Raw genomic sequence first — 122,730 nt, 5'->3', positions numbered from 1 at the left:
CTACCACTTTACAACATGTCCACGTCTGTACTTTTCAACCACTTTACATGTCCACGTCTGTACTTTACAACAACTTTACAACATGTCCATGTCTGTACTTTACTACCACTTTACAACATGTCTACGTGTGTACTTTACAACAACTTTACAACATGTCCACGTCTTTACTTTTATACACTCTGAATGTTTGTCTAGGGAAAGTTCCTGGCTGTGCTGGATTTAATGCATGTATTTGCAGTGCTCCGTACTTCTGTGTTGCTGAAACACTCAATATTAAGTATAGATGCCCACTGACTTTGTCCATGTAGTGTAGCTTAGCCCAGAGGCTGCAGAACCATAGAATGAAAGCCAGCTGTTTCATCTCGAACAATGCACTATGAGGCCAAGTGTTATAATTTACTGCTGTAGTGGACTAAACGCATGAAGCAGCATAAACCAGAAATACTAAAGCAAAGGACGAGTGGTTTAAAATGTACATTCAGTACTTTTCAGCAGTTTGTCAGTCACGTGTTTCTATAAACGTCTCCTGCTTGCTCAGCCAGTTTTAATCCCGGCATCACACCTGCTCTCGCTGTGTCACCTGCAGGTTATACACAGGACTGTGACTAACTGGTGTCAGGAGGAGCGGCACAGAGCATCTTCACAGCACTGAGTCAGCTCAGTTTATTTAGGTCTCAATTAGAGGGAAGGTTTATTATTTTACATACAGAGCCTTGTGATCCTGGATACTGACAGCACTGTCATCATTTCTCTACGTGGAGTTTTAAAAAGAGTTTGGTTGGCATTTCTCAAAAGTCTCTAATAATAAATCTGATAAAGAATCTGTTGAAGGAAGGAGGTGTGTTTGAGTTGTAGATTTTTCTTACATCCTTTTATCAGTACTTATCAAAGTGACATATTATTACTTTACCCAATTTTGGAAGCATAATGTTCCCCACCACCTCTTATCACACATAACTGCAGCATCAAACTCAAGCTCTAAAGGGGTCCCTGTCTTTTTACTGTTATTTCAACATTTTTGGTTAGTACCAATGACTGTATAGATAGATGGACGACGCGTCTCCATCTGCTCTCATTGTACGAAAGTGATGCCAAAATAGCCTCCGTGATACGTGTCATTTGGAGCCGTCAGAGAGGGTTTGGCTTCACCTTTAGGGAGCTGTCATGTCGGCCATCTTTTTATACAGGCTATTGATCATACATTTGACTCCACCAACAAAACTCGTCCAGGAACTCTGAACTGGACTGTTGCTAAGAAACCCAAACATTCTCCTGCACTGATGCTACTTTGTGTGTGTCTACTTGTTTTACACCAGTTACATTGTATTATGTCTGTTTATACGTTTCCATTCAGTGAATTAAGAGTCTGCTGACAGGTGCTTTGATGGCCTGAGTGATTCTAAGATACTGTTAATTAACAGAACTCAAAACACCTGGCTGATGCCTCTTGTCCAATCAGAGTACTTGGTTTTAACTAACCATTGTATAAAGAGGTTTATATTACACAAAAATGTATATAATATTAAATAAAAAAGTTAGTGTAATGTAAAAGTATCTCCTCAACTGTTCTCAGACTGTGGTTGTTGTTTTACACATTGCATTTGTCTATGAAGCCAGTATATGCCATCAGTTAAAACAGATCAACTCTGATAAAGGCACATTTCAACAGTTTCTATGCTTTACTCTAAGACAAGAACACAAACTGTGTGCCAACAAACGTTTAACATATAAAAACCAGAACTTTGGTAGTGAAACTCAGAAATAATTGAAAGATTTAATGGTCACTCCTGCGTCTGCCCCCTCTTCTGCTGCTTGTAATTGCGGCGGCTTTTTGGGGTGACTGACTCCTTGAACCTCCTCCATAGAGAGATCTCCATCTGAGGTGAATCCTGCACTGTCTCTGGAGAGTCCTCAGCCATATCTGGAATGTCCTCTGTGATCTCAACTGTTTCTGGAGTGTCCTCTGTGATCTTGGGAGTGTTCTCGACTGTTTCTGGAGTGTCCTCTGTGATCTCGGGAGTGTTCTTGACTGTTTCTGGAGTGTCCTCTGTGATCTCTGGAGTGTTCGCGACTGTCAATGGAGTGTCCTCTGTGATCTTGGGAGTGTTCTCGACTGTTTCTGGAGTGTCCTCTGTGATCTTGGGAGTGTTCTCGACTGTTTCTGGAGTGTCCTCTGTGATCCCGGGAGTGTTCTTGACTGTTTCTGGAGTGTCCTCTGTGATCTCTGGAGTGTTCGCGACTGTTTCTGGAGTGTCCTTGACTGTCAATGGAGTGTCCTCTGTGATCTCGGGAGTGTTCTTGACTGTTTCTGGAGTGTCCTCTGTGATCTCTGGAGTGTTCTCGACTGTTTCTGGAGTGTCCTCTGTGATCTCGGGAGTGTTCTCAACTGTTTCTGGAGTGTCCTTGACTGTCACTGGAGTGTCCTCTGCTGGCTCCGGAGTGTCCTCTGTGATCTTGGGAGTGTTCTCGACTGTCTCTGGAATGTCCTCTGTGATCTCGGGAGTGTTCTCGACTGTTTCTGGAGTGTCCTTGACTGTCACTGGAGTGTCCTCGGCTGGCTCCGGAGTGTCCTCTGTGATCTTGGGAGTGTTCTCGACTGTCTCTGGAATGTCCTCAGCCGTATCTGGAGTGTCCTCTGTGATCTCGACTGTTTCTGGAGTGTCCTCGGCTGGCTCCAGAGTGTCCTCTGTGATCTTGGGAGTGTTCTCGACTGTCTCTTGAGTGTCCTCGGCCATCTATGGAGTATCCTCGACTGTTTCTCGAGTGTCCTCAGACGTGTCTGGAGTGTCCTCTGCAATCTCGGGAGTGTTCCCGACTGTTACGGGAGTGTTCCCGACTGTTACGGGAGTGTCCTTTGCCATCTCTGGAGTGTCCTTGACTGTTTCTGGAGTGTCTTCGGCCATCTCAGGAGTGTTCCCTACCATCTCTGATGTGTTCTCAAACATCTTGGGTGTGTCCTCTACTGTTTCGGGAGTGTTCGCGACCATTTCGGGACGTGGAGGCTAAAACTGTCGCCTGTGTTCTGTCAGAGCCGTTATAACTACAGTCCACATCTTCAGTCAGTTTTCTCTGACACGATGAGCTGCTCTCAGATGTGACCTAAAATGTTGTTTAGTCCTTTGCACAAACCTATACTTAGTGTTATGTAAGGCATAAAGATCATTATGCAACACGTAGAGCCGCCTCTCACAGGATTTAAATGAGCTAACTTTGTGATATCCCAGAGTCTGTACAATAATAATAACAGCAATAATTTCATAATGATACTGTTGTTATGATGATTCCACACAAGAAAGGACCCCTCCAACAGGTTTCCTCTGACTGTCGGACTGTGGTGATTGTTTCTGTGTTCAGTGGCAGTTGAAGGATCGTGGTGATGGGAAGCGGCTTTGACCTGTGCCAGAGAGCCGCGATGAAAGTCCTGCCCACAACTGACAAGCTCCCACAGAACACCTCTCCTGTGGAGGTGAGTGTTTTTGTTGTTGGGCAGATTAATTGAGTTTGGTGTTTTATTTCTTTAAAAGTGGTATTTTGTTTCCTCTCCATGTCTCTCACACACTCTTGTTTTCACCTCTCTGCAGAAAGTTTGTTTTTCTTCCTCTGCTGAAAATCTATTCTTCAATTTCACTTCAAAAAAAAGTTTTTCTTCTGGCGTATTTTTTTCTCTCACAACGTTTTATCATATCCTTTGCAATTTTTCTGACTCCATCCAGCAGTCAGAGGCATTATGATTTCAGGTTTATGTTCCATCCAACAAGGTAATTTGGAAATACCTGTAGACTGTAGCGGACAAACTGTGGGGACAGAGGGTGCGGCCACCACAGGGCCCACGCTCAGTGGGTCCCCAAAAATAAGCTACATTTCAGCCATAGACTGTATATTAACTTTATATACAGCCAATGGTTTCGGCGCTGTGGAGAGGCATGGTCTGATGTTGGTTTTTGGATCTAGCTAAACGGCAAAATGGGAAACAATGTACACAATGCTTTTATTTTGAAGTGTTTCCCGGGCTGTTGTTGTTGTTTGTTTTTTGACTTTATTTGTAACTTTTCCAGGAAGTTGTTTGATCGATAAAGTCATTCATAGGCTTAATTTTCAGTGAGTATATGTTAGTACAAATAATTAAATTACATCATGTTACAGACGTAACTTGGGTGCGCTCTCTCCCTCTCTCCCTCTCGCTCGCTCTCTCCGTCTCGGCTCATATGGTTGTTTTCGCTGTGTGTAAATTAAGGTCCCGTTTCTAAATAAGATCGTTTTCTGTTAAGACCAACCCACGGAAGCTTTTAAAACAAAGACATGAAAGTACCCCTGGATATGCGCGCTGCAGACGTACTGAAGGTGAGGACAGCCATGTCCGCAGATGAGCAGCGGAGGAGCAGCCCCGCCTACTCCCCGAACAAAGTATCCAGAGCCATATAGAGAGAGAGTCGCGTCAGTGGAGGTCCAATATGCTCCATGATCCGCCATTGCGATGTCGCAACTCTCTCTTTCTATGTCTCTAAAAGTACCGTCACTCACTCACTCACTCAGTCACATACAGACCCATGTGTAGGGCTGATCCCGGCAATCAGCCATAAATGTTTAACCTTCACTTGAGATGCACTTGTACAAGAGTTGATGCATTAACCTCTGCTGAATAATTTCTTACAAATCTGATCACAGCACTGACGTGACAAATACTAGCTGACATAAACTAACAACGGAAATAAATTCCACTTGACTTCACAGTTATTTCTCCTGTAGATGGGTTCGATGGCAGAAGCTGATGGTTTTGTTTACCTTGCAACAACTTCTCCTGCTTTACTGTTTACTAGCAAATTTGGCGCATACAAGGCGTAGTCGACCTAAACAACCTTTTGCAACAAGCCAGTGATTTTGGCAAATATTTTCCAAATATCAGGTTTACAGGTTTGAGAAGGCAGTCCAAACTATGCCAACAAATCACAGGTCACGCACACAGGGGATGTTATTTACAGGCAGCAGGTCAGAACACAGAGGGCAGATATGAGGCAAGAAAAGCAGGAACAGAGACAGATGGCTGGAACAGAAGTGCACAGCATGGTGGAGGAAAGAGGGTAAAAGGGCTGCTGAGGTTATAAACACTGAAGGACTGATGAGATGATGGGAGGCAGGTGTGTCAGCAGGTCGTCTGTTGGACTGGAAAAGTTCCTCAGATACATTCATGATGTGAGAGAATACTCAATTCTGATTGGCTGCAGGGCGTGATTTAATCCCTGACAATGGACATTGTCTGAGTAGTTCCATTCAAAGTGTGTGTTCACTGTTCTAAATGAATGCATCTGTAAACGTATTAACCTGTCTCTAACATGAGTTGGATTTTCTCTGTGCTATGATAACATAGAGTATGACAACTTTGATGAATGTGATGCACTTGAAGAAAGAGAAACCTCGAACACTCCAAGTATGCTGCCCCTATACTATTATTCACTATAAGACTTACCCCTCGATCCCACAGGATCCGACAAGGCACGTTCCGTCTGCGCCACGTGTCTGGTCTGCAGCGCAGCGGAGTGCAGGCCCAAGCAGCTGGATTCGCGAGATCACAAGATCGTGGGAGAACTACATAATCGCGCGAGAATTGAGAAATCACGCAATAACATCAACGTTAGCAGAGCAACACACAAACTACAGTTCAGTTTGCACAGCCGAGGTTGATTATCTGCTCATTTGAAAATCATTTCGGGATTTTTGTGCTTCTACCATGGCTAAGTACACTACTTAATTAAAAGCGTTCTTTTTTTTAAGATTTCAGTGTTGATCTTAAAACAAACGGAAAAAAACTGGAGTCTGTACCGGTCTGAACATGGTGTTTTATTTTGAAATGACCGGATGCTGTATGCTGCTTTCGTGTGTGACTTCCTGTTTCGAACAATCTGCTCTGTTGAGCTTGACGCGTGTTTGAAGCGGCCTCCGTCAAAAATAGACCCGGCGCGTATCTCTAGCGGAGCATTACGGAGACACGCTTCTGGGACGCCGCGGCGCGTGGTGTGGAATCACTATCATTGACTTGAAGGGGTGTGATCGACTCCGGATGTCGCAGCGCACACGGAACGCGCCCGAGACGGATCCTGTGGAATCGAAGGGGTTAAGCTCAATCTGGGAACCCATCAGCTAAAGTCTGACGACAGTTTAGTCTCTGGGAGCAACGGTGAACGCGTCGGCCGTGTCCAGGGTAGCCAGCGATTAGCGATAAACAACTTCCAGCCAAGACTTCCTTCTCCGTGCGCTGCATTGTTTACAGTCCAGTTAGCCTCTCAGTTTGTGCTGAGTCTCAGTTTCACTGTTAACAGTAAGTTACACAGAGGCTGCACTCTGGCTTACTTCAGCTTCATCCATTTGTAACAAGCCAACATGAAGCTTTGTCAAGTCTGTCCTCAAGAGGAGAAGAAAACTACTTTTACATGAGAACGGGTCAGATTGATCCTTTCTGATGCATTCAAGGAAGTCGGGAAATCTAAACGCTGATCATTTTTCACGACACCGCATCAAGGGAATTTGTCTCAAGTTAAATTTTAGATCTAGAACTGATTGTTGGCTGAACTTGCTGCAGAGGTTTGTTAATAGAGATTAATAAGAAGCTGAATCGTTGTCAGATCTCGCTGATGTCATTACGGCGGATTACGCTCCGCCTGCTTTTGCTCTTCACATGGACTGTTTTTCCTGCGTACGCCGCAGCCTGCTGATACGAGATTGGTCAATATTGCTCGTACTACAAACGTACCACAAACAGAAACCAGAACACTTCCTGTACTCAAATCTGGTTGCGTGCCCACAGACTCTACATTTATATGTACAATAGAGATGAACTTAAACTGGATGTTGATTTGTGGACAATGATATGGCCGGTTCACTAGCTAGTCCTGTTGTTAAATTTATGTCAACCACACCCAGAGTTATTGCCACATATCTTGCTAGCATACGTTAGCTTTCTGGCTAATTGGTGGGCCAAAGAGCTCTATAAGCTGCATGGACAAGAAACATGTCCTCCTTTGCTAAGTCGTAGATAAGATCTGTTCTATTAACTGGATAAGTGAACAATGTTTCATTAGAAGTGGTCGGATGGTGATGATTTTTTCAGGTATTGGTAAAACCTACGGGCGTGTTATAAAAGCAGCATATTTTGATTGCAAAACACATGAAAACGTGGAGTGCGATAACGCCTTCCGAGGTGTCCATTATCAGGAATTTAAGGGCTCGTAGAAGCAGCCATAAATCCCTGATAATGGACACCTCGCTGAGCATTATCCCATACACACAATAAATTGGCCTGTGCAAGCTGAGGGGGGGACTGAGGGGCAGACTCGGCAAAATGAAACCAACCGAGGCAGCTGTCGTGACAGAGAGGCTGGCACCAGGCTTGGACGCTCATGTGCTCGTTGCTGTTGGACAACAAACAGAGAAAAGCAGCATTTTCATCTGCAGGACCATACAGTATATTAACTGTGAAATAGATTTGTCTGTTTTCCTTCAGGTCCTCAGAGAGCCAAACATCCTCCAACTTCATCATCCAACTGGTGGCTGACATCAAGTGCATGGACGGTCCACATAAACAGATCATTTCTCTCGCTCTCTCTCTCTCTGCTGTTTATTTGACTGAAGTGACTCATCACTCCGCAGCGCTGGGACTCGTCTCCTCGCTCAGCGCGCTCTCATCGTTTCCCCGGCAAAAAAACTAAAATTAGGTGAAATTTTTAGCGGCAGCAGAAAGAGGCTCTCCACAGAAAGCTTTATTTTGAGAGGCGTCCCTCTCATCTAATGTGCTGCAGGCTCACTCACTCACAGATGGGTACAAATGTGTACAGACAAACAGCGGCAATCCCAACAGTGTCTGACTCTGTGAGTGTGTGTGAGCGTGTCTGAGGAAGAGGCAGACAGCCTTTGGTCTGCTGGTAAATATGACATGACTCCTCAGCCCATGTGATCGATGGTTTTCTGGAACAGATTTCCTCATTAGCAGCCCAAATAACTTTGTGATGATTCAACCAGGACCAGGCATCAGTGCTGTTTCAGATTGTGATGACTGTAAACTAAAGGCTAACTTATCTGATGGCAGTAAATGATTGTGTCTTAAAGTGATATTATTGCTGAATAAATCATTGGAACAAACTGAGCTCCACATTTTCCCACAATCCCAAATCAACAAACAACTTACCTGTTAGTCATGAACACTTGGAGTAAAATACGTGGCATGTCTTAATTTATGAGGCAATTCTTACCTTGCTTCCTTCTTACTCATGTCATTTTATTCATCTAAAAATACCTGAACAGTCTTTTTGCTTTCTGTCCCCAAAGTGCGTCTGTAAACTGGGAACAGGGCTTTCAGGTGCGCTGCTCCTGCTGCAGGAGGACTTGGGTCTGTGGGAGCAGATCTCTCTAAATCATTTTCAGAGCAGATTGAAGGCGTTGGAGGAAGATGCATCAGGTTGTAGATGCTTTGACTGATGACTTTTCGCTATGTGACCCAGAATATGTTGTGTTGTGTTTGTTTCTGAAATGAGTTTCCTTCGGAGGGTGTCTGGGCTCAGCCTTAGAGAGAGGGTAAGGAGCTTGGACATCCGGAGGGAGCTCGGAGTAGAGCCACTTCTCCTTCACATTGAAAGGAGCCAGTTGAGGTGGTTCGGGTATCTGTTTAGGATGCCTCCTGAGCGCCTCCCTTTGGAGGCTATTCGGGTACGTCCAACTGGGAGGAGATCCCGGGGCAGACCCAGAGCTCGCTGGAGAGGGACGTCTGGGTCAGATTGCTTAGCCTGATGCCACCGCGTCCTGACCCCTGATAAGCAGAAGATAATGGATGGAAGGATGGATGACCATCCATGGAGACTTCAGCTTTTCACATTATTTCAGATGATCTTGAAGCTAACGTTACCATTTCTGGTAAGCAACACAACAACAACACAACAACGGCAACTACTGCGCTGAACAGACGATAGATCTTTAACTTGAGCTGATATAAAACACGACGAACCGGATGCGTAGTGTGCATGTCACACAGTTTTTTCCAATTTGTTGGTGCATGTAAACACCAGATAGTAATGGATCACACCCCATGTAACAGTTGAAATCTTCAATCAGAATGACATATAAAGTGTGCATGTAAACCCAGCTAACATCTATCTATATCTGTCTCCTGTCCATAGTCTAAGAAGACTCCTTGAACTCCTTGAGCAGCAAACATAGAGTACTTAATTAGCATTCCTCAGCAGCATATGTTTCTCTGGAGTCCTTCCCCCTGGCAGACTGTCAGAGCCTGCTGGGAGTCATATCTCTGTGTATTGGATTTCTACAGGCGTCTGTATGCAGGACTGTCAGGAGACAAACAAACATATTAAATAAATATTTGATGCATTTTGCCGTTTGTTTGAAGAGTTGTAGGATGTAAATGTTGTTGTTTTAGTGTCTCGGCTGCTTTCGGGTCAGTCTGAGGCTCGTGTTTAATTTGTCTCCAGGTTTCAGGAGGCGGGACGCGTCTGCAGGCGAGTGGGAGGCAGAATAAAAAAACACCTTTCTTCCTTGTCAAACAGCGACCTTTAAGGTGACGAAGGGGTGTGGAGGTATGATTAATACAGATATGTGTGTGTGTGTGTGTGTGTGTGTGTGTGTGTGTGTGTGTGTGTGTCTCAAGGATAGTCTGGAGGTAAGATCTCTCTCTCTCTCACACACACACACACACACACGAGTTGGTTGCGTGTGGAGGAGTAAAGATGAGCGGCTGGTATCTTAGCAACAGCACGTTAACGGAGGAGAGGGGAGAATGCGTCGGTGAAGGTGGATGGTATACCAAACTAGTGAGCGCACACACACACACACACACACACACACACGTCAGGACTCAGCACTAATGGGGTACTTTGTTACAGATCCTCTGGACAGAGTTTCTGTTTGAGCCACCTGACGTTGTTTCATGTTATTTTAAGACTATTTTGAAAGCTGATACTGAAATGTCTTCAATGGTACAAAAAGCTACAGATGTTTATGTTTTTTCTAACTTTGTGAACATTGTAAAAATGTGAAACCTAAATCCCCCTGGAGTGGGCCCTGCCATGTTGCACATTTGTATCCAGAGTGTGTGCAGAGATCGGCTGGTGGAGCCGCGGTGTTGATGTCCCGCCCCTTTCTCCACCCAAAACACACCTTTACCTTGTGGCCTCGACGTGTTGGAGCCCTCAGGTGGGCTCAGTCTGCAGCAGAACAGCTTCTTGTGTCGGTCTGAAGCAGATATTCATGCTGATGGAGAGTTCCAGAGATGTGGACTTGAGACTTGGTGACTTGAGTCGACTTGAGTCACTGTTTTGATGACTTGCGACTTGACAAAAAAAATCGACTTGACTTGCACGCAACATCAAAGCCCCCAAAGAGAAGCCTCATCAGTCGTACTTGTTACTACTCAATATGGTCTCAGAGCAGACCATCATCATGGCTGCGTCTGTGCCAAGATAACACAGATACAATTCATTGTCATAAATTTTGAACAGGTTATATAAATTGGCCAATAATATTATTAGACGGGCTGCTAACACCTTTGTCTTTTCTCTTTATAAAGAGCGGATACTACAGATAAGAGTGCTGGATCTTGGGTGGAAAAAAAGTGACATGACTCGGGACTCGACTTGACTTGACTTGCCCAAGAAAAATGACTCAAGACTTGCTTGGTACTTGAGCAAAGATGACTCGGACTTCCAACACTGGAAAGTTCAATGACTGTAGTGTTAGTGTTAGTCACGTCTCCTCTCGCCGTTCCTCCTCTACTCTGCTCCTCGGGAACAGAACGCTGCAGGAGCCCCTTTTGTCAACAGAGCTGTCAATCATGAGGCCACACCCCCTTTTTACAGCATCAAATAACTAATTAAAAGTAAACTAGTCAGAAAAATGAACACTTGGACATAAATCAGCAGGATAAGAACTAACTATAATGACAGAAATCATGTTTGTATTTTGATTTTATAGTTTGACTCATGTCCCATCTGTTAACATGGAGGAGGTGGGCTTTATGATCTGTACTGCAGCCAGTCAGCAGGGGGCGCTAGAGAGGCTTTGGCTTCACATTTGGAGAGCTGTCGTGTCGTCCATCTTTGGTCCCAGCTTTGTTTGCTCAGTCTAAAGATCAGAGGCTCAGAGACGAAGGGAAGACGTTTGACAGAGACACCAGTTGCTGCATAATGTGACTAAAATAACTACAAACAAAGATCTGTGCGCAGAGATTAAAACTTAGAACAGACATAAATGATAAATGAGTTTCCCCCTGCTTCTAGTCTTTATGCTAAGCTAAGCTAATCACCTCCATCACTCTTAATTTGCAGACATGAAAGCGGTATTTGTCATGTCATCTAACTGGTCAAAAAGCAAATACATGTAAATCTTAAAATGTAAAGTTACTTCTTAAAAAATAAGTCTGGCCTTCTGATAACACAGAGAGACTCCAGCTGTTGTTTAGAAATGAGCCGAACACCTTTTTCCCGAAATTCTTCTGCGCTGTTTTCGGGGTTTTCTTGTCCTTTTTTTTGTCTGTCTGAAGTTCAATCGAATCCAAACCTGTTCGTTTTTGCCCGTCTTGTTTTGATGATGCCTCTTCACCTCTCTCACTGTGTCTCTATCCATCTCACACCCTCACACACACTCACACACACACATATTTATACACTTCTCAGAGGTGTTTCTCTCTTCCAGGGTGTGAATGGGATCGGAGCCACAGAGGGCCTAAAAGATGGATGGATGGATGGATGGATGGATGAACTGGGAGAGGGAGGGTGCCAGAGAGTCAGAAGGATTGCTTTGTGCTTTGTGCAGGTGGGTGCATGATGGGTGGAGCAGAGTCTGAGAGAGGAGGTGACCTGGTTCTGATTCTGAACCAGAAACACACCCAGACACACAATCTGCTAAACAACATGAATTATTATCAGCTTTTCCTCATCAAAGTTTCTAATGAAATGTGACACTGATTTAAAGACGCAGGACGTTTACTTTGAAGGGGAAAGAAGTGGAAATCCTTTATTTGTACATTAAAGTAATAATCTCGAAGACTTTCATTTAAATAAATGTCTATCTGTCACCGAATGAGGAAACACAATGGTGATTGAGCCTATGGCCCGCTGAGGAAAGCCTTTGCATTTGCAGAATTACAGACTGGGTGTCACAAGCGGCGCCCAGTTAGTGACGCGTTTTCCATCACCCAGCAGTGGTTGGTCTGCCAGAGAGGGTAGGCGGAGCTAAGCGGCTGCTTTTCCGCTCTCTACAAGTGTTGCGAGTAAACAGTAATCTACTATGGCTGAACAAACAAAGAAAAGATGGATGACTACAGATACAACTTCAACAAGAAAATGAAAATCCAAAGAAAAAGAAACAAACTCGACGCTCAGATGAAGCAAACAGTCTGAAAAGGAAAATCGAGGGTTACAACCGGAGCCAGCTGTGGTCGTCACACATGCAGCACTGTCTGGCATTGATAAAACACTGCTTTCATTTTGCCTAAATGCTCGATGATTCCCTAGAAAAGCTCGACGTAGTTCTTCGACATTAAGTGTGTGTGCGCGCACTGCCTGCGCAACATACACTTCCTGTCTGCTTGTCTTTTGGAATGTGATTTTATGTGCTTTAACTGCTTGTGCTGATTGTCTGCTTTACACTGGTTTGTATCTATTGTTGCTTATATGTCCTACTTTGCATGATGCTGTCTTATTGTCTCAAGCTTTTTGAGCCTGTTTGGCTGTTCACGTTCTGCCTTTCCTGTTCTGTTTTCATTTGTTGTTTTAATGGTCGAATGCACATCAGAAGAGGGACAGCAGCTGAAAATGAGCCTTTTGGCTAACACTGGCACTTTTACAGTGATGTTGATTCATGTGCATTGTCCCTGAGAATAAACCAATAAATAAATCACATATTCATGGACGCACACACTCACTGATGTTCAATCTGTCTTCCACCTTGACACATGACACTTTTGTGTCCTTGCCTTTAGTAAGCTGAATCCGGCTTTATGCTATCTTGTTGAATATTCTTTGGCCAAATTCAATTAAAAATCACACCTGACCTCGGCAGCTCTTGGATCGGAGGGATGAAGGTTTGCTGAATCATTTTTTCCTTGTCCACCGTTTTCTGGTCGGGCGACAAATGTGAGGTGCAGGAGAGGTAAATGCAAACAGTCCTCTTCAATTAAACGGAGGGAGAGTGGCTGCGTTTCTCCAAGGACCTCGTGTTCACTCAGTCGTGGTCACTCTGAACATATCAAATCAATCCTTTAACAGTTCTGGGAGAAGAGATCCTGACACTGCTTTGAGGATTTCTCTTTGAAGCACACAGATAAATCTGCGTATCCATGAGCAAGTCTTTAAAGATTGATGTGCTGATTTAGACACCGAGGTTGAAAGCAATATCAGGATCTGCTTCTCTGCAAGACACCGCTTCTCTCCACCTGCATGAAAAATACAACATATATGTGCTTCTCTGTGTCGTAAAATCTTCTCTTATCCTCGTGAAGGAACTGGTAGTTTGATCCGTCTGCTTCCAGGGATGAAGGAGGGGAGTCTGTAAGAGAGGAAGGGATGCTGTGAGAGACGGGGGGTGAAGGACAGCGTGTCAGCTCATGTGAAGGATATCCATCAGAGTGAGGAGGAGAAGCAGATGTGTTCAGAGAGGAAGAAGGTCCTTGGCACTGAGCAGTATCGCTCTCCCACTGGGTGTCATTACTGACACAGGGCTGCTGATCAGTGGCTTTAAAGACTCCTCAGGGCCGCACACTGCTCGCCCGCACATTCACACCAATAATGACAAAGGTATGAAAAACATCATTTCTGTTTCCTTTCACTGCCGAGTCGACAACCTTCAACCCTCACCTCTGAAACAGCTCGGTCTGTGGGTAATGATATGCTTCAAGGCAGCCAGCTGAGCTGCTCATAAGGTGTTTGTTACAGGAAGGAGTCCACAGCTGTGCTATCAGCCCTGTGAGGCTGCATGGAGGAACAGTTAGTGTTACAGACCGTCTAAAAGCGAGAGCATGGCTACAAGCAAAGAGCATCAAGACGGAGACAGTGAGGGATTGAGCCCGAGACGGAGGCGAGAACGAGTCAAGACCAGAAGCAGATCTACAAACCATAAAAACAGCAACAGAAATCATATCAACAAGTCTATTCATTCACTCCTATCATTGTTATATACACCGATCAGCCACAACATTATGACCACTGACAGGTGGAGTGAAACACACTGATTACCTCGCTACAATGGCACCTGTCAGTGGGCGGGATATGTTCGGCAGCAAGTGAACATTTTGTCCTCGAAGTTGACGTGTTGGAAGCAGGAAAAATGTGCAAGTGCGAGGATGTGAGCGATGTGTGGTCCAATACAAGAGAAGAGCGACTGTAGCACTAATAGCTGAATAAGTGAATGCTGGTTCTGATAGAGAGGTGTCAGAACACACAGAGCAGCACAGTTTGTTGTGTGTGGAGCTGCGTAGCCTCAGACCGGTGAGGGTGCCCATGCTGACCCCTGTCCACCTCTGAAAGCGTCTACAATCGGCATGTGAGCATCAGAACTGGACCACGGAGCGCTGGAAGAAGGCGGCCTGGTCTGAGTGCGTCTCTTACCTAGGGAAGACATGGCACCAGGATGCACTATGGGAAGAACGCGAGCTGGGTTCAATCCTGTCTGTTATTGGAGATATCTCAAAATAGATCATGTCTGTATCTTTAGCCCTTTTTACAGTGCGGCTCCGCCTGGACAACGCAACGGTGTGTGTTTGTACACAGCGTTCCTGCGTTACGGAAGCAAAACATGCACGAGATATAAACAAACAGCGCGTGCTTCACATACACACACCTGGCGCTGTTCTGCCCTGCTGGCTCCGCTGTTTACACTCTGATGCCAGCTCAGAGGCAGAACGACTTCGCACCACCGTGCCGCCGCCGCCGTGCGTTCTACTGTACATAGAAGACAGAACGTAACAGAGGCGTAATAATCCTGCCTTGAATACAAACGTACAAACGTATCACCTTGCATAGTGCTGTATTTTTATTTAGTGATTCCCCCCCTACGGTCGTGTGTGACGGCCACCACTACACACCTCCCGTTGTGTTGAGTGTGTTTGAATGTGTGTGTATTGTGTGCGGCTGGGAGAGTCGTGTGCTTCTCTAGGCTGGAGAAGTGTGATTGGTGTCGGCCCAGAACAACGCACCAATCAGAAGAGAGCACCCGCTGACTTCCCCTTCAAAGGCTTGGCCTGACCGTCATTCAGGGGGCGCAGCCCTGAGTGAGGTCAGCGCACCACTGCGCCTCTCGTTTGCTTAACTTTCTTCCCGCCTACAGATTCTCCAGCTCTGTGAGGACTCTGTAAATAATTTATTTCCAACGTGAAGGTGGGCATTTAAACATCAGGTACAGACTTGGTTTTAGAGCCAGTCAGCGTTTTTTGCTTTGTGATCATGAAGTAAGAAACCAACAGGAAAATATTCACAAAGTTTTGTGCTAATGTTCAAGTTTAGAGACCGTCCTCTGGTCGTCTCTGCAAGCACCCCCAAACCCATGAAAGTTTCCTGAAGGTTCCTTTAATGTCTGTAGCAACACTCCTGAACACCCCTCCCCCGTTTACTTTTTCCACACTCATCCGTCTCCCAGGTTTTAGTCAAAGTTTTGGAAGGAACAGACGAACCCCGGCATCCCTTGGATGCGAGCATCAGTTGACAAAATGTTTTTCTCCTGGAGGTATTTTGTCACTTCATCCTGAGGACTTATTGACTTATGAGCTGTCACTCTGGATGTAACCCAGGCAGCATTTGGAAGATCAAATTAGTCGTCTATAAATATATTTTGCAGAGGCAGGGAGGATGTAGAGGAGAAGAGAGAGAGAGTGTGAGGTGATTCTCCTCCCTTTGCTCGCACCATGAAATAAACTCTGCCTTGTTAACTATACATATGAGGGGGAATGTGAGAGTAAACACAATGCAAGCGGCACAGCATGCCTCGTTAAATCGGAACAAATCATCCACCCCGTGTGTGTGTGTGTGTGTGTGTGTGTGTGTGCATATAGGCGGGTGTATAATGCCAGTGTGTGGGTGTCAAAGCGAGGATGAGGGGAGGTGGCTGCTGCTGGCTGGATCTGGGGCTCCATCTGAAACAGCCTGTCTGCTTACACAACACACACACTATAATTGGACTCAGAGGAGCGAGAAGATCCACCCGCAGGCTCCAGATTATGCTGATATATGGCATATATTGCTATCCTAACATTCCTATCTCATATCTGGCTCCATTGTACGCCTGCACTAAGCACATAAAGTAAAATAAGGGGAGAGGAGGAAGAAGGGAGCAGGCGAAGTGCAACCGAGCATCAGGCCGGCTGTCATGTCAGAGGAAATCTGCGGCGTCTTTAAACAGATCAGCTTCAGCCTGTTGCTTTTTATCTCTGGAAACATTTTTATATCTCTCCTCTGGGGCGTAACGCGCAGTCACGGCAACACACTCGCTCTAAAGACGTGATTAACAACAGCTCATTCATCACGGGGAAGTGATTCTAATCTTCCTGGATCTTAATTTGAAATCTAAACTGCAGTAAAAAGCTGGGGAGAGAAACAACCAGGAACAACAGCAGGAGGGAGGATGAGTCTCAAGTGGTGATGATGCTAATTGACTAAATGAATCTTAAGTATTTTAATTAATAAATTAACAGTACTGTGAGCAGAAGGATAAAATGGACTGTGAAGCAAGAAAATAATCATGTTTGACTTCAGATTTTGAGCTGATATCATTTTAAAGTTGAGGATTCTTATTGGTGATATTTCAATGTGATTGATGAAAGCCTTTGCATTTGCAGTATAGAGTATTATTATGGACCGGGCGTCTGGTGCGGAAACAATCACCCAGTTAGTGACGCGTTTTCCATCAGCCAGCAGTGGTTGGTCTGCCAGAGAGGGTAGGCGGAGCTAAGCGGCTGCTTTTCCGCTCTCTACAAGTGTTGCAAGTAAACAGTAATCTACTATGGCTGAACAAACAAAGCAAAGATGGATGACTACAGATACAACTTCAACAAGAAGTGAAAATCCAAAGAAAAAGAAACAAACTCGACGCTCAGATGAAGCAAACAGTCTGAAAAGGAAAGCGACCGTCAGCCAGGAAAATCAAGAGTTACAACCAGAGCCAACCGTGGACGTCACACATGCAGCACTGTCTGGATATCTGGGAAGTGTGCTCCTGTAATTACTGTTTATCGCCACGGCTGCCTTTCAAAGAGAAAGAAACTGAAATATATATATTTAAATATATATATATATATTTCCCGAATAATAAAGTATTTCTGATTCTGATTCTGATAATGAAACAACCTTTGGTATCAGGTATTCAAAAATCTTTACAGACTGCTGTACTTGTATATTTACATTATGTTTTGTACTTGTTTCACAGTCTGTTTCAGTTTCATTTTTATTTATTTTTGTAACTTTGATTCTGCAAAGGTTAAAGTTGAGTTATATCACAAACTGACTCCCATAATTTAGTTTATTTTACGTTCATTGTTTTCTGTAGATCTGTTTGGATTTATCGTTTAATCGGCCGGTTCGACTATTTTGCATGTGTGTTTAAATTTCACTGTTTTTTATCAAAAACATTTCCAACCTAACAATAGACGTCACCACCGGTAACACTGAGGAATACGCCTCGTGTCTCAGGGAGCTTTCACACCTTCAGTCCGTTTGTTTGGTTGAATCAAAGACAAAATTGTTACGTTTAGTTTGTGTTCACACGGCAGCTTTTACTAGCGAGGAAACTGCTCTCTGATTGGTCCGAATTTCCACATGGGAAAACTTCCTGAAGTAAACAAAGAGAGAGAGAGTGCACTCCTCAATCATACTCGACATGATCGCGGACTGGTTAGTTACTGAACCAGCCAATCACAGGGCTGAGACACAGAGACAGACAACCTTTCACGCTCACATTCACACCTACGGGCGATTCAGAGTCACCAGTGAAGCTAACGAGCATGTCTTTGGACTGTGGGAGGAAGCCGGCGTGCCTGGAGAGAACACACACGCACGAGGGGAACACGCAAACTCCACATAAAGGCCCACTTTGTGCTAACAGGGAGGCGACGGCGCAAACCACTGCACCACCGTGCCGCCTGGAGACAAACTTTGGGAAATGAGACGTCCTGCCCACAGAAAGTGACACATGAGTTTAACTGTGACTCCACCCTCCGGCCTATTTCCACGTTTGCTTCACCAGGACAAGCCCCGAGGCAAATTTGTGATTTTGGGGGTGTGTGAAAAACTCCTGGACTTCTCAAGAGACAGAGCAGCTTCTGTGTAAGATTCATAAAGAGGATTGATGATGATTTTCTTATTCTCCTGCAGAGCAAAACTTCCTATGAAAACACATAAAGATCAAACAGACTGGCGTTAAAAGGCTTCCCAGGACAGCAGCAGGATACTCTGGAGCTGAGACTTGGCAGGGACAGATATTGGTTTTCCTGATACTGCAGTAACCCTTGTGGCACATAGCTGCCGGGCTCGCCTGCGTTCTGCTCCATCACACTGATCAGAGCTGACAGGAGCATCCAAAGCTGCTGAGCCTCGGCTCCTGGACCGGCCACTATCGACTGGACGGCCATCAAGACTCTCAGGCATCTAAATTGATCTTCACGCTCAGACGCACAGACACAAAAACACACAGTTCTTACATTGGGATGCTCATTAAAGAGTAAATTACCTCGAAATCGAGCACGGCAGCAGAGTCATCGCTGCACTTCAGGAATACCAAAGCAGCTGTTTCCTGTTAGCTGCTGAATACAAAACACCTGCTGTGTAATTAGAGTCTGCATACAGGAATTATTTAATGATGAAATGTTTGTTTTACTTTTATTTAATTCACATCAACTTACCTCCTTTATTTCTACGTAATTAGATAAACTCCTACAATAATCAGAACCACTTATTATCAGTCCAAACACTTTGCATCGGCGTGCGGAGGGTAAAAGAAGTTTGAGCGAACAAACATGAGGCAGAAGAGCGACTGGTCAACATGTCCCTCAAGAGGACTGTAGCAGCAATGCATTGTGGTCCTTTCACCATCCCCCATGGAAGGAGAAATTGGTCTCAATGTGTCAGATGGACTTTCCCACCAGGATTTAACAGGCTGAAAGCACGTCTTTAGAAAGAGTCTCCTTGTGTTAGATCTCCTTTTTGATGTCTGAAAACTCGACTGCAGCCGTTCCTGAAATATCTACACCCGAAAGCAACTTGTCTTTTGTTTTTCTGTTCGGTGAGATGAGAGCTGATTGAGCTGATTTCTGTTTGTTGTGTTGGGCACTGCTCACTCTGAAGCCAATAAAACTGCTGTTTGAATTTGAATTTTACTGTGCTGCTGGTATTTCTTGGGAGTGTGAAAAAGTGTTGGTCGCTCATCATGTTCACCATGTTCACCCTAGACCGGGGACATAACAGGGGGGTACACACTAAAAGATTATAAAGCTGATTCGGGGCCACATTCCCTCCTCCTCTCCAGATGTTCCTGTGGTGTGAGGTGATTTTACTTCCCCCGATCTGCTTGGAAGAACGTCGTGGCTGCACCGATATTAAAATCCTAAATGTTAAACATGTTCAATATTTCAGTTTGGTCCTAAGATGAGCCTGTTGTCTGCCATGTTCCTCATTCCTCCAGGTTTGAAGGAGCTCTGTAGCAGAGACTCTCCTCTCATTACCTCCACATGAGACTAATGACAGCCTCACAGCCGGCACACCTCAGCCTCATAATGAGCTCAAATGAATTGCGCTCTCCTCTATGGCAACACTTTGCATCCTGTGACAAAGCCTGAATACTGAGCTCAGCCATTCACTCACAACACACACACACACACACACACACACACACACACACACACACACACACACCACCTTTCACACTTATACAAATTAATGGACAAAACAAGCGCATGAGCTGAATTTAAAGTGAAAGGCCGGACGTGATGGAGAGCGAGCCGCTCAGGCTTCAAACACCTGCTGAGCTCTCAGCGTCTGAATCCACTCCAACATTATTATCACGTCATTAGACAAGGACGCGGATTAGACAAGGACAAAGACGCTCATTTGTTCATAATAAAGCAGCTGTGTAGAACAGGAACGAACGGAGGTGTATTGATAATCAGACCTTTTGTGTGTTCTTGCTTTAGAAAAACAAATATACGAATGTGTGTGGAAGCAGAGTTCAATATTTATGGATGAATGTCACATTTTGATTCGAGACCTTGTGAAAATTCAGAATTTTGAGCTTGTAGTTGTTAAGGTAAGAAGGTTCTTTCAAGCTCCATGATTTTACTTTTTTACACCAAGTGATCCCTGCAGTGCTGTATATTAACTTAATCTTATACCAGTGAGGCTTTAAGGGTGCATTCAGACCTGACAGCTTTGGTCCGGTCCGTTTGTCAGGACTCCGTTTCCCAAGGAACCACAGTCCGGTTCGATTCAGGTAAGAACATAATCGGACTTCAAGTTGGACCTACTATAAGCTGTGTCCCAATCCAGGGGCTGCAGCCTTCGAAGGAGGCGGTCCACAGAGGACGCTCCGTTGATCGCCATTCATAGCCTGCGTAGACCGCTAAGGCCGAACTGAAATGAGACAGTCTAGTCTACAGAGAACTTCCTGTTTGTGTCACCAGCTGTTCCTGCCGTTACCATTGTGTCACCAAACACTGCTTCTGTCGCCTAGCAACAGGTAGCTAGCGGGCTTACTAGCTAGATTAAGTTAATCTATTATTTTATGTGTAAACCATTTGGTTTGAATTGCCGTGCAACGCATCTCAGGATACGCTGGGCTGCAGGATGCACCTGATGGATCCTTAGCGGCCCGGGAAATGGAGGACGCATTTGTCGGCCGCATCTGAAGGAGCCTTCGAAATGGGACAGCCTTCGATACGCTTCTGTGACGCACTCAGCAAAGGCTGCAGCCCCTGGATTTGGACACAGCTAAAGGATGCAAACCACAACACTGTGCATTGTGGGTAGTTAACGGATGTTGACACTTGCAGAGACAGACACGCAGCCAGGCAGCAAGATGAGTAGAGAACCAACGTGGGGGAGCGACGAGGTGAGGGCTCGGATAGAAATATGAGCTGACCAAATAATTTCAACCCGCCTCTTCCCCAATGACAGCTGGGATGGGCTCCAGCCCCCTCATGAGCCTGAACGGGATAAGCAGTATGGATAATGGATGGATGGATGGATGTCTTTCTCCAGCACTACACACCCTCTTCTCTTGTGCCTGGAATGTGACGGATTGAGGCGATGTTCAGGCTGCATGCCTGTCAGGTTTGTTTCTGTGCTATCGAGGCATCATGTAGCAACTACGCATGCTGGTGACACAGCTTTCAAATGTGGAAGCAGGAGGAACGGAGATCCATCGTCCCACCTGTCGTACAGATTGAGCTGTGAAGTTTCTGAACTCGTCTGAACGTGTTTCTGTGTCGTGTTGAGAGTTATGCAAGCTACATTTGGAAATCTGATTCAAGCATCTGTTGATACAACTCCAACTCCAAGTGTGGCTTAGATCTTACTTACAAACTTTTTATTCTAGGTTGGTTTTTTTAGAAAGTCTACAATCAATCTCTACATACCAAACAACTGGGTTGGGTTGGCAGTCTGAACAAGGACAGAGACAGAGTTCATTCTCACCCTCAAAATAAAGTTTGAGTTTTAAACACAAAGAGAGAGAGGAACAAAAAAAGCTGTCGAACAATTTAAGTAACGAAAAGGCAAAACAAAAGTATTATTAAAAACAGAGTCTGTATGTAAAAGGGTGACAAAGTCCAAAATCAACTGGATAACCAAGAAGAACCCATCTACACGAGAAGCAGGGGTTGAGGACGCACCGGCACAGAGACTGGAGAAGGAACTGGGAAGGTGAGGGTCATCAGGGACAGGTGAGACGATCAACACACTGGTGAAAACAAGGGCGGGGCACAAGCAGGAAAACACAAAGGCAGGAAGTAGAACTTATACAAGAAGGAAGGGTGAATTACAAAATGACATAACCAAACAAGGATAATTCATGACAGGAAATGCCTCTCAGAAAGACGCAGCATCAGTAAGGGCTGCTTCAGGGACCTGAGAGCATGACAGAGATCTGGGGAGCTGTGAGGGAAATTCTCCTCTTGAAGATAATTTGCGGAAAAACTGACAAACCTGTTATGTTATGAATCAAGTGTCTTTACTTACATTTCACATGCAGCATGGAGAGAAGTACAGAAGTTCTCTAACTTTCAGTCAGAGCGTTCAAGCTGATATACAGAGTCAAAACCCCTACCTCATCCCCCCAAACAGCCAACTTGCCCTCGTATCAAGATAAGATAATCCTTCTTTGATCCCCAGGGGGGAAAGTCGGGGGTCATAAAATAAATGTAAATAATAAATTGACCCCCCATATAACTTTAAATTTAAACGAGTTAACCCCCTTAATGATCCCCGGAAAATGCCCACACAGTCCAGTTTGAGTCATAACAACAGACGAACAGTAGAAATATGGTTTCATTTATATAATAAAACTACTAACCAACAATATAGACTTGCATACACTGATCAGCCATAACATTACGACTACTGACAGGTTGAGTGAAAAGCTTTGATTATCTTGTTACAATGGCCCCTGTCAGTGGGCGGGACATGTTAGGAAGTAGTGAACATTTTGTCCTGGAAGTTGATGTTGGAAGCAGGAAAAATGGGCGAGCGTGAGGATGTGAGCGACTCTGACAAAGACCAAATTGTGATGGCTGGACGACTCATGCTGTCCCATGCTGACCCCTGTCCACCGCTGAAAGCGTCTACAATGGACATGTGAGCATCAGAACTGGACCACAGAGCGATGGAAGAGGGCGGCCTGGTCTGATGAATCACGTTCTTTTACATCACGTGGATGGCCGGGTGCACGCCACTTACCTGGGGAAGTCATGGCACCAGGATGCACTATGGGAAGAAGGCGAGCCGGCGGAGGCAGTGTGAAGCTTTGGACGATGTTCTGCTGGGAAACGTTGGGTCCTGCCATTCATGTGGATGTTACTTTGACACGAACCATCTACCTGAACATTGTTGCAGACCAAGTCATGGAAACAGTATTCCTCATGGCAGTGGCCTCTTTCAGCAGGATAACGCGCCCTGCCACACTGCAAACATGGTTCAGGAATGGTTTGAGGAACAACGAGTTCAAGGTGTTGACTCGGCCTCCAAACTCCCCAGATCTCAGTCTAATGGAGCGTCTGTGGGATGTGCTGGATAAAGTCCGATCCATGGAGGCCCCACCTCGCAACGTACAGGACTTAGAGTATCTGCTGCTGACGTCTTGGTGCCAGATACCTCAGCACACCTTCAGAGGTCGAGTGGAGTCCATGCCTCGATGGCTCAGGGCTGTTTTGGCGGCAAAAAGGGGGCTGACACAATATTAGGCAGGTGGTTATAATGTCATGGCTGATTGGTGTATATTTGATTTGCAAACGCAGTGTATTGCTAAATGATACCATAATAGGTCTTCTGTCCAGAGTCACAAAAAGGTGCAACTTCCAAGATGCTGGTAGGTTTTAAGATACAATGAATAAACTAACTACATGTTAGGCGCCCTTATTTTTGTTCACATATGCACTTGTAAGTAAGATATCTTTCGGTGACTAAGATGAGACTTTTGATAGAGCCGGGGTACCAGTTTAATCTTGCTTCCCTCTTTCTGCTTTGCTAAGCTACAGAGAACGCCCAGAGCTACGTTGGCACGGACTACACAGAGATGAAAGTCAACTGTTCACCAAACTCCTGCCATGAAAACACACAAGTTTCCAAAAATGCTGAACAAAGTATCGCCTTTACCTCGGGGGGAGAAAAGTTTACTCTGTAAAGCCTGTGTTTGCTGGATTATATTCACAGTCAACATGGATTTTTGTTTGTTGGTCCAAGTCTCATGAACAAAATAATCACGGCAGTTTTTCACTGCTGCCAACATACCAGCAGCAGTTTATCTAATCTGCTGTGCGGTTCCCGAACTCTTCTGGCACTCAGATGCAGCTTCATGTGGTGTTTGAGGGGATCTGTCTCTGCTGACATTGACTGTATTCACATGGTAACATGCTAGCAGAGAGCCAGCCTATCACAGAGCCCCTGGAGAGCGGCGAGGAGCTCTGTCTTTACTCAATAACAGCAGAGACTTGCACACTCCACTGACCTTGAAAAAAACGTGTGATTTTTTCCCTCCTCCTCCTTTTCTCTTCCTGTGCTCATGTGATGCCCCAGATACACCAAAGACATCCTGGAGACTTTATTTTCCACTGATGTGCTTCCATTAAAAACAGCTCGAGGGTCCTGACATTGTCTCTACAGGAGGCTATTTTGGGAATCACTAAAAAATGACTTAAAACAGGAAAGTGAAAGTGTGATAATTTTGGCACATATCTTTGTATTTTAGTCAGCGGGGAGCTGAATCCAATTAAAGAGAAGCTACCGTAACGAGGAACGGCAGGTTTGTCGAGGATCGGGGTCTCTCAATGTGCTGAGGAAAAGTCTGCGAGGCTGTAGGAAGAAATACTCCAGACTGGTCTCTATTGTCTGTTGAGATGTTCACTGTGTCAGATTAGGCGTTTATACACTCTCTCCGTAATATTGCAGAATACATCTTGATCTGTGACCAATCATCGCTCTCCAATTTACTCTGTAAATCAGGAAGTCAAGCTTTGACCAACCCACAGACTGTATAAAAGATGGACGACCTGACAGCTCCCTAAAAGCAAACCCTCTCTATCGCCTCCTGCTGACTGGCTGCAGTATAGCTCATAAAGCCCGCCTCCTCCATGTTAAAGTCCTATCATGCTATTATGCTGCAATTCACTCTGTGCCCGTGGAGGACGCTATCTCCAATGGGTCCTGGAAAACCTCCGCCAGATGACACGTTTTACGTAGTCTGCCACGGAGCTCACCAAACTACACTTCCTCAATCTAGGACGCCCGCCTCCGATGTCATGTCTCGTTCAAAATCGTCAGGTTTGACTGCAGACCTGAAGATGTTTTAGACAAGCCACAGGTATAGTCTTGTCATATTTCAGATTCTGTACCGCTCTGAGCTGTTGCAGCAATCAGTGTCCTTGACTGGAAATTTGATACTTTTAATAATTCAAGGTTTTAATCTGTTTTTACAAACATAGGCCCGAAATACACAAATGCACAAACATGAATCTGTGGACATGCACTAATGGAGAGACGTCAGGGTGAGGGGGCTGCACATGGACATGCGCCCCCAGCATGTGCCTTGCTCAAGGACACCTCAACAGGAAAGGAATTCCACACTTGGTCCATACCGGGACTTGAACCGGCCACCCACCGGTTCCTAAGCCAAGTCCCTCCAGACTGAGCTACCGTCTAACCTAAACCTATCACGATAGTATTTCACTCCAGCGTCTCTCGCTGGGTCGTTCCTTTCAGAGGGAGGGGTGCAATGCACGCTGGGTGTTGTAGGAATGTAGAATGGGCGAAACCACGAGCTGTTTGCACAACTTTCTCCACAGCTATGGCGCCAATTTCAAATAATATTACTTCTATCGATTACAGAGAACACCAGCTTTGACTGACAGCGGCTTTTACCAGCGGCAAATTGCTCCTTTAACAGATGGGACATGAGTCAAACTATAAAATCAAAACACACGTCAAATACATTTTTCTCAAACATGGTTTCTGTCATTATAGTCAGTTCTTATCACACTGATTCATGTGCAAGTGATGTCCTTCATTTTTCTGACAAGTTCACTTGTGGATGCTTTGGATGACAAATGGGGCTCCTGCAGCGTTCTGTTCCCGAGTAGCAGAGTAGAGGAGGAACGGTGAGAGGAGACCTAACTAACACTAACACTACAGTCATTGAACTTTCAATAAGCGTGAATATCTGCTTCAGACCGACACAAGAAGCTGTTCTAATGATATGTCCCGCCTGCACGTCCTGTTTCACTCGGAAATACGTCACGATACGGAAGCTAGATACTCTCGAAATGCCGTTTCAGCTCGACTTTAAGTGTGTGTTTTGGTTAGTGGAAGTGGCTACAGCGGCTCCACCCGCCGATCTCTGCTTCACAGCTCTGGCTCCAAATGACGTCACCAGCGCACGATGGCAGCGCCCGTCACGGTGGGGTATTTTGTCATCAATTTCGTATGAGAGCAGATGGAGACGGGTCGTCCATTATTATATACAGTCATTGGTGGAAACAGTAACTAAGAGGGAGTGTTGGAGCTTTAACGGAGGGTCAGCTGTCGCATTGGAAATCCATCTCGTTACCTTGGAGCAAAGCTCAATGCTCTACTTACTTATTTAACAGTAAATAGCAAGAAATTGAACCAAGTGTAATAAAGTGTGATGCAGTGCAGACGGTGGATTCATTCTGGCTCTCAGACACAGATGACTCTGCAGATGAGTGGCGGTGTTTCCTTGTGTGTTTACAGACACAGTTTGTGGATGCTCATTATCACTTGCAGCTCCTGGTGATCATTCAAACTGTCATTCACACCGTCTTTGGGGACGTCTGGCTGTAAAATAGATTTTGGGAGGGGAGGGGATTTTTCTCTCAAGGGACCAAATATCCTACTCCTACTTATGCCTGACTGTATCTGTTTACAGTGACTGTGTGTGGGTTTAAAGGCTGATTGCAGAGGGATGTACAGTGCACACACCTTTTTTAAAAGATCAGTCACCCATGATTGTTACCAAATATCACCCTTCTATTAAGCTACTTTAACTTTTCAACCTTAAAGTTACTTAATTTCTTTCAAACTGAAAGTTGAACTCGTAACGTAACGGTGCTTTCAAATGTCACAGCAGGTGAACTCTGTTTACAGTTTGAGTTTTTCTAACTCAGCTCGGCAGATAAAATGATTAAATGCATGTTGGACTATTTCAGTAAACTTTCTTCTGCAGGTGTGATCTCTAAAAATACACTTCACCATCCAGTCAAGGTGACATGTTTTGTGCAAACCGAGCAGTAAGGGAGTAAACACATTGTACCAGTCTGGCTCATTGCTAACAGCAGGTATTAATAGTTCTTAATACCCGTCGTTCTCGTCACACTGCAGCTATTTGTTGCTCCAGAGGGAGCTGGCTGTTGCAGACGGTGTCATGTTAATGCTGTAAGCTATTAGCTTGTCTGTTTTAACATGTAAACTGTCCTTTAGCATCAATAGTATTTACAGATTTGCAAGTCAGAGGAAGACACACTTTATTCATCTTTTTGCTCTGTGTTAGGGTCCTGTGTTTTTCTCCCTTTGTTTCCTTTGTTCCCCTCCCTCATGTGCATGTGTCTGTGTTCCTCTGTCTGTGTTCATGTTTGTCTGGAGCTGGGGCGGAGTTAAGGATGTCGGCACACCTGCTGTCATCACGCTCCTGTTCCTGATCACCACCTTCACTGCTGCAGGATAAGTCAGTCATCCACTCCTCGCCAGGTCGTCCGTTACCCTTCTGTGGTATCCTGTCAGGCTCCTGTTTCCTGTTTTTTTTTTTCATGCTTTTTGGCTCTCATCCTTTTTGTGTCCATGTTTAGACCTCCTGGGTTCAGTCACTGGCTCCACCTGCCTTTTCCACTCCTGCTCTGCTCTCAAGAACATTCAATCTTCCCGGATCCCACTGCGACCACTCCTAAGCTGCCCGTGCCCTGCAAACACTCCGTCTCCCTGACTAACTCACCTGCTGCTCGTCTTGGAAACCTGTCCACTGCTCGGCTCCTCGTCAGCTCTGGTTTTCCTTTTTTCTATAAATTCCACATTATTGATTCAAGCTAGTCTCCAATCTGTGTCTGCATTCTGAGGTCCAAACATGCTGCACACACAAAGGCCTGGAATACGTATGCACAAACAGGACCCTATGGACCTGCATTAATGAGAGATGTCAGAGTGAGGGGGCTGCACATGGACATGCGGACATTCAGTGCGTTGCTCAGGGGCACCAATACACTTTCTGTCAGAGTCAGATCATATCACACAGCCCTGCTCTGTGAATGGGAAACAAACCGTAGTTGCCAATTCAAGATCAAGATAAACTTTATTGCCCTACAGGTGGGTAATTTGTCTTGGGCTAATCACGCATGCTGCAGCCATAAACAAAGAAAACAACAACAACACAACAGCATACCCATGATATAATAAAACAGGCATCAAAATGACCCTGATGTAAATAAGAAATATCAGTGCCAAATAGCAACTCTGAAGATAAATACATAATATGCAACATGAAGTGCAACAGTGGATAGTGCAAACACGGCAGCGGGGAACTCGAAATCTTCTCCCAGAGGGTAGCAGCTTGTACTCGCTGTGCAGAACGTGAGACGTGTCACAGATGATCTTATTGGCTTTTCGCAAAGTAGCCTATTCATCAATATTCTGCATGGATAAGTGCTCTTTAACACCAATGATTTTCCATGCGGTATGAATTAAGAAAACATTGAGGCAGCAACACGAGGTAGCCCGGGTCGCAGCAGAGCAGCGCCACCGGATTTCACTAGAAGGCAGGGCACACAATCTAAAAGGCGGCTCAAACGGAACGAAGGAAGGAAGTAAAATAAGACATGACATACAAGAGACAAGAACTACAAAATAAAACAGGAAACACTAGAAACCAAACGCAGGACTGACAGGGCTGCAAAATAAAACAGGAAATTCTCTAAATGAAATGCACAACTACACCAGAATAAACCAAGACAGGAACACAATATACTAAATACAAAACTAAATAAGACCTCATGACAACGGCTGGTTTAGCAGATTCCTGAAACACTGAGGGGAGTTTTAATGAATCAGTGATCATTTTGTTTTTACCGGACATTATAACCGTGGGATTTTAATATGTCGGACTTCAACAGATTGTAAAAAACACCAGCTAACGGAAACCCTGGGATGAACACCTTTTAGGGCATGCCGTCCAAAATGAAATTATTACTTACACAGGGAATAAAAAATGATCAATACTTTAAGTAACAGGAAACAAGCAGAGAGGAGCCGAGCACGGCTACAAACACTTGCATTCAGCAGCGCAGTGGTTTGTGATCATGGTTTAAAATTGACCTACAGGGACAATAAACATGTTCTAGTGATCAGCCAATCAAAGTAATGACTATTGGACACGTTTAGTATGGAGGGATTTACGATGGTAAGTTGCAGAGTGGCCTTTAATAAGAAACATGCATGTCATACACACCCATTAGCACTGGTCTGTGCTGCACTGAACTTCTATTCACTGTGTATTAGTAAGAGTTCATATCTCTCTGGTGGCAGGAGCTGTTACATCTTCGTCTGATGAAACTCAGGCTAGTCTGCCTTCATAGTGCTCCAGTTCAAACCATTTTACATGCATATCATCATCTTTTATGAAGCCGTTAGCCGGCCGGGGCAGAGCTTCTTCTAACAGGAAGAGAGCACGAGAGAGGCTCCAGGCCATGAAACCCTAATGCCACCCACATCTTCTTAAATCCATCATCCCTGACCTCTGCGGTGTGAGTGCATCTGTCGGCCTGTGGGGGGATAAAGTCTCCGCCGCCTCGCCTCCCCTCCATTGCAGTCTGATCAGGTAGAAATAGCACAAGACAGACTGGCAAGAGACCCCTGGGAAATATCATGATCCAAGCTGCAAGGGGGGGAGAAAAAAGGTCTGAGAGATGAAACAGAGACGGGGCGAAGGATGAGACGCGAGAAGCGAGAGACAGGAAGTAAATGGCACCGTGAGAAGAGCGAAAGAGAGGGAAGGTTTCAGATAAGAGGATGAAAAGGAGGTTCAAGGAGGAACAGGAGGGAAAGGAGGGAGGAATAAGAAGAGGGGGGGAGGAGGAGAGGTGGGCGGTGATGGCGGAGCAGAGAAATTGCATTTTGATGGAGGCAAATTGAATCAGCTCTGCAATGGAGGCCTCCGGGCAGAGAGACAGATTGAGATGGTCATGTCAGCACCGAGAGATTACTGCCACCTGTGTGTGTGTGTGTGTGTGTGTGTGTGTGTGTGTGTGTGCGTGTGCGCGTGTGTGTGTGTGTGTGATGTGATGATTGCCTGCCGTCACCTTCTGCACGTCTCACACAAGGATATTTGCGCTCACACTGTGACAGTCACAACGGCCATCTTTGGAGTGAATGGAGAGGACAAACACACACACACACACACACACTGTTATTGTCTGGATTTTCAGATAAAATGCCATCAACACGTCTTAACAGGATTATTGCAGAAAAGTCAAAGTCACACTGAAGATTGGAAACTCATTTTTCATCTGTTACAAAGTGTGTGAAGGAGACGGCGCGTCTCCCTGAATGAGCCCACGTTGCCTGCTCTTCATTTACATAGTGAGGGTTTAAAACTACAACACGAGCTCTGAACACGTCTCATGATCATTGTGAGAGTTCTCTGTTTGTCTCTTTTCATTACTTACTGAAGTGTGCTTCGTCTCTCGCTCTGCATCGCCTGTGCTGGATCCAGATAGTTTGTTTTTCTTTGCTTTAACAGCAACATGAACTGAGCACAACTCATCAATGTTCAAAGATAGATAGACAGATCTGAACCCCAGTGAAAACCTCCTGTCACTGTATGTGTGTAGCTCATCACAGCTCCATGTAGCACAGGGATTGGGCGTTCAGAAAGCCGGGGGGTTCCTTTGGTGAGGACCGGTTGTAGATCCATGTCTGTGGACCATTAACTTTAAGGAAGGATTTTACTGTACTACAAAAATGATTATGGCGTCAATGTTGTTATAATCTCTAAATCTAAAAAGAGAGAGTCAGTTTTCTTGTACCAGTTAGTATTGGTACTTGCATGTTTGTGATTGGCTTGCAGGATAATGTTGCACATCTTTGTGGCAAACATTTAACCGGGGTAAAGTTCATCGCAGATGATGTTATGCTTTATTTTCCAGAGCCTTCTGCGTTGTAAACCCCTCTGTGTCCAGAGGGCTTTATCCAATGAATAAGGGAGATTTTATTTATCAACACAGAGTTCAGGAGGGTTTATGTTGTGCTCTTTAGGTTCTTCATTTTCCTTTAGTTTGTTATAAAGCTGGAGGTTCAGATAAACTGTCTTAATGAAGCCTAAAATCTACGCCGTTAGTCCCGCTGACAGAAACTACTTCTCCCCGAGAAAAAGCCACTGTCAGTCAAAGCTGTTCTCTGTAATCGATAGACACAATAATATTTGAAATTGGCGCCATAGCTGTGGAGAAAGTTGTGCAAACAGCTTGAGGTTTCGCCCATTCTACATTCCTACAACACCCAGCATGCATTGCGCCCCTCCTTCTAAAAGGAACAGCCCAGCAAGGGACGCTGTAGTGAAATACTACCGTTTTCGCTGCAGGCAACGGCTCAGAGCGTTACAGAATCCAAATTAGGACGAGTATATACCGGTGGATCGTCTAAAAACTCTTCAGGTCTGCAGTCTACATTTCAAACCTGACCATTCTGAATGAGACATGACGGAGGCGGGCGTCCTAGATTGAGGAAGTGTCGTTAAGCGAGCTCCCTGGCCTCCGCCAGATGACACATTTTACGTTGTCTGGCGGAGGTTTTCCACGGTCCGTTGGAGAAGAGGATAGCATCCTCCAAAGGCACAGAGCGAAAGTGCATTTCTTTTCTACCATAATGGCATTAGCTCCCCATAACAGCATGATGGGACTGAGGTTGAAAATCGGTGAACTGGCCTGTTAATATTGCAAGGTACAGCAGAAATATGGAGGAGGTTGATAAGTTGTTCACTTTTTAGAGAAGATGCTGTTTACTTAAATGTGAAGGAAAATTCTCTTTTGTTTTGACTTCCAAAGAAGACAAGTTGACCGATCTGTTATGCAAATACATTTTTACCATTAATCCGAAGCACAAACCTTTCTTTGTGTTGCCTTCATTTTCCAGAGTACTGTAGTTCAATGCTGTATTTTCAATGTCAAGGATGGATCGTGTGCGCGTGTGTGTGTGAGAGGGATCTCCGACAAACCTTGCCAGAAACTCTGCTTGTATCTCTTATTTCTCTTTTGAAAATGTGAGCAGAGTTTTGTTGGCAGTCGGAAAAACAAGTCGTGTATGTTTGTGTTCAGCTCTTTTTCTCTTTGCTACAGAGGGCTGCAGCTTTCTCAGTACTGTTATTTTTATTTTTCAAAGGTCGGGAAACGTCCACCAGAGAGATGCCCTTCATCCGCCCATTAGTTGTAATGGGAAAATTGGATAGAGGCTATCAGGCTACCATCAACGGTTGTGTCTACCACAGCCAAATATGGTAGTTGAGTACTGTAAGGCTGCTCAGGTAATGATACAGACCAGGAAGACCCAACAGCTTCTTTCCCCTCCTCACATCCCGGCCTCAGTGTTAATTTTTGTTAACGAAAACTAAGACGATTAATGTTCGTCAACGACCTTTTTTCCATGACAAAGACGAGACGCTGACGAGCTAAAAATAGATCTTTGATAATAAAAACAACACGTATATTTTGTTGTTTTCGCTAACGAGACGAGACGGGTCTAAAATGTTAGTGGTGGGCTGTCGGACATTTAAAATCCACGACATTTGTCCCCCCCTGTGCGTCTAAGCTGTCTGCTAAAATACAAGCAATGCATTCCTGTAACTGGTTGAATTTGTTGAGGGACGTGTGCAGATCCCCCTGAATCTGACCCGGCTACACAGGTGATGACGTCCAACATGACAGCATCCACGCACAACCGAGGGCTGTACTACGAAGCAAGTTCTACATACCCAGGCTTTAAGCTGGCTCAACAAAGCCTGAAGCCCCAGTAAGAGAAAACGGGTATCATGAAGGTGGTTTTAAACTTTCTCTAGCCTTTTTTACACTGCAGGTCCGCCTCTGCACCGTCATGCAGCTCCACCGTTATGTAGCTTTTGTCATTCTACATTGGACCACGCAACGCCGGCGTAAAGCCGCCCCTGTGTGTGTTTTTAAATAGCGTTCCGGCATTGCGGAAGCAAAACGTGCGCAAGATGTCAACAAACAGTGCACTTCACGTACACACACAGCGCTGTTCCGCCCTGCCGGCTACAGATGCCTCTGCAACTACCTCCGCAGCTGGCTCAGAGGAGGAACGACTTCGCCCCACCGTTCCACCTCCGTGCGTTCTTCATAGAAGATGGAACGTAACAGAGGCGTAATAATCCCGCCTTGAACTGGCTGTGTAAACACGTCTTCTGTTAACTCTGCTTCAGGCTCTCACTGCGCTCACAGAAAAAGGGGCGTTTTGTACGTAATTTGACGCTTCTTCTGCTTAAAATGAGAGATCATCAGCTGTCTGCTTCAGTCAGACTGTTCAAATGAGACGCGATGATGACAATATAAAGAGGTTTCACAGTAAAACAAACACTGCTGCTGCAAATAAGGCAAGAGAGGAATGTGCAGTATGTGCTACTGTAACTGCTCGGCTTCGTTCTGTAGGTTTACATGCGTCACGTTACGTTCCAGAAGTTTCCATAAACACATGTAAGCTCAGCTGAGTATCTGTATTACCCATGGAGAACATCTAACTAAAGAAAGGACGGCGTTTTACAGCAGATTGAACTTGAATCAGGCTTATTGAATTAGTTTAAAAAGAAGTAGGAGTTGGCTAAAACTATAAAGGGTAAAAATTACTCAAATGTGACTAAAACTAATCAGCATTTACGTCTTAAGACTGAATCTAAAATAGCTGCCAAATGTAACCCTGCTCAGCCTGGAACTCTTTAGTCCACCTCTCGTTGCCACCGTCCAACCTGTCTTTGTTTTAAATCAGCGTGCAGATTGATGACGACACGTCCGGGACGTTTTCTGTCTCAGTTACTTACGCTGAGGAACGCATTGTTTCCGACTGTGACTCATCTACATAACAGCTTCATCTGCATTTATCATCATCAACAACAACACGCTTTTGTTCTATCTGCAGTGTGACTGAGCTCACTGTGCTGCTATATTTAGTTTGCCAGCCTGCTCGATAAAAACAGACCTAATGATGAAACTAGGGCATCCCACAGTGACAGAGCCCCTCGCAACCTGAAGCAGCGCTCCCTGAAGCCCAGGAAGCCCAAAGAAGCTGCTCAAGTCATTTTCTAACATCGCTCTGCAGTGGAAGATAAATAAACCAACCTTACGAGACACGTTAGTGAGCAGAATCTTAATCTACAGACTTGATCGTTGAGTTTTTAAGATGTACCAGGTGATTTATGGCTGCAGGAAGGCAGCTGGTTGGTATGCAAACGCAGCACCAAAGAGTCTGGGCTTAGGTATGACGCACGCCAGGCCGCCATCTGTGTTAAGAAAATTGGGGGAATAAAAGAGGAGATGTGGATCCAAGATAAGGCAGTTAAGGAATTAAGGATATTAAAAAGCTTCCACACAGACAGATAATCATCAAAAATTAAATACAGCAAATCAAAATCACCTCAATCAAACTTTAACATATTCAAATAATTGAAAAATTCAGGGAAGAGGAAGCACGAGTGACTTCTCCTCGCTGAGCGGGAGTCTGAAGACAGTGAGCGTCCGTGCAGCGCTGTGATGAATATTTAACCAGAGGGAAATCTGGATCTCTTTAATGAAAGCAGCCGCTTACATCACGGCCGTGGAGGAATACTCAGTCATTTACTCATCAGCTTATACTCACATTTCCCCGCGCTACCACAGAGGGAGAAAAGCCTGAGCCTCATATTAAAGCACCCACACAGGCTCTGCAGCAGCACGGTGAGGCGGTTTAAGGTGAAATCTTAATACGTTTTTTAGAAAGAAATCAGGGTAAAACTTAACGCCTAAAAACATCAGAGATTTGAGCGCACGATACGTAACTTCGGGATTCAAGAAACCCAAGAGCATGACGCAGCAGTTTAAAGTCTTTACTTGTAACAACAAAAAAATACAAGGATACAAATCCAGGCAGAGAAAGGAAGCTAATCAGGTGATGGGGAACAGGTGAGTGAGGGGAATGGGCAGGTGAGGTCATTCTACATGCAGAGAGGTGGGCGTGGCCGGCTCTGAAATGACAGCAGTTATGCTGCGTTCCACACAACTGGGAACTCAGAACTTCTGACCTCAGAGCGTTCCAGGTGCACGACGTCAAACGTAAATAAAAAACATGGCCGACCGTGAAAAACTGACCTTTCTTTATTATTTATATTAACCAGCTATCTTATCACATTGGCGACATTTCTCATAAACATTTTCATGCAGAACATGTGTTACTGATAGTAGTTCTTTCAATTTAATGCAGCCAAATATAAATTACGTTGCTTTTCAGTTGATAGTTCAGTATTAACGATGTGCCTCTCCAGGGTTAGACGTCACAAATCTGATTCTCGTTAAGTTGGTAGATTAATCTGCTCCGAGTTCACAAGTAGGAACTCCGACTTTGAATGGCGTTGCGTGTGTTAATATATTAATGTCATTATCTGGATCGCAGAGTAACACACAAAGTTAAAGGACTGTAGATTTTCCCTTTGATATCTTTTTGGCCTAATTGCTGATTTTATTGGAACGCCTCTTTGTCTTTTACAGTTTCTCTTGGTGCTTTGTTGTGTTGTTTTAAAGCTTTGCATATTTATGACCGAACAGTGCAGCAACAAAATGTGCCTTAAAGGTGAATTTGGATTTGATTTGGACGACATAAATTAAGGCTAGAGAAGCATTGGCTAACTACTTCCCTTCTTTAAACTTTTAATCACATTTAAAAACATTTTTAGTGAGAAATTAGTACAAAAAAATCCCTCTGTAATATGTTTGAGTTGAACAGATTGTCCTTTACTTGATAACAGATCCTTGGTGTTTGTATTGACTTATGTGGTTATTTGATCAATAAGGCTGAAATTAAAGTCATAATTATATTTTGTAATCATACAAGATGCTGAGGTTATTGGACTCTGCGATTTGTTACAGTCTGGTCGTATGTCTGGGGACCGGATTTCCAACCCAGCAACAAAAAGCATTTTGACAAACTTTTGAATTGCAAACATGAGATTGAAGATATCGTCTTTGGCGCCATCTTTGACGATATACGCTTCCAATTTAACCAGACATCCACGGTTGGCTCCGGTTGTAACTCTTGATTTTCCTGGCTGACGGTCGCTTTCCTTTTCAGACTGTTTGCTTCATCTGATCGTCGAGTTTGTTTCTTTTTCTCTGGATTTTCACTTCTTGTTGAAGTTGTATCTGTAGTCATCCATCTTTTCTTTGTTTGTTCAGCCATAGTAGATTACTGTTTACTCGCAACACTTGCAGAAACCAGAAAAGCAGCCGCTTAGCTCCGCCTACCCTCTCTGGCAGACCAACCACTGCTGGCTGATGGAAAAGGCGTCACTAACTGGGCGATGCTTGTGATTTTTTCCACAAATGTTGCCACGGACACCCAGTCCATTATTCTACTATATACTGGACATGCTTTCATCAGTGGGTCATAGGCTCAATCACTCATTCGAGATAGATAGTGACTTGACTGACCTTTATTTAGGAACATTCAACACAAGCGAGTGGGCGGGGTGATGACGTTTATATCATGCAACCGGTTTAAACCAGAAGAGCTGCACACAACAGGATGATTCAAGACATCCAATGTTGAAGAAGGATCGTTTACAAGCCGACAACAGCAAAGATGTCTGTGGAGAGATGAAGAGATTTGGGCGCTTCTGGCTGTGATGCCGAAATTGCTCCAATGCCCAAATGACTGTGCTGCTTCCTTCTGCAGCACACTTTCTACGTCATGTCGTGCCTCAAGCAAAAAGTGAGGAGAATTCAAACCCAATCTTTCATTGACTGGCATTGTCGAGCTCAGAGGGTTTGAAAAAACAGGAATCAGTTAATTAAAACTCAGGCAGGCAGAGATCCACAATCCACAGCCACGTAGACTCAGTTTGATCAGGTACCAGCTCTGTGTTAGACTCAGATTAAAGAGAGATTTTTTTATATGTGTGAAGTAAAGAGTTGGCTTTAAAATACTTTAACAAGTTCTCTGTCCTTCATTCCTCTTCCCTGTTATCGTCTCCCAGTCGGCCATATCTATTCATCTTCAGCTCATCCATCCATCTGTCTCTCTGGGTGGCGTGGAGCAGTAATAAAACATAATGTCAGGGAGGATGAAGATGTCATGTCGCGGGCTTATCGTCGTATCTATTTCCACAGATGAGACGCTGCTTTGTTATTAAGAAAGTCGCCCGCAGCCGCCTCCGCACCGCGTCTCATCCATCTGAAGACGAGTCTTAATTTTAACACTGGGGAGAAAAACTCTGCTGTTTGTGTTTATGATGAAATATTCCCATATCTGCCGCGTGTTGTTTCCTGCACACCCTCTTCCCTTTAAATTGGTATTCGAGGAGATGACATTTCAAAGGCTTTTGGACTAGCAGTTGCATTTGCAGCAGATGCTTTTCTCACTAATTAATGCCAGCAAAGACAACTCTGACACTCCTTCACCGAGAGCAACAGAAACACGAGCTCCTGCTTTCCCACAAGCACAGATAGAGAGAGGAAGGCATGGGCGCTGTTCTTCTCTCTGCCTGGCACATTTACACCAGCCATAGGTTAATTGGCTAATCCCCAGTGGACAGCGGGATTTATGACCGTGAAGAGGCAGAAGGAGAGAGCGTAAAAGACCGACAGTGAGGGGAGAGAGAATGGCAAGGGGTGAAGAGAAAATGAAGGGGGACATTGAGACCAATTTGCAGTCTTCTCCCATCATTAAGTGATAGCTGGGGCGGGTCGTTAGCCGACTGTGTCCTGTACGCTGGTCTCATGGTGCCGGATCAGGAACACCTGCTGGAGGTGGCAGATGGCAGAATAAAGGGCCCAGAAATAGACGTCCGTGAGGGGGAACGCTGCGGTGGAGGATTCAGCTCCTGCCCTACTTTATTATTAGTCCTTTTTAAGAGATAGAAATGTGGAGTTCGCTGTCAGTTGTAATTCACATATCGAGGATGTGTTGAATAAATGATACATAACCTTTCAACCCAATAATATGACCTAAACAAGTAGAAAGTGGTCTCTCTTACTGAAGCTAAACCGTACTCTTCTGCTTCACTACCACTCTCATAGGGACGTTTTAAACGGCAGCTTTCTTCAGTAAAACAAGAGTTAGAGACTATCCTGAGAACGTAGTGGAGCATTTAGCAGCTGAAGAGCCAGATGTATCCCTCAGACTTAAAATCATCAGGTGGACACAAACAAAACTCACAATGCGACTCCATAGCTGCTGTATGATTAAATCATTCTCTATAAAAAAGATGGACGACATGACAGCTCCCTCAAAGTGAAGCCAAACCCTCTCTGTCGCCCCCTGCTGACTGGCTGCAGTATAGGTCATAAAGCCCGCCTCCTCCATGTTAACAGATGGGACATGAGCCAAACTATATACATACAATACATTTTTCTCAAACACGGTTTCTGTCATAGTTAGTTCTTATCATGCTGGTTTATGTCCAAGTGTTCATTTTTCTCACAAGTTTATTTTTAATTAGTTATTTGATGCTGTAAAAAGGGGGTGTGGCCTCATGATTGACAGCTCTGTTGACAAATGGGGCTCCTGCATTCTGTTCCCGAGTAGCAGAGTAGAGGAGGAACGGCGAGAGGAGACGAAACTAACACTAACACTACAGTCATTGAACTTTCCATAAGCGTGAATATCTGCTTCAGACCGACACAAGAAGCTGTTAAACACGCCGACGTGCCGGATCTTTGCCGTTTTTTCAGTAAGTTAAATGTGTGTTTTGGTGAATGGAACAGCCATCATTAACACTGCTCCGATCTCTCCTGCACGGTCTCTGGCTCCAAATGGCGTCAGGAGCGCAAGATCATCATGCTTTCTTTTAACAGTCAAACGTATCACTCACTGTGAATGTTTGTCGTAAAAAACGTTGTTTCTGCAGCGTGCTGTTTACGGCTTCGTCCGACACCGACCGGACGACAGCGGTGAGGCATTAAACATGACTGAATAGATGAAGTCAGTCTTCGCGCTGATGGTCTTGTTTGTTGTTGTAGCTCATAAAGAGGCATTAGTATTAAATTGAGACTGTTTCATAACCGGCTACAAACTGCTCACAGGAGCTTTAGCTTTCTGTTTATTCTCGGAGCTGGTTCATTAAAAGCTGGAGGCTTCACATCATAAACATTTGCAGATGGCTCAGTGTGGAAAATGTTTTTGAAATCAGGCGTTTATGTTCTTTGTGATGCATTTAATTAGAAACAGATTTGTTGTTTTGGTTTGCTGTCTCCACTTTAGAGTCACGTTTCTTTACCTCATGTCTTTAGACTTTCACTGCACTTTTACGCCTTCTTTTCTACGGTAACGTTTGTTACGTTGAAGCCCGTCCCAAACATAATGCTGATTAAGCCTCTCTATGTATTCTGTAGTAATACAGAGTATTTAAATCTGCCATCTGTGGCTACACTTCTGAAACGTCACACCAGCTCTGACGTGTATTACAGGCTGTCAACGTCACCGAGTCGCAAAATGACCCTTCAGTGTTAATCTTTGATAAGGTTTTTAATTCAGGAGCTGAATCATCCACAGAGGTCTCCTCCTAAAACAAACAGACGCTGTTTTATGCAAAAAAGAATCCGTGTTTATAATCGCAGATAATCGAAGCTTTGTTCTAACGGCCAAATCAGACTCTACGGTCAAGACTCGGGGTCTGGTACGAGACAGAAAGTGTCACAAAAAAGCGTTCAAACATGAGCACAACCGTTGGTGAGTCGACTTCTTCCTTTCCACACCGAGGGTCTGAGGGGAGCAAACAGAGAGCTGTCCTGAGCTTTGGTGGCTTCACACCTCATTACCTTCCCCTCTGTCCGAGCGGACGCCTGCTGCCAGCCTGCCATTAGACCTGTTTGCCTTGTTTTGCACGCCCCTGCTTCCCACTCTTTTAATGCCATTTCTGCACTTTGCTCAAAACACAGAGAGCGCGCCAGTTTTGCCGAGAAGCGCCCAGGATGCCGAGGAGCAGCAGAGCGCGGCAGGCTGCCAAACGGCGCCAAAGAAAAGCAAAGGACCAGGAGGGATTCAGTCAAGTGCTCATTTGAATATGAGCGAGCAACAGACTGTGGAATCTGAATGAGATTATAAAGGGAGACGGGGTAGGATGAATTTCAATTTGAGAGCATTACATGTATTCTCTCTCTGTCTCTCCCCCTCTGTTACTCCCCCGCTTCACCCCCCTTTCCTCGCTCCCAGAGGTGAGATAATGACTCCCAACAACGAGCAGGAGGGAGGAAGTTGGCAGCGCTGTCGCAACATAGCGAAGCCCAACAGTTATTATGGCACGGCTGCTCCTCCCTCCTATTTATCTGTGAACACACACACACACACACACACACACATATGCACACACACAGAGTAGGACTTAGAATAACAGAGCGTCTTATCAGAGTGAATCTCAGCAGCAGATCCACTGCAGTGGTGCGCATTGCACCTCCAGAACCTCTTTATTAAATCACAGCCCCCTCTTATACTTATACATATACACTATATACTGTGTGTAGGTGGTGATGCTGATGGCGAGCGCTGGGGGGGTTATTATCTAATGCAGCAGCAGGTTGAGGGAAGACACTGAAGGAGGGAGAAAGAGGCAGATGGAGGAAAAACAGCAAGAGATGAGAAAAAAGAGCAAGGCGGCCGAGCGAGGAGGGTGGGAGAGAGCAGATTGAGAGAGAGAGAGAGAGAGAGAGAGGGTAAGAGGAGGAGGAGATAGCGAGAGAGTAAAGAGGGAGGGGAGGAGGGGGAGTAAAGGCAGAGAGAGTAAAGAGGGAGGGGAGGTTTATCCAGAGACAGAAGTTTGAGCGCTGCGCTTCACACACAGTCAGGAGAGAAGATAACACACACGTACAAACAGGTGAGACAACTCCTCCTCTTCTTCTTCTTCTTTTATCCTGTCAGCATGCTGTGAATTAATGCCCACATGCGGTAAATTAAGCTGAATGCACCGTGAAAGCGGTGAACTTGGCGAGTGTGGCGTGTGCAGGCATGCAGCGTAAACAAGCAGAGCATCAGTTGGAGGCTTTTGTTGGATCCTGAGGGACGAATGTCAGCAAAGACAAAGAGTCCAGAGTGTCCTGCCATCTTCCCAGAGCAGGAGTATCATTTTCCACTTAACTTGCAACACAAAGAGGGTGCAAGTGTGACTGTAATATTAATGGAAGCTTTCCGTAAGTGTTGCATGCTGTGCAGGAGCTGGTGGAAAAGCGCTGTAGTGTCTGTGAGCGTTCAGCAGTCGAGCCGCGTCTGAGCAACATGCATTATTTATCTGCACTGATCTCCAGAAACAGCGATACCTCCACAGCGGCAGAGGGAGGGATGTACACACTCTGATGTATTCACGGTGTTAATATCCTGCGTGAGAGCTGGACTGATATGATGCTCTGTGCGAGAGGAGATCTGCATCTTTTATACGATCAGCTGCCACACTCGCCTCCTCTTGTTTGTAACATCTTGCCTCAGCAGGTTGCAGTGTGGCGGTGACAGTATGCACGGAGATCCTCTGCTTTATTTATTGTCATTATCAGCGGAGGAGATACCGGAGAACCCTGAGGCAGCAGCAGGAGGTGAATGAGGCTGAGCTGATGAGATCTCGCTTATCTTAAGATGGTTTTTCCTCACTGTGGACTCCTTTTGTCTGCTGATACAGAATCTCCATCTACACCGGTGTAACACGCGCAGCTGCTGCAGGCTGCACATTCATCTTCTGACTCAGTGTGTGTGCAGATTACACGTTGGTGAGGGGGCATATGCTTGTGTTATTTACAGCATCTGTGTGTGTTTGTGCTCCTGCATCCAGCTGCTTCTCTGCACTTTTATTGGAGACTGAAGGCAGCTGCTGCTGTGGAGAGAACAGACAGAGAAACACTGACTTTTACGTGTATGTAGACCGCACAATTTCATACACACTCTTTGAACACATAAATACTCTGATGACAGGTAAAGGAATGCTCCATCCTGCTGTAGGCAAAGTTTGAGCCCAGTGAAGACGGATTGGATTTTCAGTTTGGAGCATTAAAACATTTACGCACACTTCTCCACTTCTTTGCCAAAGCACGGCTGAACACGCAGCTTTCATTGTCACCAGTGTAGTTTTTGTTGTTCACAAATCAAACGTAAAGATTATAAAACCTACAAAGATAAGATGCCACACATGCAATGCCTGTTCCAGCCAACATGTCAGAAAGCAGAACACATCGCACCGAAATACTTCAAACAGAAGAACACACTGGACAACTCTTACGCCCTAACTAAGGCAGCCCTATGGGGCTAACAACTATCCACAACCTGACCCAAAGTTAACCACATGAAACATCTTAAAAAATATTGAGATTAATTATTTATTGACACACAAAGACCGAAATCATTAAACCAAGATCAACCAAGGACAAAATTTAAACAGTGTTAATTTCGTTAACGAAAAAATTATGACATTAAATGTTCGTGCAGATCCTCCGGAATCGGACCCAGCCATACAGGTGAGGATGTCCGTAAGAGGTGGTGATAAGCTTTCTCTGATAAGTCAGGCGTTCTGCTTCAGGCTCTGTGCGCGCTCACAGAAAAAGGGTTGTCTGTACAAGAAGTAGCGATCGTCAGCTGTCTGCTTCAGTCAGACTGTTTGAATGAGAAACGATGATGAAAATATTACAAGTCTTTACGGTAAAAACCAAAAACAGAACACTTTTAAGTAGTGTACTCAGCCATGGTAGAAGCACAAAAATCACAGAATGATCTCCAGATGAGCAGATAATCAACCTCGGAGGTGCAAACGGAACTGTTGTTTGTGTGTTGCTCTGTTTAACGTCGACGTTATAGCGTGATGTTGCAATTCTCGCGCAATAACTTAGTTCTCCCACAATCTTGTGATCTCGTAAATCCAGCTGCTTGGGCTGGTGCTCCGCTGCGCTGCGGATCAGACACGCTTCCTGTGGGCAAGGGCTCGTACCATCTGATGGACCAGAACTGCGGCACAGATGGAACGCACCAGACACAGATCCTGTGGGATCGAGGTGTAAATCTAAAATTGCCAAAATTAACACTGAATTTAAAGAGTGCAACAACACACAGCAGTCCCCACTCCAGACGCCTCTGTCCTCAGGTGTCATGGCGGGGGTTTTTTAAGCATCTAAGAGCAGGTGCACCTCATTAGGCAATCACCTGGGAAGACACAACAGAAGGGGAAGAGGGACAAACAGGGCAGGGAACACATACAGCCGTGACAACTTATAACAATGATTACAGTTGAATTAGAAAATTAGAACTCCTGCAATGATCTGCAAGAACGTTAAGTCTTTGAAGGTCTGTTTTCTTCATTGATGCTGAAATGTCTGCAGGAAAGGTCAAATGTCACACCACGATTCTTCACTTTAAGCAGAAATGTTGCACACGACAAGCAACAGTGTTTAATAGAGTGTTGGATGCTGAAATCACTTCTTGGTTTGTGTATGTCTTTGAATGACGTGTGAAGAATGAAAGAGAGAACAAACTAAAAATGCCCTCCGCCCGTGCAACGTCCACCTGCCCCACAGCTCATCACAAAGACAGAGGGCAGTGACCCTGCTTAAGTATTCAGGAGCAAAAACTCCCCTGAAAACCAGCTGAAACAGACTCTTTATCCCGGTCACGGCTCCGGTGCTCTCAGCCAGTCTGCTTCTCTTGTTTCATGTTTAAAGTTTTACTGTGGAAAAGGATGAAAACGATCATTCTGACAGGTTTTACTTCTCCCAGAGGAAGTTCACTCTGATGAAGTGAGTCTGTGAGTGAGTTAAAGTTTATTATAGCAGTCTCTTTTTCGTTTAAAGAGCGAATAATGAGCCTCAGACTTTCATGCTGATATTATTTTTAACGAGCCCCGTCACGTATCCCACACAGAGCCTCCCTCTGCCTCATGCACCGCTCTTTTTGATCCACTATGAGATCTCAATTCTTTAAAGGCTGCCAAGCAAACACTAAAAGATGTCTCTAAAATGTGAGAGAGCCGACACATGACGACTAATAATGATAGACTGAACAGTTTTGTTTCTGTAGTGTGGAGAGCAGCGATATGACCCAAACAGCACACCACACACTAACAGATTCATCCACCAACAACCAGAGTCCGACTGTCACAGCTGGAAATCTCACTGAATCTCTCGCGGTCAAACGAGACTTCAGAGTAAACAAACATGGCGGACGACGGGCAGGAAGAACTGGCGATGATAGTTTTTGGACTTTTTACTGAAAATTCATGAAGAAAAAAGAACAAACTGTGGATGAAGTGTTGGAGACGGCGTGAACACGGGCTGGACATGTTACTTTATGCTTCGCGTTTGCTTTTGTTGCCATGGCTGCGGTTGTTGTGCTTCCTGCTTCAGTCAGCTTGCTTCCCCATGGGCTATTGTTTAATTCCACGTGACGATCCACAGAGTGCGTGCTCGGCTGTCCTCGGGGTTCCCCCCACACACAGGATATCAGATCGTAAATATTGAACATGTTTAATATTAAGGATATTAAATCTGTGTGGCCATGACATTCTTCTGAGCAGATCGGGGGAAGTTAAATCACTCTTAACGTCCCTCACACCACAGGAACATCTGGAGAGATCATCTTTAGAACCATCAAAAATCAGGACTTTGCTTACTTTTGTCTGAATGGAGGAATCGGGGCCCAAAATGGCGTGGATATCTTGTAGCGTGTACCCTGCCTAACAGGTCCCACACTGATGTACTGCAGTGCAGCTGTGTCTGGTCTGTGGGGTTACACTGTTTTTGGTTTGCTTTAAAAAACACAAATTACTTACAGAGACAAAGGAAATAATTAGAACATCCACATCTTGTAATTAGGATTATGAGATAATCACAAGAGAAATATAATCCTGAGATATTTATATCATAATTACAGGACAGGGAGGTCCTGATTAACAAGATGGCCTCTGCTGTTTATTTTGCACAATAAATCTAATTTAATCTACATCATGATGTTGGCGCCTCACAATGAAACAAACATCATCGACTGCTAAAAGACATGTTCTGCTCAAAGACCACTCTGCCACATATCAAATCAATGGCTTCCTGAGCGACCCAGGGAGCTAAAGAGATTCTGACACTTTCAGGGAGCTGTTCTGCTGCTGTGCACCTCACAGCTGCAGCCTCTGTAGAAAATGTCCTGCATGTTGAATCAGCAGTCAATCTGTAAGTATTTCAGATTCAGATAAAATGATATTAAAGAGCAGCTTAAGTCATGATTTAAGACATATTAGATGCTCTGCTTGAAATAATAAATTGTGTCTGGTATGTATTTTCTGCAGAATATGTTTAATTATCTTGTGAAAGTCCTCCCAAAGCATCTCCTCCATCTCCCTCATTAAAAATTCCAGAAGCTGCATAGGCCCCGCCCACTATGCACATTTTCAACTGCCCTGTGTCGCAAAAACAAAACACGCCTCTGCCATCGTTTAGTGGCAACTTGTTGAAACTTAGCTAGCTTGAAATGTAGTAATCAGTAGTAGTAACGTTAGCAGTCAGTAGTGAGTTTGCAAACATTACGATGATGGTTACAACTGGCTCACGCGTCCCCGAAGTGGTTGCCATAGGTTACACATAATGATATGCATAGCGTCACCCCGTCCATTAACGTGATTGGCTCCTTAGGTTTGTGACGTCTCAAACCTGCCAATCTGAAAACGTGTTGTTCAGCCTGTCCTTGGTACACTGCAGGTTTAAAGCAGACGAGCAGCAGGAGATGGCTGCTGATGTTGTACCTGATATGTCTTGTAGCACATGATAATTAAAACGTGAAAGTGCTATAAAATGGGAATAATTGTAATAAATAGTCGTGATATATAATTTTTACCTTTACTGTGCAGCTCCAGGTAAATCCAATGCACTCTAATAACCATGATTTGAGTGCATTTTGAAAACCTTCAGCATTTTAATATTAAAAAAATATTGCTGGTTTTCTGCACAAGACTCCAGAGTGAAGCCAGAGCAGCTAATTACATGAACGACCTTCTGCGAGTCGGCCGAGGAGAGCAGAGTTTGAGCTTTTTAAATATTTCTAAGCTGCAGAAAGAACTGCACAACAATTATGAAGCCTTGAAACAAAAAGAATATTTAAACTGAAGAATCGTTTCTTAGCCACGAAGAAAAGCCCGGTCTGTTGTAGAACATATTTTCAAACAGTCAAGGACCCTGTTGTGTTGCACTGATGAGACTCGGTTGTATATTAATCGTTCTGGACCCGGCTGCTGCTGTAACTGTAAGAGTGCCAGTTATTTCTAAATTAAACTGAATGTGGGCCATTTGCAAATTCAGTTTAGCTGCTGTCGAATCCACCTCTGCAAGCAACAAGCAGAACGCCTGAAGCAGATGGAGCCGTGTTTGTTCTGAGCCTGCCAGTCCTTAAACCACAACACGCAGCCCACACAGGACCCAGAAACCGCACGAGATTATTGAGCGACTGCAGGTGAGAGTGTTTGAGAGCAGTGAGCACAGCTGAGAGAGACTACAAGAGACTGCTTTTAAGCATTTACTTCACACCTCAGGGTTTGGATTACTGTGAGAGTCTGATATGAATAAGCTCGGAGCAGAGACACATGACAGCGCTGCAGCAGAGGATGGCTTTGAGTTACACAGGGAGTCATCTGATAATCCCTCTGTTGCATCACTTATCTGTCTCCTGCAACATCCTGAACATCTCACAAACACACACTCACACACACAGTTCACTACTCCAAACCAAACCTTGAATCCTTTAACCTGCGTGACCAAATTTAACCTTCACCTAATCTAAAAACTAATTTAGTGGAGGAATAACCCGGGGGCCCGGTGTCTGTGTTTACTCTGTTTGAAGTCAGAGAAATGCATTTGAAATTTGTTCAGCAAATTAAAGTTGGAAAGCTTTTGGATGTTTCCCCAAGTTACAAATTTCAACGAAAAGGTGGAGGCCAAAGTGAGCATGAGCCATTAGATAAAATGGCGACAGTTATAATACCTAGAATGAGTCCTTAAATGTGCTGTTTCTTCTTCACTCTAAAGATAAAGTGAAAAGAAGTAACATTATCAAAACTAGCTTTTTGTCATATTTGCTCAAACTGGAGGAATGAAAAAAACTGCCCATCCCTCTCTTGCCAACTACACTTACACCACAAAGACCATTAAACCGAAGAAGAGAAATGAGGAAAAGCAAGCTAAAAAGAAAGAGCTGGACCGAGACTGAATTAAAATAAGAGTAAACATTGGAGCGGCATGTCCAAAGTGGAGAAAGCTACTGGATCCGAAAGGATTAAAACTCGATGCTGAGTTAGACAGTTCTGCTCGACAGGTAATTACCCGAGCCTCATTTCTGCTGTGTTTGTTTGACATTGCTAAGATGTCTGCGGTTACTGTGACGTTATATTACGTTGGTGTTGCAGTCGGGCTAACGTTAGCTTGTTCCCGCTGCTGCTGCTGTTCAGCGTTGTTTCATGGCGGTGTGGCTGAATATATCTCTGTGAAGTGTCCAGACAGTGTAACCGTTTCAGACTGTCTCCTGATAGTTCTGTGTGCCTGTGCTCTCACAGCTAAATGTTCACAATATCAGTGAGTTACTGCTACGTCGGCTCTGTTTTTTCCACAGTCTCTGTTAGCAAACTAAGCACTGCTGGTTTTGCCGATTAGAATTAGCTGTAGATTACCGTTAACAGCAAAAACACTGATTTCCGCTGGTTTGATGTGAATCTGCTTCGATAGTGTTGGTGGTGTAAAACAACGGCAGCGGTTGTTGCTGTGGTTACTAGCCTGCGTGCACGTGACAGCCTCCTCTATGAGGAGGGCTTTGGAGGCAGGACTGAGCGCTGCAGAGGGGGGGAGGGATCAGGAGGTTGTAGTCTTTAAAATTTTGATTTTATAGTTTGACTCATGCCCAATCTGTTAACATAGAGGAGGCGGGCTTTATGACCTATACTGCAGCCAGTCAGCAGGGGGCGATAGCAAGGATTTTACTGTCATGTCATCCACCTTTTGTACAGTCTATGATTAGACGCTTTTGGACGTTAGCATTCAGTTTAAAGCATTCTAAGGCATTCAGACAGAACGCGTTTTGCAGGCAGTAAAACATGAGGCGCACCGCACTGCCCTTTTTGTGGAAGTCAGACAGATCCCGATCTGACAGAGCGCATTTCAGCAGCTAGGGGCAGCTTTTTTTTATACTGTTGTTAAGTCAACTACCGAATCATTAGCTGTCATTAACCTAACAGTTATATTGTAAACTGACAGAAGGCTCGCCTCTCCTTTCATTCGATTGGACAATGAGAAACAACCCCATGACGTCGGACGCTCTTCTGCTTTGAGTTGTTTTCAACTCGAGGCGCTCGGACCGTTTCCTCAAAAACGTGAGGCGCACAGAGCTGAAAAACGCGAGGTGCTCTGCAAAGCAAAAGCAGCGCGCCATAAGCCTCTCATTGAAAACAATGACAAAAGAGCCCCCAGCTGCTAAAATGTGTCCTGTCTGACCGGCCCCTAACGCAATCAGTTTGTCTTGTGGATCTTTTAAAAGGACTTTGTTTGTGAACTGAACACCTGCAGGTAATCAGAGACACTGAAACGGGGCAGATTGGATTTTTTACATGTAAGAAAGATAAAAGCAGATTATTTTTAAGCATGATAAATGGATTAACTCTGAGTAAGTGGATCAATCTGTTTCTCCTCTGCTGGATTTCTCTCTGGTTGGATATCTGTGTTCAGGTAAAATGGCGGCTCCAGAAAGAAGCTCTTTGATTCCGAGGATCTGACACTGGAATCTGACTTGTATTGATCTTGTTTTCACAGAAACTTGTCCTGCTGCGGTCTTTTTGGTTGGTTTGTTTCCAGCAGAACAAGAAGAATCAAGAATCAGCCATGTTTATATTTCTCTGAGCAATTCCTCCTGCAACTCTACACTCCCGTTTTTAATCCCAAACCTGCTGCTCACATGACTGACGTTTGTATATGTGGTCGTCACAATCGCACACATAATGAGGCCGGTCTGCTGCCTCTCTCCTGTCTCGCCTGTGACAGGCAGATCGAACCCTGCCGTGTTTCCTGCTAAGACATCAGGTTGCTGCCAGAGCTGTTACTCTTCCTTCCACTCTCTTCCTCTCTCTGTCTTCCCGTCTTTCTGTCTCATATCAGGTGAACTGACAGGACTGAGTGAGCAGTTTCTCTGCTCCAGCTCGTCTTTGTACTCAGACTTGTGGCAGGAGAGAGAGGACGTGTTACAGGCCGGATTAGAGTTCAGAGAAATGGATCTCCTCTGTTGTGCGCTTCAGTTGACAAGCCTGGCTTACACCTCAAAATCTTCCTCTCTTTTGTATTCCTCCTTTCCGTCTTTCCCTCCATCCGTCCGGTCCCCAGGCTGCTCCTGTGTGTCTACAGTTGAGCGGGCAGCTGACAGCGCGGTGACAAGTGTTGAGGATGAGGAGCAGAGGGAGGAAGGAGGGAGGGAGACTAATGAGTGGGATAGCAGCAGCAGCAGGGGTCTGTCACTGCACCTCCAGATAACAGCCCCCCCAGCTCACTTTGATATCCATCCCAAGTGACCAGGGCGCTCTATCTGCAGCTTGAACCAGGGAGGTGGGGGTCGGGGGCTTATTAGACTCTGGTCCCTTTTCTCCTCGTAAAGGGAGGAGGAGCGGAGGAGTAATGTGCCGAACCTGAACGGATCAAAAAGCTAAAGGCAGAACCAAAAGGCGACCCAATGAGGAGAAAGGAAGGGGGGATTAAAACGTTTATTTAAGAGGAGAGATTTTACACCCCTCTGTGTTTATATGAAAAATTCAGGGCGCTCTAACAAGGAGCGGCAGGAGGAGGAGGAGGAGGAGGAGGAGGCAACAAAAACAGCATTTATGATGAAAAATATGAAAAAATCATCAATACACGCTCAGAACGGGAAGCTGACGGAGAACAAAATGTATAAGGAGAGAGGATGGATCATTTTACTACACTTATATAATGACCGTACATTGATTACCTCCAAGGGAATCACTCTAACTCGATGTGAAAATCAGCCACATAACATTCCTGTTTTCAGATATTTCACATGGGAAATATCTAAAAAATGTGGAATCTTCTCCGTGCGCTGCATTGTTTACAGTCCAGTTAGCAGCTCGAGAAGCGACCGTGTGTTCAGGTCAAAGTGAAGTGAAATTCTCCCTCCAGATGTGTCTGCTACATAAACGCTGTCATGTCTCAGTCCGTTCCATCCCCCAGAGGAGCGCCCGTTCATCTGTCTGTGCTGAGTCTCAGTTTCACTGTAAACAGTAAGTTACACAGAGGCTGCACTCTGGCTTACTTCAGCGGGATGAAGCCCAAACAGAAACAGATTTTCTTGTGATCGACTTTAATTAACGGCTCTTCAGTTTGCTGAAAGAACATCATGATGCAGATTAGGAACAACATGAAGCTTTGTCAGGTCTGTCCTCAAGAGGAGAAGAAAACTACTTTAACACGAGACGTTTGTTGAACGGAGGGCGGAGCCATCGTTTCTGATGCATTCAGGGAAGTCGGGAAATCTGAACGGCTTTCAAGCAACTTTGTCTCAAGTTCTACATTTTTGAAGTAGAATCTTTAAATCTACATTAACACAAGATTGTGCGTTCGTCGTAGCGCAGCATCTGGATATCTGGTTCATGTTCGGCTGGCCTCTTTGCTGCCGGTTCATAAATCTCTCCTCATTCTTCTTTCTTCTCTTATCAGCCCAGCGTGAGAGTTACATTTCTTTTCCTCTGGTCTTCTTGCTTTAATTACAGCATGATAACTCCCTTTTTCTATGCTTGGTTCTGATTGTACAGCTGTGGTTGGCTGTTGCTGCTTTTAAATGAGCTTCATAAAAACATGTGGATCGGATTTCACATCACATTGTATATATCTTCCTTAATGTATGTCAATATATAACACCCCCATAAATAAAAAATGTAGTTGCATAGCTGAGATATTTCCTAACCTATAAATATACATCATATAATAATCCCCAGCCTGCTGTATATTTATAGACCCTGTAGAGTCTAGATCTATCTTTCGTATTACTCACTGCTGAAGATCTCTGCAGCTGCAGATACAGAAGTAGAGGTCACAGGTTGAACTGAATGTAAAGCAGGAGTTTAAAGAAAATGTATGTAAAATATTAATATATAAACTGATGAAACGGCACGTGAACAGCTTGTGTAGAGTTTATGCATAAAATATGAAAGGAGGAAGACTTTTTGTGTTTTCAATCACGAGAAAGACGTCGAAATGTCAATTTAAAATCTTCCCTCTTCCCCATTTACTTCACTTCTTCTTCTGCTTGGCCCAAAAACACGTCTGTACTTTAGTTTATCAATGCAAAAAATAAAACACTGACGTGTTTCTCCATTTTATTTTTAATCCTAACATCTGTTTCAGCTCAGCAGGTAGGGCAGGTTGTCAAAGCTAGACACTGAACATTGATCCTGATAGTCGCTCTGCTCACTTCAGTGTGTGTGGGTGAGTGTGTGTGTGTGTGTGGGTGGTTGTGTTTCTGAGAGGCAAATATAAAGTGCTTTAGATAAAAGCGCCACATAAATGCAGTCCATATGCATCTGATCCCTGCACAGTAACTGGACAGACAAATACGATTCTCTAAAATGTGATGTCTGCATCCTGTCTGGAGCAGAGTGATGTGTGAATAGAGAACTGAACCACTGATCTCTTGCACAGCCGATCCCTGAATAGAATCCCAGTCATTAAAATCTATAAAAGGGACACTTTTTTTTTTAGCACACGATTCACAGAGTAAAATTTAAACCGTCCTCCTTCCATCTTGTCCCAGATAAAACATTACAACTGCTCTATTTATCAGAAAATGTTTAGAACGTAGAACTTGAAAACCAGGCTACAGGCCGTCGCCTCACAGCTAGAAGGTTCCTAGTTCAGACACAGGGGGCCTTTCTGTGTAATGTTTGCATGTTAGGTTCATTGGTGACTCCAAAGTGCCCGTGAAAGGTTGTCTGTCTCTATGTGTCAACCCTGTGATTGACTGGTGACCTGTCCAGGGTGTAACCCCGCCTCCTCTCGTCCAATGACAGCTGGGATGGGCTCCAGCCTCCCGCGACCCTGAACAGGATAAGTGGTATTGATAATGGATGGATGGATCTTGAAAACCTGGCTTTATAATCCAAACCAAGGGAGTGTGAAGAGAAAGCATTACATATTTATAAATAAAAACCTTGAGGGTCACAGAGTATTTCAAATTAGACTCCATGCAGGTGCCTGCTGTCAGTTCTCCTGCCCAGAAACAAATCTTCTGGGCTTTGTCTGCACACATGCCTGAATGTATGAAGTGTGCAATACACACCAAAGAGCATAATCATTCAGGAAAACGTCCTTTTATTTCCCCTCTAAAGACTTCACATCCTGATAACAGACATAACAGTAACAATAGACGGACCACTTTGATGTGCGTCCTCCTTCCAAGTGCACGTTTTATATTGACCTCCAGCCAGAGGTGTGAACTTTTATATCCAGCCTCCCTCAGAAGCCTGGGCTTTGATTTTCGCCCCCCCAGCAGGTAGGAGTCCAACTGGGGCGGTTTCAAAACATCATTCACACCCTCTAACCTTCAGGGAAAAGCAGAGCAGCAGCATTAACCATGGAAACCTTATTGGGATTTCAAGGGCGAGCACATGTAGATGTTAAATGGATTGTAGGAATTGACAGAAAGAAGAGGTGTTTGAGGTGGAATCAGTCACCCAACCAGCTGAAAGAAGCAGGTGAAACATATTGATTTCTATTCTTTTTTTAAAATTCAACGCTCGATAGATGTGAAAGGTCACTGAAGCCTGCTGGGGGTTTGTGCACTTACAATGTGTTCCAGATTGTAAGGAACTATATTGGCTTTTATATCCAGCCTGTGGGAAATGATGGTGGTTAAGCCCAACTATAATGTCAGACTGGTAGCTGTTTGGTGGAGTATAAATGATGATACGCAACATTTTCATGCTTTTTCATCACAACTTGGGCCTTGACTTCATAGTTCAGTCCATCAATCTCATCAGTACGATTTGACCCAATGGTCTGAAAGGCCAAAAGGCCGAGCAGTCAGACGATCAGATGATGAAGAAAACAAACTGTCCGTTATAAACATTCACAGTTTATAGGACTGACTTCCTGCTTCGGCTTTGATCTACTGCACTTATTCCTGTGCAGTGGGGGAGTTTCATCTCGAAATAAAGTGCTTTAGTGGCACAAGTGTGAGTCAGAGCCTCCAAGTCTGAGAGTATGGTTCCCTGCTGTAAAGGGTGGATTGCTCACTCCGGGTCAGTTACTGCCTCGAGCAAAGGAGTTCAAGTATTTTAGGTTGATGCAGTATTAGCAGTAGTGTAGGCATTGTCCCTGGCCGCCATGGAGAACAGGGAGCTGAACCGGAAGGCAAAGCGGTGGATTCACCAGCCAATCTACATTCCAACCCTCAACTATGATCACAAGTTCTGGGTAGTAACTAATCCCTATTTCAAGATTCAACATAGAATCTGTAGGCAGGGGAGTGGATTGGATCAGTGTATGCAGGGAGAACAGTCCGTGTGGAGAGCAAAAGCAGGTGGAACGTATTTTGCCGTAATATTTACAGTGAAACTGAGACTCAGCACAAACACATGTACGGGCGCTCCTCCAGGGGATGGAGTGAACCGAGAGCTGACAGCGTTTATTCAGCAGACATATCGGAGGGGAGAATTTCACTTCACTTTGATCTGAACACACGATCGCTTCTCAAGTTGCTAACTGGACTGTAAACAATGCAGAGCATGGGGAAGGAAGTCTTGGATGGAAGTCCCGAGTCCGCTAACCACTGGCTAAACCGGACATGCCCTTTTTCAGGTCATCTGATTAGGAGGCCTCCTGCCAAAACAGAGGCCTTTGGGTGTTTTCCACGCCTGTCCAACTGAGAGGAGATACAGAGGTAGACCAAGGGCTTGTGATAGGGTTTACATCTCATCTCATCTAATCTTTTTTTACTCATTTTTATTCTAGTTCTGTGTTCTTTGTTCTGCACCAAGACACCAAACAATTCCTTGTATGTGTAAACCTACTTGGCAATAAACAATGATTCTGATCTAGCTGGGGAACACCTCAGGAACCTCAAGTGGTAGCTGGAAAACGCTGGGAAGAGGAAAGTGTAGACTACCTTGCACAGCATGCTACTAATGTGACTTGGCCCTGGATAAGGAGAACAAGCTGGATGGATGGATGGATGGATGGCTTCTTAACAACTAAATCAAGTTTTAGGAACCACAAATGTCTGCTGTACCAAAATGTTATAAAATATAGACATGTTTCATTGGGGTCATACCTTGGACCTGCTGGTGGCACAAGAGAAAAATGTAAGGAGATTACTAAAGTCAGTAGGCTTCATTCTCTGACAACCATTAATGGCTGTACCAAAATTCATGGCAATCCACCCAGTCGGATTTTCCGATGTTTCAGTCGAAGAAAATACGACAAGCATGACCTAAAAACAAGGATTCCAAACCCCATGGATAATTCATTCTGTACTTCACACTCCTGCAAATAACTGGGCAAAATGAAACACACGCTTGGGTATTTTTCTGGAGTTTGAAGCCTAAAACATCCCCAGCAGCATGTTGCACCAATATTCGGTAATAATAGAGAAAGAGACACAGTAGCAGTTACCGCTCCCCCTCTCTCTCTCATTACTGTTGCTATCACAACAGTTTCAGTTAAACTGCATAATATGGATCGAGGTCAGATGAGAAATTGCTGAAATGCATTTTGGAAAAGGAACATAATCACAGGCCGATGTAGAGTTCAGTGGCTCAGGGGAGGAACACAGTTGAGTGAAAATGCAGCGCACTGTGTTTTTTGTTCTGTATTTCAGAACATTGGATCTGAAACGAAACAAGTTGGTGAAAGTGGGTCTCAGCTTTTCATGAGAGGGGAATTTGTCAGAATCTGATTAACTATGAAGCAACAGTAGCTGCTTTTATACCCACTTAAAACCTGCAGTCACGCTTGTGGAAACAATATTTGTGACGGGGGCCGGCACAGGATACACAGAAACCTACAGGCATGATTCATGGCACTTAGGTTAAAAGCAAAATCCAATATCTTTAACCCATAAACGGGCTGAGGTGAAAACCAGGCAGTCAAATAATGAATGCAAACTCAGGTAAGGGCAGATGTTCATTAAATCGGGAAATAAGGCAGGAAGCTAGACAGACAGGATCAGGTAACCAGGGAACAAGATGATCCCGATGATCCACTAGTGTTATTTATTAAAAAGTAATACTGTCTGCAGTGTTGGGGGTAACGCGTTACAAAGTAATCAGTGAGAGTACTCGGATTACTTTAATTTCTCTTTTCCTTTTGTCGCCACAAAAACAGAAAATCCCTGAAGCTCTGTTTCTGTTTCTTCTTGGCAGTTAGCTGCGTACCAGCAGAAGGTAAACACAGATCACACGCGTAGCTAGCTGATTCAGCTAACGAGATGTCAGAGAGGACAGCGTTTACTTTGTGGAAATATTTACATTATTTTGAATGTTTGGGCGAAAGGGACGAGAACAGCATGACGGTGAAATGTAAGCTGTGTCTGGAGGATAAGCGCTCGTCAGCTGTTGAGAGCTCGACTTCAAATGTGAAGAAGCATCTGCAGCTAAACACAGCTCCGTAACGTTACCCAACACTGCCAGCGATCCTGGAGTGTGTGATTTGTGTTGACCGGCAATGACGGCAGCAATGACCTCAAGCCAACGAGGTAAACAAGTTGGACCGACATAGATCTCGTGTCACATACATGGTCCAGTGTATTTTCCTGTATCATGTCTCTGTGTGTTCATGTAGTTTGGAGATGTGGCGATGATTTTGTTTAATGTTTTGCAGTTTTCTCGGATAATGTGCAAACAACTTGAAGATACCCGGTAATAATAAGACTGACATGTAACGAGATTTGATCAGAATCAACTTTGTCAACCGTGAAAGTGATATTGTGTGTAGAAGCCATAAGTGACGGGGAAAACCAGGCCAAATGAATGAAGTAATGATATTATAAGCTGATATGAAGAACAGTTTCCTATTCAGGGCTCGACATAAGCACTGGCCCGGTGGCCTGACGGTATATTTTTCACCCACTGGGCCAGTACATTAAGCATTTAACTGGCCCGGTGTGCCAGTAAGATCCACAAGCCCACAGTGTAAACAATATAGTAGCCCTCCTGAGATTCACAGTCCTGATGGACGGGACTAATTACTTTCCACGCAAAATGACTACTGCTGTCAACAACACGTTACACGCTACTCGCTGCACTCGCGACAGAGCAGCTGTCTTTCTAGAACGCGCTAATTGACGTTAGCAAGCTGCCATGGACTAGTTTAAAAACACACGTTTTCGTTTTTCAGACGGGCCGTTACGTGAGGTGGCAAGTGTGTGTATTCCCGTTAGCGCTGTGGCTACATAAACCGTTGACGGAGCAGACGTGGTGCGGACTGTTTAAAGGCTACAGTAAGTAGGAGACGGTACGCTTTCGTTTCAAACAGTTACTCTCACGGGCTGATCACGCTAATTAAACATACAACATTGAACAGCGTCAGAAATGGTTGGTACAGATTATAAGTAACGCAACTGCAGCTATAACTACTTATTCACGCGGGTCAGAGTTGCTGAACCAAGAGTGTTAAAGGAAGCCTCTTTTTATCCATATGCTTATTTTGGTCTATTTTTATAAATTTATAATAGTTTCATAATTGACTGAACACATGTTCAGTAATAAGAATCCTTACATAAGGAGAAACTGAATTTTACGTTGAAAAATTCTGAAAAACAAATTATCTCAGGGCCAGGGCCAGTGAAATTGGTTTGCCAGTGGAAATTTGTGCTCATTGTCAACCCCTGTTATTAAACATATAGCAGCTATGGAGCTGCATTTTTGCTTGTGTCCACCTGGTGATTGTCAATTAATCTCTCTCTTTCAGCTCTGTGTTTGGTCTCCTCCAACTCCCGAGGGAAATATCTGGCTCTTTAGCTGCTAAATGCTCCACTATGTTCTCCAGATAGTTTCCAACTGTGTCTGTGTTGTCTTGCTGAGGACAGCTGCTAACTGCAGTATGAAACGACCCTCTGAGAGAGGAGGCGGCGAAGCAGAACAGCAAAGTTTTGGTTGAGTAGTTTCTTCACGAAGAGAGAAGAGACTACGTTCTAATTGTGAATGTCTTATATTATATTCTAAAAAACGCCGGCTATTGCAAATTTAAAATGTAAAAAGTGCTAACGGTTTGGACAGTACGGATGGTTTCTGACAACGCTGTAGATACAGAAAAGAAAATGCGAGTGCTTCATCATAAATAACTCGCTGACACCACATTCTGATGCTGTTTGACGGTGAAAGAGGACAGACTCTTACTTTAATCTGCATTAATATCCTTGTTGATGACGTTACACTTCAGGAGATTTTGAAAACTGTTATAATGAATAAGCACAACCTTCAGTTTCCACCGCCTGCAGCACCTCCTGTTGTTGCTTATTCATATGGTTTGATGAGCGCTCGTGCTGCTTAAGACAAAGTGTCAGAGGCAGTGATTATTTCCACATCAGGATCGAGCTTCTCTCCGCTCAGCAGAGGATTTGGACTTGCTCTCACTCATTTGGTGCCTGTGTACATTTTTTAAGGCTGCGTGCTGCAATTCGAACAAAAGTCATTTTCAAAGGCTTTTTCTCAGATGGTGTGAGAGGAGAGAGCAGCAGCCTCCACCACTCCCCCTCTTTGTGTTGTTCAGAGATGAGCGGGGGTTTGGCCTTGAGCTGGAGCTTCACAATGGATGTTTGTCTGAACTCATAAAGCACAAGATATTTCATCCTTTGAGTGTGGGCAAACATGTGCATGAATGGAGACGTATGTTCTCGGTACGTGTTTGAGCCTGGACACAGAACAGGAATGATGTACGATGAAATATTATGGTGACACGACACTAAAGCTGTTGTGAAAAAAAGTATATATATATTTTATATATACATCTTTTTTTTTTTTTACTGCTGATAAAAATAATTTAATTTCAAGATAAAAATTCTTTCTTACAACGTCTCCTTACAGCATGGGAGCGTCAGATGTCACGTCACATAGAATCTCACTGCATCCGGCAAATACCGTTGCGTCACGTAAACAAACCACATTGCATAAAGTTTACTGTTCTGCCAGAGTTCACGGTGCCGAGATCGTTATGTTTAAGAAGAGGACTGTTTAAAGCTGCTGTGCGGAGTTTTTAGCTGGTTATGAAACGGACTGAAATGAATACAGATGCCTCAATATGAGCTACAAAACTAAACGAAACCATCAGCGACAAGATTGATTATATCTTTATAATTATGTTTAATGCCTGTAACCACTGCAGGGAGGTAGGTGTCAGGCGAGGCTTTAACTTTGCGCTGCCAAATCAGCCTTTTTTCCCACATTTTCCGCGGCAAAGATTCACAGAGTGAGAAAGCAGAAACAACCTGCTCAGGAAAGCGGGATGAGATTTTTTTTTGTTGAAAAACACTTCTTTCTTCAGAACAAGATCAGCAAAGAGAGGTACCACCTTGTCCACAGGGGTCGCCAAAATCAACAGACCAAAAGTTCCTCACAGGAAATTTAAGTAACTAAGTTTTCCTGAATGTCAGTGAATGTGTTAGATGACAGCAGTGTTATTTGAGATGGCTGTCAGTCACCTATGGTGCCTATGACAGTGATCTTTCCAAGATATTAGGCCTGTGATTGGTGGAGAGCGAAAGAGAGGCGGGTTGTTGTTCTTCCTGCTAGGTGTGGAGCATGGTCAGTGTCTGAGCGCGGAGCTGAAGCCAACAGCGAGCGGTGATATAGACAATTATACTGGCAGGTTTGTTGTGTTGGTTACGGCCCACAGAAGCCTGTGTTAAGTGGGAATATTAAAGCAAGACAAAACTGGATAACGCCTTGTAACTTTATTATTGAGAAACTTTATATTAGCAGACGTTTATATCATTGTTGGGATGGCCCCCGGTGTAACACAAGGCACAACAATTCAATCACACATATGGATTATTATATAATATTATTAATGCACCACTGTCTCCACTTTGTAAAACAAGCTAACAAGCTCTGTTGAGAAAGAAATGTAAAAGTAAATCAGGAAACATTTTCTGACGGGACACCCCTAGCTCCTTTGCGGTCTTCCTCCAGCTAGCTGAAACTTTATTTAGATTGGTGAAATCACACAGGTAACTCCTCATTTGAACGTCATGAATCAACCACTCCTCATCCATGTCTTCGCGAGTGACGGGAATGAAAATAGAAACAGGGCGTTGGGTTCAAAACGGCGCGTTGCTTCGTGCTGCGTCGCTCGCAGCCGGATAGGTCACTCCCATAGGAAACAATCGTATCAAGCTGATTTCGTTGCTCGCTTCGCATAGTGTTAGAACGGTGTTAGAGTGAGATGAGAGGATCGATAATAATCTTATGTTCGTGCAATGAAGCAGGAGCCACCACATGTTTAGCTTAGCATAAAAACGGGGAGCCAAATAAACTCTGGCTCTGATCTCTACAGGACTAATTTTGACATTGTGTTTGTTATGTATGAATATTCTAAAGCACAGAACAGCACCACAACACGGTGGTTTAATGGAGGATATATGTCTGAGCTTTTTAGTGACGGTTGATCTAAAAGAGTTTAACTGTTTCTTTAAGCTGTAGTTTCCTTGTTGTATTTGAATGAAGACAATAACTAGTGAGTGTGTGTGTGTGTGTGTGTGTGTGTGTCCTGATACATGAGTGTGTCTTTGTTATTTTGGCTCCTGTGCACGCAGGCAGCCGTGCTCGACTATACAACGGAACAATAGATCTCTGTGTGGCTTTGATCTAATGAGAGAGAGAGAGAGAGAGAGAGAGAAAAAAGGACGGAGGTGGGGGGTACGAGCGAACGACAGAGAGAGAGAGAGAGACGTTGTTCATGGAAGCAGAGAAAAATAGATGGATTTACACCGGGACCAAGCTGATAGTGAAACAGCTACACCAAGAATGGATAACACTCAGGCTTTACCAGAGAGGTAACAATAGAAGAGTGAAACCACTACTTCTTAGAAAATTACAGTTATTGGCTTGTCATTCAGACTAAATTGGAGCTCCAGCTGGTAAAGTTGATGGAAAAATGTCAGTACTCTGCCCTCACTGTGTGTGTAGCTAGCTGCACAGCTATTGCAGTTTGGTAAACACTCTTTCAATTAGGTTAAAGGGATAGTTGGGTTTTTTTAAGTTGGGTTGTATGAGCTACTTATCAGTAGTAAGTGTACTACATAGAGTAGATAACAGTCAGCACAGCCCCTGTCAGGAGAAGCCGGTCGGAGTTCCTACATGGAAGCTAAGCTAAGCTAAGCACCGCTGTAGACAGGGTCGGGAGTACCACGTACTTTAGCCACTTAAAAGAGTCCTACATTTAAACAAACATTTCAGTTTAAGTGTACGCTGTATTTTAGTTTTCAGAATCAGAGTCAGAAATACTTAATTAATCTACGGGGGGGGATTTAGAAAAAGTTCGGGCAAAGTTTTGTCACCTCTTCACCTTAACATCAGACAGCCCTTTCCCTCGGCACTGTCTCACTCTGCACAGCTACCCTGTGCACCTACGCATGCAGCGCACGGTATCAGAACAGTGTTTTGTAGAACAAATAAAAGAAAATACAACATAATGGAAATGACAAAGTGCCGTTCACAGTGGGGATGAGAGGATATTGTTTGCCTATGCATGCCGTTAAGTGTATTACGCCGTATGTCAGCCGTTTGTGTCAGAAAGTGCAGCGGCTAGCTCAGACTGAAATCAGACTTCACTTTTCTGAGGGGCGCTGGTTTAGCTCAGTTGGTAGAGCGGGCGCCCCGTGTACAGAGGCCACAGTCCTCGTCACGCTGACCGGTCTGCCAGTCATTTGGTGCATGTCGACCCCCACTCTCTACTCCCAACATTTCCTGTCTATCTTCAGCTGTCCTCTGAAATAAAGGCAAAAAATAATATTCAGACAGCTCCACGTCTGCACGGAGGGCATTATGCAAAACCAACGCCGAAAAGGTCGTTAACAAAGATTTGTCGTCATAATGTTCGTTAACGAAATTAACACTGATTGTTATTCCCCCGTATGTGCTTCCCTTAGGGTCCGTCTATGTAACAGAGAGTCATAGCACACAAATGAACCGGTCATCAGGGCTCAAGGACCAATGCTACCTTGACTTATGAAGATCCAACTGCACTTTTTCTTTGGATTAAAAAACATATATTTTTTTATTTAAACGTGTAAAAAGGTTCTGTAGTAAACTTTTAAAATCATTTTGAAGTTATTTTTCAGAGTGGCTATAAATGCAACTGATGGTATTAAACAGGCTTATATCCTTTTATCTCAATCACAGCCCCCTGAATTGAATCAAATCAGAAAGTAAGTATATCAATTCAGTGTTTTAATAAAAGGTTCATAAATGTTGTTTTAGCAGGAAGCCTCACAACAGAATCCAATCTCAGCTGGATGTTGGCCCTGAGGCAGGAGGAAATATATAAAAGCATTTTAACAGGTTCTAAGAGCGGACTTAAAGGTAATATAAACTAATAATCCTCAGCCAGCCGGTGAGAGTCGGAGAGCGGTAGTTTAGCTTCAGTCTGAGGGGCTAATGTGTTTGTTATCACCTACAGCAGATGGCCCAGCATGGTGCAGGGATCCACTCGCACACACGGAAACATAAACACTCATATGCACGACTACAAGCACGGTCCCACTTGCATCATGCCCCCTACACAATATGCACACAAGCCTGCACACACACCACATTAGCACAGCAAAAAAAACAACAAATGGAGAAAAACCCACATTAGCACATACATGCACATTTTAATCACCTAAATATTTATTCACACACTAACAGCACCTACACAGTTAGGACTTCACAAACACACTTCACCACCCACACAGCAAAGTTATATCTGCCACACGCACACAAACACTTCCACTGTGCATCCAGTCCCCCATAAACACAGAAATAACACGAACAAAGCCAAACAGCTTCCCACATATTAAGTTCTATTCTTAATCCACTCTCAAGAGAAATTTCGCCACATTTGTCCAGCTTTCTCTCTCATCATCTCCTCCTCCTCTTTTCTTCCATCTCCTCTCTGCCTCCTCCTCCTGTCCTCCTTTTCATCCTCGTCTCAATCATCAGTTATTGATCTGTCTCCAGGGAGGAGAAATCAGCCTTTCTCCTCCTGCTATTTTTAGACGGTGGAAAGATCTCACAACCTGAGAGGGAGATGGAGAAGAAGCAGAGATGCAGCTGATACTGCGAGCTGGATTTTTATTCGACATCAGGGCGATACGAGAGCGGAATAAAGAGGAGGACTGTAGAGTAATAAGGCTGCCCATGTTCAGCTGTCTTACACTTAAATGCAAATGAGGTGTACTTATTCACATTTCTGCATTTTAACTGAAATTCAAAGTTAGACGGAGCTTCAGGCGTCGAGGAATAATCATCCGAGTTTTGAGACACTTTTACAATCCACTGTTAAAGTTTAAAAATGCATGAAGGTCACTCTAAAATAAGGCTGCTTTTAAAATCTTAGATGTGCTGACCTTTTGGAGACAATAGAGATTCAGCTGACGGGTATCTGCCGGCTTGAAAAACACAACTAAGTAATGTTGTTTTCATACACAGTCCCTCCCTCTCTCCCCAACACTCTGTCTCCTTCTTAGAAGGGCACATCCATCCTTTCAGCCTGAGCAGACTGACTCACAATGTCAAACACTGTCACAGAGATGGTGTAGATACTAGAGATCAGGTGACAGTGTGTGATGGCTGAAATAATTACCCAGCTGTGGCAGAGCTGACTGTAGCACGAGGAAGAGAGTAGAGTATGACACCAGCTCCTCTCCTGTCTCCAGGTAAGACTGTCTGACAGAGCAGGACTCGACAAAATCCCAGACAACCCTCCATGTCAGGATCTGTAAATCAGGGTCATGTTAACTTTACACTTGCCACAGCCGATGTAGAGACGCAAGGGACTTGTGCCAAACAAGATATACTGGTGTGAAACAAACAAACTTCGAGTCTCAGAGTCCAACTGAATGTAAATACAGAAATTAGTCTCCTGATACGGCCGCAGTGTTATATTAACGTTAGCTAGCTGAGAAGCTAATGATCTTATCTGGGCGAGTCTGCGTCATCCACAAGCCTTCTCTTCAAACGCTCATTACCGGCGTGCTCCCGTGATGAGCGATTCCGCTTTACAAACCCTGCAGGCGATCCTTTTCTTTGCAGTGTTGAGACTTTACAAGTTTTAGGACGCGATGGTGTTGCATCGGCCGCCGCCATTTTGCTGTTGTTAAAGTAAGGATGTGAGACGGCTCACCCCTCAGCAACTCTGCTCTGGAAAACGATCCGCGCACAGAATGAAGAACGTGCATGATGACGTAACCGGATAATTATGGAGTGTTAAACTTGTTGGCAACTAATTCGGTCATCAATTTTTGTCAACAATTGTTGCACCCCTACTCAAAACCAGACCTAACTAGACCAACCTGCCAAATTCCTCTGCCAATTCAATGTTACTGTAAGTCAGATATGGAGCTTGTACGCCACACTCTTCCTCTCTATCTTGCTACATAAAGGACACGTCTCCTCCTGCTATCGTTGACACTAAAGATGTGTCCCAAGTAGAAATATCATCCATGGATACTCGGCTGCTTTGTGTTTTGCCAGTCGAGCACTGAACCTCCATCCTTTAAATCATGTGTGGCCTACACACACACACACACACACACCAGCAGCCCTATGATTCTACACTCTGCAGCTGAAGTAGCAGAGGGCCTTCACTCAGCAGAGCTGTTGGGAGTCATCGGTCCGTGCACACTGTGACTGCTCGCCTGAGACCACTTTTCCTCGGCTGACCTCCCCAAGATCAGGGTGCACCTGATAACACGGCTGCCAGGCTCACTGATGCGTTCAAACCCTCATCTTCCAGGATAACAAAGCATCGGTTTTCAGTTAAACAGAAAACAAAACAAAAAGGTTACAAACTACATGATGAACAGAGAGGAAGGTTTCACACTGCTGCAGCAGGCAAACATCTTGTATTGGTTCCTAAGCAGGCCGTCATTTGTGGCTGCTTTAATAGAATAATGAGACATTTCCTGATTTCCTCTGGATTTTATCTGAAAAGCTCATTGAATGGGAAGCCTTTATCGTCAGTGTATGACGGGATACAGCGAGATTACTTGCACCACTCCTGGTTGGTGCATGAAACAAGTCCTTGTTGGGCCATCACCGCTCTCCAAATTATCTCTTTCTTTTTTAAGACTTGTGGTGTGGATCAAGGAAGTCAGTCCTCCACCATAGTCCAAACTGAATGAATGAATGAATGAATGGATGGATGAATGGATGGATGGATGGATGGAAGGATGGATGGAAGGATGGCCATGACGTTTGGTACAGATAAAATGAAAAGTACACTCTGAGGATGGGACACTGCATCCATTTGACTCTTTGAAGGCCCAACGACATTGCAAACTAATATTAGGTTAGAAACATTTGCTCCTTTTAGGACTTCGTGTATAAACATGACCCACTTGTGGTCTTCTGTCTGAATCTGTAGATCAAACAGATATAGATTAAGATCTCCATACACCGCTAGATTCAGCGTGGTGAGCTTCAGAAACTAACTACGGCGGAGAATTAGGGCCACATTTAAGAAAAACAAAGATATTACGAGAATAAAGTAGTAAAAAAATATGACAATGAAGTTGTAATATTGCGAGAATAAAGTCGTTATTTAATTAGAATAAAGTCGTAATGTTAGACTGTTGTTAGCCTAAATGTTATAAATATCAGAAGAGCAGCCAGTCGCCTTCACTAAACTGAGGAACATGTGAAATATAACTTACAGTGAACATCTTGTGAGGTTCTGCTTGTAAATGATCGCACAGGAGGCTTAACACAACTTGAGCCGGAGCTGTATGTATTGAACACGACTGGTAGCATGGAAGCAGAGCATACATGTACCTCGCGAGAACATGCGAGATCTCCTACTTAGTAATGTGCAAGCACACTAAACTGCTATATCATTACATTAGTAGGTTTCACAAATAGAAATACTTCATGTTTCAGAACATCAGCACCACTTTGTCAGAACGATCAGGACTCTGAAAAGTGATTTTATTTGAAAATGACTCGTGAGCTCAGTCACTTTAGCCAAGGCAGCTGGCTGCTCTTCTGATATTACCCTTCAAAATAAGATACAGGCTAACCAGAGCCTAAAACGACTACGACTTAAGTCTCATAATATCATGATTTTTTTTCTCGTGAAATTACGTGACTGTTCTCAAAATCTTAGCAATTTTTTTTCCGTCAATGTGGCCCTAATACTCCGTCGTAACACACAACCGTTGTACAGGCAAATAAATCCATGTTTCTCTCGCTGCTTGAAATGAGAGCAATAAGCTGATTGATCAGGAGGGTAGCCATGTCCAAGTTGTGCTGCCACACACTGAGAGGAGCCAGGTGGTTTGGGCATCTGGTCGCTCAAGCAACCCTGTTCAAGTAATCCTCCCTGAAACACTGCTGACACGGGGGATTCATGCACATTTGTGTTGACGTAGGAGATGTTGGTGTATCATAGATCTGCAGGATCAGGACGTGTCTTTCTGCAAACTCTATAATATTTGTTTTGCAAACCACGACTGTCTGTAGCAAAGTGCTTGTTTACTTACTCATTGGAAATCAGCTTTTATGACAGCACGCAGCAGTAGTACAGTACATCCAAATATACTCACTATATGTTACTGCAAATAGGACAAAGACTCGCTCTGCCTGATAGTATTACCAGTATGACTTCCTGTGAGGAGACCTCAGAGCAAATCCAGGACTGGCTGGAGGGGGGAGAGATCTCTCAGTCTGCTCGAGCCTCTGCGAATCCCAACGGAGAACCTGCAGGAAGCTCCGGTCTGGAAGAATGACCCTGTGAGGATCTGACCCAGATACACAGAGAGAAACAGAATTAATGAGGGTTGGAGTGATGTTTGTATATTAGTCATTAACTACAAAACATCTCATTGAATAATATGATTTTCAACATTTGTCAAATTCCTTCTCACTGCCTTTTTTCTGTCTATCAAAGTAAAATAAGAGCGATGATTACCTTCAGCTTGTTGGCACTCGGCCTTCATAATTAAGAGCTTGTGGTCACATTAAGTTTACATAAGCTGTAGTTTGCTGGAAGGTGACCGAATCACATTAACAAACAAGCAGCAGCTGTTTAAAAATGAATCTATAATGTCCTCTCCTCTCGAAACGAGCATCATCAACAGCTTTCATCAAGGTTATTAACTCGTGCAGGTTCAAAGCAGCGCGGTGGTAAACACTGTGGATGCTCTGAGAGGTTTAATAAGAACGTTCACCATGTATGAATATAATAACAAGGATTTAGTGTTTTTGGATTGGCTTAGCATAGCTAGGTCAAGCTTTTATTTAGAAACACATAATAACTCAGTCAGCTCATGTTACTGATTGAAGAAGTTGTAATTTAATATGAGCTGCAGAACTAGAGCGCTCACTAACATGTTACCATGTTCTTCATGCTTAATATGTTTCTTTTATAACTGTGGCAAAATCGCCTCAGTTACCACCACGCAAAAACCACCACTTAAAGTCGAGATGAGATGAAAAAGGTCATTTTAATCCTTTTAGATCACATCCCCGGTAATATTGTGCATCTATTTGACAATATAGGCCAAAAAAATACAGAAAATCAATTTCTTCGTATTCTTATTGTCACAGTTTCCGATTAAAACAAAAAGGTGAGGACCCAGAAGCAGACTTAGGTATACGGGTTTAATTAAACAAAAGGCAAAAAGGCACAAACAAAATCTAAACTCCAACAAAAGACAAAAAAAAGGAAAATCAAAATACAGAGCAAAAAAACTTACAACAAAACCAGGAACAGGTAATCCAAGGGACACGAGGGGTCAGGAGAAGCACGAAGAATATCCAGGGAAGAAAACACAAGGAACCAAGTGCAGGTCATGGACATAGGCTAAACTCTAGAGGAAGGACGACAATGAACTGGCCACGAGACATGGGAGCACAAAGACTAAACAAACTTAGGAGGTGAGGCTAATCAGACACAGGTGAGACAATCAAGGGGCAGGTGAAAACAATCAGGGCAGGGCACATAATCAAACAAGCGGGAAACACAAAGGCAGGAAGTGGACCAACACGAGAGACAAGGTGACAAAGTAAAACAGGAAATGATCTAATCAAAAAGACACAAGTGAAATACTTAAGACTAAATTGTGACCCGGACATGGAATACACTAAACACAAAACTAAACAATGAGAACTCATGACAGGGAGACACAGTGACATGGTAAAACAAGAAATAATAACTGAATACCGAAATACAAGACAAAACCAGAACTAAACTAGAATGACTCATGACACTTATATCAAAATCCGATCATTTTTTCTTCCGGTAAAACTAAATTTCACACGTGCTTACGTAAGTTAGCACCAAACAATTTCAACCAATCAATCTGCAACATTTAGCCGCAGAGCACCAAGAACGCTCGGTCAGTTAGCTAGCTACTGCGCTGTGGAGAACGTCTGTCTACGCCCACTTCTCAACATCCCTCTAATGATATGTCCCGCCTGCACGTCCTGTTTCACTCTGAAATACGTCACGATACGGAGGCTAGATACTCTCGAAATGCCGTTTCAGCTCAACTTTTAGCATGTACAAGAGATCAGAGGTCCGGCTTTGTCCACAGGGGGCGCCACAATCAGCTCACAGGAGCTTTAATCAAAAAACCTTTGTATAGGATGGGGAGCTATTACATTTTCATGTCTTTGTAAGGATAATTGTAATAACCTTAGCACGGACTGTGGAGCCGGTAGGGCCCAGGCTTGACCCACTTTTGAATATAAAACATTTCAGTGAACACAACGTCACCCTCTTTAAACTAGTTAGTAACTGTGTGCTTCTCTCTCCCTGTATGTGTCTGCTCTATTGACATTCATCATGAGCTGTACGTTTTACAAAGTCTCCAAAATAACACACCTGCAATTTCGTTTTCTTAAATTAATTTTGTGTGTGGAGACGCTGCTCCAGGTATGTGAGCGACAGAGCACGACACGAGACCGTCCAGTCCAAATATACTTGAGGGGCTGGGTGATCCTTCAACTTGTGTTTTGTAATAGTTTGCAAATGCTAGCATGCTAACACACTAAACTCAACTTGTAAACTTGGTGTGGCACTAGCTCAGTCCATGCTGACTTGGCTTGCAAACTGGAGGGTTGCTGGTTGAAGTTGAAAACAGACCAGCACAGACAGTAGGAAGTGTGGACCGGTAGCTCGAGAGGTGCTGGTTCACCTCCTGGGCCTAAGGGTCAGACCCTTGGCTCTGACAGCTCTGCATACACTGTTGCATAAAGGCATTCATGCGCAGAGCAGTTCAAAGTGCTTAACTATGCTTATGGTTATAGATCCTGCTTGTGCATTTGGGCATCTGAGTGTAAAATAATAACAGAGTGAAAACATTTAGTTTCCCTCAGACTGATGAATACGGCGCGCCTCCTTCGTCGTCTTCTGAAAAACATTAAAGTAGCAATCTTAAAATCTCAGTTTGCTTCTCCTTAGAGACACGCAGAGTGCAAAGTGTTAATGGTGTGAATGTTTTTGGACAGCACTCTGACAGAGATCCAAACAGCATCCTCGCTCACAGTTTTGACTGTTTGTCCTCATTTCAACTTTGAGTTTGTTTCATTTTCTTTGTGTTTGCAATTGTTTTTGAAGTTTTGTCGTCTGTAGCTTTCAATCTTTTCTTGGGACTGCTACAGAGAATATGCAGAAGTGGTGTTCTGTTTTCTCTGCTGAGTTAGGAATTAATATTTACCACTGACAAACAAACAAACACCGTGAGTGATGGATTAGGGTTTTGATTTTTCTGGGAATCTTTCTGTCTCTAAAGCACAGATTTGGTTTTGCTGACGTTAAATTCTAGTTAAAGGCTGATAATTGTAAGAAAGTTGTAGCTTCTCTACAGTGAGAGATTTAGCAAAACAGTACAGAAAACTATCATCCGCATAAGATGGATATTACAGTCAGTTTTAGAAGATAAAATATTATTGATATAAATTGTAAATAAGACCGGGCCCAGAAATGATCCTTGTGGAACACCTTTTGTTAATGGTTGAAACTTTGAGTTGATGTTTCCAGCTTCAACACATCCCAGTGTGAGCACCAACCAGGATTTCAACGTTGAAATGTGGTTAAAAACAGGGTGAAATCAGGTCTGAACGACTTAATTTCAACCATTTTTCAACCGGCTCAAATACAGCTGCGACATCAACGTGTCAGAGACACATTTTTGTTTTATAATTTTGATAACTTGCTCATTTTAGCAATGAAAGGGTGACGATTGAAATGAAAAGTGATGATTGCAGCAGCATTTGTCCAAAATAATTTTTAAGCGGTCGGTGAAATCTGTTCTACATAAAGACATAATTTTATTCTTCATACAACAATCGAAAAACACGGCGCTTTATGGGCTGTGTGGTGTTAACAAGATGGTTCAGAGACATCGTAAAGGGAGCCGTTTTAAACCTTCCCCACAGAAGAAGAAAAAAGAAGACTGAGCATGTGCAGGGACTTCAGTTGTGCAGCTCTGACTACGAAGTCAGAACCATCCCTGGATGCTGACGTAGGTGATAAAAACCTGACGGACAGATGAATCTCAACAGTTCTCGGTTGCCGATGGTGATGAATGCTTGACTTGAATGCAGCTCTCGTGAGATTGAATCCAATTCCATCCAAGTATGCAAAAAAAATTCAGTGAAACTGTGATGCACTGCTCACTTATTCAATCATTTTAGCCGCTAACTTTAAAATCACTGTTAATATTTCAATCAGGAGAGACTTCATTAAGATTGAACAGTTATTTATTTACAAGTTAGGAAAGAATAAAATGTGCAAAGTCTTTGGCTCCATCGTGATGTCTTCATGTACTTGAAGATGTCGAGAGGCCGAGAGCAGGATAGGATACCCCCCCCGATGGAGTCCAGACACAGGTGGTGGTGATGATGGTGAAGACGGGATGAGCTGAGGAGCTGGACTTGGACACTGATGAGATGGATTGGAGGTGAATGGGGTGGAAGAGGCTCGCAATGATCGAGCTGAAACGACAAACTGTCTGCGGAGGAGAGGAGAGCTGATTTCAAATTTGACAGCAGCGGGATGATTGGTCGACAGACGTCGAGGCTGACTCTGGTTGGTTTAGTACTTAAATAGTATACGTCCATAATCAGCTGATCACCAGACAGGAAGGACAGAGAGGGAGAGAGAGAGAGAGAGAGTGAACGTGACATGATGAATGACGGCTAATGGATGAATGAATGAGTATAAACAGTCTTCCTGCTTGAACTTATGCTGAGCTTCATGTGTGTGAACGTGTGCTGAATCTTGTGACAGAAGCAGGTGAAATCTGGTCTGAACATAAACGTAAAGTCGTCTTCAAGTAGTCGATGAAAAAAACTTTCGTCTTCAACGGAAAAATGCTCGCTGGGATTGAAATCTGTCTGAAAGGTAACTGTGAAACCGTTTGCAAGCAATGGAGTCAAAACTAACATCACAGAGCCTGAATGAGAAGAGCCTGATCGACTGCATCAAAAGCTTTTGACAAGTCAATAAAAACTGCTGTTTCTGGTGCTCGTTAGAAACAACATCACGACTCCACATGACGGGAGAGATGGTGCGAGTCAGAATCAAACTGAATAACCGATTTCAACAGAGTGCAAAGGTCCTAAATGAAATGTAAATAAGTCCTTTAAATGGGTGCATATAAAAGAAGTTTGGTGTGGACTTTGTCTCCTTGCACGGACTCGTTCTGCTGCAGTCTCTTCTGCTCTGTGGCTCCTCTCCGTGCTCCGCTCCCATGGGTGCTCATTATGGGAGAGGTTTGTTTGATCTATTCTTTCAGAGCTGTTTGAACCTGAAGCATCACACTGACTCTCTGAGGAGTTCAAACTGCTGCCATTACACACACAAACAAACACTATTTCACACTGCAAGCTGTCATTATACCAGCGAGCCTCACTGACGCACTGTCACAGCACTTATTTTATTGTTTTAGGCTACGGTGAAAAAAAAGTGTTTAAGACTCATGAAGGGGAATTATAATATTTGCAGAGAAGCTCTGCAGCGTGTTCTCAGAATGGATTTCTCCTCCTGCTGCAGTGGGACCAGTAATCACACAAAAACGATCAGTTGTGCCTCAGTGCCTTAAGTACAATTAACCGCTATAATTAGTTTCCATTTAAAGAGGTCGATTTAGTACAAACATACAAGAAGAGCGTTTGGTTTCAACAGTAAATAACTTCAAGGCAGTGACGCACTGCGACTCTGATAATAGAGTCAGACATAAAAGTGTGCGGCACACTGAAGGAGCATTAAATACCATCACACAGGCCGAGAAGTTTTATCTGTCAGTGAGGATGAAATCATTCAGGGTGAAGAGCAGGCTGTCAGAATCAGACAGCACGAGCAGTGATTCATAGCTGTGTGAAACGTGATGAGTCTGACACTCGTGCATGCTTTCTATCACTGAACGTGTTCCAGAACAACTTCAACATAATTTATGGAAATGGCAAACTGATACTTTCTAACAACAAGCAAATGAAAAAATAGACAAAACATGAATCTAACCAAAAATGATGCACACTCATTACCGATGCAAATCTCCCGTTCCACCACATCCCAAAGTCGCTCTATTGGATCGAGATCTGGTGACTGTGGAGGCCGTTTGAGGGCAGTGAACTCATCGTCATGTTCAAGAAACCAGTTTGAGCTGATGTGAGCTTTGTGATGCGTTATCCTGCCGGAAGTGCGGACACTGTGGTCATGTGGGTACACTGTGGTGGTCGGCAACAATACTCAGGAAGGCTGTGGCGTTTAAACGATGCTCAGTTGGTACTCAGGGGCCCAAAGTGCGCCAAGAAAATATCCCCCACACCATTACACCACCAGCAGCAGCCTGAACCGTTGATACAGGGCAAGATGGATCCATGCTTTCATGTTGTTTACGCCAAATTCTGACCCTACCATCTGAATGTCACAGCAGAAATTGAGACTCATCGGACCAGGCAACATTTTGAGCCCGTGCAAAGTGGTGTACCTAATAAATTGGCTGGTGAGTGTATGTCTTAAAGAAAGTTGTAGAAAGGGAAACAAGGTTCACTATTTACTGGAGTGACGTCTGCGAGCTAGTTCAGGCAGGCAACTGGAGCTGCACTGATTCACTCTTAACATGCGTCACTCTCCACATCACCTGACAAACACTTCCTGCCAACTTGCCGTCTATTTAAGCTGCAAGATATCTGCTCTCTCACTCTGCTCTGTCATTGCCACTGCTGCCCTGCACCAGTGCTGCGCTCACACTTTCAGGCCCACCACCACCCAGCATCCACCTGCAGGCTCAGACTTAGGGGGGTTAAGATATTATCTCATCACTCCTCAAATTTCTGCATGTAAAATAAATCTGCGAGGAGCAATGAGGTCCGGTCCAAGTTCGATAAACAGGAAATCACAGGCAATTTCCAGAAGGGCCACAAAGGCAACATCAAAAAATGAGGCTACGGTCTCACACAGAAAATCACTCGCTAGGAAAAATGCTGGAACAAGGCGACACAAAAGAACACACAACCAACAGGCAACAAGAGGGAGGACACACAGGGTACATATACACAGACAATCAAGGGGAAACAGGACACAGGTGAGCCTTATTAGAGCAGTGTTGACACCTGAGGCGGGGGACACAAGCTGTGTCCCAATCGAGGAGCCACATCCTTTGAAGGACGTATTTGAAGGCCGATTGCATCACAGCAGCGGGTCGAAGGCTGTTCCATTTCGAGGCTCCTTCAGGAGTGTCCTCCTTTTCCCTAACTGTGAAGGCCAAACATATCCTGACATTCATATTGCGCCAATTCAAACGAGACAGCGGACTCTTAAACGGCCGGGGAATACACTTTAAATGTTTTTGTTTCAACTCAATCAGAAAGATAGTGTTACACATGTTTAAAAAACACAAAGGGGGCTTGAAACTAATTCTTAAAATAAAATTGGTTACGTTACACGACGTTAGTTATGATAGCTAGTTAGCCTGCTGGCTACCTGTTGCTAGGCGACAGGAATCGCAGGAACAGGGTATGGGTGGGAGCAGCTGGTGACGCAAACAGGAAATCCTCCGTAGACCAGATCGTCTCATTTCAGTTCGGTCTCAGCGTCTACACAGGCTACGAATGACTCATCCTCTGTAGACCGCGTCCTTCGAAGGATGCAGCACCTGAATTAAGACACAGCTACAGGGAGCAGGGATCTGAAAGACAGAGACGAGGAGTTTCAAAATAAAAGAGGAAATAACCACATGAATGAAATGAAACAAAAACACGACCTTAGGGAAGTTGACAGACTATTGAACGACCACTGAACTGATATTAAAGATGTTGAAAATTTCTTCTAAAAAGGAAACGCCTGCTGCAGTTTATCGCTCTAAGCCAATCTGAAAGCATCCCCTCTTTTTGAGCAGCTTTTAAGTGAACATCCGAGATGATGGCGGACCTCAGTCAGTGTCTGATCGCATGCTGGAGGACGAAGGAGTTACGATGAGAAGGAGCATATTTATCCAAGTACAAGGCACCCAGAAAAGTTCACAGTACACCTGCACGCCCTGCAACAGTCTGTAAAACTGCTTTTACTACATTTTATGAGGGGAAAGAAACAAACAGCAGATCCAGGTGCTTTACATGCCCTACTTTGTGACCCCATTATTAACGTGATTAAGGAGCAGATCTACCTCTGCACGCGTGTCATACATCCCCTCCTTATATTCTCCTCATGCAGGCTGAACGCCTCCTCTGGGTCCTGCAGCTCTGCACACCATATCTGTTGCTGCTGTGAGGATGCTTTGAGAGCGCTGACAGCCCCACCTGCATGTGTGTGTGTTTGTGTGCTTCCTGCTGCTTCATTAGTGGAGGACAATGAGACCACGAGAGCGCTTGTCTCTGATAATAAAAGACACATTAATACCTCCTCCACTGAGAGCGATCTGCTTGAATGACTCAAACGCAGCGCAGGGATTGTTTGTGTGTTTTGTCTTTTAAGCATATTTATTGGAGCCTATTTTGTGTGTTTCTGTGATGTGCAAATGCGAGCTCGCCCCTTTGTGTGAGTATTGTTTGTATAGGTGAGTTTTCAGTGTTTTACCTCCAAGCTTGTGGTGGCGATCTTGTGTTTTTAACGGAGAGAAACGACGCCAATGTTCTTCAGATGAGGCATTTTTTCTTGTTGTGATGATTTTTCGGGCCATAAATCGATCCTCCTTTGAAACTGAGTAAAATGTGTGAAGCAGCAGCGAGCATCAAAAAGCGTCAAGTGTCCAAAGCTGGTTTTGAATGTGACGTCAGATCTTTAATCTTGTGTCTTGGCTCTTAGAGTCGATTGTTCCACCACAAATATCAACATCTGAATGATTAATCTGAAGACACAGAGAAACTCTGTGACAGAATTGACAACAAGCACTGTGACAGCCAGAGACGAGCAGTGGAGTATGACATTATGGTAAATTAGATGAGATTAGCTTTTAATGTCTCCCCGAGGACAAGAAATTTGTCTGCAGCATTTGAGAGAACACAGCTGCTGCAGCATGTGGCTAACATGCCCACCTGTCAATCAGGATAGAGCCGTGGAATAGGTGTCCACCCTCTTGTCCAAAACAGTTAAGGTGGACGCCAAGGTGTCTACAATTACCGTAAAATCTAGAATATAAATTGCTGTCTGTTTTTGGGAGTATACCAGAGGGGGAACATTTTCTATAGCTGTTAAGTAATAAAAAAACCTGTGTGAAAGTTATTTGAACATTATTTTTAGATTTATTTTTATCTGAAACACTTTCACACAAATTACAGCCTACCATCTGTTTTCACCATGTCGAGTTTGCACTCTACCGGTGCCGTAGTTGAGCTCAGCCTACGGTGATGTTGATATTTGTGAGGACGGCGGCTGCACCGGCGATCATGACGCCGCGTTTCCTTAACAAAGCTTTACCTCGATTATAGCACCATCGTCTGGGTAAAATACCGTTAAACTCTCTGCATTTTATACTGGCATATTGGTCGCACTGGTGATAGGACGCAGCCCACTTTTCAGATGACAACAACTGCACTAAAAGTGCGTCTTACACACCAAAGTTTACGGTACTTCTTAGATGCAGGTATTGACCACAACAGAAGAATAGTTCCTCTTCCTCTTCAAACATCGGTTGCCTGTCGTGCTTCATGTCACACTTTACACCAGAACACTGCAGCCATGTTGCAGTATTTGAACACTTTGTTGTGTGGTTAAACATTTTAAAGGCTGTGCATATTAATGAAGCATATTTCTCCTCTTGTAATGTTTCTGCAGACACAATGCTGCTCCCAGCGAGCGTGCTGATCGGCCTGCTGTGCCTGAGCCACGCGGGCGGTGTTTGGGGTTTTGCCCGTCTGCAGGACGAAGTGGAGCTACGCTCGGCTTTCTCTGTCGCGCGCACCAACAGCATGGAGGGCGGGCCCAAGATGACAGTGACCTTTGACACCGTTTATGTCAACATCGGCGGGGATTTTGACCTAAAGGCCGGCATGCTGCGCTGCCGTATCCCCGGAGCGTACTACTTCTCCTTCACAGTGGGAAAGTTCCCACACAAAGACCTGTCAGTGATGCTGATGAAGAACAGGAACGAGGTGCAGGCCATCGTGTACGAGGAGAACGCTGGAGAGGAGAGGAAGGTAGGCTTCACACCTCTGATTCACTGCTTATGGCGCCATGTGGGTGGGACAATATTCTTCCTGCTAAAGAGCGCCATTGTTCTCCCAACAGCTATTAAAAAATATTGTTGTTGCACTTGGAACTTGTTCTGTCATTAACATGAACAAACACACTTTAGTTTATTTTGACTCCATCCCACACACTCCATCCTGCTGCCCCAAATACTCAGCAGAGCAACAAATGTGGGTTAATCCACTGGAGAAAATAGTCCCCAGTATTTACACTTTGTGTTCCTGTCTGACAAACGCTTGTTAAAAACAAAAGTTACTTTACTGAGCTTTTAATTCAAATTACACTATAAAATTTGAGCTGTTTTTAGTGATTTTCCACGAGAGGGGAGAGGAGACAGTAGGTAATGATAGACACATGTACACTCTTAGACTTTTTGACAACAAGACGGATGAAGAATAAAACCAGTGTTACCCTTTAAACGCAGCCTCTTTTAAATTGTTAAACTGTCCAGCTCACCAGTGATCATGCCATTTGATTGTAAATGCCTAACAAGAATATGGAGCTGAATATCAGGCTAATGGTAGCTAACAGTAGAAGCAACAAGGTCATATAGTTCAGCTATTTTAGAAGTACCTGCAGGCTTATTTGCTTTAGAGGTGCTGGTGGGCGTAACTCTGAACTTTGGATGGCAAGTCTCTCAGTTTCCCATCAGCTATAGTCTATAGACACCGCTGAACGTGACAGGCGAGTAAACGATGATCGACTTCCTTTTCTGCGTGCTGCACTGTTACAGAAAGAGAAACCGCTTTCTTGTGATTTACTTGTTATTAACGGGTCTTACCTTCGCCCACATTTCAACATCATGATGCAGATTTGTAAGAAGTAAAAATTCAAGCTTTGTCAGGTCTGTCCTCAAGAGGAGAAGAAAACTTTTAAAATGCTTGTTTGTTGAACGGAGGTCGGATCGATCTGATGCATTTGAGGAAGTCGGGAAATCTGAACGCTAAACTGCTTTCGTGACACAGCGTCAAGGGAATTCTTCTCAAGTTACATTTTAGATCTGAACTGACATGCAGATGTTTATAGAGATTAATAAGAAGCTAAATTGTTGTCAGACTAAGTTGATGGGAGCCAGGATGTCATTAAGGTGGATTACGCTCCCCTGCTTTTGCTCTCCTTTTTCCTGCGTACGCAGCAGCCTGCTGATCGAGATTGGTCAATATTACTAGGACTACAAGCGTACTACAAACGGAAACCAGAACACTTGCTGTCCCGGAAATCCACATCCCTGCCTCCAGATTCTACTCTGTAGACTATTCTACTATGTATAATCTGTAAATAGAGATTAGTTTCCCCCTGATTCCTCTCTTTGAGCTATGCTAAGCTAACTGCCACTTAGATCCAACAGCATTCATCATCACCCAAAATGTTGCGCTAAAGTGATCTACAGAGAGGGAAGAAAAAAACATCTTCTGAGCCAGTCTGAAGTCTTTACTAAATGATTTTCTCTCCTGTGTTTATGATAACAACAATGCTTTAGCTCCATTTAGATCATGTGTGGAGGTGCACTGAAGCCTCTTGTGGCCGGCACGAGTATTGCAACAATAACCACTCAATCCATACGGAAAATAAATACATAAATCAGCTGTGCAAAACTTTTCTTATCAACCAATTTCAATGATGACAAAAGAAATTACAACTTATAAAGATTCTCTTGATGAAAATTGTTTTTAAAACTGTTCTTAAGTAACTTTAAGAGAAACTATTTAGATCAAACTGAAAAAATGGATCACCATGATTATTCTGTTCAGCGCTTCTTTGCTTTGAGCAGATTTAAATAATATCTGAATGTGTTTCAGGGTGGATTTTTCCCTCTCAGGAGATGTTTACAGAGGTCTTTTATCTGAGCTTCAGAGCTTCTCCACTGTAACACAATCTAACACGTCTCCTATCAGAGTGTGTGTTTGTGTTGTGGTGTGCAGGAAAGCAGAACAGAGCGGATTACATGCCATATTCCCCTGAACGAGGAGCTGCGTGAGGTGGATGATGGGATTATGTTTGTGATATTAAAGTGCTCTTCCTCCTCAGGTGCAGAGTCAGAGCGTGATGCTGCAGCTGGACTTCGGAGACACCGTCTGGCTCCGTCTGCATGGGGACCCTCGCTATGCGCTCTACAGCAACACTGGACACTACACCACCTTCAACGGCTACCTCGTCTACCCTGACACCTACGGCTACCAGACGCACCACCACCAGCAGCATCCTGCCTCCAGCTCCCAGCAGCCCCTGCAGGACAACACCCCCCTGTCAGACAGCAACCAGGGCACAGAGCACTTAAAGTCTGGAACTAGAGACATGCAGGAGGAGAAGGAGCCGCAACATGCGGAGGAAGAGGAGGACGATGATGATGATGAGGATGAGGATGACCAGAGATCTGCCTTCTCTGTCGGGCGCACGCAAAGCATTGTGGGAGTGGACCAAGTGGGCCTGCCTCAGCACCAGCCGGTCAGCTTCGACACCGCCTTCGTCAACATCGGAGAAGACTTCAATGTGACGGAGGGGGTGTTCACCTGCCGCGTCCCCGGTGCCTACTACTTCTCCTTCAACGTGGGCAAGCTGCCGCAGAAGACGCTGTCGGTGAAGCTGATGAAGAACCGTCTGGAGGTGCAGGCGATGATCTACGACGACAGCCAGGGCGAGAAAGCTCTGCAGAGTCAGAGCCTGATGCTGTCGCTGAAACCAGGAGACACGGTCTGGCTCTACTCACACCAGAGAGACGGCTTCGGGGCCTACAGCAACCACGCCAAGTACATCACCTTCACCGGCTTCCTGGTTTACCCAGACTTCCCCACAACCAGCACCAACACCAACACGGCCACCACCAGCCAGTCATATGCAGACAAGAAGCCCTAGCTGCAGCACACTCACGAGGGACTGAACACTGTGGGGGGAATTCATGCACAGTGGAGAAGTCTCAGAGTCCACAGAGGGTGTGGAAAACACTCGTAATGAATGTTGCTTTGTGGTCGTCTTTGAAGCTTCTTCTTCACTTGAATTCCTTCACAAAGTCACACAGACCTTGAACCTTGAGTGCAGAGCTTACATGAAAATCTCTCCAATTTCCAGCTGATGGCTTCCCAGGAAATTACTCCATCGCACTCTAATGTGGAAGCTTGAAGGACAGTAATGTGAATTCTGATTGAATATTTCAGTCTGCAATGAAAATTCAGTCATTACCTGCTCACCTCTGTGTCGGCCCGGCTCTCATTTCAGTTACTGAGACGGCCAAAACGCACGGGGAGGGAATGATGTCATCTCAAAGAAACTACTCTGTGTGCACCCTCAGTGCACCGTGATGTAAGTCTTTCATAATGACGTGTTTACACTGTCGGTGCAAAAGTTCACACTACATTGGAGTTTTAGGGCCAAGCATGAGAAAGAAAGGAGGGGAGGAATTTTATGTTGTTGGAATTTTGAGAAGAAATTTGAAATGTCAAGGAAAACTTAAAACACGAGAGCATGGCACAGGACAAAAAGACAGAGGAGTAGGTTCTGGAAGCTTTTGCACTTTGAGAGTCAGAGGACAGAGTCATGGTAAAGTTTAAAAGTAGGAAATGAAATCAAAGTTTCTAGAATAAAATCACATGTTGAGAATAAAGTTGAATTTCAGTTTAATGGACAGACACAAGAAAAAAAAGAGAGGAGGAAGAGAGATTAATGGGAGATCTGGGGATTTGCACATTTTAGAATCAAGTCGAAGTTGCAATATCCCCCAAATATATGAGATATATACCCTCCATATACATATATCTATATATCTATCTATATGTAGATGCAGAGGGTATATTTGAAGAACTGAAAATTTGATCTTATTCCGATATTTTGACTTAATTTTCTTTTTGTTTTGACTTTATTGTTTGCACAAATACACTGAACCTTTCAACTTTATTCTCAAAATGCAAAATAAAAAAAGTAACCCCTAGTTCGGCTGCACGGTGGTGCAGTGGTTAGCGCTGTCACCTCACAGCTAGAGGGTTTCTGGTTCGAACCCTGGTTCAGACGTCGTGGGCCTTTCTGTGTGGAGTTTGCATGTTCTCCCTGTGCATGTGTGGGTTCCCTCCCTCCGGGTACTCCAGCTTCCTCCCTCAGTCCAAAGACATGCTCGTTAGGTTCAGTGACAACTCTAAAATTGCCCGTAGGTATGAATGTGAGCGTGAAAGGTTGTCTGTCTCTACAGCTGTGTCCCAATCCAGGGGCTCCCAATGGCGTATTTGAAGGCCGATCGCGTCACAGCGCCGCGTAGAAGGCTATCCCATACCGAAGGCTCCTTCAGATGTTTTCCCGGGCCACGAAGGATCCATCGGGTGCATCCTTTGTGGCCCAACTTATCCCGAGATTTATGGCTCGCCAAGTCAAACGAGATGGCGGAATCTTAACAGGAAATCCAACGTAGAGCAGAGAGTCTCATTTCAGTTTGGCTTCAGTCTACGCAGGCTACGAATGACTCGTCCACAAAACGCGTCCTTCGAAGGATGAACCCCCCGAATTGAGACACAGCTTGTGTCAGCCCTGTGATAGCCCTGCGGTAAAGATACTGGATGGATGCCTGGCCCTAATACTCCGTGTTACGCACCTCCTCTGAAGAATGACAATTGGTCCCAGACCCAGCAGCCAGGACTTCTCATTGAAGTTTAAACAATGTGGCAGGTCAGTGTGATTATAAGGCAGAAAAAGAACATTTAACACTATTTGATCAATAAGCCGACACATCACTGCAGATTTGTGATCCCACAAACTGTTCTTTGAGTTTTGACTGACAGAAGGTGAGCAGGTAATCACATGATCTTCATTTTAAAGTGTTTCTATAAGTGCTTTTGTTTCCTTGTCACAGACTTGGTGTTTCTGCCTGTGTGTAAAAAAGTCCCATTACTTTCTTTATGTCTTTAGAGGCATGTGAAAACGATATGCACAGTGTGTTTTGTGTCAAAAAGAGTCTTTCTTCTGGGCCACAGCGGGAGCCGAGGACAGCAGGACAAAGTGACAGAGTTTCCTAAGAAGTGCAGACCGCGTCTCCGCCCCGTCCCGACTGCTGACCACCTGCCGCCTCTGGGCCTTCTGGGATCTGGACCGTAATTTGATTTCTAATTCGAGCGGCGTTTAATTCATTTCTTCAGATGGCGACCACTGTGGGGAAAATTGAACTGCGTCTCCCGGGCCCGCTGTAATGTGCATGTCTGTTTAATTTCACGCCGCCGGGAGGAAGATGATGCTGTTCAAATTGTGATGAACCCTGACTTTATGAAATCACTCTCTCTGTTGGAGAGGCACCATGTGAAGTGATACTTCACTGTGATTTAACATCTACAATTTTCTATTACATTTAACTGGATGTGAATTTCTGAGGAGTGAAGTTCTGGTATGAACTGTGGTCTGAACCCAGGACGATTTAAAAAACCATTAACTCAGCGAGGGGGAGCTCTCTTTCCAGTTTCTGGTTTACTCTCATCAAACTCAGACAAAAAAAGTCTAGATTTATGAAAGTCTACCTGCTCCAGACTAAATGAGTGGCAAAGTTAGCGACTAACGTGTCCTTTATCAGCTACAGAGGCACATACTTCAACAGAAGTTAGTGTAACTGCTGGATGTTCACTGACTCGTTTGTCATAACAGAATTAAAAACAACATGTATACAGCTTAGTCTATAAATCATCATGCAGCTTCAAGTGTTGCAACCTCTGATAAGAGGTCACAAACAGGTGTTGCTCAGAACACTGGTTCCTAATTTTAGGGTCAAGATCCTCTCAATGGATCCAAGTTAAATCTGAGGGATCATAAGACGATCAATAGTCTAAACATGGACAGGAACCTTTGTTTCTCACTTCTTTAAGTTTGCTTTGTTGTGAAGGCGTTGATATTTATGTTTCTTCAGATCAAATGTGAGAACAGAATCCTATTACATCCACTCTGAAGAAACGACCTCTGAAGTGGGGTCACAAACCAAACATGATCTGCAGTGGACCACTGAGCTGGTTCATGACCCACATGGGTCCATGCCAATGACTGGATAAAAAGATGGACGACGCGTCTCCTCTCCTTGTACAAAAGTGAAGCCAAAATACCCACGAGAAGGGCCCTGCCATCTTGTGCTGGTGACGTTTTTTGGATCCAGAGTCTACGCAGGGGAGATCGGCTGGTGGAGCCGCAGTATTGAATTCCCGCCCCTTCCTCTACCTTGTGTCCTTGGTGTGTTGGAGCCCTCAGGTGGGCTCAGTCTGCAGCAGAACAGCTTCTTGTGTCGGTCTGAAGCAGATATTCACGCTTATGGAAAGTTCAATGACTGTAGTGTTAGTGTTAGTTACGTCTCCTCTCGCCGTTCCTCCTCTCCTATGCTACTCGGGGACAGAACGCTGCAGGAGCCCCATTTATCAACAGAGCTGTCAATCATGAGGCCACACCCCCTTTTTATAACATCCGATAACTGTAAACTTTGACATAAATCAGCATGATAAGAACTAACTATAATAACAGAAAAATGTATTTGACGTGTATTTTGATTTTATAGTTTGACTCATGTCCCATCTGTTAACATGGAGGAGGCGGGCTTTATGAGCTATACTGCAGCCAGTCAGCAGGGGGCGATAGAGAGGGTTTGGCTTCACTTTTAGGGAGCTGTCATGTCGGCCATCTTTATATACAGTCTGAGGTTCATAGATGCTAAAAGGTCTCATATCACAAAAGGCTCGTGGAAACTGATGCTGCACTCTCGTGTGTGACCTCAGACTCAGATCTCAGTAACCCGGGGATCCTTTAGGGGGGACCCAGAAAAACAGAAAATATCAGCAAAGTGCAATATTTACTCTGATCTATAAAAAAACAAAACGATTAAACTGAATTCCTTCAAGATAAACCTGAAAACGTGTCCACACCGAGCAGTCAGAGCGGTGGAAAGCAGTATTTTCCCTCCCTCACCTCTCGGTGATCGCCTGGTCCGCGGGGAAACGGTCTCACACCTTCTCTGAAAACTAATAAGAGGCAGTTATTCTCCAGCGTCTCACTCTCAGCGGGCCCGTCTCCTTCACAGCCCTCCTAATCGACAATTTCCCGTCCTCTACGGCCGCGCTGACTTCTAAGAAAGTGACAACACTTTGGACAATGAGATGCTAATTCTTTTTCACAGTATGAAATTAAACTGTGAGTGTGCCTCATTTCAGATAATAATGTATTCTGTCACAGTCTAACCCTCCGTGGTTTCTCTATTTCAGCCTCAAAGGGACGGGCGCTCGGTTTTACCTGACCCGGCTCAGTGACTCAGTGTGTGAAGGTGACACGTGGTAAAAAAAGCTACACTGAGCTCCTTCACAGTGGTGTCTGAAGCACTTGTGTGATGCATGCATGTAACTGAAAATACAGTGAATAAAAAGATGTCTGAGCAGCTTCACAGGCCCAGTCGTTGCCTGTTGACTGTTTTTAAGTGACTTTTCTGTACAGTAACCGACATAATGTCGGATGTTTCTGGTCTGTGCTTCTTTCTTTCCGATAATCCTGATGGGAGGTTGATCATTGTGTATTAGAAACTATGTCGAGCAGAAAATCTAACGATGGAAAAATAACAAAAAGAGAATTAAAAAAACACGTTGACCCATGTCTCGCTTTCAGTAGTCCGGCTCATGTTGACTCTTTGAAATGTTTTGAGTATTTCTTACATGTGAATCGAATGCTTCAATGAAAATGTTTGACAAAATAAAAAAGATCAAATGTACAGTCTGAGCTGTCGTTGCATTCGTGATGTGAACTCATCAGATGAAAGCATTCAGCACACGGAGGAATTTACAGTCCTCATTCTTGGTTTTATATTCTGTGCTGCAGCGCCCTCTGTAGGCTGGTTCGGGTATGATTTTTATTTTACTGGCCTTATTTCCCAGTTCAGTTCTGGCCTTTGGAACAGACAGTAAGAATAGGTCCTGTATTCTTATGTGTGATGTTAGAAGGTATGAAGGAAGCATACCTAAAATACACGCAGTGTAAAAGGAGAAGTTTGGTGGGTGTCGAAATGACTCATAGGAACAAAACTTTTCCAGTAGAAGTCCTCTGCTGTAGCCGCGATACAGCCGCAATGGCTTCAACATAATCCTGCAAAATCACGTGGAAACAGCTGCCTTTGGGGTTCGGAATGAGATGTTCAAATCACATGGTTGTAATGTTCAGGTGTCTTAATACTTTTGCACATAAAAGGTGCTTTAATGAGAAATTTTCCAAAAAAAACACAGCCCTACGACAACATCTTTTCAAGGTTCTTAGTTCTTTTATTTACATAAATATTTCAGGTGGGTTTGTTCGGGGGGCTTGGGATCCCAAAACAACACTAACAGACTGAACATGGCGATGAAGCAGAGGGGCATCATTTCTTCTCAGGGGTCTCACCGGCCTCCAGTTTGGGCGCGGCGTCTTTGGGCTCCCGGTAGGCGGGGAAAACCTCCCAGGGCGTGTTCAGGTCGAACTTCCTGAACTCCTGTGACAGCTCCACGGGCTCGGCCACCACACGCTTCACCTCATCATCATAACGCACCTGAGGAGGGAGACATGCTTCCGTTGTTATATTTAAAGAATTGTTTTGAAGTATAAAGTCATTTGACTGTTTTTGCGGTTGAGTCGAAACATTTCAAGGACTAAAAACTGGATGATATAACAAGAAAACTTCATGAGGATCCTTTCTTGTCACGACATCCTGACCAAATGATGACTTTTTAAAACAGATCTCAGGGCTGAAATCAGTAATTCATTCTTTCAAGGAAATGTGTGCAGTTCAGGAAGCATTTAGGCCATGAATTATGGTAACTCAGCAGAAACTATAAAGGCTCGTGGGAACCCTGAATTTATTATCATGAGCTCAATAAATAAATGAATGAATAAAACACAGGATCCAGCGGAGGTTCAGATCTTCCATCGTGTCTGTCTTACTGACATCCTGCCAATACTACATTTATTTTTGGAGGAAGCAAATGAATCACACTGATGACGCTGAATAAAGCACGCCGAGCTGCACGGAGCGGATGTTTTGTTGGCAGAGCTCACCTCAACGTATCCTGAGAGAGGGAAGTCCTTCCTGAAGGGGTGACCCTCAAAGCCGTAGTCCGTCAGAATCCGCCTCAGGTCCGGGTGGTTTGCAAAGAACACACCGTACATGTCCCATATCTGTACAAACACACAAACTCATTTACTCTCAGGTCTCATGCTACTGACTGAAAACATGACAGGAAGGATCCCTACAGAAATGAGATATTTTTGTTCATTAAAAACCTTTTCCCCACAGAAACAGCTGTTTGCTATATTTGTTCCCTTAAAGGTACCAGACTCCACTGCCCAAAGCAGTCATTTTGACTTGCAGAACACAGGAGTGCCTTTTCACCTGGGAGGGACACTACGAAGCAGGATTTGCGGTTATCGAGGTACCTTCAGGGTTAACTACGAGTTTTCAGTACTACGAAGGTGGTTCACTTCTTACCGGGGGTAGATCACCATGGTAACTTATTCTATATTTGTTCATGGGTCTGTTTAACACAGCTGAGAGAATAAGGTCTAAATCTGCTACTTACAAAAATACATCTGCGCAACATATTAATCTCCTGTAACACTCGAGTGGTGCTCTAATGGTGGAGCAGTGATATTATTATATTTGCACATTTACAGTCTGTGTTTTTTTGCTAAATGTCCTTCCTGCATCCAGCAGCTGCAGCCGAGTGGATTTTAATCTGGATTATGTGTCATTTCTTCATATCTTTCTGAAATCATAGTTTGCTCTGAGTTTGTAAAATATGCCGATCAGCTGACGGCAGACCTGCCCGTTTTTAGATTGGTCGTTTGCTTCAAACAACGCCCCTTGAATGTGAACGCGCTCATAGACACCCTGGGTCATGTGACCGTTGAGCACAATCTCCTTTGTCAGGTTAAGTGAAGGAAAGAGACCCTGGGTAGTATAGGCCCCTGCTGTCTTGACCAGTTACTTTGTTTGTCACCAAAGTCACACAACAACACAAAAAATACTAACCAGTCATGGTGGCTGTAAACCAGCAACTTTAAAGTTCTGCACGGTTAAAGTACTGTTTGTGATAATGGAGTCTGTGGGCTTCAAGATATCGCATGAGCACACTCCCCCCCCCCCCAAGGATTACATGAAGGATTACAGTGTCGCTGCTGACTGAAGCCCCTACAAGAACTATTACAAACTGTATGTACTAATTAGTCATTTGAACCACATATCATTTTAAAGAAGGTTTAAAAATAACAGACTTTGACTTTGTGTCAGTGGAATTAAATAAACAGCGTTTATGTATCTTAAGATTTGACTCACCTCCCTCTCGTACCAGTTGGCAGCCATGTGGACCGGCACCGCAGAGTCCACGGGTGTTAACTCATCTGTGTATGTCTTAACGCGGATACGAGAGTTGTAGCGCAGCGACAGCAGGTTGTACACAATCTGTAAAGCATCACATACATGGGAAAACATTAAGACAGGTATGCAACATTTACTTTTAGAAGAGAATATGAGCATCAGAACTTTATGGAGGAATTTATTGTTCAGTGTGAAATTAAACTTTTGATTGTAACAGCTCTGCTTCAACAATAGATAGATGTGTAATGCATTATTAGGCAGCTTTAGGCATTTATAATAATCAGAAGTCGACACAATCGAATTGTTCTCAAAGTGCTCAAGTGTTTACTTTTGATCTTACGGCGGGATTTGTGCTTTATTTCACAATTTAAAATGTGACACATTTTGGAAGACAGAGTTTAATGGCAAAAGATTAAAACAAAAGATTATCATTCACAGATCTCCATCATGACATGTTTCTAGGTATGTGTGTGTATGTGTGATGGCCACCTCAAAGCGGTTCTGTCGTGACGGGATGTCGACAGCAGTCTGGTCGATCATGTTCCTGAACTGGGCGTTGGTGTGGTCCCTCAGGAAGGTCAGCACAGGGACAACTCCATCAGGATGGATCATCACCTCCAACTCATTAAAACAGGTCACCTACACACACATCGACACACCAATAAAACAACCATTTTGAAGCCGTGTCTCTGAAAGTACAACCAAAACAATTACATTAAAAAAGCTACACATGGTAACAAATGCTTCTGAGACTGGTAATACAGTACTCGTGGTCTGCTAAGGCCTGCTCTACTGAACACGGATCCACTCTACAAGAATCTCTAAGCACTTTTGGATAACCACGTCAGATCCTTCACCAGCCAGAGATCTGCCTGTTCCTCAGATTATTTACACATCTCACAGCTCTGATTTAGAAAAGCTGTTGCTAACTAGCATGCAGACACATGTAGCATAGTGGTTCTAAAATGTTAAGCTAGAAATTGGGACTTAATCCAACTACACACTTAATGTTCTTGAGCCATTCAAGCAGAAAGAACCAAAAGAACTGACCTGGACCTGCTGGATGTATTTGGGCATCATCTCAGACATATACTCTCCAAACTGTGCCAGCTGGTTGTGAGTGACAGCATCTTTGGGCCTGACGGTGGCTGTGTGAACGACAGAGGAAGCAAGATGCTTAAAACAATTCAGCAACTAAGTGATCGCTCTCCCTGACACACTTTTACATTTCTTTTAATAATAGCTCATCATGAACAATGCAGTACGATGATATCTAATCTGACACTGATCTGCTTGAAATTGTTTTACATTTTTGATCTGAGAGTAGAATTATATTTTTTATCACAGAGGTAGAAATTCGATAAAAGAAAAAAAACCTACATATTGATGTTTTAATGTATTTTCAACAGACTCCTGACCATCTGGATAAGAAAATAGTCCATCTGCTTAAAACCAAGATGGTAGCCACAGATGGCATTTTTTCTAAATTGCTTGTCTTGTACCGAAGAAAAAACATATAAACATGTTATTGCATATGATAATAGAAATTATTGGTGAATTACATGAATGTAGACATATACATCTTTCACTTCCGTCGTATCCAGCAAGAACATATGTTGAAATTAGTCAGATATGCATGATGATACATATCTATGTTTTCACCCAGATTGTTAGGGGTCTGCAAGTTATGGGAGTACATTCAGAAGAGCACTTTGTAACCTTCTAGGGTTATAAAAATTGTTGGAAGTTTAGCTCTGTGACTTAAATATAAAGATATTGATATAAGTCACCCACTACTTGGTGAAGTAGTAGCAGAAAACCCGAGTCTGCTTCCCCTCTGTTAACACTTCTTTCCCAACACAAGGCTAATCTGCAGGACTTTATCCTATCCTGATTTACTACACTTAAAAATTTTCAATATCTTGGACACACAGTACAGGCTCTTGGGGCCCATGTAGCTTCACAGTCCCTGGGCAGTTGCCTCATTTGGTCAGGTCATCCAATCTTCTTGATAATACATAACATACACTTGACTCAGCTGCCTCTTGTGTGGTTTAACAGAGTGGACCAGCCTCGCTGTTTGACTTCTGGTAAACAACTATCTTATATTAGTATCAGCAGCATCAGTTGGTGTGTACTCACGGCTGGTCTCAGTGGTGGAGCTCTGCAGCCTTGCCTGCTGCTGGAGGAGAGACGAACTTCTTGCAACTGACGAAAAAGAAAAAGAAAAAGTCAAAGCGCGAGTAAACACACCGATGACAACTGCATGTTTACAGCAACAGAAGACCTGGCGGTGTGTGAGTAACACGTCAAGAATAAAACCAAAAGCTATGTATAACGTTACATCCAACTATCTGTACGAGGGTCTGGATTTCTTAAATAACGCCATCTGTCAAAGAAACAACAGAAATTGTCCATCACGTCTGTTATTTAACTCGATGAAGGCTACGGCTAACGTTAGCATTAGCTAGCTCGAAGGTCAAACCGGAGACGTTTGACGGTTAAAAAAATGACACAGCGTACTAACAGGGATAAGCAAATGCACACAGAACTAAATAGATCCCTGTAGTAAACAGCATATACAAACTGAAACGATATTCATTTTAACTTACTGTTATAACTCCTTCCAAGTCCTCCGCGGACAAACCGCATCAACGACGCCGCCATGTTTTCTCTGCAGCCGTTTTTCTTCGGAGAGAAACGGCACGGTTAGCGGTCTGTCGCCTCCTGGTGGGCCGGAGGAGTCTTGTTTAAGCAGTGTTACGAAATGTATTAAGAACGACAATAATCAATGTAAAGCCTTTTTTCAAAACTGCTGTTAAATTATATATGAACGTATGAGATTTAAATATATAAAGATTTCGAAGAGCCCAAGAAAAACACAAGAGCAAATTATTATTCTTCTCTAGGTTAAACGACCGGTTGCTTTCATAGTGTTGCATTACTGCCATCTTCTGGATTTAGTCAGCTCCTACATTTGATTTCTGACATCCACTTCACTTTGTCCCCTTCCATAAATCTATTGAATCCTCATGGCTCTAATCCTTTCCCACCATGCCCCTTCATTCTGATATATTTATTTCATGTACATCTTCTGTAATTTTCTGTTTTCACCTAATCCCAGTGATATTGTAAATCTATGTATTTTGATCCATACAATGCCCTTTCCACCTGACTAATTATCAAGGTGTTTTATATTTTTAACAGCTTGACTGACTTGTTTGATCATCTTATTACTACTATTATTAGTCCCTTTTTGCTCTTGTTGAAATGGATTTGAACAAGTAGTGCTCTGTCAACAGGATATAATGTTTTAATGCATCCATCCATTATCTATAGTGCTTATCCTGTTCAGGGTCGCAGGGGGCTGGAGCCAATCCCAGCTGTCATTGGGCGAGAGGTGGGGTACACCCTTGACTGATTGCCTGATCACAGGGCTGACACATAGAGACAGACAACCTTTCACGCTCACACCCACACCTACGGGTAATTTAGAGTCACCAATGAACATAACAAGCATGTCTTTGGACTGTGGGAGGAAGCCGGAGTACCCGGAGGGAACCCACGCATGCACGGGGAGAACATGCAGACTCCTCACAGAAAGGCCACATTTTGTCCGAACTGGGTTTGAACTAAGAACCTTTTAGCTGTAAGGCAACAGCGCTAACCACTGCACAGCCTGTTTTAATGCATCTCATTAGATTATTCATACAGCTTCATGCACATGCTGTATATATAGATGCTGACAACAAAGGAGCAGGAAGATCATCACATTGTATTTATCTCACATTTTATTTAAAATCACTCACTATCTAAAGTTATGAGGCACCATGAGAAAATATGACCGACTCAAATAAAGTGTTTATGGACAGTAACTTCTTCATATCTGAATAATGAACTGAAGTATCATCATCTTGTTGTGCCACTGCAGTCCAAATTCAACAAGCGCACAATACTTCTATTAATTGGAGTGTTTTTATTACAGTGATCACTCATGCAGAGGATTTCTGCAAAGGATTTTTGGTTTCACTAGGCAGGCCTGTTAGGTAACCAAACACTCATTAATGAGTTTCTGAGTCTTACATTCCTTGAACATAATTCTGAGCCTCAGATATTCCAGATACAAAAGTGTTTCAGTACAAGTTACAATGTTATGCATTAAAAAACTGTAGAAACTGCCTTTTTTTAAATCACTGATGTGTTTTGAATCAACTCAATAAAGTCAGCGATTTCCCAGTGACACACATGAGAATTTGATTTCATAACGTGGGGAAAACAAGTAGTTTGCCATTTTCACCAGTGGGTGTACACAGTGATAAGGAGGATCTGTTTCATGTCATTGTAGCTTTAAACAAAGCTCTGAGTCCCGTCTTCCAGCTGCAGTAGTAACATGAGGTCCAACCCGCCGCTCGGTTCTCTCAGCTGGACTCTCCACACACCTCCTGGTAGTATCTCCTCAGCATCTCCAGCTGAGCTGAGCGCACCAGGACGTGCGGTCGAACAGACGCCAGCTTCTGACAGGCTTCCTCTGGAGTCCAGCAGTGTAACTGTGAGCAGAAAACACATTGAATTAGTATTAAAGATTAATATAATACATATGTCAGAATCTCCTGGATGTTGATACCATGTCATATAAACTGACCCTGATGAGATACGCAGCAGCCAGTGTGGCGCTGCGGGAGCGTCCGGCCTTGCAGTGGACGTACACGCTGCTCCCCTCCTCTCTGTGCTGCAGGGCAAAATCCACGCCGCGGTGAAGGTTCTCCAGACTGGGAACGCCAGTCAGATCAACTGTGCTCAACCTCAGCTGCTCCACCCCTGCGGCTCCCCATTCCTGCACCCAGTATCAAACACATCAAATCAACTGATGAATGAATGACAATTAATGCAAAAGAAAAAGTGAAAATAAAAGTCTGTCGGATTGTTTTTTTAGACCAACCATCAGTCCATAAACCAAAGATATTCAGTGTACCATCATATATGACAAAGAAAAAGCAACAAATCACTCAATATAGAAGCTGAAACAAACAAAATCATCGTCATTTTTGCAATTATTTTAAGATGAATGACAATTGCTTGTTTGTTAAAAACCAAACCGAATATCAGCTGAACATTTGACATAAACACAGGACACAAATAAAAACTAACGTTCCAACATCCAACATTAGAGTGTAAACAGAAGTCAAGTGAACTCACCTCAGCTGAGTTGCAGAAATATTTGGTCTCATACATCTCGTTCATGGTGATGACCCCTCGAACATTTTCTACCTCTACCAGCTGCAACAAGAAATGGAAACCATCAGTTCTCAGAGTCAATGGCCATTTAGTGACCAAGCACATTTTGAAGACTGAAGACTATCGAAAGCTAGAGGGAACAATCACTATAGAGACAGAAAATGAGTTTGAAATCACCGCATCTGACAGGATTTTGTTTCTGATATAACTAAGACAAGGACAAAAAAACCCTCATGGTGGGATAAAATGTAAAAATGTGAAACAACGTGAAAACACAAAAACATACTAACTTAGGGGTGAAGATACAGACAATCATTTCTATACATTTTTTCAATGCTAATTGTTTTTTCTATTAATAGTTTTGTTTTATAATTGTACTAAGTTGAAAGTAATACTTGCTTTATTGCGCATAAAATCCTAAAATGTGAGAAGCTGAATCGAGCTTGACATATGACTTAAAAGATTCATTTATTTTTGATAAACTGTTGCCTTTTGATTTACTTTTGACAGATCAATTTCTCAAACACTTTAGTCCAAATTTCTAATACTTGTGTTGTCACGGTGACCAACTATTTCATCATTATTGCTTAATAGCTTATTAGTTTGACTTTGCATGAATATTTCTCACTTCTGCATTTGTTTCTGATCGTTAAATATTAAGCTAATAAATTCAGAGGACATAACCTTAGTAGCACATACTGTATAAGCGAGCAGGGGCTATAATACTATAATACACCACCGCCCCATCAGTGCACACGATCGCTGCAACAAGTTTTTATTTCAACGCAGGTTTACTTCTAGACTCTAACTGAGAAAAAAGTAGAGAGATGATTGTGTTCAGTGTTAGCTAAAGTAAGGTGCTAATGTTGACGAGGCAGTCTGACCTGTTTTGTCATGGATCTGAACGGCAGCGCTCCCAGGACGACGGTCTCGTCCACTCGGTCGAACCACCGTCTCGAGGACACCTTCTCCATGACAACATTGTAGGCTAACGTCGGGTAGAAGAGCAGCCTTGCTAACGCTCCGGACATGGCTGAGCTTTTTGATCTTACAAACTGTAAAAACTGAGCTTTAAAAGTCGGACGGCGTTTCATTACCACGCAATGTTATATTAAGAGGTGTGCGTGTAAACCACACACTGTGAAGTCTGACATGTCAAGCGGTTTACATGTGTTTAAGGGTCCTCCCCCGGAGTCCGAAAGATTGTTCCGGTAACAACAGGACTTCCGGTGTGCACCCTTCAAACTAAAATCTGTGACCTCCAAAAAATTCAACGGCACTACATATAATATACATATAATTTGGGGTATTTACAACTACTTAGCCCACTGTAAATGTACTATAACAGTTTTTGTAGTATATACTAGTATTAGTATTATTATTGTATTATATTTCATTTGAAAATTCATTCTTAACTGATTTTCTTTTAAAAAAAATATTCCTAAGCATTTATTTGCCAATGTAAATTACTGTAAAAATCATATCAAGGTGGTTTCTGTGTTTAACAATCAATTAATGTAACGTAAATCCTTGTACTTGAGTATTTAATCAGTTTGGGCTATATAGCAAGTACCATTAATTTCCCTTCACCTGTAAGCAGCAGCTCGCATCATGAAACTCAACTTTTCAGGAAGACTTTCAAACTTGGGTATAATGTACAACTGGCCAAGCGCCTACCTGAACTTTTATTGTGGACGTTATAAAAATATTCCTTTCACCCTCTACTTAAGCACCACCTTCGACTTAGACATAAATGGTAATGTAGATTCACAAAATATTGTTGCAAAATTAAGGTTTTCTAAAAGCAGTTGGAATGGGTGAATAGCTGTTTACCTTGAAATATGGACAAAAAACTTCACAGACCAATATAATACGTTTGTGTTTGCAAGGATACAATTTGGTATGGCGTCCAAAACAGTAACACAGGCTTGTCTGGCAGCTAGTTGGGATACAAGAAAATGAAAGCAGCCAGAAGTCTGGTCGTCGTATCACAACAAATTCAAAGCTGATGAGCCAGACAACATCAGGTGTTTAATCAACACTGATTAAATCAAGCAGGGTAGGTTAATAGTTTACCCAAATGGTATTTGTTAACGTTAGCCTGTCGTGTACGATAAGCTTACCTCAAATCAACCTTAAGCTTTAATTTGTTTTTCAGTTTTTTTTAAATAAAACTGATTCCCATTATTTGGAATATTCCTTTAAGCCGCCTGTGTTTGGTTAGTACTTAGCCTAGGTTTAGAAGTTACTCTCTCTACTTGAGCTTGCACACAAGATGTATCACAGTCCAGTGGGGTAATCTTTAGAAGTTCCAATCACAAGAATCTGCAGACGCTCAGGTCAGAGACTGATCTCCTGAAAGAATTTATACTCCATGTTATCTCTATGTATTATCAACTATAGTTGCAAATTTCAACAGACCAATCAGATTCTTTTACACCTTCATCTGGTGTTTTAGTGAGACCAATCATCTTTAAATGCTAATACACAAGCCGATATTCAGTCTTTAAAAAGATGCAGTTGTTTGTGCATATTTTTAGATTCCACTGTAAACATATAACTTTGGATAAAATGGAATGGATTTAAAAAAGGGGATGTTATAAAATATATTTTCTTTTCAGGTGAAAAAGCATTTATTATATTTTGACAAGCTTTTACAAATCAGCCACAATAGTGTATTTAATGAACGTGATTTAACTATATATAAACTATGATGCAGAACATATGACACACTTCTTAACTGCCTGTTTAAACAACTAACATATTGTCAAACAGTTCTACGAAGAGAGAGAGAGAGAGAGTGGGTACAGAAATAGATAAACAATATATACACATAAAAACAGATTGGAGGGAACAGTGAGTGTGTACGGTTACACTGTGCACTGCAATATATTTTCTAAATAAAAAAGTGCAAAGTATTCATAATACATTTGGCCTGTAACCCTCTGATTGCATAACTTCCTTTTGTTTAAATGTGCAGCCCAAGTCAACATTTACAACATCTCAATAAAGTTAGAGAGCCAAAGTAGTGTTAGTTTAACTTATGATACATATTTTATCCTCATACGGACAGTGATAGACCGCCCAAAGCATATGAAACAGGTGTTTGTTTATCACTGACGTAACACTTTATATATTATTACCTTCATTGACATTTTAAAGCAGAAAGCAGTGACAAGTAGAGATCCATTTTTAGGGCATCAGTACTTCTTTACGATACGATAGCTGACTCAGTGACCTTCAGAGCGGAGAGGTCAAAGGTTGGTGGTGGTGGAGTTCAGGACGTTGTGCTGGATCTGGGCGTTGGAGGCCTTGGACAGGTCTCGCTGTGAAAGCACAAAAGCAGACGTTAAGGTTGATTGCTCACATGTAACATAACGATAATACAAGGAGACAACATGTACAAGCAGCAACACGTGCTTAACATTATTAATCTAATGACATGACTCAGTGTGAAGGCTGTTAGTGTGAATAAGAGAAGAAGTGTTTGACTAATAAGGTTTAAAACAAGAAGCGTGGATTTCTGCAGTGAAAAGCTCATGTCATGCGTTAAACACGTGTTTTTATTCATGTTTGGTGAAGCCTTTGTTTACGATGCTGTCTACTTTTACTCTAAAAGAGTTACCTACATACAAGCCTTCATTAAAGTACTTATTCTTACATGTAGCAAAAGTACTGCTCGATATTCTCTGGGAACTACTCGACCATTATTCGGAGACCCTGTGTGTGAAAACACTCGATGTACTGCAGTGTTTATAGTTCCACCTTCAAGTCTTGGTTCTGTGTACCAGGTACCGCAGCAGAGGGCTTACAAAAGAACGGCTAAATCAAGTGGGAACTTCACAACTTTTGCAACAGAAAATAAACATAACCTTTATAATGTGTAACTAAGTGAACTGACCTGTTTGGGGAAACACAGCGATGTTAATTCCTACTGTTACCCAGATGATATGTGACATTTAATGTGGGGCTGATTTTGCTCTGACTGTGCAAGTTAAAACTGAAATATCAGGTTAAAGATATAATCTTGAAGATTTTCATTGAAATAAATGTCTGTCACTATCTTTCACTGAATGAAGTAACACAATGGTTCATTGAGCCTATGGCCCACTAGTGAAAGCCTTTGTATTTGCAGTATATAGTATTAGTACAGACTGGGTCTGTGGTGCGACTCTCGCGGAAAAAAATCACAAGCGGCGCCCAGTTAGTGACGCGTTTTCCATCAGCCAGCAGTGGTTGGTCTGCCAGAGAGGGTAGGCGGAGCTAAGCGGCTGCTTTTCCGCTCTCTGCAAGTGTTGCGAGTAAACAGTAATCTACTATGGCTGAACAAACAAAGAAAAGATGGATGACTACAGATACAACTTCAACAAGAAGTGAAAATCCAAAGAAGAAGAAACAAACTCGACGCTCAGATGAAGCAAACAGTCTGAAAAGGAAAGCGACCGTCAGCCAGGAAAATCAAGAGTGTGAACCGGAGCCAACCGTGGACGTCACACATGCAGCACTGTCTGGGTATCTGGGAAGTGTGCTCCCGCAATTAACGTTTATCGCCAAAGAGAACGAAACTAAGATCTTCGAGATTACCTTAAAGGGTAATTTCCCCTTTGATTAGAGGCATGCAATTACTGCAAGTTAAAAAGGGATTAGTCCGATTAAGACTTCAAGGATTCAAAACACACCTTGACTGAACAGATTCAGTGCTGACCAAGTCCCTCTACAATACAAATTTTCATGATTAGCATTTGAATAAAATCTCATTCCTAAACAAAAATTGGAATCTGAAACTGCACAGAAATGTGGAAAACCATGCAGAGAAAATAGATTAGAGACAAAAGTATAAATTACCACAAACTCGGAATATGTGCTGGCAACAGAGGTTATGCTGAAGTTACGCTGTGGACTAGCGGAGCTCAGCAACCCACCACTCAGAGGGGTCCCCTTCGGCCGGGCCTCGTTCTCCTTGTTACAGCCCTGCAGGCGTGGGTTGGGGGGTTTACTGCCAACTGGAGTCCGTGCTGCTGAACCCTGGAGGACGCACAGCAGCGGAGAATCATATCAGACAGGTTGGACAAACAGTCTTTCTTAACAACACAATACAGGACTCAGATTTCAGAGGTAAATGGATAAAGGCTTCCCTCTGACAGGTTAAAGCAGTAAAAACACTGACTGAAGCAGTTTTTACATAAAAAAATCAGTGTGTCCCAGGCGCTCTGTGGCACTCAATTCAGATCAGTTTGGTTCTTTGGTAACTGAAGAATGAATCGTCAAAGCTTCGCATATAAAAGCTAAATCAGAATTGACAACCAAAATTGCCAGAATAAAAACTGTATGAATATGAAAGGTAGGAAGGAACAATTCCAAAGAACATGCAGAGTGAGTACAGCGCAAGAAATATCACATTTACAAGTTCTCATTAGGACTCCCTAAAAACACAGTATTTCACCCAGGTGGGCGTGGCTTAGCAGGATGTAACAGTGCACACATGGGCAAGCACCGTGACCGTCAGCCGTCTCAGCGCTAACTGTTAGCAAGCTAACTTTACCTTAACATGTTTCCTTTGAAACGAGCCTTACGTGCGGAGCGCTTGGTAACGTTTTCCCCATGGGGCTATAAAAAATGAAGTTACCCGAGTCTATTGTTAACGTGGGTTAAATGTAGAGATGCACCGATAAGGATACCAGTATCGGGTAGTTTTTGGGTAAGTACCCAAATGTAAGTACTTGTACTTGGTCTGAAAAAAAGTGGTATCAGTGCATCCCTAGTTAAATGCTTTAACCCCAACTTCAGTTTGTCAACAAATTTAAAGTGAGTCACACCTTATGCATGTACATGGAAGCTTACTGCCCTGTAAGATCATTTGGGCTGGGCCTCTACTGATGCAAGATACAGCACTGATATCAGAGTACAGATCCCCATCAGAGTATGCTTGTTGTTGGACATAATTTAGTCTAAATATCCATATATCTCAGCTCTATTTAGTTTCCAGTATAAAGTTACGATCGTCAATTTGAGAATGTGTCAACAGTCAGTTAGGAGTCATGTGAAAATCTGCAGGGAAGTCTAATCACGGTTGTAGCCATGCAAGCATGAGTTAGAATGTGAGTTTATCTTGATCTCTCAATGATCACAAAATTTAAAAAAAAAAATCATCTCTGAAATTACAATCAGGCGTGAGGTCTCCTGTAGGTTTCCTCTCAGAGTTAAAGTTTTTTCCATCTCAAGATCTTTTCCTTTATGTTTGATGTTAGTACTTCTGTATGTTGAAACTGAACAAACCTTATTTGCTGAGAGAGGTGGGCGGGGCACAGGTGAGCGACAGACAGTTCCACCAAAGGCAGAGCGCATGGTGCTGTTAGAGGTAGCACTAGAGATGCTGGAAGTTGCGTTAAACTGATGAGAGAGAAAGAGGGAAGAGGTTAGTGCCCACAGAGCTGGACTACTTTAAAGACTGAATTAATTTCAAACAAAGAATTTAAACAATTACTATCAAAGTGAGCTACAAACAGGGGTTACCTTGCGTGATTTATTCGGGGTCGTAGTGCCGAGGAATCTGCGTTTGGTGGGTGTTCGTACAGCTGTTCCGTAAAGCATGTCCACCTCGGTCTGCTTGCTTTTCTTCAGATGCTGTCAGGAGTTTGTAAAAAGACGTGTCAACACCTTTCTCAGCAAACATACAGGTTTAGCTTACAGTGCAAGAAGGCAGCTTGTTTACCCGTTCTTGTTTCTCCTTCTCTTTCTCTATTCTGTGCAGCTCCCACTGCTCCTCCACATACTGCAGGAACTTCTGGCCGCTTACCAGAAACTCACGACCCTGTTCACTTTCCCACACGTCGATCTGGGCTTTTAATTTCTTCTCAAGCTTCAGAAAAAAAACATTTACAAATAATATAAGTAACAATAAAGGAAAAGATATTTAATGTGAAGAACATAATAGTAATCCACGTCTTACCTTGGGCAGGCTTTTATGCAGGTCAGACCTCTGCTTCTCCTCTTTCAGAAGATTCCCTCCCCTGTTTGTGAATCTTGTCGGATCTGTGGCTTTTTTCTGGGGAAGAAGAGTAGCAGCGTTAAATATGAGTCAAAAGCTGATCCCTCAATGAGTCTTGTTTCCTCAGCTGTACCACTGGCTGCTGGTAAAATTCATAACAAGCATTGTAAGTTTCCTTCCCCTGTCAGAGTGCACTGACCTCCAGCTCCAAGAAGAGTCTCCAGCTTTCCTCCCATTGGTGAATCCCGTCATAGAGCTCTTTGTGATCCTCATAATGCTGCTTCAAGCGCTGGATCTCAGCATCGTGCAGACTCAACAGCTCTTCAGTAAAGTCCTCTAAAAAACAGTCAGTTAGAGTCTTAGCACTTTTCTATATTCTAATATTTTTCAGCTTAAGAAAGTTCAAATGTTAAGACAAAAGAACCAACCACTAAAGTATGGTGCAAATTCCTCCCGCTGGTCGATGCTGAAGAAGCACTTCTCCCAGAACACAGCGATCTCGGAGCGGATGGCGTCAGTGACGTTACGGATGTTTAGCAGCTTGAGCTCCTCCAGACGCTGAACTTCTGCTTGTAACTGAGGAAGACAAATAAAGTGTAAACAGAAGCCACATCACTGACCGTCTAAAAAACTAAAAATATATGCAAGGGAAGTCAGCGTCACAAAGAACACTCTAATGTTCTCACCGCTTCCAGGTTCCTCTTCCTGGATGTGACCATGTGCTCGTTGAAAGCCTCCCTCTCCTCCTGCGGCACCTGCAGTCTGTCCCACAGCCGCTGGATCTTCTCCCTGTGACTCTCACACATCGCCTCGTTCTCTGTCTTGCGTTCCTCCAGCTGCAGGGTGAACAAAGTAGCATCAGTAACCAACTCCGCAGCTTGACCTGTGACTATGCTATGTGACAAAGTGCTTACAGTGCTGGATCGATCATAATACAGATTTGACAAATATAAAACATCCTCCAATCGATTTTCAAAGATTGACTATATAACTTTCTTTTAAAGTTTAAAGTGCAATGTCACAAAACCATCCCACCTGACAGAGGAGCAGTTTGAGTGACGTGATGTTGTCTCTGGAAAGGCAAAAAGAGTCCTCGTCCTCACAGACGACGTCCTTCTCGAAGCTGGTCTCAGGGATGTGGTCCAGCGCTCCCATGCACAGGATAATCTGCCTTTTGATGTCGGAGAACTCAGCGTACCGCCTCGCCTGAAAGCAGCATAACATTTTGGTTGATTAGACTAGATTAAGACACAAGTTGCTGTCTTGTCTGGTTGCCTTGTGGGCGATTGTAATGACCTACTATTTACTGCTATTGGCTGGATAATATTTTTTTCTTTATTATAACTCCTCCACTCTAGAGAAAAATAAACTTTTCAAAGACATGGTACGTGTGACAAACAAAGTTCTCCTCCAACATCTTCTAACAAGCGTAAAAATGACCCCTTAATATTAACTTTCTCGCGCCTCAGAGAATCAGCATTTTGAACCTTTCTAACTGCTTTTGATAATGGTACATACACAAAGGGAGGGTTTGAATATTATCAATCTAAGATAACACATAAAACAGTCTGAATAACTGAACAGGGGAGATATAAATAATAGTAACAAAGTGAGCGCAGACCTTCTCTTCATTCTGGTTGACAATGTGCTGGCGGAAGTTCTGCAGTTGTTCCAGTGAGGGGACGGAGTCTGGAGCGATGCCGTAAGACATGGAGCACAGGATGTCACACAGGTCCTGGTCCTGGTCAAGCAGAACCTTCAGCTGCTGCAACCGCTGGGTCTTCTCCTTCATCATGGCCTCTACCCGCGTGCGGATGTTCTTCTCCTGCTGGAGCATGCTGATGCCGCTCTCCTCCTGAACAGACAGAAGAGACAACAACAAGCTCACTTCACTGATGTTTAGCTTTGCCTCTGCACAGCCGATTATCAAGCAACCAATTACTGCAATCCACATTGATTTAGGATTTAAATCTTTTAAGAACAATAAAAACATGTTGAGTAAGCAGGTAAATATATTGTAAACTTACAGAATAACAATAACAGACGTATTTGCATGAAATGCTGCATCAGTAAGTGGACATGCTTTAAAAAAAAAAAGTGTACTTTGCTGAAGATGTTAAACTGTTGTTACCTCAAACAAAGGCAGCTGAAGTTCCAGGCAGAGTTTCTCCATTTCTGTCCTGCATGTTTGGATGCTGCTTATCAGCCTTGTTTTCAGCGATTCCTCTTCTTTGATCATCATTTCTAGTAAGTTCTGGTGGAGGAATACATCAGCATTAAGCAGATGGGTGTGTGTAAATTACACTATGTTTTAACTGATGAATCATCCACACATTTGAGTAATATATGGACAAGCAACACACTGACAAAATAGCACATGTGAGAAATGCAAATGAGGCAATTCATGGTAGTCAGATTTGAACATACTGTGGGCAATATAAGTAGTTTTAACCCAGAACTTAACACTGGAGTGAGTTGACCAATGAACTGAAGTATCATAGTGAAGCCCCCCCATCTCCCCTCCTCTGTCGAAACTTGTTCATAAGGTCAACTGACAACCTCCTACAAACCTAACTTAGAAGAAAGCACTTTTATATTAATCATAGTATTATTATATCCATGATGATATCTATGTGGTCTTAGATTTCTCACCTTAATGTGGTTCTTGACGACATTAGTCCTCTCAAGTCTCTGGTCCTCTGGGATACCGATTTCCTCCCAAATGTCCTTCAGATGGATCAGCGCTTTATTCAGGCAAGACACCGACTCCGCTGCGAGCACCTCGCTACAGAAACACACAGCCAGTGGGTGACACCTTCATCTAGTTCAAATATCAACTAAATCTCTGGTAACATTCAAACATACAAGGAATAAAGTCGTATGAACGAGCCAACCGCTACTTTAAGGGTTAGCTAACTGAAGTTAAGGTAAAGTTAGCGAACGTTACTGTCTATCCAATATGTATTTTATTTATATAAAGTCTGTCTCTATGCCCTGAAATAAGCCTTAATCTTACCTCTTCCTCATCGTTTAATTCCACACTCTGTCGCACACTTGTTGAAAAGTTTAAAAACAACCAAAACTTGTCAAAAAGACAAGCGCAGCGTCGCCTCACTGCCTGTCCTGAGCCCTCAGTCCCGTCCGTTGCTTAGACGCAGTTCAAAATACGCGTACAGCGGAAATTCCGCTCTCTGATTGGCTACTTCTGCGGGTGCGCGTGTTATGTCAAACCGCCACCGTCCGCCGGGAGCTTTTACAGCCAATCATAAGAGGGGACCCGCCCCTCGCAAAACAACTCATGAATGAAACAAACCCCATAGTTTCATGGAGGGTGTGGTGATGTAGCTCATACGCAGCAGTAGTCCGACACTTCTTACAACAATGACCCTTCTGTTAATTTTTGACTAAACAACACACACAAAACAAGCGAAACGTGTTAAAAACATTTATTCACTTTTTACATCTTTACAGTTCTTCAGTTTTAGAGTTAAGACAGTTAGTGAACATGTTTCTTCTGTAATCTCAGAGCTGCAGGGAGTGCATGACAAGTGTCTGCAGGAATGTCTCAGTTTCTGTCCATCATGAGGAGCTGACAGGCTTCGTACTTCATTCAATCATGATTTTCAAACAAAGCCTCAAGGAGTCTTGAGCTGTTTGTAATCGCAGTTGTTACCACCATGAATTTATAACCTAGAAAAAGAAAGAAATACAGTTTTTTTCAAATACTTTTAACAATTATCGGTCAGTAATTTTTAAAACCATATTTAAATATATTATGTAAATGTACTTGGGTTGACAAATAGCTTCTCTTGGCTTTACTACAACAAATAAAATACACTTACATCATTCACTGCATACTGAATGTTAGTTCATTTAAAAGAGAAACAAAAAGGTGTAAAATGTACTTTAAATTAACTAAATACTACTTACTATAAAATGTATAAAACTGGAGACTTATTAAATCATCAGGAGCAGTTCAAAGTACAATGAGGCTTGAGTCAGACAGCAGAAGTGAAACTTAACCCATAACAACAGAAACACTAACAAAAGGAAGAATGAATGCAAACGGGGGGAGGTCGGACACACTTGAGAAAGACACTCTTCCCTCCCTCAGCATTCACACTATGTTTACCTTTCTCTCTGCCAAGGAACCGTAGAGCTGAAATCTCAGAGAAGGTGCAGCCGCCGAGGAACATGACGAGGATGATGCGCTGAGCGTCGTTCTTTGTACTTGAATCAGCTCCGTTACTGCCTGATGAGAGAAAGAACTTGTAGCATTCAAATCGTGAACTGTTGGTATGTTTACATGCACACAAAAAACAGGGTTATACACCTGGTTACTTTAAATCCTTGTAGACTGTCAGATTCAACAAACTTCTATTCAGAGAGGCTACTTTGTCCGTTCTTAGAATTTAGTCACATTACAACACATTATTTTGATTATTAGGATGCATAAATAGTGTAAGGACCTTTGTTTTCTTTCTGCCACTTTGTGATCACAGTGTTTCCCTGCATTAAGTCTTTGTTATGTAATTTGCACACGTAATAAGCCAATGAGAAACCCATTAACACATGAAGCACGGCCAAGAAACTGTTTCTCTCCAGCTAGCTCAAGAAATCTGGTTTCTCTAATCTCCTACAATTACTGCACAAAGCTGAAAGCAACCCTGATTATTACGTGCGTGTAAACACTCATTGACCTCAACAGCCTTAAAACATTTAATTTTCATCCTCTGACCTGTAACAGCAAATTCGTGCCCATTTAAGAGCCTGGTGACTTCATCCAGCCCCGTCCAGCCGTCTCGCTCCAACACCTACAGATGACCACACCAGGAGGAACTTTAAGTTTCATTTGGCACTAATAGTTTTTTTAATTTATTATCAACACAGACAAAAATATAACGAGTCAGAAATGAGTCCCACTGGTGTTCTAACCTGCTCGATGAGTTTGCAGCTCAGAGGGACGTAGGCACCGCTGAAGATGTACGCCATGTCTCGAGGGACACGCAGGTCATATTCTTCATCTGACTTTGGCACCTTTACACAAGATACAGTGATAGGATTATTAACACTTTTCTGAATGGTATTCTGTGACATGATGAAAATGCCATTTTAATTAAAAAGTTCAGGGAGATGATAATTTACCAGGTTCAGCCTCCTGCTCAGGGCTCTGAAGTTGCTCTTCTTTGCGAGAGAAGAGAAGGCGTCAGTCAGCTTCCCTGGAAGAATAACAAAGAGTGGTAAAATAGTTTGTAGTTTAAATAGTTCAAAGTAGTTTAGTTTTTTGTCAGGTTCGTGTGTACGGAGAAAAACAGAAGACATTTTGATCTGGAGGATGTATTAGTCCGTATCACCTGCAGTCTTGTCGTTGACCAGTTTGCCCACTTTACTCTCCATCACGGTCAGTGTTTCCCCCGGCAGCTGCTCCACCAGCAGCCCCAGCTGCCTCAGGTTGGCAAATGTGAGCAGGTGGTCCACACCGTAGCTCTGATGAGGGAGAGCAGAGACGCATTGGACTGTGTGTAAATTGGGATTTACATTATAATAAAGACAGGTCTGACGGATGAGAATGTCGACATTTTTTTTTTCTTATTATCAACAAATATCATAAACAGACCAAAAGTGAAGTGTTTTTGTTATTAAGTGTTATTTTCTCACTTCAGGACCCCGTCTCTGACACTCAGCCAAAAGCCAAACGCATTTTTGTGAGGTCTTAAATGTGGATGGATCCACATTTGCGAGTGAGTATTAACAGCATTTATCCATATTTACGGTATAATCCTGAAATTCTCAGTTTTGTTCTATTTGGCGGCACCTAATGGCTATGAGAGGCAACTGCGGGCGTGTATGACGTAACCAGACGTCCACGGTTGGCTCCGGTTGTAACTCTTGATTTTCCTGGCTGACGGTCGCTTTCCTTTTCAGACTGTTTGCTTCATCTGAGCTTCAAGTTTGTTTCTTTTTCTTTGGATTTTCACTTCTTGTTGAAGTTGTATCTGTAGTCATCCATCTTTTCTTTGTTTGTTCAGCCATAGTAGATTACTGTTTACTCGCAACACTTGCAGAGAGCGGAAAAGCAGCCGCTTAGCTCCGCCTACCCTCTCTGGCAGACCAACCACTGCTGGGTGATGGAAAACGCGTCACTAACTGGGCGTCGCTTGTGATTTTTTCCGCGAATGTCGCCACAGACACCCAGTCCATAATAATACAATATAATGCAAATGCAAAGGCTTTCATCAGTGGGCCATAGGCTCAATTTCCTTAATCTGCTCTGTTGTTTAGAAGCTAAACGTGTTTGACCTCAGCTGTAGACCTGTTTAACCGGAGAGCTCAAACACTAGTAAACATTCCGAGCTATTCATGTTGTCTCGTTCACAAAGTCAAACAAGCAGCTGCCAAAGTAACACGATTCCAATGATAAATAATGCTGCGAAACAAAGATTAAAATTGCACTTTGAAAAGAACAACTGATACCACATAAAATCTATGAAGTATTTTTAAGAGGAAATGTGTTCAGGGATTTCTTAAAACAATAGAAGTTACTAGTTTTGTCAAGTGTCATGATTTTATTTCCTCTACCAAGACACACAAGGACAACAGTTCGATCTACAGTCAGTTTGGGAACACGTTATAAAAAGACATTAAATCTCACCTGCAGATATTGTGCTTTTAATGACCGGTAATCTTTTGGCAGAAGACCTGTGACAAAATAACGTCACACAGTTTTAACACAGCATGAAAAACTGATGAGATGACATATGTTTATATCCGACCAACTGACCGTTTTCTGTGATGGACAACAGACAAAGCAGCCTCAGACTCTCTATCATGGACACCTTGAAACAGAAGAGAATAAGTAAGTTTGCAGCATGAAGGCTTGATCTTCTCTCCTATCAGACTGTGTTTCAGAAACACACCTGTCTGTTGATGTGCTCCTCGATAAATGAAATGCATTCACGGATTTCAAATCCTTCAAGTAAAGCTGGAAGAGAGAAAACAGACGATTTGTATCAGTAACAACAAACTGAAACTTTAACATGTGGAGCAAGTTTCCTCACAGTGTTCTGTCTTCAACAGCTCCTGAAAATCCTGCTTCGTTTTCTTCTTCATTATCGATTCACTGGCACCGATGTCTGAAACAAAAAGGCCTCTTTAGCGATGCAGCCTTGCAAATCTTACCTGAGCTATGTGACAGTAAATCTGACGCAGCACGGCGGTGAAACTCACGTAGGCTCAGTAGCCGATGTTCCTGTTTTAACCCTTTAAGTTCCTCTGACACAAACGTCTTCATCTGCTTTATGTCCATCCCCCGGCGCTTCTGTGGAATCAGAACAGAGAAAAGAGTGAGCTCTGTTCGTCTGCTGAGTTACAGTGACCGACGGGGCGTTCACTCACATCATACGCAGTCTGGAGGTTTCTGGCTTTCTGACTGAGAAAGCCGAAGACGTTGGAGAAATGCTCGTTTCTGATTTCATTGAAGACCTAAGAGCCACGAGAGAATTCAAACCATCATTCCACAGTGAACATCATTACAATGAGAGACCTGCAGGTTCCCCTTTAATGTCAGCCCTGCCTTACCTTGTCCTGAGAGTTCAGCATCACTTTGATACTTTTGTCAGAGGAGGTAACATCGGGTCCGAACTCCACACACCCTGTAGAGCAGATGATTAGACGTCGACACAGAAGCATGTGCAAAAAGTCGGCAACAGGAGTGTTATTATCGTATATAGCATATATACGATAATAACACTCTCAGTATTATATAACTGAGAGCTTGGAGTACTGACAACATTTCTTTTATTGATTGTGCAGTTAATCTTTCATGCTTTACATCGTCAAAATAACCTCATCAGGGTCCAGAATAATTAAATTGTCTCACTGTGTCTGACAAAAAGCCAGAAAAAAAACAAAAGCACTGATTTGTAACAGCACAACACATCTAAGAATCTACAAAATAAGCAAACGTTAATTAAAGATCAATATCAAAATATTACTTTTTGGGATCATCATTTGGGAATCATGATTTGCTGAGCTCTTGCAGCAGTGCAGGAATAGGCCGTGGTTACAGCCAGTATTTCTGACTGTGGTGACGTTATTATTTTAAGAGAGATCTGTGACATGTTCAGGTGTGTTAGTGTTATTTTTTTTTCAACTGTGATTTCAGTTTAAGCCGGTTTAGTGTCTCGGTCGGTGAATGCAGATTGTCACACTGACATCAGCCAACACTCTGCAGGTTGCTTTTATACCCACCACATTTGATTCTAAAGATATCGTCCACCAGTCCTTCGTAGACGACTTGTGAGCACAGAGGAGTGACAAAGTCCACATCTGCACAGACAATGAGAATGTTAGGAAGGTAAAGAGAGCACAGCTCGATCCACAGAGAGAAGGTGCACGGCTGCTTCTCACCTCTGTCGATGAGAAAAACTTTTCCTATTTCAGCATGACGAGCTTTCTGCTCTCCCTCCTCCACCTGCTCCCTCCACGACTCGTACGCCATCTGGTAGCAGACACACGGACACAGTTAATGCCAGATGCCTTCATCATCCATGTCTGTCATTGGGCGAGAGGCGGGGTACACCCTGGACTGATCACCTGTCAATCACAGGGCTGACACACAGACAGACGACCTTTCACGCTCACATTCACACCTACGGGCAATTTAGAGTCACCGATTAACCTAACGAGCATGTCTTTGGACTGTGAGAGGAGGCCGGAGTACCCGGAGGGAACCCACGCATGCACGGGTAGAACATGCATGTGTGACCCGGGGTTCAAACTAGAAACCTGTGACAGCGCTAACCACTGCGCCACCTTGCAGCCCTGCCTTCATCATGTACTTGAAAGACACAGCTGAAATATTATCAAACACGTCACAGTGGATCTGCGAGTGAAACTAAACGACGATCACCTTCGAACATCGTCCGATCCCGTAGACTTTAGAGAACGGGCCGTACAGGGAGTGAAGGAGGTGCAGAGCGCTGCCGGCTGTCCTCACCCACCGCTGGTCGCCCGCCTGAGTGACATGAGGGAAGAAACAATTTCCTGTTATTAACACACTACATGATGCAAGCTGTCGCCATCATTTGCATCACAAGTTGCAGCCAGAATCTTATTAAAAGGACGCAATCAGATCATAATCACAAGCAGGAACTTTGCAGCGACATGGCTGCATTTATTAGCCTGTATTTGGCATGTATTTATCAGCTACAACAACTGATAATTATTATTATTTGGGGTAGACGGTATTGGGACTGGTAGCTGGAGAGATGCCAGCTCCTTTCCTGGGCACTGTCTCCATCAGTGCATGTCCATGTCTGCATTTTGGGCCTCTGTGTGTGCAGCATGTTTGTACTGACAGAGTGAAAACATTTTATTTCCCCTCAGGGATTAATAAAGTTTGTCTTCCTCTTGTTATTATTTTATCTTCCATTATTTCTAAATTTAAATGTCAAAAAAAAGTAATTTTTAAAATCTCATCACAGTTCCCTCGAGTCGAAGACGATGCATTTAAGTTGCATTTATACGTTCGACAGACGGTCAGTAACTCAGTGATATGTAGTTTAAACACTAATCACTTCAGCCGTCTGTCCGAGCAGAGCCTGTGCTCGTTATTTACCAGGATGTTGTCTCTGAAGAACTCTGGCAGCTCCAGACTGATGATGTCCTCGTCCAGAGGGAGAAGGTAGAAAGACCACTCATCAGTGGTCACATCTGTCGGGGGACGAAAACAAATTCAAAACTTCCTTTCACAAACTCTGATCATCGCTGCTGTAGCAACAGGGAAGAGGGAAAGATGCTCACCGCCAATGATCCCCTGCTCCTCCAGCATCGCCTCGCACGCATAGAACTGGACACAGGAAGGATCGGGTTAACATCAAGTCATAAACAAAACAAAGCAATTAACAGCAGAGCGGGACGTACCTTCTGAGGGGTGAAGATGATCTTGTATCTTCTCGATTTTCCTGCTGCCTTGTCTGCATTGGCAACATCTGGAACAAGAAGGAAAATAACATCAAACATCTAAACTTAAATGAAGGGCTCATTGGACAGAAGGATTTATGTTATTACTGAGCTACTACAAGTACATGAGGCTCGGTTACATGGGAATATTTTGATACCAATAAATCAAAAGCTTTTTAAAACATATCTTCAACGTTGCTGTGAAACTCTGAGTGAGACGATCCAACTGAACTCACCACATATCCATTTGACAGTTTGTATTCTTGGCCGGATCAGAAAACAGAGCCTGCAGGAGAGAAAAGCCACATGTCATGCAGTCACATCAGGTGTGTGTGTGTGTGTGTGTGTGTGTGTGTGTGTGTGTGTGTGTGTGTGTGTGTGTGTGTGTGTAAAACAATGTTGGTATAATGAAGGGTGAGGGGCTCACTGATCAGAGGTGCTGATGACAGGTTTGTATTCCACTTTGTAGAGTTTATCGACTTCATGTTGCTGTAAAAAAAGGGACAAAATGTTTAGAAGATATCAGACTGCAGTTTTTCAAAAGATCCAGAAGAGTTGGAGCCGGTGAGGTTCACCTTTAGAGTTGACACATTAGCAATACGATCCAGCGGGCTCATCAAATCTGCCTCAATGAAGAGGTCCTTCTTCCCCGGCAGCTGTGTGACAGAGAGAGGAAGATTGATGTCAAACAAACATAACACAGAATATGTGACTATAACACAATAAAAGACATGAAATAACAAGCGCAACCAGTCAAAGTTTGTCTGAAACAACCACAATCATAAATATATCAAACAGAACATCATCAGCCCGATGTGTCTGCCTCCAACTTATTCAAGATCACCTTAAAAACATCCAGTGAGACCAGTTCCTTTTGTTCCAGGTCTTTTTTGTAATTCAATCCATGTAAAGGGAGCAGCAAGCTTAAACGCTTTTTCCCCAGTTCAGTTCAGACAGTAAGAACAGGTCCTGGGATCAAAGATCGTAAGCTGCTGCACTCTTGTGACGAATGTAGTTTAGAAGGTACGAGGGAAGCATACCTACATACCAAAATATACACAATGTGCTTTCTTCTGTTCACAGCACAAACAGGATTCAGAACAAACTGTCTCAAAGAAAAGACATTTATTTTCAGTCTTGGTCTGGTGGAATAGAAGGCACTACACAAAAAGAGCCTGCACACTAAAACTCTTTAATTATGTGTTAGAATCTTACAACACTTATTTTTCCTTTTTTGTGATTGTTACACAAAATATGTTGTTTCATTTATAAAAGGCGAAGTGGTTTTCAAAAACAGCTCGCTATATGTGAATTTTCAGGGCAGCAGGATGGTGCACGTGGCATTGAATGAAAAGTTTCCCAAAGCACGCACATCCAGGCGATAAAGACCAGGTGCTGGGCAGAGAAGGCACACAGAAGCGATAAATAGAGTCGAAACGTTACCCACCCATGGTGGTAGTCGAATAAAAACTACTTGGGAGCATGATCCAGTGTGCTGACTCTATTTTTGACTTGCATGTGGCATTGAATAGACTCAAAATTAACGACAGTGGCTGTTTGATAAAGAAACATGTCACCCAGTGCAAATTTGTGTTTTTTGATCTTTAAACTGTTTTTTGATGACAGTGGAGCTTTATGGCACAGTGGTTTAACAAAACAAGATCAAAGTGACACATTCATATTGTTTATTTTGTCCAGTTAACAGCCTGACACCCAAAGACTCTTCTTTTACTATCTGAAATGAAAAAGTAAAGCAGCACATATTCGGTTTAAGAAGTTCGAACCAGCAAATGTTAAATACTGATGCTTAAAAAACCTTTGACAAATCTTGCTCTAACAAAATGTTTCACTTAACAACACAGGCTGTGACATCACAGATGGGGTGTGGTCACAACATCTACTTTGAAACAGCTGCTTCTTGATTGCACATTATTAATTTAAACGTCGGTGTAAAAGCACCAATTATTTCTCTGTTTGCGCTTCTGACAGCTGTATATTCAGTTTATGTCCTATCAAAATAAGAGCATTTTGATTTTATTTTCGTGGCACTTACATTACTAATTGTATATCTGCACAAAGAGCCAGGTAGCAGCCAGCCAAGCCAAATTAAGCAGAGGCATAGTATGCATTGTTCCTACCTGTTCCAGCAGGTAAATGAGCTGATCTCTGGCCAGCCTTTTGAGCAGAGAGAAGTCGGGGAGCTCCGGAGAATCTCTCCTGGCACTGTAAGCCATCCTGGGCCACGGCGGGGACAGCACAGCAGTCACTCATCCACTGCACAGAAAATACTCGTATAATGTTACTACTCCAGTAACAGTGTCTACTGTCAGAGGCTTCAAAGAAGAGAAACACACAGTAGAGCCCAAATCTGTACTGTGAATAATCTACTCGCTAGGTTAGCTTGTGGGCTAAAACACATCCTTCTCATCATACAGGTTTTTAAGACTAAGGTTTGCTACAAAATGCTAACACTGCTATAGGAGTTATTAAAGAAAAAACTTAAATAAATCACGAGAATTAAGCAGTGAATGTCTATCAACTCAGAGGAAAACGAGCACATATCTGAGAATAGGATGTACCTGCTTCCGTAGCTATAAAAGCGGAATGCATTCCATGAACAGGTTTCCCACCGGACATCAAAAGTATCGGACTGAATTGTATTGGGGTAACGACATCGTTGGATATAACAGCAGACGCCGCTGTTGTGTCAGTGAACGTTGCATTTCACCATGAGTTCAGACGCAGTTTTGTTGTTAGAGACTGTTAATTTTGCCGCAGAGAAACATCGTAACCAAAGACGCAAAGACTCAGAAGAAACGCCGTACATTAATCATCCCATCGGTGCGTAGGAGTGTTTTGATTTGATGCCTTCAGGCGCTGTTCGTAAAAATAATTATTACTTTTAAAGTGGAAACAAAAAACTATACAGAGCAAAATGTACATTTTTTAAATTGTTTAAACTCTAAGTATTAAGTGACCATGCGCTTGAAACTTACTAAGGTATAAGAAGGAGGGAGAATAAACACCATGTTCGGTATTCAATTACTCATACTATACGACACTTAATTGGGCTAGACCGTTAATATATCAACAATATTTGCTTATTGCAAATATATCAGTTTCGGTGCATCTGTAGGCCAATAAGTACAAAGCCTGCATAAGGCACTGATGTTTATTATTCAATTGTAAAATCTGATTATGGTCGTATAGATCTAGGTCACAATTATTTAGAATAATAACAATTCCATGTGATTTGTCGCGAGATTGTAGCTGGCTGATATTTAGTTATCGATTATTAAAACATAGCATATTTTTCTATTAAAATACTGTTAAATAGAATTTCACTATTAAATTCAATGACTGTTTTATCATCAACCAATTGATTTTCTTTTAGATAGCAGTTAATGGACAGCTAAGTTTGTATGTAATACTATAACTATTCTTGTTGTAATAAAAAATGTTTAGATTGTCCATTTACACTCAGTTTATAATTCTGGTCATTCTGGATGCAGTTAAATACAATGCAAGTATGTTTTGACTTTGCTCTCTGACACTATCAGCTGTGCTTGTTTACTTTTAAGGAGTAGCCAGAATCCTCAGCCATGAAGGAGGCGTCACAGACATTGAGGTTCTGCAGGTATGTTATCAGTGGTCATCAGTTTGTCAAGTAACAATGTGAAGCACAGAATTTGTTGTTTTACTCTTACTGTTACAGGCTGCTCTGCTCCATGACACGGTGGAAGACACAGACACCTCTCCTGCAGAGCTCGAAGCAAAGTTTGGACCGATCGTTGCTCGAATAGTTCAGGAGGTGACGGATGATAAAAGTCTTTCCAAGAAGGAGAGGAAACGTCAGCAGGTGGAGCACGCCCCTCACTGTAGCCACAAAGCCAAACTGGTTAAACTGGCTGATAAACTGTACAACCTGAGGGACCTGACTCGTTCCACACCTGTCGGTCAGCACCTCTTTATCTCACTATCACTGCTCTTTTACTGTAACTGTTGCTGCTTCTTAATATCCTCTCTTGTTTTTCAACACATCATTGTACTTGCCTGTAGTTTCATTCATATGTGTAATTTTTCTAAGAAGCTTATTTCCAGTTTCCCCCCTCAACACACGTCATTACATTTTATTGGTTTATCAAATCCAAGGCAGATTGTGTAGTTCTGTGTTAGGTGGAAGGAAATCAAGGATGTTAGTAGCATCGTGCCCATAATCAATTCAGAATTAATGGTTTATTAGAGAATAAAGTTGGCTCAGCTGGATAATTTATGTTTCCTAATGTCAACAAATCCCAATTCCTTGCCAAGCACCAAGACTCTATAATAATGGTGTATATCATATCCATAATTTGACTCTATATTATATCCATAATTTGACTCTTCGAGACAATGTTGTTTACAAAACTTGTTTGTATGATCAATTATTATTGTTGTGGGTATTTTCAGTAAAATCATCTACAAAAGGAATATTTTAAGTATTGCAAATTTGTCCTTTAAATGACACCATGAAGTGTACATGTTCACCTACAAAAAAACAAAACAAATACTACATGGACTGTTGAGGAGTCTTGAAAAAAACTCAACTTCACAATGTTTTAAGTCCCTATACTTTCTCTGTCTCTGTGTGTCTTTGGCAGGTTGGACAGCCGAGAGAGTCCAGGAGTATTTTGTGTGGGCGTCTGAGGTGGTGAAAGGCCTGAAAGGAACCAACTCAACTCTGGAGGAGAAGCTTGAGCAGCTCTTCAAACAGAGAGAGATCCAGCTCTGACAACACAGCCTCAACACAGACCATTCAAATCACAAAAAACATACTCTTCATTTGTACCATAAATTATTGAAATAAATCATATTTCATATGAAATTGCGTGATCCTGAAATTATTTTTTCATATTCTTTTGTACACGTCAGTTGAGGGCATGTTGAAAGTTTGTTATAGTAATATCAGTTAAAAGTATGTAGCTATATATCCATCCATCCACTTGACCCACTAGAGGGCGGTATTATTATATATGTATTTATTTAGGTCAGCATTAACAGTATCTTCCTCCTAAAAAAAAAATACACATTTGGGGATAAACCAACCGAAAAGGTGTGGAGCTGAAGCTAGGGTTTAAGCGGAATTAGTATGTTGAATTGCGTGTCTACTTTAAGCTTGACTCTTTTCTAATCAACCCTCTGACTTTATATTTATTTCTGAAATACATTCCGCTAATGGTAACCAGTAAACTGTAGTGCGCCAGTGGTTCTAAAAGTAGGGTAGATATGACTTTTTGTTGTCTTTTGTTTTTTATTGGGAGGAAAAATCCGTCGGAACAAATCTACTTCCGGTCCGTTCGTCCTCAGTGAGTTAAACTTCCGTTAGCTTGAAGCAACGACGAGCTGATTTTGTCAAAGTGAAATACTAATTTCTATCCTTATTTAGTTGATACTGTCGACCAGGCAACCATGTCTAGTCGCGAAGCCCTCAACATGAAGCTTCCTCCGATCCAATCCACGGCCGGAGCCGTGCCGGTCCGGAATGAGAAAGGTGAGACCTGTCGGTTAGCTAGCAGGCAGCTAGCGGCGTGCTAAGTTAGTTTGCTAGCTTAGCGTAACATGACTGTTATCACGAATTATTCGTCTGAAATTTATGAAAATGGATACTACTTACTTATTGGCTTAATAAGTGAATGCTGCTTGCATTAGTGAGAGTAAAACCATGCAGGCTGCAGGAGCATGTTACTGTCCTTCGCACTGAACAGAGATTGTCAACAATCGCATATGGGTGTTATGTTTGGGTGTCTGAGAAACAAAACTGTTACATGAAATAAACATTAAAAGGACCATGGAGAAGAATCCACCTCTCTCAATATACAACGACAACCTAATCAACAACAAATAGTTTCAATTATATTGATTAACAGATTTGTTCAAGATTTGTTTAGGGGTCATGTTTTTTCTATCTTATACTGTTCAGTTGTTTTAGTTAGATGGATGGTTGCTGGATCTCAGCAATACGCATTAAGTTTCAGATGTGCTCAAGGATGATCAACCATAGTCTGCAACAAAAATACAAAATATTGATTTATTAAACAGTCTATGGTACCACAGCAAAGTATCAAAACTAAAATCGATGCGTTGTACATTCAGGTTTCTGTGACTTTTGGATTTAAGTATCAGTATCAGCTTGTAAAAGGAAACTGGATTTTCTTTCTGGTTGTTTGTTATTTTCATTATTGATGAATCCATCAATTATCTTTTTCCAGTGCGCTTTCTCTAACAATATGCTTGCTTCATTTGAATGCTTGTTTGATGCACCAACTGTTCAAAATCCAAAGAAACTCAATTTAAAATAAAAACAAAACAGAGGAAGTTTTTTTGCCTCAAAATTGTTGGATGATTGATTAGAACGACTGACATTTTAGCTCAGTTGGATCTACTTCACAATCATATATGGTGCATCGTAAAAAATAAAAGACAAGCGGGATGATAATGGATTATTACGTTCTGACCATGTCCAACAAAAATGCAACATTATGGCATCGTTAGTTTTTCTTAGACAGCTGGTAAATAGTTACTTCTTTTGGTATCATTTTATAAACTCTGTTTACAAACATGTCTCTGCACATCCCAGGTGAGCTCTCCATGGAGAAGGTGAAGGTGAAGAGGTATGTGTCGGGTAAACGTCCTGACTATGCACCGATGGAGTCGTCAGACGAGGAGGAAGAGGACTTCCAGTTTGTGAAGAAGGGGAAGGAGATGGAGCCTGAGGTGGAGCTGGAGGAAGAGGAGGTCTCTGACCCCCGTCTCAAACGTTTGCTCAACCGTGTCTCTGAGGACGTGGAGGAGAGGTAACATACAGCACTCAGATTTAATTTAATTTCACTGTAATAATATTTTATTTTTGTGGCTCTGTTATCTTTATCTGACCTCATTCCTTTAAATGTCTTTGTCCTCAGGCTTGCAAGACACAGACAGATCGCAGAGCCAGAAGTTGTGGCTGAGAGCAGCGAAGACTCTGATGAAGGAACATGGCACCCAGAGCGTGAGCGCGAACGTGAGCGCGAGCATGAGCGCGAGCATGAGCGCGAGCATGAGCGCGAGCATGAACGTGAACGTGAACGTGAGCGCGAGCGTGAGCGTGAACGTGAGCGTGAGGAGAGCAGTGAGGAAGAGGAGGAGGAAGAGGAAGAAGTGGATGATGAGGTTGGTATCCATGGTGTTGTAGGTGTGTTTCTCTGTCAGTGTTTCTTTTCTGTCTTTTTTTAAATGTGAACTTTGTCATTCTGTGCAGGAAATTGAGCGCAGACGAGCGATGATGCGGCAGCGAGCTGTCGAACGGAAGAATGAGGAGATGGAGGTGATGGAGGTGGAAGAGGAAGGGAAGTCTGGGGAGGAGTCGGAGTCTGAGTCTGAATATGAAGAATACACGGACAGCGAGGACGAAGCAGAGCCTCGGCTTAAACCTGTCTTCATTCGCAAGTATGAAGTGAACTGTTTGCACATGTTTCTTTACAAACAAATAACCCACAACTCAGGAACCATTAGCATTACCAGCAGCTCCAGTGTAAACAGTAGAAGTAAAGTTCTTGATAAAATACTTAATAAACATATCATTCCTGTGTGTGATAGTTGACTGAGTGAGATATATATTTGAGACTAGAACATAATACTGTTTCTACATCATCTGGGCATTAAGTTAATAATCCAGAACTGTCATGTCTTAGAAATGTCAGTATCGGTTGCTCCCATCAAAGCTTCACCAGTCTAACAAGAAGCATGTAGCTCTAAAGCGAAGCTAAGATGTTGGTCACATGGGCCAGTCTGCTGATAGAAGAAAAAGAAGAGGCTTTCCAAACTGTTTAATGTTCTCTCAATCAATCAACCAATCAGTGCTCACTGAAAAGCACTTTTTTTTACAACATGGTGGAACTATGATATAAAGACATACACATACATGTTGACATATGAGAATTGATAAATAAAGCTGTAGAAGTTAAGTCTGTAACTGCTCTGTTTACCCCACAGAAAGGACAGAGTCACAGTGGCAGAGCGAGAAGCGGAGGAGCTGAGGCAGAGAGAGCTGGAGGCCGAAGCCAAGAGGCAGGCGGAGGAGCGACGGCGCTACACCCTCAAGATAGTAGAGGAGGAGGCCAAAAAGGAGTTTGAGGAGAACCGGCGCACGCTGGCTGCTCTGGACGGTTTGGACACTGACGGAGAGAACGAGGAGGAGGAATACGAAGCCTGGAAAGTCAGAGAGCTGAAACGCATCAAGAGGGACAGAGAGGCCCGAGAAGTGTGAGTAAACACAGATATCAGTCCCTGAGATGACTTCACTTCACTACTGTAATAGTCGGATGGTAACGAGATGTGTTTGTTCCTCAGCATGGAGAAGGAGAAGGCTGAAATCGAGAGGTTCCACAACTTGACGGAGGAGGAGCGCAGAGCAGAGCTCCGTAACAGCGGCAAATTGGTCACTAACAAAGCCACCAAAGGCAAATACAAGTTCCTGCAGAAGTACTACCACAGAGGAGCCTTCTTCATGGTGAGATTAGACCCACTGATATTGTTGATTCTTTATTGTTCTCGCTGCGTTAGGTGAGTTTAAGTTTAAGCTTGGCCTTTTATCTTGTTTTGGATCCACCTTTTAGGGTAACACTTTTTATAGATGGATTAAGCTTCTAATAACATCAAGAGCTGTTCAATTGCTCTATTAACATTTTCACATTAAAGCCAAGTTTAACCTACACAGACGAACATAAAAAGAGCTCATCACTTGATCGTTCTTTTAAAGGTAAATATCAGGCTTTATACAGTAGAAGGGCCAGTGTCAGCTTATCACAGATACATCCATGTGATGCTCAATGAGAAACAAGAACTTAAAGTTCAGAAATGCTGGATAGAAGTTTGACATTTTGGAACAGTGTCTCCATGACTTAGTGTCTCCTTTAGAGAACACAGACTAGTTTCTTTTTCAGCTTTCCTACTGATTATATGAAATGTTAACAAAGTATACAACTTCAGATCTCAAGGAAGCACACACATGAAAATAACATCATATCGGCTCTCCAGGTCACTGCGCCTGCCTGTTTCCAGGGGACGCTCCTTTTGTAACTCTCCGGAGGCAGACATAGTGCACACAGCTCCTTAATGTTTGCTGGCTCACCTCTCATTAGGTCTAAACCCAAAAAAAACTCCCAACGGGGGCAGAGGTATTATGTCTTTTTCACAGGTTCATCCCCGCTCTGCCGTTCACCTGTTCCCCCAGCAGTAGCCTGACCTCTGCTGGTGCACACTGTGCATTACACCCCATCAGTTCTACATAATATCTGCACCAGCTTCATAGAAAAATGATTGTCCAGATTTGTTAAAAAAATGTCTTTTATTGAGTGAGAGGACAGTTGATCGTGTTGGAAACCGGGGAAGAAAGCGGCGGTTGGCGTGCAGCAAAGGGCCGGGGTGTGAGTTGAGCACAGGGCCGCCACATCAAGGACTACAGCCTCTTTACAAGCTGCATGATTTACCCACAGAGCTGAACAGGCGCCTTAGAGCGTCCAGATTTTTGACCTTATTGAAATCATCACAGTGGCAGTTCAGCAGGTCGCTCAGTCGTCATTAACTGTAAACATGATTTCTGTTTCAGGATGAGGAGGACGATGTGTACAAGAGGGACTTCAGCGCGCCCACTCTGGAGGATCACTTCAACAAAACCATCCTGCCCAAAGTCATGCAGGTCTGCTTTCACTCATATTTCATCTGTGTTACACCGATCAGCATGATCCACCTGGGGTTTGTTTTTTAGTACATTTAGTCTTCAAATCTCAGTTTGTTACACTTGCACTGAGGGTTTATACAATGACAGGAAATTATATGGGACTTACAGGTTTCCTGTCTTTATGTGTGTGTTTGGTGGAGGAGGACAACTTGAAGTTAACATCATTAAAACGTGTATGCATGTTGTAACACTATTTTCTCTGCCGTTAAAGGCTTAAACTCCGGGTTTAGTTAAATTTACCTTAAAATATGCTTTAAGTTTAAGTATTTTTAACATATCAAAGAACTAAATATTTTGCATCTGCTTTTTTGTTGAGACAGACTAAATGGTTGACTTGCAACATCCCCCTTTAATGAAGTCACTCTGATTTGACCTGCTGTTTGTTTTCCCACTTAAGGTCAAAAACTTTGGTCGGTCTGGACGCACCAAGTACACCCACCTGGTGGACCAGGACACCACATCATTCGACTCGGCCTGGGCGCAGGAGAGCGCTCAGAACAGCAAGTTCTTCAAACAGAAGGCGGCAGGCGTGAGGGACGTGTTCGACCGGCCCACAGTGAAGAAGAGGAAGACTTAAGATGCGAGACAGACGTCATCAGACTTACTCTGCAGATTCAGAGACTGAGCTGCATCCTGCCGAGTGTGTCCTGGATTTAAGACTGAATCCACCGCTCTGATGAGCTTTTGATGAACCAGGACGAGCACCATCATCGAATGAATCTAAATACATTTTCCACCTGGAACAAAGACTCAAACAACTAAGATGCAGCTGGTTTCAAATCGTTAATGTTCACAATATTACTTTAATGTGGGATCCTGGCTGTCAAATTAGAATACAGCCAAAGTAATGGAGGATTGCTGCGTTTTGAGTTGGGAAACAATCAGTGAAATAATGTTTGTCACATCCAGATAACTGGCTAAGTTTAGAAGCATTGTGTTGTAATCAACTTGTAACATTTAATATGCAGACTCCTGCACCTATTCCCTGCATCTTTTTTTAACAAATAGTGAAGTCACAGGTGTTGGAACTTCTTTTTTGTTGTGAATAAAACTTGTATTTTCATTTCTTTTTTTCTTTGGACGGAGTGAAAGTCTTCAAGTAACATTTCATCATACGCACAAAAGCACAGAAGATCAACTTTTATTGTAAAAAAGAAAAACCACCGAGTTGAGTTCAGTCTTAATGATAAAAAAAAAGACAAAGTGGAGCAGTCCAGTGTGTCGATGGTGTTTGTTCAGTTGGTCAGAGCCACCAGAGCCTCCACCACGTTCCCCATGTGTTCCCTCAGACTGCGCTCGGCCACCGCTCTGGAAATCTCCATCTCTGACATCTGCAAGAGAATTCAGTTATATAGCTGGAGCCAAATCACCACAGATTCATATTACAGCATATAAACATAGGTTTTAAAGGTTTAAAAATGTACATAAAGTAAGTACTTAATGAAATAATGTCGAAGATTTTCATGTTAATGTCTGTTACGTCACTATCGCCGAATGAGGTAACACAATGGTGACTGAGCCTATGGCCCACTGATGAAAGTCTTTGCATTTGCAGTATATAGTGTTATTATGGACTGGGTTTCTGTGGCAACATTTGCAGAAAAAATCACAAGCAGCGCCCAGTTAGTGACGCATTTTCCATCACCCAGCAGTGGTTGGTCTGCCAGAGAGGGTAGGCGGAGCTAAGCGGCTGCTTTTCCGCTCTCTGTAAGTGTTGCGAGTAAACAGTAATCTACTATAGCTGAACAAACAAAGAAAAGATGGATGACTACAGATACAACTTCAACAAGAAGTAAAAATCCAAAGAAGAAGAAACAAACTCGACGCTCAGATGAAGCAAACAGTCTGAAAAAGGAAATGACCTGAACAAATTAATAGTCAAAAAAGGAGAGAAGAACTTACGATTAGTTCTACGTCCTCTTTCTTGATAGTGACTTTGGCCAACTCTTTTTCTCTGAAAGCAAAATAACATACGGTGAGCACAAGTCCAACTTTTGTTGTCAGGGCAGTAACAGAAAACAAATCCTGCAGATTTCAAAAAGTTTTCTGTTAAACTGTTGATTCTCAGCTCGTTTGGTACCTACACGATTAATGTACCGTCCAAAACAGAGAAAGTAAAGAGCTCGTGCTGTAGTTGCACCTGTAACCTTTACATGCACAGGTTGAGAGGAGCAACAGTGACCTTACCTCTCTTGTTTGGCTTTCTGTTCTCGTGACCTCCTGTCTCCAATCACTGACATCGCCTGAACAAAAAGAACAGCGTGTATTGACCCAATTTCCAATATGAAAGCAATTACAGCAGCAATAACACAACACAGGAAGTCCTTTTGTTGGATTTAACTAAAAGTTATTTTTAACAAATGTAAAGAGACTCAATCGGATGGTACATTTGACATATTTAGGACTTTTTTTAAGCTGCTGCACATGACTTTAAATTAATTATGTATTATCTGAAATAACATATATCTGTCATATAATTTTATCCAGCAAAGCAAATAATTTGTGCACATGTCTCACATAATAATACTAACACTGTTACAACTACAACCCCAAATCTTAACAGCTGCCATGTTGTACAAGGAAATGGGAAGAGGGTCTTTCTGACACCTTATATTAGACACAGTTCAAGCATCTGAATCAAGTCAATCAATGTTGCGTTTGAGACAGGACGTAATTAATCCAGCTTTTCTGTCCGAAAGAAGAATTTACTTTTAGTGGTTCAATATCAAACAGCAAAGATGGAGCAACATACAGCATTCAATTAATCCAGTGGAAAAGCTTTGGAAATACCTTTAAAAGAAATATTATTATGCATAAATTGTTGAGTATATTATCTGGAGCTGCTACTATACATTCACCGATTGATTAGTCCATCAACTTTCATTTGCAACATTTGTGAAAGTCAATAATTAATTGAATAATAAAGCAAACACTGAAGCTGCTCCAAAGATCTGAAAAAGGATTGTGTCATCCTTTATCCATACCAATCTAAAGTTAAAGAGGTGCATATAATATACCGTGATGATAATAACTATGGATGACATTCACACCTTCAAATATGGTAAATCTTTAAACCCTAAATTTAGAAGACAAAAATACATACACCTGTTCTTTCAAAAATACTATACTTATTTTTTTTTTTGTCTCAACTAACGTCTATATTTCTTCATGCTTCTCTGTGTCAGAGCAACTGTAATGCCCGAATTTCCCCCCGGGGATAAATCAAGTATTTCTGATTCCGAAAGCACTTTCTGTGAGTACCTTTAGGACTTCACAGTTGGTTTGACCGTTTTCTATTTATTTTAAGCTATTTCCAGTTGTTTAATATGTTTATAAGTGTTAATTATAACTTAATTTAAATATAAAGTTGTTTAGTTTATCTGCACTATTCTCTTTACTTTTGCTGGTTAAAATGACGACTGTCACTGACTGTTTTGAGAATTCAATGTAGTATAAGGAAAAGTGCAGCTTTAGCTAGGTAGCTAAAAGACGATTAGGTATTCAATTATTCGCAAAATAAACTCTTATCGTAGTTAAGCATTTTGTATACAAATATAAATTAAGAACTTTAGAAAATACTTTTAATAAAAGTACATATCTTGCGAACTAAACACATCACAAGGTTTGAACCAGTGATGATGCACCGACAGTGTAGCCACCAGTGGCCGCATGTTACCCGGCTAACATTAACGTGAGCCCGGAGCTCTCACCGTTTCTAAATCGGAACTGGAGATTTCTTTCTCCTCCGCGTAGTCCGTGACTCTCTCCAGATCAGCGGCCCCGCTGTCATGTTTCCGAGGCTTTTCTGCCGGTTTTCCAGTGCAGTTTTCATCGGCTTCCAGGTCCAAATCGACATCTCCCTCAGCCGCCATGATTGCTCCAGTGAGGCCGGAACGAAAAGAAAAGTTCCGCCAACGTGGGAGGAAAAATTGGGTAGGACCGGAATAGAAGGACGACGTAAAGAAGATATCAGTGGATTTTTTTGTTATATTTAGATCAGGGTTAAAAAATATATATATATATATATATATATATATATATGGAGGAGGTGCTTTTGCTTTAATTATAAGCTCATTTTCAGTTAAAGAATAATTAAGTAAAATAAATCTGAATTAGGTCATCCACGTATTTAAACTATAAATGAGTATTTCGGTTTGTGTTGATTTTGGCGCCCCCTGTGGACAAAGCCGTACATCTAATCTCTGCTGATTTAGTCATGTACATGGTGGTTTTTAACAAAAAATCTCACCCTGCTTTATTTAACATTCATATGTATCACTCACTTTAAATATTGTCTTGGAAAATGTAAACAATGGCAGAGTGCAGTTAATAGCTTCGTCTGACACCTACCCCCAGCCATCAGTTTCAGGCATTAAAACAATTAAATCAATCTTGTCGCTGATGGTCTGGTTTGCTTTTGCAGGTCATACAGAGTTATCAGAATTAATTTATGTCTGTTTCATAACGAGCGAAAAATTCCGCACAGGTAAAAAAGTAAAAAAAAAAAAAAGCAAATCAACAGTTTAGAAATACTGTGTTGCTAATGTTTTATATAGCCTACTGCTAGGTAGCTTGTGGATTTCACCAGTTGATCTATAAAGTGTGCTTCACAAATTCTAAAAAAAAAGAAAGAAAAGCAATATAACATAAACAAT

The 122,730-nt window shown here is 43.1% G+C and overlaps 8 protein-coding genes across 10 annotated transcripts; 3 read left to right on the top strand and 5 right to left on the bottom strand.

Annotated features, from left to right (window-relative positions):
• The first annotated feature begins 40,694 nt into the window (after positions 1-40,694).
• Positions 40,695-79,577, top strand: c1qtnf4 (C1q and TNF related 4). Its single transcript, XM_069660359.1, has 3 exons — positions 40,695-40,800; positions 75,389-75,750; positions 77,831-79,577. Exons 2-3 carry the CDS (start codon positions 75,394-75,396, stop codon positions 78,653-78,655), a joined length of 1,182 nt encoding a protein of 393 aa, XP_069516460.1. The 5' UTR covers positions 40,695-40,800; positions 75,389-75,393; the 3' UTR covers positions 78,656-79,577.
• Positions 79,578-84,024: 4,447 nt separating this feature from the next.
• ndufs3 (NADH:ubiquinone oxidoreductase core subunit S3) lies at positions 84,025-88,815 on the bottom strand. The gene is made up of 7 exons (XM_069660976.1): positions 88,745-88,815; positions 88,275-88,340; positions 87,183-87,280; positions 86,622-86,771; positions 86,091-86,216; positions 84,815-84,934; positions 84,025-84,308 (listed from the first exon to the last, which is right to left on the bottom strand). The coding sequence occupies exons 1-7, from the start codon at positions 88,797-88,799 to the stop codon at positions 84,141-84,143; spliced, it is 783 nt and encodes a 260-aa protein (XP_069517077.1). The 5' UTR covers positions 88,800-88,815; the 3' UTR covers positions 84,025-84,140.
• A 1,107-nt stretch (positions 88,816-89,922) lies between these two features.
• Positions 89,923-92,545, bottom strand: ptpmt1 (protein tyrosine phosphatase mitochondrial 1). Its single transcript, XM_069661648.1, has 4 exons — positions 92,252-92,545; positions 91,329-91,409; positions 90,775-90,966; positions 89,923-90,679 (listed from the first exon to the last, which is right to left on the bottom strand). Exons 1-4 carry the CDS (start codon positions 92,459-92,461, stop codon positions 90,551-90,553), a joined length of 612 nt encoding a protein of 203 aa, XP_069517749.1. The 5' UTR covers positions 92,462-92,545; the 3' UTR covers positions 89,923-90,550.
• Positions 92,546-94,053: 1,508 nt separating this feature from the next.
• prc1b (protein regulator of cytokinesis 1b) lies at positions 94,054-101,484 on the bottom strand. Of its 2 annotated transcripts, XM_069659358.1 has the most exons (15): positions 101,372-101,484; positions 101,008-101,140; positions 100,487-100,609; positions 99,977-100,210; positions 99,391-99,561; positions 99,042-99,191; positions 98,784-98,931; positions 98,555-98,691; positions 98,317-98,412; positions 98,080-98,226; positions 97,881-97,991; positions 97,644-97,757; positions 96,213-96,392; positions 96,047-96,081; positions 94,054-94,693 (listed from the first exon to the last, which is right to left on the bottom strand). In XM_069659358.1, exons 1-15 carry the CDS (start codon positions 101,380-101,382, stop codon positions 94,645-94,647), a joined length of 1,839 nt encoding a protein of 612 aa, XP_069515459.1. In that variant the 5' UTR covers positions 101,383-101,484; the 3' UTR covers positions 94,054-94,644. The 2 variants fall into 2 exon arrangements, with proteins under 2 accessions (XP_069515459.1, XP_069515468.1); XM_069659367.1 differs by lacking the exon at positions 96,047-96,081.
• A 312-nt stretch (positions 101,485-101,796) lies between these two features.
• On the bottom strand, positions 101,797-112,120 carry vps33b (VPS33B late endosome and lysosome associated). 2 transcript variants are annotated; one of them, XM_069662908.1, is made up of 24 exons: positions 112,026-112,120; positions 110,457-110,592; positions 108,894-108,974; positions 108,746-108,807; positions 108,555-108,604; positions 108,280-108,347; positions 108,160-108,205; positions 107,975-108,069; positions 107,267-107,371; positions 106,765-106,855; positions 106,606-106,683; positions 105,934-106,007; positions 105,751-105,837; positions 105,583-105,673; positions 105,414-105,488; positions 105,273-105,337; positions 105,137-105,191; positions 105,008-105,054; positions 103,710-103,842; positions 103,501-103,574; positions 103,291-103,392; positions 103,094-103,169; positions 102,488-102,607; positions 101,797-102,045 (listed from the first exon to the last, which is right to left on the bottom strand). In XM_069662908.1, the coding sequence occupies exons 2-24, from the start codon at positions 110,550-110,552 to the stop codon at positions 101,966-101,968; spliced, it is 1,851 nt and encodes a 616-aa protein (XP_069519009.1). In that variant the 5' UTR covers positions 110,553-110,592; positions 112,026-112,120; the 3' UTR covers positions 101,797-101,965. The 2 variants fall into 2 exon arrangements, with proteins under 2 accessions (XP_069519009.1, XP_069519001.1); XM_069662900.1 differs by lacking the exon at positions 112,026-112,120 and adding an exon at positions 110,898-110,938.
• On the top strand, positions 110,966-113,140 carry hddc3 (HD domain containing 3). Its single transcript, XM_069662919.1, has 4 exons — positions 110,966-111,159; positions 111,900-111,955; positions 112,034-112,274; positions 112,959-113,140. The coding sequence occupies exons 1-4, from the start codon at positions 111,048-111,050 to the stop codon at positions 113,087-113,089; spliced, it is 540 nt and encodes a 179-aa protein (XP_069519020.1). The 5' UTR covers positions 110,966-111,047; the 3' UTR covers positions 113,090-113,140.
• Positions 113,141-113,669: 529 nt separating this feature from the next.
• mfap1 (microfibril associated protein 1) lies at positions 113,670-119,138 on the top strand. Its single transcript, XM_069663957.1, has 8 exons — positions 113,670-113,848; positions 114,935-115,151; positions 115,260-115,506; positions 115,595-115,782; positions 116,329-116,598; positions 116,686-116,845; positions 117,944-118,033; positions 118,473-119,138. The coding sequence occupies exons 1-8, from the start codon at positions 113,767-113,769 to the stop codon at positions 118,650-118,652; spliced, it is 1,434 nt and encodes a 477-aa protein (XP_069520058.1). The 5' UTR covers positions 113,670-113,766; the 3' UTR covers positions 118,653-119,138.
• Positions 119,139-119,200: 62 nt separating this feature from the next.
• Positions 119,201-121,958, bottom strand: hypk (huntingtin interacting protein K). Its single transcript, XM_069663970.1, has 4 exons — positions 121,786-121,958; positions 120,263-120,318; positions 119,978-120,029; positions 119,201-119,406 (listed from the first exon to the last, which is right to left on the bottom strand). Exons 1-4 carry the CDS (start codon positions 121,945-121,947, stop codon positions 119,311-119,313), a joined length of 366 nt encoding a protein of 121 aa, XP_069520071.1. The 5' UTR covers positions 121,948-121,958; the 3' UTR covers positions 119,201-119,310.
• Positions 121,959-122,730: the final 772 nt, after the last annotated feature.

This window comes from Semicossyphus pulcher, unplaced genomic scaffold (assembly GCF_022749685.1).
Source record: "Semicossyphus pulcher isolate SPU_LCO1_2020_fin unplaced genomic scaffold, fSemPul1.0.p SCAF_1, whole genome shotgun sequence".
Taxonomy (NCBI): Eukaryota; Metazoa; Chordata; class Actinopteri; order Labriformes; family Labridae; genus Semicossyphus; species Semicossyphus pulcher.
The sequence above is the reverse complement of the archived record's forward strand: the minus strand, read 5'-3'. Positions and strand labels throughout refer to the sequence as shown.

Bases quoted from the DNA above. Each gene is read 5' to 3' on its own strand.
- ptpmt1 (XM_069661648.1), bottom strand. From the start codon at position 92,461: ATGAAACGCCGTCCGACTTTTAAAGCTCAGTTTTTACAGTTTGTAAGA. The intron at 90,967-91,328 runs GTGAGTTCACTT...TACTGGGTGCAG, and splicing joins ATTTCTGCAACTCAGCTGAG to GAATGGGGAGCCGCAGGGGT. The intron at 90,680-90,774 runs GTCAGTTTATAT...TTCTGCTCACAG, and splicing joins CTGCTGCGTATCTCATCAGG to TTACACTGCTGGACTCCAGA.
- ndufs3 (XM_069660976.1), bottom strand. From the start codon at position 88,799: ATGGCGGCGTCGTTGATGCGGTTTGTCCGCGGAGGACTTGGAAGGAGT. The intron at 86,772-87,182 runs GTCAGTTCTTTT...ATGTGTGTGTAG, and splicing joins AATACATCCAGCAGGTCCAG to GTGACCTGTTTTAATGAGTT. The intron at 84,935-86,090 runs GTGAGTCAAATC...GTGTTTGTACAG, and splicing joins CCAACTGGTACGAGAGGGAG to ATATGGGACATGTACGGTGT.
- mfap1 (XM_069663957.1), top strand. From the start codon at position 113,767: ATGTCTAGTCGCGAAGCCCTCAACATGAAGCTTCCTCCGATCCAATCC. The intron at 115,783-116,328 runs GTATGAAGTGAA...TTTACCCCACAG, and splicing joins AAACCTGTCTTCATTCGCAA to AAAGGACAGAGTCACAGTGG. The intron at 116,846-117,943 runs GTGAGATTAGAC...TTTCTGTTTCAG, and splicing joins ACAGAGGAGCCTTCTTCATG to GATGAGGAGGACGATGTGTA.
- hypk (XM_069663970.1), bottom strand. From the start codon at position 121,947: ATGGCGGCTGAGGGAGATGTCGATTTGGACCTGGAAGCCGATGAAAAC. The intron at 120,319-121,785 runs GTGAGAGCTCCG...CTTTTTGTTCAG, and splicing joins CCAGTTCCGATTTAGAAACG to GCGATGTCAGTGATTGGAGA. The intron at 120,030-120,262 runs GTAAGGTCACTG...TTTTGCTTTCAG, and splicing joins CAGAAAGCCAAACAAGAGAG to AGAAAAAGAGTTGGCCAAAG.
- c1qtnf4 (XM_069660359.1), top strand. From the start codon at position 75,394: ATGCTGCTCCCAGCGAGCGTGCTGATCGGCCTGCTGTGCCTGAGCCAC. The intron at 75,751-77,830 runs GTAGGCTTCACA...CTTCCTCCTCAG, and splicing joins ACGCTGGAGAGGAGAGGAAG to GTGCAGAGTCAGAGCGTGAT.
- prc1b (XM_069659358.1), bottom strand. The intron at 98,932-99,041 runs GTGAGAACATTA...TGTCTTCCTCAG, and splicing joins GGAAGAGGAACCTGGAAGCG to TTACAAGCAGAAGTTCAGCG. The intron at 97,992-98,079 runs GTAAACAAGCTG...AACTCCTGACAG, and splicing joins AGAAGGAGAAACAAGAACGG to CATCTGAAGAAAAGCAAGCA.
- hddc3 (XM_069662919.1), top strand. From the start codon at position 111,048: ATGAGTTCAGACGCAGTTTTGTTGTTAGAGACTGTTAATTTTGCCGCA. The intron at 111,160-111,899 runs GTGCGTAGGAGT...TTTACTTTTAAG, and splicing joins GTACATTAATCATCCCATCG to GAGTAGCCAGAATCCTCAGC. The intron at 112,275-112,958 runs GTCAGCACCTCT...TGTCTTTGGCAG, and splicing joins GACTCGTTCCACACCTGTCG to GTTGGACAGCCGAGAGAGTC.
- vps33b (XM_069662908.1), bottom strand. From the start codon at position 110,552: ATGGCTTACAGTGCCAGGAGAGATTCTCCGGAGCTCCCCGACTTCTCT. The intron at 106,684-106,764 runs GTGAGAAGCAGC...TTGTCTGTGCAG, and splicing joins AGTTTTTCTCATCGACAGAG to ATGTGGACTTTGTCACTCCT. The intron at 103,170-103,290 runs GTTAGAACACCA...GGTCATCTGTAG, and splicing joins GCTGCAAACTCATCGAGCAG to GTGTTGGAGCGAGACGGCTG.